This window comes from Rhinoderma darwinii, chromosome 10 (genome assembly GCF_050947455.1).
Source record: "Rhinoderma darwinii isolate aRhiDar2 chromosome 10, aRhiDar2.hap1, whole genome shotgun sequence".
NCBI classification, from domain to species: Eukaryota; Metazoa; Chordata; class Amphibia; order Anura; family Rhinodermatidae; genus Rhinoderma; species Rhinoderma darwinii.
This window is the reverse complement of record NC_134696.1, coordinates 44,934,480-45,074,030: the sequence shown is the minus strand read 5'-3', so window position 1 is coordinate 45,074,030 and position 139,551 is coordinate 44,934,480. Positions and strand designations below refer to the sequence as shown.

The 139,551-nt window shown below is 43.4% G+C and overlaps 3 protein-coding genes across 6 annotated transcripts; 1 reads left to right on the top strand and 2 right to left on the bottom strand.

The window, feature by feature from the left end:
• Positions 1-18,449: 18,449 nt before the first annotated feature.
• On the bottom strand, positions 18,450-52,114 carry RNF214 (ring finger protein 214). Of its 2 annotated transcripts, XM_075839819.1 has the most exons (16): positions 52,022-52,107; positions 49,512-49,611; positions 48,020-48,310; positions 46,068-46,127; positions 45,844-45,984; positions 42,253-42,392; positions 40,697-40,765; positions 40,459-40,555; positions 39,324-39,412; positions 35,931-36,021; positions 35,554-35,652; positions 29,195-29,466; positions 28,813-28,963; positions 26,650-26,742; positions 26,493-26,570; positions 18,450-18,646 (listed from the first exon to the last, which is right to left on the bottom strand). In XM_075839819.1, the coding sequence occupies exons 3-16, from the start codon at positions 48,149-48,151 to the stop codon at positions 18,581-18,583; spliced, it is 1,578 nt and encodes a 525-aa protein (XP_075695934.1). In that variant the 5' UTR covers positions 48,152-48,310; positions 49,512-49,611; positions 52,022-52,107; the 3' UTR covers positions 18,450-18,580. The 2 variants fall into 2 exon arrangements, with proteins under 2 accessions (XP_075695934.1, XP_075695933.1); XM_075839818.1 differs by lacking the exon at positions 49,512-49,611 and having other exon boundaries at positions 52,022-52,114.
• PCSK7 (proprotein convertase subtilisin/kexin type 7) lies at positions 52,088-92,073 on the top strand. Of its 3 annotated transcripts, none has more exons than XM_075839814.1 (16): positions 52,088-52,166; positions 54,219-54,682; positions 57,743-57,877; positions 58,171-58,336; positions 58,605-58,695; positions 59,641-59,695; positions 60,458-60,596; positions 60,800-60,900; positions 66,990-67,157; positions 69,048-69,155; positions 69,554-69,656; positions 83,236-83,392; positions 83,543-83,637; positions 85,402-85,495; positions 85,751-85,868; positions 88,004-92,073. In XM_075839814.1, exons 2-16 carry the CDS (start codon positions 54,266-54,268, stop codon positions 88,421-88,423), a joined length of 2,367 nt encoding a protein of 788 aa, XP_075695929.1. In that variant the 5' UTR covers positions 52,088-52,166; positions 54,219-54,265; the 3' UTR covers positions 88,424-92,073. The 3 variants fall into 3 exon arrangements, with proteins under 3 accessions (XP_075695929.1, XP_075695930.1, XP_075695931.1); XM_075839815.1 differs by having other exon boundaries at positions 52,100-52,183; XM_075839816.1 differs by lacking the exon at positions 52,088-52,166 and adding an exon at positions 52,240-52,444.
• A 5,553-nt stretch (positions 92,074-97,626) lies between these two features.
• On the bottom strand, positions 97,627-107,162 carry TAGLN (transgelin). The gene is made up of 5 exons (XM_075838804.1): positions 107,061-107,162; positions 104,257-104,454; positions 102,721-102,898; positions 98,647-98,749; positions 97,627-98,540 (listed from the first exon to the last, which is right to left on the bottom strand). Exons 2-5 carry the CDS (start codon positions 104,437-104,439, stop codon positions 98,396-98,398), a joined length of 609 nt encoding a protein of 202 aa, XP_075694919.1. The 5' UTR covers positions 104,440-104,454; positions 107,061-107,162; the 3' UTR covers positions 97,627-98,395.
• Positions 107,163-139,551: the final 32,389 nt, after the last annotated feature.

Sequence of the window (139,551 nt, the reverse complement as noted above, 5' to 3'; positions counted from 1 at the left end):
AACACTGAGAACAAAGGAGTCATAAGCTATTAGGATAATTTTGCCAATGGCATAGAAAAATAAACTTTATTAGGACAGTACAAATTACATACAATTTTAAAATGGACTACAAAATCCAAGACCTGTACACCTCCCAAGTGGCAAAGACGAACATAGAGGAAATACCTCTTATAAATGCAGCTCCGGGAAGAAAGAGATCATTAAATCAAACAAGCAAGGGCTCAGACAAACATATTGTCAGTTCAGTATGATTGAATATCAAGTGAAGGCAAAACGCCAGAAAATGAAATGTAAGTGAAATCGGGTCATATATTCATCCAGACTCATAGTAGCATTGTAGGTAAATGATTAAATGCTGGACTCAAAAAATGACGACAAATTGCTTACATAAGCCCACATCAAGCAAGATATATCTTCCCAGCAAGTAAAGCCACAAGAGGAAAGGTAAGTAGAAAAGGTATAAGGTAAAAACCTATGGTGCTACTAACCCATATAATTCCTGTGGTTCAGTGACTTCCCGAGTACGGAGGGACCCCGACGCGCGTTTCGCGTAGATGGCTTTTTCAGAGGGAAAAAGCCATCTACGCGAAACGCGCGTCGGGGTCCCTCCGTACTCGGGAAGTCACTGAACCACAGGAATTATATGGGTTAGTAGCACCATAGGTTTTTACCTTATACCTTTTCTACTTACCTTTCCTCTTGTGGCTTTACTTGCTGGGAAGATATATCTTGCTTGATGTGGGCTTATGTAAGCAATTTGTCGTCATTTTTTGAGTCCAGCATTTAATCATTTACCTACAATGCTACTATGAGTCTGGATGAATATATGACCCGATTTCACTTACATTTCATTTTCTGGCGTTTTGCCTTCACTTGATATTCAATCATACTGAACTGACAATATGTTTGTCTGAGCCCTTGCTTGTTTGATTTAATGATCTCTTTCTTCCCGGAGCTGCATTTATAAGAGGTATTTCCTCTATGTTCGTCTTTGCCACTTGGGAGGTGTACAGGTCTTGGATTTTGTAGTCCATTTTTAAATTGTATGTAATTTGTACTGTCCTAATAAAGTTTATTTTTCTATGCCATTGGCAAAATTATCCTAATAGCTTATGACTCCTTTGTTCTCAGTGTTTTCTATAGTTAATTTGGAGTCTCTATTCCCACAGTAGGGAGGCCTGAATCCGCACTTGTTGGTGGTCTAACCCTGATAACTATTTTCCTGTTGAGACATATGTTGATAGCATCATAGTTATGTACGATGCCAGGAGTCCCTGCCTCGCTGCGGGACAACTGTCCCGTACTGTAATCAGGAAGGGACACCTAGTGTTTATTATAAGTATGATGCTAGGAGCCCTGCTCCCTACACTGTGTTCAGTCCGGGAAATGCGGCAGACATAAAAAAAATGAATAAATTGAAAAAAACTACATGGGGTCGCCCCCCCCCCCCTCCCATTTTCATAACCAGCCAGATACAATAAAGGAGACGCGGGCTAGCATTTCCAGGGTGGGAAGGGCCACTGTTTTTGGACCCTCCCAGCCTAATAATACCAGCCTGCGGCTGCCCCAATTCCCAACCATCACTACAGATGGTCGGGTACTGGATCGTACCCGGCTCTTCCCGATACCCCTGGTGGCGGAGGGTACCGGGGTGATAATGGGGGAGTTAGTGATAGCCTTTTTTCTGGCTAACACTAAGCACCGTCTTAGTAATGGACGTCGTCAAACAGACAACTGCCATTACTAAAGTAGTAATAAAGTATTAAGAAACAGAGATGTAACTCCCTGTTCACACTGAGCTTGCTGGCACTGATTTTGATGTGGAAATCACGTCAAAATCAGCGCCATAAAGCCCACGAAATCTCCCCGCATTGATTTCAATGGGAGGCAGAGGCGTCTTTTTTCCGGGTGGCTTTTGACCACTCACAGGAAAAAAAAGCGGCGTTTCCTTTCTTGTGGCTTCAGCCTCTGACCACCCATTGAAATTGTTATGGCCGGGGTAGGGAGACAGACAGGTGAGCCCTAATCTACCCGCCACTCAGTCCCTGCCTACTTGCACGACCCATCCTAGGCGACGGCGTACAACTGGGCGACGGTTCATATGCTCAATATGTGCACAACAGACAAACAGACAAGGGTACACAGAAGCTAAGGGAAATGGGGCAGTTGCCCACGGCAACACCGTGAGCAACAAGAGTAGTGAACGAGCCGAGTCAAACCAGGAGTGTACGAGGTACCAAACGCAGAGCAGGAGCGTAGTCAGTAAAGCCAGGGTAAATTTAAAGGTCAATAGTACTAGCAGGAACAGCAGAGCCAGGAAACAAGACAGAATCACAGGCAAAGGAGGAGCAGGAAATTAAGGTATAAATAGACCGAGTGCGGGTGCTAGCTCCGTCTGGCCAGGCTGTGATAGGTTCTCCCACTCCTCAGCCTACCAGCCTGAGTGGTAGAAGATCAAGTCACTCTATCAGACCAAGGAGCAGATGCAGACTGATTAACCACGGGCGTCAACACAGAAGCTGTGTCTGGCAAATCCTTTACAGTACCCCCCCTGTAAAAGCGAAGCAGGATAAGCGGAACTGAAGCAAGGCAGAAGCACGGCAGAAGCAGGCTGGAGCAAGGCCGCAGTGGGGCCAGGAATCCAAGAAGAATAACAAGCACTGAGGAAGAGAACACGGCAGGTATAAATGGACAGGGGGCGGAGCTAACTCCGACTGACCAGGCCGCGATAGGCTCTCCCACTCCTGAGCCTGCCACCCTGGTTGGTGGGAGCCGGTGTCAGTCTAAGAAGTCTGGCCTCAGGTGTCGACTGATTAATCCCGGGAGTATACACAGACGTAGTACCTGGCAGATCCTTTACAGTACTCCCCCTTTTATGAGGGGCCACCGGACCCTTACTAAGAGGACCCGGTTTAGTGGGGAAGAGAAGGTGGAACCTCCTGATCAATACCCCAGCGTGAACATCACGAGCAGGTACCCAAGTCCTCTCCTCCGGCCCGTATCCTCTCCAATGGACCAGGTACTGGAGGGAGCCCTGGATCATCCTACTGTCCATAATCTTGGCCACCTCGAATTCCACCCCCTCAGGGGTGAGAACGGGAACAGGAGGTTTCCTCGAGGGGGACCAGGACGGGGAGCAGCGTTTAAGGAGGGAGGCATGGAAGACGTCATGTATGCGAAAGGATGGGGGCAGCTCCAGACGGAAGGATACAGGGTTGAGGACTTCAATGATCTTATAAGGTCCAATAAATGGGGGAGCAAACTTCCTGGACGGGACCTTAAGGCGCAAGTTCCTGGACGACAACCAGACCAGATCCCCGACGACAAACCGGGGGTTAGCAGAACGTCTACTATCAGCCTGAATCTTTTGTACGCTCTGGGACGCCTCTAGGTTCTTCTGAACCTGGGCCCAGACTGTGCACAGTTCCCGATGAACGTCCTCTACCTCGGGATTATTGGAACAACCAGGAGAAACGGAGGAGAACCTTGGGTTAAACCCGAAATTACAGAAAAACGGGGAGACCCCTGACGAGTTACTGACCCGGTTATTCAGGGAAAATTCGGCGAGGGGAAGGAATGAGACCCAATCAAATTGACAGTCAGAGATGAAACACCTTAAATATTGTTCCAGGGATTGGTTAGTCCTTTCCGTTTAGCCATTAGTTTCGGGATGGAAGGCGGAGGAGAAGGACAGATCAATCTCCAACTTTTTACAAAAAGCTCTCCAAAATAAGGAAACAAATTGTACCCCTCTGTCAGAAACGATATTGACTGGGGCCCCATGGAGACGCAGAATGTGTTTAACAAACAAAGAAGCTAACGTCCTGGCGTTAGGTAGTTTCTTAAGGGGCACAAAGTGGCACATCTTGCTGAAGCGGTCTACTACCACCCACACCACCGACTTGCCCTGAGATGGAGGCAAATCGGTGATAAAATCCATGGAGATATGGGTCCAAGGTCTCTGGGGAATGGGCAAGGAACATAGTAAGCCCGCAGGTCGGAACCTAGGGGTCTTGGACCTAGCACAAACCTCACAAGCGGTGACGTAAGCCCTAACGTCTTTAGGCAACCCAGGCCACCAATAGTTTCTGGTAACGAGGTGTTTGGTACCCAAGATGCCAGGATGACCAGATAGTGCAGAGTCATGGTTTTCCCTGAGTACCCTTAGCCGGTATTGCAGGGGGACAAACAGTTTGTCCCCAGGGAGGTTCCCGGGAGCTGAACCTTGATCAGCCGCGATGTCAGAAGCTAAATCAGAATCAGTGGCAGAAACGATTATACCAGGGGGTAAAATACAAGCAGGATCCTTCTCGGAAGGAGGATTGGCTATGAAACTACGTGACAGTGCATCAGCCTTAATATTTTTGGACCCAGCCCTATAGGTAACCAAGAAATTAAATCTGGTAAAGAATAGTGCCCAACGAGCTTGTCTATGATTAAGCCTCCGGGCAGATTCTAGGAAAACCAGATTCTTGTGGTCAGTAAGGACCGTTACCTGGTGTCTGGCCCCCTCCAGGAAGTGACGCCACTCTTCAAAAGCCCATTTAATGGCTAAAAGTTCGCGGTTGCCAATATCATAGTTACTCTCCGTGGGCGAAAACTTCCTAGAGAAGTAAGCACAGGGGCGGAGATGGGTGAGGGAGCTGGTACCCTGGGACAAGACGGCCCCCACTCCCACCTCGGATGCGTCAACCTCCACAATAAATGGCTCCCTTTCGTTGGGCTGAACCAGCACGGGGGCCGAGATAAAGCACTTCTTGAGGGTCTCAAAAGTCTGGACGGCCTCAGGGGGCCAATGGAGGACATCAGCACCCTTGCGAGTAAGGTCCATAAGAGGCTTAGCGACGACCGAGAAGTTGGCAATAAATCTCCTGTAATAGTTAGCGAACCCCAAAAAACACTGTAGCGCCTTCAGGGAGGCAGGTTGGACCCATTCCGCCACAGCCTGAACCTTGGCAGGGTCCATGCGGAATTCATGAGGAGTGAGGATTTGACCTAAAAATGGTATCTCCTGTACCCCAAACACACATTTTTCGGTCTTCGCAAACAGATTATTTTCCCGGAGGACCTGGAGGACCTTCCTGACATGCTCCACGTGGGAGGACCAGTCCTTGGAAAACACCAGTATGTCATCAAGGTACACTACAAGAAAATTACCCAGGTAATCTCTCAGAATTTCATTAATAAAATTCTGGAAGACGGCAGGGGCATTACACAACCCAAAGGGCATGACCAGGTATTCGAAATGACCTTCAGGTGTGTTGAACGCCGTTTTCCACTCATCCCCCTCTTTGATGCGGATAAGGTTATATGCCCCCCGTAGATCGAACTTAGAAAACCATTGGGGCCCCTGAACCTGATTAAAAAGATCCGGAATTAAAGGAAGGGGATACTGGTTCCTTACGGTGACCTTATTCAGGTTCCGATAATCAATGCACGGCCTAAGACCACCATCCTTCTTCCCCACGAAGAAGAAGCCAGCACCTACAGGAGAAGTCGAGGGGCGAATTAAACCCTTGGCCAGGCATTCTTGGATATACTCCCTCATAGCTTCACGTTCAGGACATGAAAGATTAAATATCCTACCCTTAGGAAGCTTGGCACCAGGCACCAAATCGATGGCGCAATCGTAATCTCTATGAGGGGGCAACACCTCGGAGGCCTCCTTAGAAAACACATCAGCGAAGTCCTGAACAAACTCAGGAAGCGTGTTTACCTCCTCCCGGGGAGAAATAGAGTTAACCGAAAGACATGACATCAGGCATTCACTACCCCATTTGGTGAGATCCCCAGTATTCCAATCAAACGTGGGATTATGCAGCTGCAACCAGGGAAGACCTAATACCAGATCGGACGATAATCCCTGCATCACCAGTACAGAGCACTGCTCCAAATGCATGGAGCCAACAAGGAGTTCAAAAACAGGAGTATGCTGAGTAAAATAACCATTAGCAAGAGGAGTGGAGTCGATACCCACTACCGGGATAGGATAAGGCAAATCAATAAAAGAGACATAGCAAATTCCACAGACATGATATTAGCAGATGAGCCAGAATCCACGAAGGCACTGCCAGTGGCAGACCGGCCAGCAAACGAGACCTGAAAGGGAAGCAAAATTTTATTGCGTTTCATATTAACGGGAAATACCTGTGCGCCCAAGTGACCTCCCCGATGATCACTTAGGCGCGGAAGTTTTCTGGCTGTTTATTCTTGCGCCTGGGACAGGTGTTCAGTAGATGCTTGTCGTCCCCACAATAGAAGCAGAGACCATTCTTCCTGCGAAACTCTCTACGTTGTCGAGGGGACATGGAGGCCCCGAGTTGCATAGGTACCTCCGAGTCCTCCGTGGAAGAGCGAGGAGACGGGACCTCGGAGGGAATCGCAGGGAAGTCAGAGGGGAACACATTGAAACGTTCAAGCTGACGTTCCCTGAAACGTCGGTCAAGTCGTACTGCTAGGGCCATAACCTGGTCTAGGGAGTCAGAAGAGGGGTAGCTAACCAGCAGATCCTTCAGGGCGTCAGATAATCCTAACCTAAACTGGCACCTTAGGGCCGGGTCGTTCCACCGAGAAGCTACGCACCACTTTCTAAAATCAGAACAGTATTCCTCAACAGGTCTCCTACCCTGACGTAAGGTCACCAGCTGACTCTCGGCTAAGGCAGTCCTGTCAGTCTCGTCGTAAATGAGTCCGAGGGCAGAGAAAAAACGATCAACGGAGGAAAGTTCAGGGGCGTCAGGAGCCAAGGAGAAGGCCCACTCTTGGGGCCCTTCCTGGAGTCGGGATATAATGATACCCACCCGATGGTTCTCGGAACCTGAGGAGTGAGGTTTTAGGCGGAAATAAAGTCTGCAACTCTCCCGGAAGGAGAGAAAAGTCTTACGGTCCCCTGAGAACCGGTCAGGTAACTTGAGGTCGGGTTCTAGAGGTGAGGTGAGGGGTACTACTAAGGCAGGGTCACCTTGGTTGACCCTCTGAGCCAGGGCCTGGACCTGTAGGGAGAGGCCCTGCATCTGCTGGGTCAGGGTCTCAAGGGGGTCCATGATAGGAGAAATGGTAGACTAGGTATGGGCTTGTTATTATGTAATGGCAGGAAGGAGGTGAAGGGAACAAGTGAGCCCTAATCTACCCACCGCCCTGTCCCTGCCTACTTGCAACGACCCGCCCTAGGCGACGGGGTACAACTTGGCGGCGGTCCCTACGCTGTCTAAGTGCAAGGGAGTACAAACAGGGAACACGCAAGGGAAGGGGCAGTAGCCCACGGAACGCCGCGAGGAAACGGAGCGGTGAATGAGTCAGTCAGGATCAGGATGTAGTGGAGTATACCAACGAGAGCACGGAGCAGGAAGCAAGCCAGGGGAAAAGCGAAGCAGGATAAGCGGAACTGAAGCAAGGCAGAAGCACGGCAGAAGCAGGCTGGAGCAAGGCCGCAGTGGGGCCAGGAATCCAAGAAGAATAACAAGCACTGAGGAAGAGAACAAGGCAGGTATAAATGGACAGGGGGCGGAGCTAACTCCGACTGACCAGGCTGCGATAGGCTCTCCCACTCCTGAGCCTGCCACCCTGGTTGGTGGGAGCCGGTGTCAGTCTAAGAGGTCTGGCCTCAGGTGTCGACTGATTAATCCCGGGAGTATACACAGACGTAGTACCTGGCAGATCCTTTACACCCCCCTTTTATGAGGGGCCACTGGACCCTTCCTAGGTGGACCTAGCTTATTGGGGAACCGAAGATGGAACCTCCTGAGCAATATCCCAGCGTGAACATCCCGGGCGGGTACCCAAGTCCTCTCCTCAGGCCCGTATCCTCTCCAATGGAGCAGGTACTGGAGGGAGCCTTGGACCATCCTGCTGTCCACAATCCTGGCCACCTCGAATTCTACCCCATCAGGGGTGAGAACAGGGACCGGAGGTTTCCTCGAGGTAGCCAAGGACGGGGAGCAGCGTTTCAGGAGGGAGGCATGAAACACGTCGTGTATTTGAAAAGATGGGGTAACTCCAGCCGGAAGGAGACAGGGTTAAGGACCTCAATGACCTTGTACGGCCCTATATACCGGGGAGCAAATTTTTTGGACGGAACTTTAAGACGCAAATTTTTAGAAGACAGCCACACCAGATCCCCGACCACAAACAAGGGGTTAGCAGAACATCTACTATCTGCCTGAGTCTTTTGTATGCTCTGGGACGCCTCTAGGTTCTCTGAACCTGGGCCCAGACTGTGCACAGTTCCCGATGAACTACATCTACCTCGGGATTGTTGGAACCACCAGGTGAAACGGAGAACCGTGGATTAAAACCAAAATTACAGAAGAAGGGGGAGACCCCCGACGAGTTACTGACCCGGTTATTAAGGGAGAATTCGGCGAGGGGAATGAAAGAGACCCAATCATCTTGACAGTCCGAGATAAAACACCTTAAATATTGTTCTAGAAACTGATTAGTCCTCTCAGTTTGGCCATTAGTTTCAGGATGGAAGGCCGAGGAGAAGGACAGATCAATCTCCAACTTCTTACAGAAGGCTCTCCAAAACAATGAAACAAATTGTACCCCTCTGTCAGAAAAATATTGACAGGAACCCCATGGAGACGCAGGATGTGTTTGACAAACATGGTAGCTAACGTCTTGGCATTGGGTAGTTTCTTGAGGGGTACAAAGTGGGACATCTTGCTGAAGCGGTCTACTACAACCCACATCACCAACTTGCCTTGGAATGGAGGCAGATTGGTGATAAAATCCATAGAGATATGGGTCCAAGGTCTCTGGGGAATGGGCAAAGAACATAGTAAGCCCGCTGTTCGGGACCTGGGAGTCTTGGACCTAGCACAAGTTTCACAATCGGCGACATAGGCCTTAACGTCTTTAAGCAACCCAGGCCACCAATAGGTTCTAGAAATGAGGTGCTTGGTACCCAGGATGCCTGGATGGCCAGATAGTGCAGAGTCATGATTCTCCCTGAGCACCCTTAGCCGGAATTGCAGGGGAACAAACAACTTGTTCTCAGGAAGGTTCCCGGGAGCTGAACCTTGATCAGCCGCAATTTTGGAGGCTAAGTCAGAATCAACAGAGGATATGATTATACCTGGGGGCAAAACACAAGCAGGATTCTCCTCAGGAGGAGGGCTGGTAATGAAGCTACGCGAGAGTGCATCAGTTTTAATATTCTTAGACCCAGCCCTATAGGTGACCACATAGTTGAATCTAGTAAAAAAACAACGCCCATCGAGCTTGTCTCGGGTTTAGCCTTCGGGCAGATTCTAGGTAAACCAGATTCTTGTGGTCGGTAAGGACCGTTACCTGGTGCCTAGCCCCCTCCAGAAAGTGGCGCCACTCTTCAAATGCCCATTTAATGGCTAAGAGTTCACGGTTGCCAACGTCATAGTTACTCTCAGTGGGGGAGAACTTCCTGGAGAAGTAGGCACAGGGACGGAGATGGGTAAGAGACCTAGTACCCTGGGACAAGACAGCACCCACTCCCACCTCGGAGGCGTCAACCTCCACGATGAATGGCTCCATTTGGTTAGGCTGAATCAGCACTGGGGCAGAGACAAAGCACCTCTTAAGGACCTCAAAAGTCTGGACCGCCTCTGGAGGCCAGTGGAGGAGATCAGCACCTTTGCGAGTAAGGTCCGTAAGAGGCTTAGCGATGACCGAGAAGTTAGCAATAAATCTCCTGTAATAATTAGCGAACCCCAGGAAGCACTGTAAAGCCTTCAGGGAGGCAGGTTGGACCCATTTCACCACAGCCTGAACCTTGGTAGGGTCCATGCAGAATTCATTAGGAATGAGGATTTGACCCAAAAATTGTATCTCCTGCACCCCAAACACACATTTTTCGGAATTAGCAAAGAGTTTGTTTTCCCGAAGGGCCTGGAGCACCTTCCTGACATGCTCAATGTGGGAGGACCAGTCCTTGGAAAACACAAGTATGTTATTAAGGTACACTACAAGAAATACCCCCAGGTAGTCTCTTAAAATCTCATTTATGAAATTCTGGAAGACCGCGGGAGCATTACACAACCCAAAGGGCATGACGAGGTATTCGAAATGACCTTCGGGCGTGTTAAACGCTGTCTTCCACTCATCCCCTTCTCTGACTCGGATAAGGTTATAAGCTCCCGAAGATCAAACTTAGAGAACCATTGGGCCCCCTGAACCTGATTGAAGAGATCAGGAATCAAAGCAAGGGGATACTGGTTCCTTACAGTGACCTTATTCAAGTTTCGGTAATCGATGCACGGCCTAAGACCACCATCCTTCTTCCCTACGAAGAAGAAGCCAGCACCTACCGGAGAAGTAGAGGGGCGAATGTAACCCTTGGCCAGGCTTTCCTGGATATATTCTCTAGTGGCCTCACGTTCGGGACAAGAGAGATTAACCGGTTAAGGACTAGGCTGTTTTACAGCTAAATGACCAGAGCAAATTTCACAATTTTGCTATGCGCTTATTTAGATGACTATAACTCAGCAGGTGAATAAAGTTCATCTTTGAATTTTACACTCTTTTTAAAGGTCAGATAGGGCTTTGTTTTAGTGGCATTTGTCAGTATATATCATTTTTATTTTTTTCTCTAAAGTGGGCAAAATTGGAAAAAAATGCAAGAATTTAGCAATTGCGCCAGTTTATGCTAGCATTTTTCACACACGGTATGGACCTCGGACAAAATTAATCTCCTTTCACATTCTTCCACTTCTCCCGTGCATGGGGATACCAAATATGTGTGCCTTATTCACTGTGCGGGCATGTGCCAGGGCTTGGCATAAAAGGAGGCTTTTCGGCCTTTTCGGTCCAGGAATTTTGCATTTGATTTTATAGCCGCATACTGTTTTCTGGGGGGTGTAATGCTGCTGAAACATTAGAATCACCCCATAAATGACTTCATTCGCACAAGTAGACCCCACAAGGTTTCCTTCAAGGGGTTTATCATATTTTTAGCAAGTCCAGTTTTCTTCTGAAAGTTTCTTGAATAAGATGGATCAAAATAAAATTAGCAATTTTTTAGCAAATGCGTCAGTTTATACCAGCATTTTTCACACACGGCATAGACCACGGCCAAAATTCATCTCCTTTCACATTCTTCCACTTCTCCTGTGCATGGGGATACCAAATATGTGTGTCTTATTTATCACATAGAGAAGTAGGAGGGCGGACGATAGAAGAAGCTTATTTCACAAATCGCTTTTTTTCAAAGCTGGTTTTACAAAACTCAACAGAGTTTCTATAACACTTCCAAAATATCTGCTCTTGAAGCAGAAATCCCAAAATATTCATCTAGGGGTATAATGGGAATTTATTTTTTGGGGTTTTCTAAAATAAGAAATTGCAGGTTTATGCAAATGGAGCTCTCCAGCAGATGAACTTTAGAGAATATGCAAACATGACATCCACCCCCCACCCACCCATTCCCTCCCTCACCCATGGAGTAAAATCAGGGGAAAAATAAAAACGTAATGTAGGGCAAATATATTTTCAACGAATTAACTAAAATCTAATAATTCAGAACAGTGTGGTATTTTTTAAAACATGGCTCAATGCACAGGCCTGGTTGTGAGGGACATGAAGGACAGAAATATCGGGAATCTTTGCGGTGCCCGTCTTTTCTGCAGACGCGGCACTTTTTCTGGGGGTTGCTTCTGGTTGGTGTTGGGGGAATCCGACTGATGAAGTGTCTTTCAGTCAGTCGCGTGACATCCTCAAACTGGGGGCATTCTCGGGTGTCCTGAACATCAAAAATGAGGCCTTCAATAATTTTTTCCTGGAAATCCAGGTATGTGTCTCTGCCTCTGTTTTTTTTGTAGAGCACAAATGAGTTGTGGATGGCCACCTGTAACAAATAAATGGCCACTTTTTTGTACCAGGTTTTAGTTTTGCGTTTTACTAAATAAGGCTGTAAAACCTGGTCGCTCACTGGTTTGTGCTTGTCCGATGTTGCCCCCCTTTCCCTCACTGCCACTGTTCCTGCGGTATGAATCGTGCTTAGCACATACACATCTTTGCGATCCCTGAACTTGACCGCCAGCAATTCTTCAGATGCATAAGCACAGGAGTCCCCCTTTACCATGCGCTTCCCCACTAATTGCTGTGGAAAACCGATTCTGTTTTTGCGCATGGTACCACATGCCCCAGTCCTTGCAGCATGCAAATGCCTAAACAGGGGCACACTGGAATAAAAATTATCACAGTACAGGTGGTACCCCTTGTGAAGCAGAGGCTGCATGATCTCCCACACGATCTTACTGCTGGTGGAAAGATCAGGGGGGCATCCAGGAACATTTATTGTGCGGTCCCGCCCTTCATAAATTCTGAAGGCGGTGGTATATCCTGACCCGCTTTCACACAATTTGTAGAGCTTAACGCCATATCTTGCCCTTTTTGAAGGTAGATATTGGCGAAAGCTAAGTCTGCCATGAAAGTTGAGGAGGGATTCGTCCACACTTACATTCTGCTCAGGGGTGTAGAGTTGCAGAAATAAATTATTCAGGGAATTTATTAACGGTCTTATTTTGAACAACCGATCCCGGTTTGCATCGGTACTTGGGGGGGCCTGTGCGTTGTCATTGAAGTGGAGGAACCTCATTATTGTCTCATAACGAGACCTGGGCATTACTGCAGAATATACTGGGGTGGCTTGGGCGGGTCTTGTTGACCAGTAAGACCTAATGGAGGGCTTTTTGACAATACCCATATTTAGGGTGAGCCCCAAATTTTTTTTTAATTCCAGCAAATTGGTGGGCGTCCAATCTCTGGCATGGGTGGATGAAGGTTTCTGCCTTATATATTGAGTGGCATATAAATTTGTTTCGTGGACAATCTGATTTAGGATGTCGTCCGTTATAAATAAATGGAAGTAATCCATTTGGACAAAATTTGTATTGTCCACGGTTATGCCAGGAGTGGCAGTAAATCCGTGGATTCTAGGCCCAAAAGATGGGGCAGGTGCCCATACAAGAGCCTGGACTGAAGGGACCAGGCTGTCCCGTGCTACAGCGCTACTTGGCCCTGCGCTTTCAAGTTCTGCAGTTTCAACTGCATCAGGGACAACGTCCCCTGAAGATGAACCTGAAGTGACGCTGTCATCGTCACTACCTAAAACAGGTTCCATCTCGGACGCCATCTCTGATGCGGTCTCCGACTCAGACCACAGCATGGCGTATGCCTCCTCGGCGCTAAACAACTTCCTCGCCATAACGTAACTAACACTAACACTAACTAAACAAATTGTTTTTTTTTTGTTTTTTTATTTTATATAAAACACACAAACTAACTGCTATATATATCTACACTACCGCTAACAAAAAAATAAACCGCTATTGCTATATATATTATATATATGTGGATATATATATAATTATATACTCCCTACCTGCCTATTCTAATAGAATAAAAGATAGAAAGGTAGATATATAGAAAAAAAGATAGATGGATAGATAGATTGTATAGATAGATAGAAATCTATCTATACAGAGAATGTTTTAGAGTGTAACTGTATTTTTTGTGTAACTGTAACTGTAATCTTCTGGCAGCAATTCTCCCGAGTCTCTTCTTCTCCTCAAACTGAAACAATGTTTGAGGAGAAGAAAAGAGGCAGGAGATTTACTGCCAGAAAAGTCTAAATAAAACAAATGTGGTCGCTGTGATAGGTTTTCACAGCGACCACATGTTCAGGGACCATCAGATTGGTCCCTGATACTCTGCCCAGTGCCCAGAGCTGTTGGTAACAGCGTGGGCACAGGGCTGTGTGCACGCGATCGCGTGCACACTGTTTTCTATGCAGAACTCATGTGATCGCTGTGATTGGTTGTCACAGCGATCACATGTTCAGGGGCCAAAAGATTGACCCCTGACATTCTGCCCAGTGCCCATGGCTGTTAGCAACAGCCAGGGCACAGAGCTGTGTGCACGCGATCGCGCGTGCACAGTCTCTGAAGTGCCGCCGTAAATAGTCTATACGGCGGACTTTAGAGACCCTGACCGCTGGCCGTATATTTACGGCCAGCGGTCGGGAACCTGTTAAATATCCTACCCTTAGGAAGCTTAGCTCCTGGTACCAAATCGATTGCGCAATCGTATTCTCTATGAGGAGGTAACACTTCGGAGGCCTTTTTAGAAAAAACATCAGCGAAGTCCTGAATAAAGTCAGGTAGAGTGTTCACCTCCTCAGGGAGAGAAATAAAATTAACAGAAAAACAGGACATCATGCATTCATTACCCCATTTAGTAAGATCCCCAGTACTCCAGTAAAACGTGGGATTATGCATCTGCAACCAGGGAAGGCCTAAAACCAAATCGGACGATAATCCCAGCATCACCAGTACAGAGCACTGCTCCAAATGCATGGAGCCAACAAGGAGTTCAAAAACAGGGGTATGCTGCGTAAAATAACAATGCTCGTTATTGTGGTGTCCCTACTGTGATGTCACAATCGTCACTATTGTGTTGTCATAATGCTCCCTATTATGACGTCCCATTGGTCGCTATTGTGATGTCACAATGGTCGCAATTGTGATGCCACAATGGTCGCTATTGTGATGTCCCTATTGTGATGTCACACTGGTTGCTATTGTGTTGTCATAATGCTCCCTATTATGATGTCACAATGGTTCCTTTGCTAATGTCACAATGGTTGTCATTGTGACGTCACAATGATCGCTTTTGTAATGTCACAATGATAGACATTGTGACGTCACACGGGTCGCTATTGTGACGTAACATGGGTCGCTGTTGTGATGTCACTATGGCCGGTCATGTGATGTTCATTTGGTCGCTATCGTGACGTTACACGGGTCGCTATCGTGACGTCACAAGGGTCCCTATTGTGATGTTGCTTTCGTGATGTCACAGTGGTCGCTATTGCGATGCCACAATGGTCGCTATTGCGATGTCACAAGGGTCCTTATAGTGACGTCACAAGGGTCGCTTTCGTGACATCACAACGGTCGCTCTCGTGACGTCACAACGGTCGCTCTCGTGACACAATGGTTGCTCCACTTGTCACGGGTCGAAGCGTTGCCATCTTTTACTGGATGTTTGACCGATAAAAGAACATATTGATTGAAATTTGGGAGATGTGTGCTGCTGTTCAACCACGCTTTTTCTGAGGATTACATTACGTCAGACTGGGTTTGTCTGATTTTACAGCGTGACACCGCTCCTGATATCGGGATTTGTGCTGCTTCAAATATTTTAATTTTTGGACAATGGTTTCTCTCGTCACAATGGTCGGTATTGTGTTGTCATAATTCTCGCTTTTGTGATGTCAAAATGGTCGCTATTGTAATGTCAAAATGGTCGCTATTGTAATGTCACAATGGTCGCTATTGTGATGTCACAGTTATAGCTTTTGTGACGTCACACGGATCGCTTTTGTAACGTCACACAGATCTCTATTGTGATGTCACACGGATCACAAGTGATGTGAAGTCACAAGGGCCGCTATGGGGACGTCACAAGGGCCGCTATGGGGACGTCACAAAGGCCGCTATGGGGACGTCACAAGGGTCGCTATGGTGACGTCACAAGGGTCGCTATGGTGACGTCACAAGGGTCGCTATTGTGAGGTTACAATGGTCTCGCTTGTGATGTCACTATTGTGCTGTCACAATGGTTGCTTTTGTGATGTCACAATGGTCCCTATTGGGATGTCACAAATGGTATTGTGACGTCACAAAGTTAGCTATTGTGACGTCACAAGGGTCTCTGTAGGGACGTCACAAGGGTCGCTATGGTGACGTCACAAGGGTCGCTATGGTGAGGTCACAAGGGTCGCTATGGTGAGGTCACAAGGGTCGCTATGGTGAGGTCACAAGGGTCGCTATGGTGAGGTCACAAAGGTCACTATGGTGAGGTCACAAGCGTCCCTATTGTGATGTTGCTTTCGTGATGTCACAATGGTCGCTATTGTAATGTCACAATGGTCGCTATTGTGATGTCACCATGGTCGCTATTGTAATGTCACCATGGTCGCTTTTGTGAGGTCATCATGGTCGCTTTTGTGAGGTCACCATGGTCGCTTTTGTGAGATCACAATGGTCGCTTTTGTGAGGTCACAATGGTCGCTTTTGTGAGGTCACAATGGTCGCTTTTGTGAGGTCACAATGGTCGCTTTTGTGAGGTCACAATGGTCGCTTTTGTGAGGTCACAATGGTCGCTTTTGTGAGGTCACAATGGTCGCTTTTGTGAGGTCACAATGGTCGCTTTTGTGATGTCCATATTGTCATATCGCTATTGTGATTTAAAATTCTTCGCTATTGCGATGTCACAATGGTCGCTATTGCGGTCACAATGGTCGCTATTGCGATGTCACAATGGTCGCTATTGCGATGTCACAATGGTCGCTATTGCGAAGTCACAATGGCCTCCAGGTTCGCTATGGTGACGCCGCCCGGGTTGCTGTGGTGACGCCGCCGTGGTGACGTCGCCGGGGCCGCTGTGGTGACGTCGCCGGGGTCGCTGTGGTGACGTCGCTATGGTGACGTCGCCGGGGTCGCTGTGGTGACGTCGCTATGGTGACGTCGCCGTGGTCCCTGTGGTGACGCCGCTAGGGTCGCTATGGTGACGCCCACCAGGGTCGCTATGGTGACGCCTCAAAGGTCGCTATGGTGACGCCGCCAGGCTCGCTATGGTGACGCCGCCAGGGTCGCTATGGCGATGCCGCCAGGGTCGCTATTGCGATGTCACAATGGTCGCTATTGCGATTTCACAATGGCCGCTTTTGTGATGTCACAAGGGTCTTATAGTACAGTCACAATGGTCCCTATGGTGATCCCACAATGGTCCCTATGGTGACACTGCCAGGGTCCCTATGGTGATGCCGCCAGGGTCGCTATGGTGGCGCCGCCAGGGTCGCTATGGTGACGTCGCCAGGGTCGCTATGGTGACGTCGCCAGGGTCGCTATGGTGACGTCGCCAGGGTCGCTATGGTGACGTCGCCAGGGTCGCTATGGTGAGGCCGCCAGGGTCGCTATGGTGACGCCGCCAGGGTCGCTGTGGTGACGTCGCCAGGGTCGCTATGGTGACGTAACAAGGGTCGCTATGGTGACGTAACATGGGTCGCTAGTGTGACGTCACAATGGTTGCTTTTGCGATGTCGCAATTGTCCCTATTGGGATTTCACAAGTGGTATTGTGACGTCACGGGTTTCTGTGGGGACGCCACAAGGGTCGCTAGGGTGACGTCACAAGGGTCCCTATTGTGATGTTGCTTTCGTGATGTCACAATGGTCGCTATTGCGATGTCACAATGGTCGCTATTGCGGTCACAATGGTCGCTATTGCGATGTCACAATGGTCGCTATTGCGATGTCACAATGGTCGCTATTGCGATGTCACAATGGTCGCTTTTGCGATGTCAAAATAGTCGCTAATGTGATGTCACAATGTGATCCAAAAAATAAAATATTTGAAGCAGCGCAAATCCCGTTATTAGGAGCGGTCACGCTGTAAAATCAGACAAACCCAGTGACGTAATGTAATCTTCAGAAAAAGCGTGATGAACAGCAGCACACGTCTCCCAAGTTTCAATCAATATGTTCTTTTATTGGTCAAACATCCAGTAAAAAAATGGCAACGTTTCGACCCGTGACAGGTGGAGGGTCTTTCTCAAGCCTGAGAAAGACCCTCCACCTGTTACGGGTCGAAACGTTGTCACAATGTGATGTCACAATGGTCGCTTTTGTGATGTCACAATGGTTGCTATTGTGTTGTCAAAATTCTCCCTATTGTGATGTCACAATGGGTAGAAGCTAGAATAAATATGGAGATATTTGTTCTTTGGTGTTATAGCAACAGTGTATGTTGGGTAAAGTACACATATTTTGTATCACTATACACAGGAAAGTAAGACGATCATATTGTGTTGTGAACTTTTTTGATTAAAGCAATTATATTCAGTTATATAAGGAAATTTAAATGTTTCCCCCTACACAGAACTAAAAACATTTGAAAAAGATAATAGTTGTATTTTGGTACCATATTAAAGCTCCATCTGTGCCACAAAAAAAAGGGAACAAATATTTAGCCAAAGTATTCACTCTTGGGCTATGTTCACACGTCTAAATTTTTCAAAAGTATCTGCAGCAGAATTCAGGGGCTAAATCTCGGATTTCTGTTTATGAAGTCCCAGCGGGTCCACACGTGGATTAACCCCACAGTAATTCAATGAGGCAAACACGATGTGGATTTTAAGATCCACAGCACGTTCATTATCCTGCATAGATTTTTTTTATCACATGCCTACCTCTGCATCGGTGGTTTTTGGCGTATAAACCACATAGAAATCCTCATCAAATTTTGAACTTGTGAACATGGCCTGAAAATGTGTAATTCCAAGTTTTTCTGTGGACATTCAGACACCTAAAGGTCTTGATTCTGAAACTATTCACACAACAAAGCTGTACTATTTATATTCCTAAGGTATATTTAGATTCTTTCAGTAAAAGATAAAGCACACTAATGGTATTCCTTCAACAAGGTTTTATTAAAGAGTTGTTACTGAACATTATTATGAAAACATTTGTGCACAAAAACCAATAACAAGTTAACAAAGGCGTTAGGCAGAGTTCTGCGCAGCACATCCACGCTTCCACTGCTTATCGTTGGCTCGGGCAGAATAGGCAGACATTGTCATGGTTGGTTAAAGACCAAGATGTAGCACACTGTGGAAGAAATGAGGAAGTTTACAGTTAAAGTTATAGGGGATATGCAGAATTAAGACAGCACAATCTATTATCAATGTAACAACCGCTCACTGTATAAACCATATTATATGTTCGCTCTTCCTCATACAAAAATGTTTTATTTCTTAATTACAAAATAACTAAATAATAGCTCAGCCCTGTATTATCTCCCAATTTAAATACCTATGTAGTTTTACGTACCCATCATCAAATATTTAAATATGTACACTAGGGCTGGGCGATTCATCAAATTAATTTGATTAATTCGCCATTTCAAGTTAGCACGATTCTGGACTTGCCCAGAATCGTGAAGTCGTTACAGGCCCCGCCCCCCTCCCCGTAGCAGGAGAGAGAAAAACAAGCAGACACGCTGCACAGCGCATCTACTTCAGCAGCAGTGAGAGGACTGGGGTTTGCTATCTGTGTGTAAGGCCTCATTTACACGAGCGTATTATACGCGCGTGCGACGCGCGTGCTTTTCACGCGTGTCGTACGCACCTATAATAGTCTATGGGGCTGTTTAGACGATGCGTGAATTTTGCGCTGCGTGAGTGCGTTGCGTAAAACTCACGACATGTTCTATATTCTTGCGTTTTTCACGCAACACGCACCCATTGACTTCAATGGGTGCGTGAAAACAACGCATGCCACACGGACGGTCCTGCGTTGCATGCGCGAAAATCACGCAAGAGCTGTCAAAAGGATGAATGTAAACAGAAAAGCACCACGTGCTTTTCTGGTTACAAACATCCAAACGGAGTGTCAAATTAGAGATGAGCGCACTGAACTTCACCGGGTTCGGCCGAACTCGTTTTGACCGAACCCGGCAAAAAATGTTCGGGTACGCGACGTCAGGAGACAGTCACTGCCCACGGTGCTCAAAGACTTAAACTGTTTCAGCACCATGGACAGTGACTTTCGATCACAATATACATATACGTGTAAAAAAAAACAGAAGTTCGGACTTACCGATAAGTCCCGGCTCCTTCCTCCAGTCCGACCTCCCGGAATGACAATTCAGGCCAAGTGACAGCTGCAGCCAATCACAGGCCAAGCACAGGCTGCAGCCAATCACAGGCCAAGCACAGGCTGCAGCCAATCACAGGCCAAGCACAGGCTGCAGCCAATCACAGGCTGCAGCGGTCTCATGGCCTGCCGCGTCATCCTGGGAGGTGGGGCCGGATGACAAGAGAGGGACGCGTCACCAAGGCAACGGCCGGGAGACCGGACTGGAGGAAGCAGGCAGTTCATGGTAAGTTTGAACTTCTTTTTTTATTCACAGGTTGGTGTATATTGTGATCGGCATTCACTGATGAGGGTGCTGAAAGAGTTACTGCCGATCAGTTAGCTCTTTCAGCACCTTGGACAGTGACGGGCGTCGACTACCTCATCTCTATGATGGCGGCTGCGTGAAAATCACGCAGCCGCGCATCATACACGGATGACACACGGAGCTGTCAAATGCCTTTTGCGCACGCAAAACGCAGCGTTTTTTGCGCGCGCAAAACGCACACGCTCGTGTAAATCCGGCCTAATACTGTGAGTCCAGAGATTGATTGGTTGTTTTATACAGTGTCCCGCTCTCCCTTGGGCAGCTTCTTAACCCATTAAAGGGAATGTGTCGCCAATTTTTTTTTTAAAGTAAGTTACTTATGTTTCTCCCGGGCAGCTTCTTAACCCATTAAGATCCTGTTGCATTTCAAGGCTTAAAGAGGCTCTGTCACCAGATTTTGCAGCCCCTATCTGCTATTGCAGCAGATAGGCGCTGCAATGTAGATTACAGTAACGTTTTTATTTTTAAAAAACGAGCATTTTTGGCCAAGTTATGACCATTTTTGTAGTTATGCAAATGAGGCTTGCAAAAGTCCAAGTGGGCGTGTTTAAAGTAAAAGTCCAGGTGGGCGTGTATTATGTGCGTACATCGGGGCGTTTTTAATACTTTTACTAGCTGGGCGCTCTGATGAGAAGTATCATCCACTTCTCTTCAGAACGCCCAGCTTCTGGCAGTGCAGACACAGCCGTGTTCTCGAGAGATCACGCTATGACGTCACTCACAGGTCCTGCATCGTGTCAGACGAGCGAGGACACCGGCACCAGAGGCTTCAGTTGATTCTGCAGCAGCATCGGCGTTAGCAGGTAAGTCGATGTAGCTACTTACCTGCAAACGCTGATGCTGCTGCAGAATCAACTGTAGCCTCTGGTGCCGGTGTCCTCTCTCGTCTGACACGATGCAGGACCTGTGAGTGACGTCACAGCGTGATCTCTCGAGAACGCGCTGTGTCTGCACTGCCAGAAGCTGGGCGTTTTGAAGAGAAGTGGATGATACTTCTCATCAGAACGCCCAGCTAGTAAAAGTAGTAAACACGCCCCGATGTATGCACATAATACACGCCCACTTGGACTTTTACTTTAAACACGCCCACTTGGACTTTTGCAAGCCTCATTTGCATAACTACAAAAATGGTCATAACTTGACCAAAAATGCTCGTTTTTTAAAAATAAAAACGTTACTGTAATCTACATTGCAGCGCTGATCTGCTGCAATAGCAGATAGGGGTTGCAAAATCTGGTGACAGAGCCTCTTTAAGAAGCTATGGCCACCCTATAGCTTCTAAAGCCTTGAAATGCAGCAGCAACTGAATGGGTAAATTAAGTGGTTTTCGTTATCTTCAGTTAGGCCTCATGTACACTTCCATCACCGTTTTCACGGCCGTTTTTCATGGATCCGTGTGGTTTCCGTGTGTACTCCGTATCCGTGTTTCTGTTTTAAACGGACGTTGTGCTTCCGTTTTTTATGGATCCGTTAACAGTCTCTCAACATCCATCTTCAGGAATGTATGTGTACTGTAGTCTGTAAACTTTGGCATGCCATGCCGTTGCTAGGGCAACGGATCCGTCAAAAACGGACGGCACACGGAAACCTTCCGTGTGCCGTCCGTTTTTTTTCATGGACCCATTGACTTCTATGGGCCCCACAGTCACGGAATCACTGACAAAAGTAGGACATGCTCTACTTTTGACGGAACGGCACAACGGATCCGTGAAAATAACGTGTAATAAAGTGTGCATTGGCCCATTGAAATGAATGTGTCAGGGTGCGATCAGTGAAAAAAACGGATAGCACCCTGAAGGAAAAAACTGAAGTGGGCATGAGGCCTTATGATAAAGTTATGATAAAGTTATGATAAAGGCCTTAAAAATTATGTTTCTGAAAATTGTAAATATCGCTGCTGAAAACTTATAAGCCTTCTAATATTCTAAAAAAAAAAAAAGAATGGTTACAAAAATGATGCGAACATAAAGTAGGCATATGGTAAATGTTAACTAATTTGTGTGGTATTGCTCTCTTAAAAGGAAAGGTGTCATGAATTTCTTTTTTTTAATTAATTTATGTCTTTTTATTTAATACAATTTTATATGTACTTTATTTTTTCACATAAAATGTTTTTGTTTTTTTATTAACACTTTTTTAATTCACTGGGGGCTGCCATGTTCTATTTCATCTGCGTTTGTGTCTCTTAACGACACATACACAAATGAAATATGGCAGCTACAGGGCATAGGACATAACGAACAGTACCCGTTCGTTACATCCTGTGCTTCTGCCGTCTCGCTCTGTACTGCGCGTGCATAGGAGCTGGTTTGTAGGGGGAAAACAGCACTATTTTGGAGAAATGGGGTTTGTGTATGTGGGGGTCTGTGTGTGGCGCGGTTGCATGTCTGGGGGGGATGTGTGTGTGGGAGGGCGCTCGCCGGAGCAGCTCGCCGCTGATCCTTCAAAACAGCTGATTGGTGGCTTTGAAGGATCAGCGGCAGACCACCCCCAAACATGCAGGTAAGCTGTCTGCGTGCGGGGGAGGGGGGTTTGTGTATGTGTGTGGATTTTGTGTTTGTGGGGGTCTGTGTGCGGTACTGTTGCATGTTTGGGGGGTTTGTGTGTGTGTGTGTGAGGGGGGGGGCGCTCGACGGAGCAGCGGTGCTCGTCGCTGTTCCTTCAAAACAGATGGTTGGCGGCTATGAAGTATCAGCGGCTATGAAGTATCAGCTGTTTTGAAGGATCAGCGGAGAGCAAACCCCCCACACACACTCACAAACCCCCCAAACATGCAGGTAAGGTGTGTGCGTGTTTTTGTGTGTGGGGGACAGTGTGTGGCACGGTTGCATGTTTGGGGGGGTTAGAGTGTGTGTGTGATCGACGCTGTTTTTCAGCGGCGAGCACGGCTGCTCCGTCGTTCCTTCTGTAAACTGCCGTGTAACTACATGTTGATTCACAGTTGAAGCAAGGAATGAAGAAACAGCGGCACATTACTAACTTTTATTTTTTTAGTTTTGCAGGTTCCACTGGACCGTTTGGACAATGTTGTAGATTCGTTGGACTACTTCGATCTACTTTTTTTTTTTTTCCTTTTAAATAAAATGGTGAGAGAGGGTTTTGTGGGGAAATTTTTATTTCAATAAAAAAATATTTTCTTATGTCTGTTTTCTTTAATACTTTATTACCACCTAAGTAATAGCAATTGGCTATTTGACAACATCCATTACTAAGGCGGGGCTTAGCATTAGCCAGTGAAAAAGCTAGCACTAACCCCCCATTATTACCCCGGTACCCACCGCCACCAGGGGTATCGGGAGGAGCCGGGTACGATCCAGTACCCGACCATCATTAGTGATGGCCGGGCACTGGGACGGCTGCAGGCTGGTATGTTTTATTTTATCTGGCCTGTTATGAAAATGGGGGGACCCGTCGTTTAAAAAAATAAATAAAAAATAACCAGCCAGATACAATAAAGCAGCAGCAGACTAGCATTACCAGGGTGGGAAGGGCCACTGTTTTTGGCCTTTCCCAGCCTAAGACCGCCCCAGTGCGCGACCAGCACTACAGATGGTCGGGTACTGGTTCGTACCCGGCTCTTACCGATACCCCTTGTGGCAGTGGGTATCGGGGTATTAATGGAGGGTTACTGCTAGCCTTTTTACTGGCTAAGGCCTCATGCACACAAACGTATTTTTTTCCTTCCGTAAATACGGGTCCTTGGTCACACGTATTCGACCTGTATTGCACCAGTATTTACGGACACGTACTCGTAAATACGGGTCCAGTGTCACCAGTATTCCACCCGTATTTACGGGCACGTTTTCGCTGCAAAATTGCACTGCACTAATCGGCAGCCCCTTCTCTCTATCACTGCAGGATAGAGAGAAGGGACAGCCCTTTCCGCAGTAAAAGTAAAAGAAATTCATACTTACCCGGCCGTTGTTTTGGTGACGCGTCCCTCTGTCGACATCCAGCCCGACCTCCCTGGATGACGCGGCAGTCCATGTGACCGCTGCAGCCTGTGATTGGCTGCAGCGGTCACATGGGCTGAAACTTCATCCCAGGAGGCCGGACTGGAGGAAGAAGCAGGGAGTTCTGGGTAAGTATAAACGTCTTTTTTTTTAACACGTTGATCTATATTGTGATCGGTAGCCACTGTCCAGGGTGCTGAAAGAGTTACTGCCGATCGTTTAACTCTTTCAGCACCCTGGACAGTGACTATCCCCTGACGTCGTCTAGCAACGATTACGGGTGCACACACGTAGTCACCCGTAATTACGGGAGCCCCATAGACTTCTATGGGCCTGCCCGTGCCGTAATTATGGCCTAAAATAAGACATGTTATATATTTAATGGCCCGGGCACCTTCTCTTAAGCATACGGGGAGGTACCCGTGGCCAATAGAAGTCTATGGGCCCGTAATTACGGGCGTTTTTACGTTCTTGTGCATGGGGCATAACACTAAGCCTCCACCTTAGTAATGGACATCGTCAAACAGACAACTGCCATTACTAAGGTGGTAATAAAGTATTCAAAAACAGAGATATAACTCCCTGTTTGCACAGAGATTGCTGTCGCTGATTTTGATGCAGAAATCGTGTCGGAATCAGCACCATAAAACCCCGAAATCTCCCCGCATTGATTTCAATGGGAGGCAGAGGCAGTTTTTTCCCGGGTGGCTTTTGACTGCTCACAGGGAAAACAAAAACGGCGTTTCCTTTCTAGCGGCTTCCGCCTCTGACCTCCCATTGAAATCTTTTCGGAGTCAATTTTGCCTATGGTTCTTGCATTAGATTCAATGGCCGCGGACGAAAACTGCAGCGAAAACAAAGTGCAGGAAGTTTAAAATCGGCTTCAAAATTTCTGAAGGAATTCTGAGGCATATTTTTTTTCCTGCCTGCAAAAAACTGTGTGAAGGGTATATTCACAAAGTTTTTCCGCGTCTTTCCTGCTCGGCCGAAAACCAGATAGAATAGCACATGCGTTTTTAGCACAATTTTTTTTAATTCAGTTTTAAGCTGCGTGGCGAAAACTCGGCAATACTGCACTGTTTGAATACACCCTAAGAAAATATTTTTTATTCAAATAAAAACCCACACAACGGTCGAGCAGAACCTGCAAAGTAAAAAAAATAAAATTAGTAATATATAAAAAAAAAATCTTCTCACTTACACCGACTTCTGTCTTCTCCCTGCATCGCAATAGAAACTACAGGCCAATGAAAAATAATTGACAACTCTTCTTTTTTTCCGCAACGCGTTTTTTTAAGAACACTTATGTAAAAAATTGTGTTGTATGTACTAACGGCGCGCTTTCCCATTGATGTAAATGGGAAGCTTAATCAAGCGTTTGACACGTTTTTCGGCACGTAAAATGCGTCAAAAACCGAGTCAAATACACGCCGTGTGAACCTGTCAACTGAAAAGTCATTCACCACAAGGGCTTCCCTCTTGACTTTCATCATTCTTAGCCTTTTGGTGTGTCCAGTAGCTTCTGCCCAAAACACTCCCAAAATGGGAGCTGGACCCTGCTTAGCAATTTGAAGACAACTTTTCCTGGCTTGTAGCCAAAAATAGGGAAGGGGTGAGTCTCCCTCCCACATTTACAGCAGCTGTAAGTCAGGCTTTGCCTGATTCATCTTGCTGTAATCCTGGGAAGTGCTCCCTCTGGTGGTCAACATAGGAAAACATATAAAATTATTATTTCATTATTAATACTTTCTACCTTGTGGAAGAAAAAAAAAATACAGCAAAAAAAAACGTAAAAAATATAACAAAAATTAGTAACTTACTTACTAAAATTATATGGCGACAAAAGTTACATTTTGCAAATTGAATTTTTTTAAATTTTTTTGTCAATTTCAGATTTTTTTTCTTAAAAATAAACACAAAACAGATCGACCAAAATAAAGTACAACGTGTCACGAAAAAAAAAAAAGTAAAAGCATTACAAAGTTATTATCACATAAAGACGTCAGTTTTAAAAAATACGACGGAGACCTGAAGTCCAAAATAGGCTGGTGTACCTATGTGTTATTAACTTTATAATGCTTTTACTTTTGCGACTTATTTTTATTTAAAAAAAAAAAAAAAAAAGTGTTTCAGAGTGATTGGTGCAACTTTATTATATTTTATTAAGTTATTTTAACTTTTTTGTGATACAGCTGCTTTGTGTCGAACACGCAGGATCCACCTGTTATCGATCACATCTAAGTTCATAACTTAGATGCAATCTATAACATTTCGATCCTGAGTGCCAGAGACACGCAGGACCTGCCGTCACTGAACCCGTCAGTCCTGCTGACCTGACGGATACAGGTTCCAGCACTATCTTCCGTATAAAAGACACAAAGCAGCTGTATCTCAAAACCGTAAAAATAATTTTGAATAAAATGTAATAAAGTTGCACCAATGACACTGATACACATTTTTATAAAAAAAAAACAACATTTTTCAAAATGTGTACATAGAATTTAAGTGGTTGAAACAGGTTTTTCTCTACAATGCTTACCTCTCGGTGTATGGCATGGTTACAAGACATAGGCTGCCGGTCAAGAGGCTGCACAATCTTCTGACACATGAAACATACCTAGATAGGAACATGACAAAATATATATTTTTTGCCCACTACCATGTATATGCCTCAATAGCCTCTCTACAGACCATACCTGTGGTCGCCCTGAATATCCTCCATAAGCTGAGGGTAGGAAAGTAGTGGTTCTTTGTGCAGTTGGGTACTGTGGCCTGCCATGACCAATAGGCTGAGAAAACAGCACATCAGGTTAGATTTAGTATAGTACTGTCGGCTACATATCATGTTACACAAAGTACAAACTTCACAACATAGCTCTAAAAGGTAATGTGTATTTCTAGATTTGTAAATAGCCACATAAAATGAAAAAAAACCAAAAACTGAAAATGACATGTTTATAATAAAAACCTAATTTAAATAATATGATACATTACTAACAGCCTAAGGCTTTGTTCACACTTGCGCTAGTTCTTTTCCATCAGATTTCCGTTGCTTTTTGAAGGTCAGAAAAGCCTATTCTAACACACACACACACACACGCACGCACGCACGCACGCACGGAAACCTGACTGACTCAATGGGAGGGTGTAAAAAAAAACCTGGATCATAACTCATCATGATAAATCTGTTAAATGGATCACAACTGATCATAACTAATCCTGATCGATCCATCATATCAGTCATGTATCCTGTAAAAACGGAAAACATGACGCCAAGGTGCCCACAGCACTCACCAGAGAAAGTGCCAAAAAACTAACGATGCAAAATTCAAATGTCGAAAAATCCTGTTTCAGGCCTCCACATACTGCAAAAATGTCAGCATATGTTGGCAAAGAAATTTTCAGGTATTTATTAACACATCACGAATAAGACAGAATAAGCGGTCATATGTGTGTACATGAGGAATAACACTTATCTGGCCGTTATATGACTTGCATGTGACAATTTTTAGCAGTTTTCCCCTCTGCAGGCTCTATCTCTAATTCTCAGTTGTCTCTGAGCTAGTGGGTGGTGCCTAACAGCTATCATGTCTCCTATACACTGCACACACGAAAGTGGAGAACCCTGCTATACTATATCACATACTGTATATATATCGAAGCTGCATGGAGGAGAATATACATCTATACATAAGTGTAGCTAAGAATCCAGCACTGGGGTGAGATTTGCATCTTACCAGCAGCCTCTCTGCTCTTACTTCTTTCCCCTGCTCACCCCTCCATAGACTTACATGCAGCATGTGCTTTTGCAGCCTCCTCCTGCTCCCCCCTTCTCTCTCCATAGAAAGTTATAGTAGGAAGTCTAGAGACACAACCCAACCTTCTGCAGCCACCCATTCTGCTCTGTAACCAGGCTTGGTCAATGCTTGACAACAGGAGGTGGACAGCAGATTACAGGAAGGGAGACACCTAGTGGCAGTTTTTTCACACAGAATTTGCATGTATAAAACTACTGAATATTAACAGTAGGTCAATTACAAAGTTGATTTATATCAGGCATACAGTTAGATCAGCATAAGCTGTGTGAAAAGTTAGTGTCCATTTAACGGAAGTCACAACATGTGTTAACATTGTCTACCTGAGCTACTATTATGTAACGTTCTCTGCTTCATTGAATTCTAGGTAATCTACTTTTTACTACAACAGTATACGGTCTGGTGTAAAGATTGCTCTTGTTATTTTCATTCTGGGAAGAGTCAACTGTGTACAGACACTGGACAAGAAAAGGACACTAACATGTAAGCGCAGGGATCAAATGTAGATAGCAATGGGCTTCAATATAAAACTCAGGATCAGTGCAAAATAAGTAAATCTATGTATATGCAAAGCTTTTCCCCCTTTTTTTTATGTGCATTGTAATTATAAATAAACTGTAAAATGGTGTGCAGAGGTTAAACGGGCTACCCGGGATAATGCTTATTTTTATTTAGCCCTCTTATACTAAGAATAGAAGAGCTATTAAATAACATTTCTTTATAAAAAATAAATAAAAAATTCTCCTCTCTGGCATCCACCAAACTGAGCACTCCTGAGTGTAAACCGTGCAGCGGCGTTTGGTCCATACACGGTCTCTCCCTATTTCGCAGCCTGTGTAATACACGTCCCGTACATTGGACAGAATGGATGTCCGCGCCGCGGGTCCCTTCTGTATCAGCATGTAACAGCCGCAGCGGGGACCCCCTTTCTAAGACCATGTACAGAATGAATGCCCCTGCAACGTTTACAAGCAGCAGTGTCCAGTTCTGTGGATGCCGTAGGGAGCGAAGGAGAATTTTTCTTATGTCCTATTAGGCGACTACCTGTTTTATATTTGCAGCTGGGTTGGCAGATTTCTTCAGTTGAAGCTGTTCTATATGCGTTTCTACAAGCTGGCACAATTCCTCAACTGTCAGGCCAGTCAGAGTTCCACGTTTTATCTTAATCTGCTGGAGGATATCAGTTAAGTGCCCCCTACACAAGACAACAAAGTTATTGAATGGAAATACCAAGACAAGGCAAAAAAATGCGAGCTAAACTCAAAAACTCTTAAATCATAACAATGCAATTTTGATAAAAATATAATGTGCTGTCAAATTAAGGAAAAAGCATGCAATTTTTCTTGGCCCTTGCAGTAAACATCTGTAACATGAAGAGAGTGCTATAATCCGCCACATGGTTGTGGTATACTTACAATACACTTACTTATTGTACTTTGGAAACCTGGTATGCAGCTTCTCAAGAATTTTGCCCAATTTGTCGGTGCTAGGAACGTCAGAGGTGCCTGGATTTTGAGAAGCAGTAGTTAGGCTTGGAGCCGAGGCCACATTACCAGGGATAGATAATGGAGTAAAGGCCATTGAATGGGAACGCTGGTATGGCAGGGAAGCTTTTCCATGGGGTACAACGTCTGTAGGTAGAATTGACTGAGTGGACTGAAGAGGAGCAAAAGCAATTCTCTGTAACATGAGACTGGGCTGGAAATAGATAAGAGAAATATATTGTAAAAAGTACAATCAATGCGAAGATAAAAAGGCACACTCACAAATTGCATGATTGAAGCAAACCCCGAGGACATCTTGAATATATTTTTCCTTTCTGCCATTGTCCTATAGAGTTCAATCTTATTAGCGAGTGTCATGAAGGCAAATTGGCCATATAAGTCATAAAGCGGTATTACCATCTAGAGCAGGGCATCTTAAACTTTTTCTACTGGGGCCTCACCAACAAGAACATGGTAATGCCTGCGCCTCACTAGAGTCCCTGCAAAGGATATTAAAAAATATATTTATCTGTCATTTGTCTCTTGAACCCAGTGTAACATTAAAATAAGCACAAAAAGTGCTAAATATAGAGCGAACGATGGAGCCAGAGAATTGACTGTGCAGCATATGATCACTTTGGTCAAATTTGTCTCCCCCAGCTGCACCTCACCAAAAACTGCTGGGCTTCTCACCAGTGAAACCTACCCCACGGGTTTGAGAAGCACTCATCTGGATCATTTACGAGATATCCACAGGATATGCAATAAATGCCTGATAAATGGGGGACCCTTACCTATTAGAGTGACTCTCTAGTAAAATAATCTGTAATAGAAAAAGGGGTACATCTCATTTCCCTCCGTTTCTGGCTAGGAATAACAGATGGAACTGGGTTTATGTTGTCTGGTCTTCATTGCAGACAGAGCACTGGATGAAGGTTTCTTTTACAGCAAGCTACCTCTCAGTCAGACACAAAAGTAGCTTAGGTCCCGCTTATTTTAATTTATTATCTCAAATGGACGATATGTTACTAGTTCCCCATCTCCTGACTAATCTAATAGGCGCTATGATGCTGATAACTACAGTGTAATTTGTATTCAAAAACATTTATTATGTCCAAAGTTATGTGCAATTTCCTAAATATCCTAATTTGGCTCTAATAGCCAAATAGGCGGTTAGGCCTCATGCACACGACCGTAAAAACTCCCGTTATTACGGGTCGTAATTACGACCCGTAATAACGGGCTCATAGACTTCTATTGGCGACGGGTGCCTTCCCGTTTTCTCACGGGAAGGTGCCCGTGCCGTTGAAAAAGATAGAACATGTCCTATTTCAGGCCATAATAACGGCACGGACAGTCTATAGAAGTCTATGGAGCTCTCGTAATGACGGGTGGCTACATGTGTGCACCTGTCATTACGGCAGCGTTGCTAAGCGACGTCAGTAAATAGTCACTGTCCAGGGAGCTGAAAGAGTTAACTGATCGGCAGTAACTCTTTCAGCACCCTGGACAGTGACTACCGATCAGTATAAACCTGTAAAAAATAAAAAATAAAAGACTTTCATACTTACCGACAACTTCCTGCTTCCTCCAGTCCGGTCTCCCGCCCGTTGCCTTGGTGACGCGTCCCTCTCGATATCCGGCCCGACGTCCTGGATGACGTTTCAGGCCATGTGACCGCTGCAGCCAATCACAGGTCAATCACAGGCTGCAGCGGTCACATGGACTGCCGCGTCATCCAGGGATGTCGGGCTGGATGTGAAGAGAGGGACGCGTCACCAAGACAACGGCCGGGTAAGTATGAATTTCTTTAACTTTTATTACAGAAAAGGCTGTCCCTTCTCTCTATCCTGCACTGATAGAGAGAAGGGGCTGCCGATTAGTGCAGTGCTATTTTGCCGCCAAAAACGTGCCCGTAAATACGGGTGGAATACGGGTGACACCGGACCCATATTTACGGGCACGGGTTCGTAAATACTGGTGCAAAACGGGTGGAATACGTGTGACACCGGACCCGTATTTACGCCAGTATTTACGGGTGGGAAAAAATACGGTCGTGTGCATGAGGCCTTACTCTTTATTTTTACTCTGGGCGGTGTAATTTTTTCTGTATGACGCTGTCCAATCATCATACAGCTCCTCCCTCTTCCCTGCCCAGCAACAGAGTGTGATCATATAGTCTACAGCTTCCATTCCCGACTGTGTATTCAACTGGTGATATCTTTGGTTGTTTCACAGCTTTCATATGCAACCAGAACCGCTGTTCTAGGTGGTCCACAGCTGGAGATATGGCTCAGCTGGAGATATGGCTATTTGAAGAGCTCCCCCTTCCCTCCAGCCTCAGTCTCTCACACTGCGTGAAGCAGCTTCATGCTGATAGGACAGCATCGGAGGCTGCGAGGAGGCTCCACCTCAGGAGAGTCGCTGGTGTTGACACCAACTTGTCAAGTATAAGTTCATTTGCATATTTAGAAAAAAAGCTCATAACTTTTAAAATAATAAAGTATTGGGACACAATTTTCACTAGTATTATCAGTGTGACAGCGCCTATTAGATTAGCTAGGAGACAGATCCTCTTTAAGGGATGCCTCTTTGGATTATTTTATTGCATTTAGATTATATAAAAAGGGAGAGAATACGATCAAGGAAGATGACGACAATATCATGGTAAATGCTGCTCTCCCTCATATATATATATATATATATATACACAAACACACACTGTATAGACAAAAGCATTGGGTCACATCTCTTAATCATTGAATTCAGCGGTTTCATTCAATCCCATTGCCACAGGTGTATAAAATCCAGCACCTAGCCATGCAGTCGCCTTTACAAACACTCGTGAAAGAATAGGTCGCTCTAAAGAACTCACTAAATTCGAGCGTGGTCCTGTAATAGGATGCCACTATTGTAACAAGTAAGTTTGTAAAATCTCTTCCCTCCTAGATATTCCACGATCAACTGTGAGTGGTATTATTGCCAAGTGGAAGCGTTTAGGAACCACAGCAACTCAGCCACGAAGTGGCAGACCACGTACAGTTACAGAGCGAGGTTTGCCGAGTGCGGAGGCAGATAGTGCGTAGAAGTTGCTAATGCTCTGCTGACTTCCTAACCTGCTCTGGCATTAACATCAGCACAAACACTGTGCACTAGGCGCTTCATGGCATGGGTTTCCATGGCCGAGCAGCTACATGCAAGCCTCACATCACTAAGCACAAAGCCGCCTCCACTGGACTATGGAGCAGTAGAAACGTGTTCTGTGGAGTAGTATATCAAGCTTCTCTATATGGAAATAACCAATGAAATGTCTCAAAAGAAAATACAATTCACAATTATTTGGAAATGATAATAAATAATCTCTATTAGTCCACAATATGGAAAAAAACAAATTACAAATACATACAAACAATGTATAAAAAAACACATTTAAAAACAGCCTCAAGCGTAAAGCCATCTAAGTCCTAATTAATCAGTTATCCACATAAATTATATCAATAGTATCAAGCAGGGCTCAAGTATCTAGAATCAGACCCCAACGTGAAACAGACCACAAATCCTATGTAATAAAACACTGGTAAGTGCACCTTGTACCGAATAATTCTATAAATAATCAATTACCTGTGGAAGACATGATGGCACTATGGATCATACACCAGAGGAAACCCCACGAAGCGCTTTCGCACCCTTTGTCAGGAGTTGAATTTACTACTACTTATCCTAGTTTAAATACTAAACCCTCTGGGGCAATATCCAATGCCGCATCGCGTTCACACCCAATGTCACTCCGTCCGTGTGACTGCCGCCCATCGTTGCGTCCAATCATGCACACAATCAATGTCCGCCAATAGTTTGACAACTTCTGGTCTGATATCAGAGAGGTCATGCGACGCCATGCGCACTAATCGCACTAATCGCTAAAAATAGATATGAGGATAAGATCAAGACTTCCCAAATATTTGTTTAAACAGGTAAGAGGTATTATCCATCAGCCATCATGTCCACCGTTTATATATACCATTCCATTCATCACACAATATTTGGAAGTTTATAATAGAAGTAATTACAACGACAATCAGGCGACGCGGCCAAATAAAATAATTTACTATACATGTAGACTAAAGCGGAGGGCAGTATACTACCCACTTAAAAACCAAAGACAATACAATATTTCAGAAATTTTATATATATATATATATATCTCGGGTTATTGCTGCTATAGAAGATTGCACCTCTTCTTTGATTAATTGCCTGAATTCATCAGAATTTGACAGCTGCTCACTCTGAACTATTTTAGTTGTACATAAGGATTTTTTAAACGCAGCCACAAATGGTACATTTTTTGACACTAGCCTTAGTTTTCTGAGAGGATTTTTTTTATCACCCTGGGAATTTTTTTTTTTAAGTGGCCCTACAGATAATCATGGGCTGGAGTTGGTAGGTTGCTCCACAGATTTCTGGGTAAGTAAGTAGTTTTTATTGTTGAGTTGTTTTTTTTTTTTTAAATGAACAATTAGTCTATATTGTGAGCGCCGCACATGCTGTTTCCTGTCCAGCGGTAGTCTCTGTCCAGGGTGCTGAAAGAGTTAAAGGGCTGCACTGTTCGGCAGTAACTCTTTCAGCACCCTGGACAGTGAGTACCGCTAGACAGGAAATAGCATGTGCGGCACTCACAATATCGTGTACATAGTGTGAACGGGTTTCAGTTTTCTCTCGGAAACTGAAACACGGAAGTGTACACGGAGTACACACGGGAAGCACACGGTTCCAATCACGGACACATGGATCCGTGAAAAACGTCCATGAAAACGGTGATGGAAGTGTGCATGAGGCCTAAGACATACTAAAGACTTCTCCTACCAGATCCCAGTTAAAATGCTCCAATAGTCTCACAGACGATTAAATATGCAAGATAAGCTTCTTCTCCCAGCTCCTCCCCAGTCACTCTTTGCTACATAATGTTTTGAAATTGTGAACCCTCCACCATCTTTAGAAAACAGAGCAGGCCGAAAAGAGGGAGTTCCAAGATGGTAGAGGGATGTTTACAACTTTCACAAAAGGCCAGGAAGAACCACCCCTTGTGGACCCTACCTGAAGCTTTGGTGACGCAATCCTGCATTCTTATTCCCCGGAGTGCCGCAGTACGGCTAGGAGGCTCTTCCAGCAGAGACCTTATATACAGCCTTATAGGAACGTACAGATACCTCGATTCCATGCTGTCCGGCTAAAAGATAAAATGGAGACCCTGCCGCCAGCCACAGGATTCCACATGTAAGAACACATCTCTGCACCATGTTCTCAGTAGAAATAGGAAAACACTGGGGAAACAGAAACGGGAGGGGCTTTTAACCTCTCTGTGTTCCTTGTCCTATTAAGGTCAAGGGGCAATCTCAACGGTGGTTCTGTCAGGGGGACAAAATGTAAATAAAAGTTAAATAGATGGCTTTACAAGACTATTTTGTGAAATGTTTCCTCCCTTAAAGGGGATTTCCAGCCAATAAAAACTGATGGCCTCTCCTCAGGATAGGCCATCAATAGCTGATCGGTCGGGGTCCGACTCCTGGGACCTCCGCCGATCAGCTGTTTTGAAGGGGCCACAGCGCTCGTACGCTGCTTCCCCTACTTTTCTCTACTTGATCACTGTGAATCGTCAACACGCATTTAGCGGCAATTCACAAGTATTGCAGCCTTCTTCTCCCATTCACTTCAAGAGCACAGATAGTAAAGAAGCTAAATGAAATCAATGAATTTAAATATTATTATAAATTTACTGTATGACAAAAATGAATGACGAAACCAGAAAGCCAGAGAAACACATATTGGAGTTTATTAACTCTTAAGTATAGTTCACAATGAGTTTTTAGGTGCTGGTTTTGACGTGGAAACAGTGCTGGAATCAGAGCCAAAAAACTTCAGAAATCTCCTCCCATTGATCTCAATTGGAGGCAAAGGCGGATTTTTCCCCAGCCGGCTTTTAGTCACTTGCGGGGAAAAAAATGCGGCACGTCCTTTCTTATGCAGTTCCGCCTCTGACCTCCCATTGAAATCAATCCGAGGCAGAAATGGTGCTAAATGTTCGCGTGCGAAAGATGCTGCGAAAAACACCACAAAAAAGTACAGGCAGGTCAAAATCTGCCTCAAAATTCCTGAAGGAATTTTAAAGCAGATTGTTTTTGCCTGCAAAATACTCCGTGTGAACAGGGCCTTACTGCTAGATCTAAAAAATCTCTTTATTATGTTCTCATGTACTCTTTTAATAAACCCCAGATAGGGAAGGATAAGGAAGAGCGGGTTAACTTACATCAGATGGTGGAGGAGTCAAATTTGGAGCCATTATTGATGGTAAATTGCTCAACTTGGTGCCATTCTTGACCTGTTTAATTTGTGCCTCAAATTGCTTCTAAAATAAAATAAGGAATATTATATTAAAGATCTGCTTATTGTAAATTTGTTAAATATAAATAGCTTATAGCCACTTTCCTTATAGGTTTATTTAACACCCCCCCCCCCCCCCATGCTGCCTCCAGGCTCCCACTCAACTACTCATCATCCTTTTCTAGAACGTTGCCAATATATGACAAAATTAAAACTCAAAAATAAATCAATATCTACGAACTGTCCTATCACAATTCAGTCATAGGTTCAGCTCTTAAATGATTGAGAGAATTTATCACCAACCAGAAGATTTGTCTTCATTTGCTGAATACCGGCTAGCCTGGAATCCCACCTCTGCTTCAGCTGAATCCATTCCAAATTTGGAGGAGCCACCCTAAGAAGAGATGCATATATTATTCTATTTTTTTTTTTATTAACGATACAAATGAATCTTAAAAATTCTTATTTAAAAGCAGGGGACTTCAGCAATAGTATTACTCTAAAATATTAGATGGGTACTATTTAACTACTCAATAGGGGTTATCACCCAGGTCCTTAATTATTTGTTAATTCTGCATCTTTATTGTTCGGCAATTGTATATTTAATTGCAATGCAACTGCAGCCCCAAGAGAGAAAAGATGGGTTTCAAAGGCCAGATAAGTGCATATATCAAGGTGGCTATACACATTAAAGGGTAGCTAAAAGTTGGACAAACTTCTGACATGTCATAGTGACATCTCAGAAGTTTGGATTGGTGGGGGTCCGAGCACGGAGACCCCCACCAATCGCTAGAATGAAGCAGCTGAAGTGTGAGCGCTCAGCTGCTTAGTGTCTGTTCGGCTATTTCCGGAAATAAATGTATCGGTGTACGGACTTCATACAAAGTCTATGAGCCCGTGCACGAAGCATCGGCTTTTCGGAAAAAGCCGAACAGAAACGGAGCAGCTGAGCGCTCACACGAGTGTTTCAGCTGCTTCGTTCTAGCGATGGGTGGGGGTCTCAGTGCTCGGACCCCCACCAATCCAAACTTCTGAGATGTCACTATGACATGTCAGAAGTTTGTCGAAAGTTTAGCTACACTTTAAATATATGTCGGCGGAACCTGCTGATTTCAGTGAGACCAGCCAACAATCTAATGTGTATAGCGGCATCCTGACTCTTTCCTGACGGCAGATGTCAGAGAAGAGAAGGATCGGGCTGATGAATTTCAACATGCATGATCCTTTTGTTCATAAGGAGATAAGCCGCTGAGTCTGGCAGCGGCTTTCTCCCTTTACCTTGGACCGAACATGCATTTGTAAGGGGGAGTCGTTGGGTATAGTAATCAGCTGAACGATGGTTCGGCCGACAGCTATCTAAAGTGTATATCCAGCCTCACACGAGCCTATAATCTACATACTGTAGAATTCATTTCCAGCAATTTATAAAGTGGCAACATATTCCGCAGTATAATATATATATATATATATATATATATATATATATATATATATATATATAAAAACACATACATACATATATATATATATATATATATATATATATATATATAACTGATCCCAGTAAGGCTATGTTCACATCATATTTGTGAAATACTTTCAGTGTATGTGCTGGAAGATCTCCAGGAGCAGAAGCCAAACGTCTGCATAGGGTCCAATTCAGGATAGCGTAGTAGACTGTGCTATTCTATACAGAGAAATAAAGTAAAATACCTCAAAAGTGACCATAGCCTTTAACACCTTTCTGACATCACCTTATATATATACACAGCGCTGTCGTCAAGGGGTGCCCACAAACAACCGTACGGTCATGGCATGGTGATGGTGCAGGCTCAACCTGTGTGGGTATCAGCTAACTCCGAACTTGGCCGCTTAACTGCTTAGATGCCACGGTCAATAGCGGCCGTGGCATCTAAGTGGTGTGTAGACCACTGGTTGTATGGAATAAAAAGTGATCAAATAGTTGCATATACCCCAAAATTGAACTAATAAAAACTACGGATTGTCTCACAAAAACCAAACCCTAACACACAGCTCCATAGATGGAAAAAAAATAACAAAAGTAATGGCTCTCAAAACAAAAACAAATTATTTTTTAAGTGAGTGCAAGAGTTGTAAAACATAAAAAAAATTATAAACTTTGGTATGTCCATAATCGTACTGACAGTCAGAACAAAGTTAATGTAATTTATACCGCATGGTAACATGTCATTTATACCGCCATATAAAAAAAAAGAAATAAAAAACAAAATGCCACAATTGCTGTTTTTTGGTCACCTTGCCACCCAAAAATAGAATAAAGAGTGATAAAAAAGTTGCATGTACCCCAAAATGGTCCTACAAAATAAAACCCTCATACGTCTACGTCGAAGGAAAGAAAAAAGTTATGGCTCTTATAAGGCAGGGATGAAAATACATCCTGATGTGTAGGTCAGAACATTTCTTCAGTTTCAAGTGGTGGTCATCAAGGCCCTCATGTTTAGGGAACCAGGAGGGGAGAGCCCAAGCACATCTGCTGCAAGCGAGGGCGCCCGTATTGTACCAGACTGCAAAGAAGGGTAGGTCCAAACAAGGTGCAGATTCTAGCCTGTGCATAAAGGACTGCTTCAATAAATAGTACATATCTGTGGCTTATTTATATTAATTATTTACCCCATTATTATACCGTCTTATTATGCCCTAACGTACTCTGCACGGCTTACCTATGCCCCCACATTATAAATTGAAATACCAGTAAAACCCCCAAAAAAACTTCTACCAAGCAAAATCTGTGTTTCAAAAGCCAAACGGCACACCCTCCCTTTCGAGCCCTACAGTGTGCCTGAACAGAAGTTTAAGTCCACTTATTTGGCATTGCCTTACCCAGGAGAACCCTCTTAACCGTTTTGAGGTATTTGTCTCCAGCGGCACAAGCTGGACCCAACATAATGGGCACTGAAATTACACATCTGTGGAAAAAGTACAATTTTCACTTAGGCACCATCCACTGTGCATTCATTTCTTGAAAACATCTATGGGGTGAAAATGCTCACTACACTCGTCTGGTAGTTTCCAAAATGTGGTCACTTCTCGGGGGTTTCCACTGTACTGGTACTCCAGGGCAACGCGAGATGTGCCCAAACACTAATTCAGCAAAATCTGCACTCCAAAAGCCAAATGGTGTTCATTCTCTTTTAAGCCCTGTTGTGTGCCCAAGCAGCAGTTTATGGCTACATATGGGGTATTGCTGTACTCGGGAGAAATTGCATAATAAAAAATGTGGTGCTAAAATAAGGAGCTAAATCTAAATATCATTGGAAAAAATAGAATTTTTAATTTTCACGGCTCTCTAGATAAATGCCTTGAGGGGTGTGGGTTTCAAAGTAGTGTCCTTTTGGGGCTGTTCCTTTTGTTTTGGCACCTCAAGGCCTCTGCAAACCTATAATAAAGCCTGGAAAACATCCTTTATAAAAAGAAGCCCCAAAATCCACAAGGTGCTATTACATTTCTGAGGCCTGTGTTTCGGTCAAGTTGCGCATTAGGACCTCATATGGGATATTCCTAAAACTGTTGAAAAAAAAGGGGCCCTGTCAGAAAAGCCAAAACTGGCTGCGGCGCTAAGGGGTTAAACCCAACAGCTAAGTGAAAAAAATTAAATAGAAATCATTCCCATACAAAATAAAGTCCACAATCTTCTGTTCATTATGTCTTCCATACCTGAGGTAAGAAAGAGTGACTTCTGCTTCCTTTTCTGCCTCCTCTAATGAGATGAGTAAAAGGTCTCTTCGACTCTCCACGGCCATGACCTATTGTTGAAATGTCTACATGTTAGTCTAATACAAAACAGTCAGTTTACGGATTTTACCAAACTCAAACCTTTCATACATATCACGGAACCCTATATTACATTTATTAATACAAAATATGCATACACAGGTCTTAACTTTCTACATGCTTATAATTTCTGGCCAATAAAGTAATTGGTTTTATCCAGGAGGTGCTGTTCACTCTGAATTCACTGCTGTTTTAGTCTCCTCAAAACAAGACGGACTATCAGCTCACTGAGGGATCAGGTTACAGCTGCCCATAGAAGTCTACGAAGGCGGGAGGAGGTTGCAGGAGCAGATTGAGAGGGAGGCAGGGAGAGGCAGACGCTGCTGTAGCTTCCTAGTAAGTGTTACATCCATGCTGCTGCTGTTTCTGTATATATGATAGATAGAGATGGGAGAGTAGGAGTCTTCTCTTCTCGATGTGTGCTGAAAATTGAGAATTAGAGATAGGGCCTGCATCGGGGAAAACTGCTAAACAAAATACAAAATACAAGTCCTATGGTGACGGGAAATAGTTATTCCTCATGTACACACATATTATTTTGAAAAGGGAAGGGAAGCCCGAGGCAGGGGTGGACGGCTGGAAATTAAGATGTAGAGATCCGATATCCACTACAGAAGAAAATCTTGGTCACGGACCTCAGTGACTCCATCCGAAAGCGTCTGATTCCGACAAAACTAATGAGGTGATTTAGATCCAAGTTCAGACGGACAGACCCGTTCTTCAGGAATCACAGAAAGATAAACAGACTAGGTAACAAAGAGGCCTACTTCGTAGAGCCATGCATCTGAGATAAGACTGACTCAGGAGTCCAGAAGAGAAGGAGCCTGCTCACAACTTGAAAAGTTCTAAGTGAAGATTGATCTTCATGTAGAGGTGGGTCCTCTGGGAGTTGCTGTCATTCTGGGGCAAGTGAGAGCTCCCATCGCTGGTAACCTCAGAGACAATATAGTCTTGTGCTGGACCAAAATATTAACATATGAAGTCAATTTCCAAACACCTATGCGATACCTGCCCATACCTCAGTTCTTTTCGCATGTTCTATTTGCTCTAATGCGCTTTGGTCCACCTGACTCGCTTTATTTCTCAGTGCAGTCAGCTCAGCTTCCCACTCTTTCCTGTAAAAAGTAAAATATGAATGTGGTGAATAGAATCTGAATTCTGATTTTAAATTGGGCTTTGATGAAAGTTGGCTTTATAGTTGTATCGTAAGGAATTAGGAATTTATATTTAATATCCATACTAATGTGACCACTCACCTCTCTGTAGTTTGCTCTGCACATAAATCCGTGATTTTTTTCTCAATTTCATCGTGCTCTTTCTGAAGACTGCAATAAAAGTCTAAGTTGAATAGGCCCCTGTTTTTGCACATATTACAAAAATTCAAATTTGAGAAAATTTGTTGTTACTGTATTTAAAGATAAAATGTATCTCTGCAATTTTGCAGACAAGTGGGTCTCTCAGTCACAAGAGACATGATATTGATATAATTTTGTGGGAAAAGATTCAGTATAGCTAGTAATTTAGTTATGTAAATCCCTGCTCATTCCGGGTTTAGGAGTCCTACTCAGGATTGACAGCTATCAATGTATGCACAAGCTTATACAAAGTGCTCTTACATTCTAGTTACGACACGCAATTGAAATCATGACATATCACATACACTGGCAATTTAAGGCATAATGTGCATAGGTGACAAATCTCAATTCTGGGAAAACACCCTTTTTTTTATGAAATCAATGTTTTATTTGAAATTTTAAAAAAAGTTTTGGATGAGGCTTTATTAAAAAAACAAAACATTCTACTTCTTGAGACATAGCTTTTATGTATCCTGGATACAATGAAGCTGTATCTTTCAGTCAAAGCCGAATCCTTCAGGTCAGTGGGACTTACAGATTTAGTGAGTGCTGGTCCTGCATGTCTCTGACACACAGGATCCAGATATTATCGATCACATCTAAGACATGCACGACCAGTCCTCATCGATAATAGCTGGATACTGCATGCCATAGACACGCAGGACCAGAGCTCTCTGAAGACGTCCGTCCTGCTGACCTGAAGGATACATATATTTTAAGCTGTATCTCAAAAAGTAAAAATGTTTTTGAATAAAACCCAATTCAAAACTTCTTCTCAATAAAATAAAACATTAATTTATTAAAAAAATAAATAATTGCCTTTAATACATAGCCTTTAAATCGGTTGTCCACTACTGAACAACTGATGACCTCTCCACCGGACACCCGGATCCCGCAGCGTTATGGCCCATTATGCGATGTACGGAGCCGGAAGCGTTTGCTCCGTACATAGCATAGCGGCCGTGCTGCAGAACTTCAGCTCTGCTCCTATACACTTGAAAAGGAGCAGAGCTGCAGTACGGCATCTCACTGCTATTCAGTGGCCGGAGCAAACTTCTTCCGGCATGTATGTTCAGTGCTCAGAGGCAGCCAAAGTGGCTTAACGGTGCAGGGTCCAGGTGTCGGACCCCCACAGATCATGTACGGATGACCTATCCCTTTGGATAGGTCATTAGTTGTCTAGAAGAGGACTACACTTTTAAGGCTGAAAACCTGTAGAAAATGAAATAAATAAGAAACTGTTGCTTCACTATGGACATAACCTCACTGCAGAATAGTCATCCGATTAGATGGAAGGAGACAGGAGAAAAGTTGTGATGTTAAATATACTAAAAAAATATTGTTTCTATTTTCATTAACGTGTTTAAAAATGTCCACGTCCCAGACAAATCTCTTTAAGGGCACATATTACAAGATGTACAACACTTCTTTTTTTAACTACATGGGTTTGAAAATACCCCTCGCTCTTGCTTTGCAAGTTTAGCAATTCAGCCCCCAGATCCTGCTCCTTCTGAGACAGTTCCCTTCGTTCCTTTTCTATTTTCTTTCTAGCCTCCTCTTTTTTAGTTGTCAGATCTTGAATGCTTTTTAGATATTCCTGAAAAACAAAGAATTAGTGATGTATGAATGATCGTAAAAAGGAGGACCATAGAAGCCTCAAAGAAACGTCAGACAAACTAACAGTGCTGTATTAAGAACTTGTCCCTGCCGCTAAGATACAATTACCCTGATCCTCTGTACATTCCCAAATCCGTACATTCTCGGTTTAGCACTTACCATAATTAATATTTTGTGTTTTAACAAATTTCAGAGAATGGTATTGAGAGGAGCCCAACAGTGTCCTGCGCATGCTCAGATGAAGCCAAGGCCGGTACACCGGGACTCATCTCAGTATTATAACTGCATTTTAGACAAAATGCTAAAATGGACAGATTTGAGAGGGTCATTTTTAGGATGATATTGCTAGTGGTTTAGTGCCCTGAAGTCTAGTGATGGGTACTCTTATAACTGCACAGTACTAAACATGAACAGTGCAGTGATGTGATGTAATCGGCACAGACGCTGTTCCCATGACATAACCCAGAATCAGCTTAGATGCCAGAGTCAATAGCCACCACAATGCCTAAGTGTTTCAATAGAAGGAGGGGGCTACACTTAGCAACCCATTGACATACCCCATAACGCAAACAAGATGTGTCAATGGGTTGCTATGAGAACCAGGGGCCTAACAAATGCCCCTGGGAATGCCATCAGCTAGTTCCCAAGAGGTGCATGTTGGATTTTACACCGGGAGGCAATAAAAACAGGCCCCAGGCTTACAAAATCACTTGGGTGTCTTTGGCTTCCAAGTCTAAAAAATTAAGGAGTCAAATTATTTTTTGGTTGCCAAATTAAAAAATCAACATTACATGTAAAATAAAGAAAGCATTTACACTAGACTGTGGACTGACCGGTGGCAGCATTTACACTGCAGTGACTTGCAATAGTATTCACCCTCTTGGTATTTTTCCTGTTTTGTTGCATTACAACCTGGTATTAAAATTGATTTTATATGTGAACTTATGTAATGGACCTGACAAAATAGTCCAAATTGTTAAAATTGGAATGACTTGAAGACCCCTCTACACCAACACAACCATCTAACTTGAAGGAGTTGGAGCAGTTTTGCCTGGAAGAATGGACAAAAATAGAAACATACCCCAAGAGACTTCCATCTGTAATTGCAGAATAAGGGGACTCCACAAAGTATTGACTTTCAGGGGGTAAATACTTATACACTTTAAAAGTCTCTGGTTTTTGTCTTAATTATTACGGTGTGTGTCACAGTATCACAGTATTATTGTATCAGTATTGTGCGTGTCACAGCAAAACATATATTGTGCACTTTTAAAGTGGTAGGCATGCTGTGCAAATCAAATGGTACAAACCCCTAAAACTCATTTTTAATAAAAAGTGTAATGCAACCAAACAGGTAAAAGACCAAGGCACTGAAGACTGTGGACTGACCGGCGGCAGCATTTCCACTAGACTGCAGACTGATCGGTGTAATGCCCGCGGTCGCTGACTGCCGGATTCTCCACTTACCGGCAGCGGCGACCGCAGGTCTCCCAGGACTTGCCAGCGGCTTCTCCCCCAGAGACGCCGGTACACACTGCTGGCTCTCCCTGCTGTTTCCCCTAGGGTGCTCGTGTGCGCTCGTCCCCGTCAAAGGGCCAGCGCACTCACCAGTAACTTAGTCCCTGTCCAACCAGGACTTCCACCTTGCCTGAGCAATGATGTGATTTCCCTACGTTTGTCTTGCAAATGGTTCCTTAGCTGTATCCTGTATCCAGTATCTGCGTTTAGCTACACTGCCTAAGTCGAGTGTCCAGGATGACTTCACCATCTGCGTCCGGTGCCCGATCCAAACAGAGTATCCGAGACGACTTCACCGTCTGTGTCCAATGCCCGAGCAAATTTCCAGTGTCTGAGACGACTGCACTACTCCAGTCCGGAGCCCTAGCCACACTTCATCATCCTGCACAGGCCTGCTTCCCCCTGACTGTCTGTCACCTACCCACTTCTGAACTTACCGGTACTTTAGCATTACTGACTCTGTTGATCATCAGCTGCTCCGTTACGTACCTGCAAGTCGTTACAATCGGCAGGACCATTTATACTAGATTATAAGGGCATGTTCACACTACAGCGTCCGTAACGGCCGAAATTATGGGGCTGTTTCCAGGAGAAAACGGCCCCGTCATTTCAGCCGTAACGGCATGTGCAGGCGCTTGAACGCCGCGTCCATTACGGACGTAATTGGCGCTGCTTTTCATTGGAGTCAATGAATAACGGCTCCAATTACGCCCCAAGAAGTGACAGGTTACTTCTTTGACGCGGGCGTCTATTTACGCGCCGTCATTTGACAGCGGCGCATAAATATACGTCTCATGTGAACAGACAAACGTCAGCCCATTGCTTTCAATGGGCAGATGTTTGTCAACGCTTTCAAGCCGCATTTTTCAGACGTAATTCGGGGCAATAACGCCAGAATTACGTCCGTAATTAGTGTGTGTGAACATACCCTCACGCTTTACATCCTGATAGCAGATATGAACCCTGCACATGCCCCCTAAATCTTTGTTTTATTCCATTATATTTTCATTGGTTTCTCATAGAGTGTTTACTGTGGATGTCACACAGTATATAGCTCCTTGTATGATTATATATGTTTATTCCCAATACAAACCTTATATGTTCATTGACACCATGTTATGTTACAAGTCTAATATATATTCATTCATGAATTTTATAGTGCCTGATGAAGGTCTAGGATATGACCGAAACGTTGCACGGATACTGGCGAAACTATTAAAATCAACCTTTGGATAACTACTACTGGTGTGCATAGTACCTTTTTTCATATTGTACGGGTTGGGCCCCTATGCATGCACCCATACGAAAACCTAGTGCGGTCTGAACACGCTAAAATACAGTATATATATTCATTACACTGGACTCCATGTTAGCTATCTGCACTGCAGAGAAAGTAAGAAAGTACTATAATGTCAGCTGCCAGAGGGCTAAGGAGACTGATTCTGCTCAAAACCCTCTTTCACCAGCACAGATTAACAGCAGCACCAGGGAAGACAGGGAAACAAAAAAAAAGGTGTTTATTTATGCTAGAAACAATGCAAATTAATTTCAAATCGCTTTAACAGCATTTTTGAAATGTGGGTATGAAAAGGTTTCATAGGATAAGGGTAATATGTAATTTCATAAGAAAAAACTTCAACAATGGCAGAATTATTCTTCTTTTTTTTTGCATCTCCACAGTCCCCCCCCCAAAAAATTTAAAAATATTGAAGGTTACATTGTGTATGCCAAGGTCATCAATGCTTGTGTAAACCACAGCCCCTTCATTAGTTACACAGGTACAGCCCCATACATAGAGCCATTTCTTTACAGCTGGGTTAGCCCCATTAAGGAATCTTACAACTCCCCTAATGTAAAGCAGACAATGCATGGGTTACAGTATTTCCAGGATACTTTTTTCTATGATTTCATACCTTGTCTCTTTGTGTTTCTTCCTCACTCTGCTGCCTGAGTTGTTTTATCTGAACCTGCATCTGTTTCTCCGCCTGGATCTGTCTGTCAAGCACCGCCTGGTAACTGTCTTTCAGTAGTTCTGTACGCCCAACAAGCAGCCTCTGCAGGTATATTGTGAAGATCTCAATATGTATTGAAGAGGAACCTGATAACAGATTTACACAGACAAGTAATACACACTCACCAAGAGCTTCTCCGTGTCCTCATCTGTAGTTGTTTCTGCATCCTGATTCTCGTACTCCGTCTACAAGGTTGAGGGGGGGGGGGAATAAAACATTATTTTAACAGAAAAAAACTGAATAATAATAATAGCAGAGTTTACTTAGATTTTATATATAGATTGCAGGATATATATGAACAGTAACAAAAATATAGTAAAACCAAAAATATCTATAACTGGTTGAAGGAGTTGTCTACTCAAAAAAACCAAAAACCTCATGGAGCGCGTCTTCCCCTCTAATAGTCAGTGCGGAGATTATATTCAATGAGAATCATGTAATACTACTGCTCCTCTGGCTCAGGGGAAGTGTAGATGAGAATCATTGCTGGATTCACACACACAGTATTACTGCACATTGTTGCAGACTTTACTTCGCACTCTTATTCAGTACACATAGCAAGCAGGTGGCGTTAAGCAACAGCAATGTGTGAACAGAGCCCATGTGTTGCTCTATACTGAATAGTAAGGAACAGTGACAGCTCAGCTAAAGCGGTCTTACGGACATAATATGTTAAAAATGAGCCAGCTTAGTTCACATAGTATCAAAAGCCTAATTTTACTGCACTACTCCTTTCTGGACACTTAGCGTGCACGCACACGTAGCGCATTTGCCTTGAATTCCCTTGTAATATGGCATTGCCTTGAAAAAACATGCAGCAGGAAATCTACGACGTATGACTATTGGAAAAATATTCCGCAACTCAGACAGATTTCTCTAGTTCTTGAGTTGCGGAATATTTTTCCTATAGGCACTCAAGTTTTCTGCAGCGTACAAGGCAAAATATGCCATGTGTGAGTGCACCCTAATAAACTTCGGCAAAGTTTGTCTAAACCTGAGCTCTATGAAAGTGAGGGTCATCTTACATATGGCTTACAGATGAGGCCTTCATAGTTTACCGGAATGTTTCTTAGCCTATTTTTAGGAAACACAAGGGTTCCACCAAGGGACCTCAGGGGTTCTCAAGATGAGAACGGTTAATGTCAGATTATAGGCAGACATGGCACCAGTGCAATCCTGACAGTTTGCAGAAAAAGATCCACTATGCACCTGCCCAGTTCTTTAGGGCAGCTGTTGGTGTTGTGTCTCATTGTAATGTCCGTGGCTGCGGGCCGTCAGCTCCAATCTTCCCCTGACAGCTGCAGCCACGAGTCGGCTGGCACTGGCCCCAGCCTCCTCCTCAGGAGACGCCAGCGCTCGCTTCCACTCACCTCAGCCGGATCCCGTAGGGTGCGCGCGCACGCTCGTGCCTGCTCTTAAAGGGGCAGCGGGCGCACCAGACTTTTGATGAACTTTGAACCCGTGACTACCCTGGACTATAAGAGGGGTCAAGCCTCCTGCTTCGATGCCTGAGCATTGTTGTTGTTTCCCTAGTTTGTCTATGCAATGGTCTGCTAGTGTATTCCTGTTCCCTGCATTCCATACTATCCCAAAGTTGTGTCTTGCTGTATTCCACGCCTGACCTGCTCCAACTCACTGACCTGACTGCCTAGTCCCAGCCGAGCCTGCATTGCTGTTGTCCGAGCTGCCACAGGTACCTATACGAACTATAGACATTGACCTGCGCCCTGTTGCCTTACCGCCAAGGCGGTACGGCCCAGTGGGTTCACAGACCCTTTGTGACACTCATCAGTCCAAGTGCACATCCTTCCTTCAGAATTCCTTAATGGTAGCAAGGCCAAAGGAAAACCATCACATAATCAGGAAGACCAGACAGAGTTTATGCCCGTCTGCTACCAGATATATGACATCAACGCAGACTTCAGTTCCTTAGAAATAGTTATGCAGGATGAGCAAATCATCTATAGATATTAATGCAGGATGATATTAATATAGCGGTGTCCGTTTTATCAGGGACTAAGGCGATCTCCAACGTAGGTGCGGATTTTACCAGCAATGTGTTCACATAATATCTCACCTGAACTGCAATGCACTTAGTCGGTAGCCAACCAGGAATGCCAGGGTCAGGACTTTGCAGTCTGCAGTTGTCTGTCTCAATGTTGAGCTGGTACACAGAGTCTCCTTCTGGCATGATTCCCGCTAGGTCCATCTTGTCTGTGAGGTCAGATTCTGCAGAGGGCACGTTACCTGTAGAACGTCTCTCCTCTATATCATAGGTTGCATTCCCTTTGTCGACAAGGTCACTTCACTAGTTGTGCAATGACTGGTCTTCAAGGATATAGCATTTATAGTGGTAAACGACTTGGAACTAAACCAGAAGAATAAAACATTCAATAAAACAAATCAGCAGATCCACAAAACCTAAATTAATTAACTTAAATACTACAGCCACCCTAATACTTCTATAAATGGCAAAGTCCAATAAATCACCTGGTCCGGACAGAGTAACGAAAATTACAAAAAAAGTATGTCCATAGCCTGTCTGCATTTCTACTAAAATCTTCTAATCAAGTCATACAAAATAGTAAGATTCATTCAGAAATGCTACATGTGTTAATTATTACTCTACCCGAACCATGGAAATCCTCTAAACCTCTATAACACAGACTTGAAAATATTGCCTACTCATTTGGTTAACATATTAGCAGATTTAATTAAAAATCGATCAGGTGGGTTAAATTATCCAACCTCGGATGGAGCCAGGCAATTCATAAACCTAATAAAAAGAGCCATCATTGATCACATACCTTCTCTACTGCTCTCCATAGAAGGCATTCAATAGAGTCCACTGGGGTTTCTTAAAATCTGTTTTACTGGTTTACTAAAGTCACTTGACCCCCGTTTTGCCTGGTGTAGCGGCCGCTTGCTGCAGATTCCAGGCAGGGACTAAGTGGAGAGGTGGCTGCACGCATTATGTTCTATGGGAGTTACATAAACAGCCGAGCAGCGCTTAGTCCACTTAGTCCCCGCCTGGAATTCACAGCCAGCAGCCACCTCACCAGGTGAAATGGGGTTCGGGTGATGCCTGTTCTCAATATAGGTGCGGGTCCTAGAGCAATCAGACACTTTAGGCATATCCTCTGGATATGCCATAAATGTTTGAGTTGGGAATAACCCTTTAATCTCTTATCTCCTTTTTCCAAATTCAAGTGGGTCAAATATTCTCTTCCTTATCTAGGAATAAACCCAACATTCCAAACCACTAAATTATTTGAATAGAACTACAAACCCCAGATTAACACCATTAATACTGATCTGAACAATTTAAAAATACATGGGATCTCCTGGTTGGGAGAGATATCAGAAGTCAAAAGGGTTATACCTCCCAAGCTCCTATACCTATTCCCAATATCTCTCCACATGGCCTTTCTAAAGAAAAGCCAATCCCTTCTACAATCTTTTAACTGGGGTAGGAAGAAATCAAGAGTTAAAGGCGTTATGCGAGAACCAAAAATGATTAGCAGTGCACTCACTGCAGTATGTTAGGACACTCCTAACTAATAATATACCTTCCGGTCCCCCGTCGCGCTGAGTCGTATTGTCATCAAAGAAGACTGTGCATCCAGACTTCCGGTCCCCCAGCAGTGCTATAAAAATCTATTAAAATCTCTGAAAATTAAAAAGTTAGGGCTTTTGGAAGGCGTGGAGGAAAAATTAAAAATGGCTGCAGCACCAAGGGGTTAAATTCCACCTGAATTACCTTCCGAATTTTTTTATACCAACAATCCAAATGATAAACTGTGCGCCGTATGGCCAGATTTAGGGTATGTTCACATGCTTAACCAAAAATATCTTAAAATATGGAGCGGTTTTCAAGGGAAAACAGCTCCTGATTTTCAGACATTTTTTAAGCCACTTGCGTTTTTTACAGCCATTTTTCTATAGAGTCTATGAAAAAAGTCTCCAAAAACGTCTCAAGAAGTTACCTGCATTACTTTTTCGCGGCCGTTTTTCAAAACAGACGCGCAAAAAAATGGCCTGTCGGAACAGAACGCCGTTTTTTCCCATTGAAATCAATGGGCAGATGTTTGGAGGCCGAAAATAAGCCGTGTGAACATACCGTTAGAAAGTTACTATCAGGGTATGTGCACACACTAATTACGTCCGTAATTGACAGACGTATTTCGTCCGCAAGTACCGGACCGAACACAGTGCAGGGAGCCGGGCTCCTAGCATCATACTTATGTACGATGCTAGGAGTCCCTGCCTCGCTGCTGGACAACTGTCCCGTACTGTAATCATGTTTTCAGTATGGGACAGTTGTCCTGCAGCGAGGCAGGGACTCCTAGCATCGTACATAACTATGATGCTAGGAGCCCGGCTCCCTGCAGTGTGTTCGGTCCGGTACTTGCGGCCGAAATACGTCCGTCAATTACGGACATAATTAGTGTGTGTGCACATACCCTGACAGTTTATATGATACAGCAAATCATTAGTTATGTAATTTACGGATATAATTTTTAAACTGGCTCGCAGCCGGAGTTTAACTTTATAGTAAATGTTCACCCTTTTTTTTTTTTTTTTTTTTAAATCTGAACAAATATTCTGCGCCGATCCGTTTCTTATAGTGGTTTGAGCTCTGTTTTTCTTATCAAGCGTTCCAAATCCTTTCAATGGACAGATTTCTATCTGAGGATCTGCTATTGATCTTTTGATTATGCTTTACCAACCACTAAAACCCCCAGCAACCAGCCATATCGCCAGGGGAAGCTCTGTTTACAATGATTCTCTATTTTTTTTGCTAACAGAGGGCGGTAACGAGCAGGGCACTCTAAGGGTACGTTCACTTGGCTTATTTTCAGTCGTTTTTCAGCCCATAAACGCCCTGGAAAACGGCAACATCTATCTGCCCATTGATTTCAATGGGAAAAATGGCGTTTCGTTCTGACGGGGCGTTTTTTATACGTGGCCGTTTAAGAAAGCAGTGAGTAAAAAAACGTAAATAGATGTGCATGTCACTTCTTGAGCCGTTCTTCGATCCGTTTATCATTGTCTCAATAGAAAAACAGCCCCAAAAATGTCCGTAAAAAATGCATCAAAAAACAATTGATGCTTTAAAAACGGCTGAAAATCAGAAGCGGTTTTCCCTTGAAAACAGCTCCGTATTTTACGTCCGTTTTTAGTTTGCGGTGTGAACATAGCCCAAGGCCCGATTCACAAACCAGCAAAACCTTTTGCGAATCTGCTGCACACCCGCAGCAGAAATCCAAGCGAAGCCCCAGATTTCTGCCACGGTAATGCTACAGGCATGCAGTAGACTCGCACAAGATTAGCCCCATTCTCACTCCATAGGACTAATCTTCGGCTTTCCATGCGGAATTCGCAAAAATATTTCAATGGCAGATTGTTTTCCACGGTGCCAACAAATATATACAAGGAAACTTTCCATAGCACGTGAACGGGGTTGTGGATTGTTATCGGATTTGACATGGATTTCGGTGCAGGTGTGAATGTAGTGCATGACGTCTATATGCCCAAATAGGGATTGCGGACAGGGGGTCTCCTAATGGAACAATCCATTGAAATGGCAGCTGCAATTGGAGGAGACATATCAAAACTGGTGCAAAAGAAAAGTGGAGCAGTTGCCTATGGCAACCAATCAGGTTGCTGCATTCATTTACCTCTACACCTATGAAGGGGATTTGGCGTTCTGTATCAGAAAACGGAGCCCTGACTGCATCGATACATAATGTTGAACCTTGACATTTGCATGGTGTTAAAAAGTGGCCACTAAGATCAAGTAGAATATCTAAAAGATAAAAATAAAATAAATAGTACATTTGTTTTGTTTTTGCTTTGCATGACCACTTTCGGACGGTCGTTAATTCCGATCATGATCGATTGCAAATTGGACTGCAGATATATTTTCGGGCTTCTGCACTGAGCAGAACTTTCTCCGTGTAATTGATCCACGTGACATTACACGCAAGGATTCTCGTCACCTGCTCCTCTCTAAAGTACGTCTTTTGGCATGTAGCCAGCAACTCTGCCCTGTTATTCCTCCTCCTGTGGCACGTACCTGTCTTCTTCCCGTCCATCACACCTTTCATCAAGCAAAATATTTACTTCCGCTCTGTGCTGTTCACAGAACCACGCCCCGGAAGTTACGTGCGTGTGAAGCCAAATACGGAAGTGGAAAACGGGGTAGCGGACAGAGGGGACGGGTATGTACGGGTGACATGTGAGTTGTTCTGTGTTGTACGTAGTGCCGATGCTGCAGCCCGTAGTGTGTGGCACCGCTGTATCTGTGATGGGCTGGAGAAGGTTGTGTATCATGGCGGGGTGATTGTGTGTTGCAGGAGGGTAACTGACATGTCATGTACTGCCAGCAGACTCTGATCAGGGTCCAGACCCTAAACCGCAAGATAAGTCCGCAGAGGACTGCTGTAACTTCTTGCCACACCTGCTTATCCCTGCGTAGATCAATGGGAGGATCAGACAGGTAAAAGCCTTCCTGCCACAGCCCTGGGCTCTATGGACATGATCCTGTTAGATTGGGTTCGCACTGTGCGTTTTTTTCACATGCAGGTTTTCGTTGACGTACTCCCGTTAAAATCATTGTAATCTGCTGACTAACATCTGATGTCCCTGGCTAAGTCTACTTTGACTGCTAGACCTTGTTTTTCCTCTGCAGTTTTAAAGGGGTTTCCCACTGTAGGCATTTATGAAAAAAAAAACGCACCAAACCCTCTGACATCCTGCAGCCCCGTCTCCTGGTATGAGGTTTAATCCCATGTGACCTCTGCAGCCTATGATTGGCTGCAGCAGTGACATGGGATGAAATGTCATCCCAGGAGGCCGGCCTGGATGAGGAAACTCCTAGTTCTGCTGCAAAAAACGACAACATCTGCTACCTGTTGCGGGTTTTGCCTCATTGAATTCAATGGGGAAAACCCACACCGCAGGTCCATTTCTGAGCGTTTTTTCCGCTTATTTACGCATTTACTCTATTATGCTGCGGATTTTCCACGAATAAATCCGTTGCGGAGAATCCGCAGTATTTACGCTACGTGTGAGCTTCCCTTAACGGAAACGGGGTCTGTCTTTGTTTACCGAGCCCAGTTACCCTTTTTATTAGTTTTTTTTTTGGTGGCAGGTTGTATCAAAAACGCTACGGCCAGATGTTATTTGAAAGTATAGTAAAATATTTTAATTTCTACATAGCAGCGTTTTTGGAGTCTGCTGCATCTTTCTTTCAGAACAATCATTGTAACATCGATTATTCGCCTTACACTATGTATTCCCAAGGCTCTCTGGGCCATATTTCCATCTGTATTTATTTTATTTTATTCACAAAAATGGGGCCTCCTTGCTTAGTAGTCACTTAAAGAGACCAACAACATATTTCACCGATCCTTATGATTGAGGATTATGATTGGTAGGGTCTGACTGCTGTGACCCCCTAGTGATGGCTAAAATATGGGACCCCCTGTTCCCCCTCACCAGCTGCAATGAGGAGGAGCTGTGTGGAGCAGTTGGCCATGCGCGCACGCTGCCCCTCCTCCATGCGCGCACGCTGCCCCTCCTCCATGCAACTCTACAGTAGGTACAAGAACAGCTGAGCACTTGTTCGGTGTGAAAGTGACTAAATCTAATGTCACTTAGTGCTTTTAAATAATAAGGTCTGATGTAGAGATCCCCAGTATTCTGTCAGTTCGGGTCATTAGATCCGCAGATCAGCTGGGACTTGCGGCAGCAATACGGATGCTTAAAGTGTAGCTAAGCGTTCGACAAACTTCTCACGTGTCATAGTGACATGTCAGAAGTTTGGAATGGTGGGGGTCCGAACACTTAGACCCCCACCAATCGCTAGAACGAAGCAGCTTGAGCGCTCGTGTGAGGCTGCTTTTTTCCTCAGCGGTTTTTGTCTGCTCGCGGTAAAGAATAAAAAGTGACCTGAACTTTTTTTAATGCCTCCGCCTTAAATAACCCCATAGAAATCAATGTGAGACGGAAAAAGCGTTGCGAGCGGCCGCAGTGTGGTTTTTTTTACGCTGTTTTTTTCCTTTGTTGAAGAAAGACTGGTACAAAACCAACTTAGAATAAAACAGAGCTGAATTTTCCACGCAGAATTTTCTGCCTAAAAAAAACTGTGTGAACTGACCCTAATCCAATTTTCTTCTCCTTGATTATTGAACAAGACTCGGCATATAATTTTACTTTAATTTATAATCTCATCAGATGGGTTATTATTAATCATGCTTTGTTCTCCACAGGTCCCAATGCCCTCGCTAGGTTGCTTCCTGTGTAATGGGCCATCACAATGCGTCACTTCTTCATTTCACATATGTGCCTTTGTCTTTTCACCTGGCCCCTCTTCCTCTCGCTTCCCACACATACGGCCAGCAATGATGCCACAAGTTTGGGGGAAGAGCTGACCTGGGCTGTCCGTCTGGACCCCTCTCAAGGCTCTGGACGGAGGGAGGCGTTGGATGCTCTTGCAGAAGAACTTTCACGTGCTGTGGGTCTGGAGAATCGGGGGGTTATCGGAGAGTTAAAGGATCATTACTTATTTGCACACGTGGGAAGTGGTGAGACCAAGGAGAATACCCGGAGGAAAGTTCATGAGATGTTTACACAACATGACGGCGTGCGATGGTTCTCAGAACAGAAGCTACTGAAGAGATCCAAGAGGAGCTTGCACTTTAATGACCCCAAATACCCACAGCAGTGGCATTTGGTAAGCGTATTGGCAAGTGTGAGTGTATACCTTCCCCCACCGTCTGTACTGGAGTGGTACACGTAACTCACACGTTTTCCTTGCAGTGATGCAGTTGACTATGTGCTGGTGACCAAGTGGCATGTACAAAGCCCATTCCCTTCTGCCCACTGGTACCAATTCCTCTTTGTCACTGAGCTTTTGGGGTTTATATATTAATAGTTTCATTTGTATCCTAGTAATGTATGCTATCACCTTCTAAGATGGAAAATCCTCCTTAAGGGGTTGTTCCCTGTCCATAGGCCTTTTTAGGGCACATGGATGTTGGAGAGGCTAAGAAGCTTTTTTTTTTTTTTTTTTAAATCTCACGACTCCTAATTCTTTGGTGTGTTGGTAATTAATGGGATTGGTGATGTTTGAGAGCAAAAAGCCAGAGGGGCTGCAGAACTTGTTAAAGCTTAGTGGCCCCTTTGCCTGAGTTTTACCAAGCACTGCCGATCCTTCTTGTCCAAGATTGCTGAGGCTTTCAGCGGTCAAACTCGCCCCCAAAAAGACATTGATGACCATTTAAATTAATATGCCATCAATGCTTATGATGACACTTTTTTTTTTTTTTTTTTCTTGTTGTTCATCATAACCGTTGTCTGTGGCCAGTTTTACAATATTATCACTTATTTTAGCAACCACGTGCGTCACTCGTATAAGCTGCATGTATGGGATGGTCCCTTGTGTTATTTACTATTGTTTAGTAAAGTACATCTGCTCTTCTAAGATAACTAGCAATAAAGACCACTGTGTGGAAAAATACAACTGGCTCTAGAAAACATTGTCCCTTAAAATGCCACCACTCTGTCCTCTGTATGCCATCACTTTCCCCTGGGTATGCCACCACTCTGTCCTCTTATGCCACCGCTCTGTCCTCTTATGCCACCGCTCTGTCCTCTTATGCCACCGCTCTGTCCTCTTATGCCACCGCTCTGTCCTCTTATGCCACCGCTCTGTCCTCTTATGCCACCGCTCTGTCCTCTTATGCCACCGCTCTGTCCTCTTATGCCACCGCTCTGTCCTCTTATGCCACCGCTCTGTCCTCTTATGCCACCGCTCTGTCCTCTTATGCCACCGCTCTGTCCTCTTATGCCACCGCTCTGTCCTCTTATGCCACCGCTCTGTCCTCTTATGCCACCGCTCTGTCCTCTTATGCCACCGCTCTGTCCTCTTATGCCACCGCTCTGTCCTCTTATGCCACCGCTCTGTCCTCTTATGCCACCGCTCTGTCCTCTTATGCCACCGCTCTGTCCTCTTATGCCACCGCTCTGTCCTCTTATGCCACCGCTCTGTCCTCTTATGCCACCGCTCTGTCCTCTTATGCCACCGCTCTGTCCTCTTATGCCACCGCTCTGTCCTCGGGTATCCCACCGCTCTGTCCTCTGTATGCCATCACTTTCCCCTGGGTATGCCACCGCCTGTAGAAAACTCTTGTTGGTCAGGTCTTTAATTTGTCATGAAACATTAAAATACAATCTGTGGCAGCACGTGCAGGATGATAACCCTCCCAGGGCAGGAGATGTGGACCTCATGTATGTAGCATTTTACCTAGCTCAGAGTGCTCGAACTTCTCTATTATTGCCGTTTTGACGCCTTTGAATATGTTCAGGCCATTCTTGTTGTCTTTGTGACTTTCGATTGCTGAGACGTGCCCTTTTTTCGGGGGTTATGATTTGTGCTTCTGCAATATTCACAATGCGCATGTGCTGAAATTCAACTTCAATTTGTTGTGGTGCCGTTTCATTATGAGCCTTTGCGGCGTGTAGCTTGTTCCTCTGCTGTTAATTGCCGTTTTGAATGTGGCGTTGTTTATAGAAGTAAAGTAATGTTGTGGTCTGCAATTCATTCACCCCCCCCCCCCCATATATATATATATATATATATATATATATATATACACACACACACCATGTGACCGCTGCCATTCTGTTAACAGGGTTACAAGACCTCCATGGGATAACAGAATAGGAATAATGGTGGCATTATTGTTATTGAACAATACATTGCTGTCGGTCTCTATGTGAAGTTGTCATGCCCATAGCAACCAATCAGAGATCAGCTTTCCTTTAATTAAACTTCTCTGGTAAAATGAAAGCTGTGCTGTGATTGGTTATCAGCAACATTTATTTTATTTATTTTTTTCTTTTTAGAGTTTACTAAAACACCTTTTTATTAAGGGAACCGGTCAACAGCATTTTCACCACTGAACCCCCAGAACCCTACCTGAGGATACTGTGGGTTTAGTGGTGAAAATGCTGGTGACAAGTTTTTTAGAATAGCCCATGTAGGGAGAGGAGAGGCCGTTACAGTTAGTACTAAATATGTCTGCTTCAAAATGCCACTGTTTGGCTAAAGTAATTACACCATGTGACCACTGCAGCCAATCAGAAGAAGGGAGTCATTGGCAACAGGGCTTGCCTTTTATATATAAATATACGATTCCAGGGTGACTGCCTTTCCTGTCTCCATTTTGGTTGGACCAATTATGAAGAATATTACTTAAATGTTACTTTTCTTATTTTGAATACCGCTAAAAGATTTCGTAAAGTTAAATGTATTTACCTTTATAGAGCTATAAAGATAGGCGGGGATAGCGGCAGTCAAGAATGTGATGGCATAATCTTGGTGCTATTCCATCACCTTATATGGTGGGGAAACCCCTTTAAGTAAATATAGTAAAAAAATTATGGTCTGTAATTACGGGCCTTTAATTTCTATGGCCGACAAACACCTTCCCGTATGTCTACGGGAGGCTGTCTGTGCCGTAGAAACTGGCCGAAAAAAATAGGACATGTCCTATTTTTTTTATTTTACGGACCGTGCTCCTATACTTTATAACGTCCGACGGCCGGCCGTGCCTGTAATTACGGGTCGTAATTATGGGCACGGTCGTGTGCATGGAGCCTAAGAAGTGAGGGGATTGTCGCCTCAATAAATATAGTGGCAATTTTAGCAGGGTCTGAATGTCATACTTTGTAACCCTCGTTTTCATTACTGTGGAACCGTTTTGACTTGTTCATATATTTTTTTTTCCAGCACAATAAGCGTAGCCCTGGAATGGATATTAATGTTACCGGCATATGGGAGAGAAATGTGACGGGCCGGGGCGTTACAGTGGTGGTCGTGGATGACGGTGTCCAGCACACTATCCAGGACATTCAACCAAATTATGTGAGCAGAGCAGCCGCAAAGGCGGGGGCAGGGGGGGTGTCGTGCTTTAAATTTGTGGAGTCTGACAGGCGGAGCCGGATAATGATGGTCTGTGGAGGCGCTGTAGAAACATTTCGGGGCTTCCATTCGGTTCATTCCTTCAGAAAAATCAGCAATAACATCTACAGTATGCCCCAATAGTACCCAAAAACAGTGCCCAGAGTGACACAAACTGAGTATTTACAGGGCACTTTTCCTTTCCCAAAAAGAGAAGTGTAAATGTAGTAACATATAACATGATTCATCTCCTACAGAGCCCAGAAGGAAGCTATGACCTCAACTCTAATGATCCAGACCCCATGCCCCATCCTGATGGATATAGTGACAACCACCATGGAACCCGCTGTGCAGGGGAAATAGCAGCCGTCCCTAACAATAGTTTCTGCGCAGTGGGCGTAGCTTATGGGAGCAGGATTGCAGGTTTGTAATTCGACCTTTATCTATACATCATCTTCAAATCATGTTACGTATCTGTTGCTTTGTTCACCTATGTCTCATCATGTTTTGCACCGCACCCTGTTACTGGCCTGTCTACATTTTATCACTAGTCTAGTATCAATGTTTCATTACTGTGACTTGTTAGTTTTCTCATGTAAAAAGATCTAAAAGAAACAAACAGCCATTGACTGCCTCTTTCAACTTTGTTTATGAACCTTGATCTGTGTTCCTGATGTTTGTCTTTTATTAGGGATCAGAGTTCTGGATGGGCCTCTCACAGACAGCATGGAGGCAATTGCGTTCAACAAGCACTATCAGATCAATGATATCTACAGCTGCAGGTACATGCATGTGTTTAACAAAAAATAAGATGCTGTCCAGCCATAACCTTAAAACAACACTCCTCTATTGTGTAAGCTTCCCTCGTGCGGTCAAAACCTTGAGACCTCCACTCCACAAAACCTTTGAAGGTGCACTGGGGTATCTAGCACAGAGATGGTAACAGCAGAACCTTCAAAAGCTATGGATACCTTTTGTGGACTTATTTTTTTTATTATTATTGCAATGTGCGTGTTTTGGGTTAAAAAAATAATTCTAATAGGTTTTTATTAAAAATATTGTACAGTTTTTACTCTGCAGGCTGCTATGTCCCGTTCGCAGTGAAATCTGTCAGTGTATTGCACTGACAGCCTGATCTCCTGCTAGTCTTTCTCCTCTTTGGAGCGTTGATGAATGCTCATTTAAGCAGAATTCCGCTTAGATAAGCTTTTATGAGCTCTTTATACATGTGAACCCCCCCCCCCCCATTATTGTATTAGGCCCTGTTCACACTGAGTTTTTTGCTGCGGAAACCGCGGCAAAAAACGGCCGAAATTGGCTCCCATTGATTTCAATGGGAGGGGGAGGCGTTTTTTAACTGCGAGCAAAAAAAAAACCCTCGCGGGGGAAAAGAAGCGACATGCCCTGTCTTGAGGCGTTTTCGGCCTCAAAAACCATATTGAAATCAATAGGAGACTCGTTTTTTGACGCGCTTTTGTGACGTGTTTTTCAGCAACAAAAACGCTCGCGGTCATTCCATCTTTCTGTTGAAGAGCGAGCTAAAAACAAAAGCCGCAAAAACCGCGTGTGGTGCAAAACCACGTAAAAAAAACAGCTGATTTTTCTGGGCAGAATTTTCTGCCTGCAAAAAACTTTGTGTGAACAGGGCCTAATGTTATATCTGAAAGGTGTCATCTATATTTTCATAAATAAAGTTCGGAGGTTCTGATTGTGTTCTTCCTTCGTAGCTGGGGTCCTGATGATGATGGGAAGACTGTTGATGGACCTCATCAGCTGGGAAAGGTACTAACCATACAACTAGGCCCATCTCTAATACAATGAACGGTGTAATTTTCCCTTTATTCAGGCTGGTACTTTCTTTAATGGCATGTACACTAATGCACAAAGTGAGAAGAAATATAAAATAGTCCTATTCTTAACTTCTGTTCTTTCAGAATTGTATGTTATTTTCAATGCTACTTTTTTGCTAGATGTTTGTTGCCGGTTGATCAGATGGGACAGTTGTTTACAAATGTATGACTACACGTCCTTAAAATGAAGGAGCCACAGCAGCAACTTCTTCATGATTCTTCACTTCACAGCGACGCTTCCAATCACCCACTGTGCAAAGACCTACAACACCCCATTAGCTTGAATGGAGCAATGTGGCAGTTCCCCTGCAACATGGGTGACTGGGAGAACTGTTGTGCAGAAGAAGATCCTTGGTCCCTTTGTTCTCCAGATTGGCAGGGGTCCTAGTAGTTGGTCCCAGCAAATAGAATGTTACGCGTATCTTCGCAATACACCAATACGATTCTATGATGGAAATACCCCTTCGAGACGAGGAGGTTATAAAAAAAAAAAAAAAAAGGATTGAACTTCATTGAGGGAGTGAATGTACACTGTCAATTGAGTTTCTCTATTTCTATTCTAAACTTGAGAATGCAGCAGTTTTATTACAGCTCATTTTTAAGCATATTCCTTGTTTTAAGAAAAAAAAAAATGGGTTCTTTGTCCTGTGTCTTGCTGAGCTGTCTTACTGACCTTATTTTTCTTGAACCTTAGGCTGCTCTTCAACATGGAGTAATTGCTGGACGGAAAGGATTTGGGAGTATTTTTGTGGTTGCCAGTGGTAATGGAGGGCAGTACAATGATAACTGTAACTATGATGGATATGCCAACTCCATCTACACGGTCACTATAGGTAAATGCACTTTTAGTCCCAAATGAAAGCTGTAATCTTCAAGTGACTGCCCGGTGTCACTTATGTTTTTGGAGTTGTCATTAGGTGTGTTGTGTTAATTACATTCAATCATGTTAATGATGTCAAATATTGGCCACTTCTCTTATACATTCGGTGTGAAAGTAAGTCTTAGACATTGATAGGTATGTTAATTATTTTTGAAGGTGCTGTTAATGAAGTTGGTAAAATGCCTTTCTATGCCGAAGAATGCGCTTCAATGCTTGCAGTTACCTTCAGCAGTGGAGACAAACAGATGAGGAGTATTGTAAGTTGCTGAACTTCTTCTTTTAATTCCACCGCTGGCGAATGTGCTCGGAGTTACAAATGACCATCAATAATTGTCTTCGTTTTGTCCAACCATTCTCTGCATCTTGCTAGCATCGTATGTTATATCCACCATGTATATAACTTACATAGGGCTAATGCACACCACCATGTTTGAAATTTGTTCAATACTAAATCTGGTGGTAGTGCATGTATATTAAGGCGTGCATACTAACTTATAATAAGCTGGTAAAATACTCTTTCCACTGCGTCCTCTCATGACTGCACACATGGAGGTTACCCTCTGACCTCTGTAGGGACAGGAACCCCTCACCACAATCGTCAGTGTTTTCTCTACATAGGACAAGCTGCAGAGGACGCTTATCTTGTCAAGCAGGTAGTACCTGTGGCATGGTCTGATCGGAGCTGCGACTGACACATTGCTTCCTTCCCTTAAAACAATGCCAGCACACCTCTTGGCAGGAGTTCCCTGGTCCCCACATGATAACCTGGAGTATCCAGGCGTGAGCTCTGAGTTTGTCTACACTCCTCTTTGCTGCTTCACACATGAGCTCCAGTGTCTCCTCCACCCAGAGTAGTCCCTCCCCCCGACGTCAGCAGGTTTATCACCGTCATCGGAGGCGCCAAAAGTGGGACATGGGGAATCCGTTCTCCAGACTTGTTTAGGTGACTCACTGGTCCTTTTTTTAAAATACCGCTGTGCGTCTGATCTCGGGTCTGCCAGCTCTACTGGATACTTGGTGTAATGGGGTCCCAGATGTCTGCATGCTCTGAACCATTGAAGCCTGCTACTATTCCGGGTTCTGTGATTCGTGTATTGCCCACTGTTAGCAGCCATGCCGCATATGTGTGAAAATGTTTTTAGTACACACACTTTCTCTCAACTATCCGTACAGGATGAAATGTTGGGAGAACTAAGCCTTTAAGAATGGAGTGATGTGGAAAAGAGATTAATGGTATCAAAAGAACCTAAAAACCAGCACCCATTTGATCCAGAAGACTAACATTTGTGATGAAATCCTGAAAATCTAAATCCAGGTGGTGATGGGCTTTACACTTTACACGTACTATCATTCCATTTCTGGATTCATCCCAGCTTTGTGACCCAGTGGACAGAAAGTTGACAGCTAATTGAGGAAAACTTAGGAATCCTCTACCAGTCCCATTTTACCTAACATTGCAGCGACGTCTGTTTCAAGGTCCATGTTTATTTGGAAAAATCAGCTAGAAACCACCTTAGTAGCAAGACCTCATGAGATCAAATTCTAGAATTCATTCCTTTTCTCAAAATGGCCATTGGTTTTCTAGCGAACGCATCAGCAGTGTTGGTCGGATTTTCAGCTAGGAACAGAGTACTTACTGATTCCATCTGCAGATCCTTGTATCTCAAGTTATGGTCTGGGACCGTTATCTAAAAATAAGCCATGGACTTCTGAGCGCTGGTCCGCATCTCCTCCAGATGAGACGCCAGCGCTCACTTCAGCTCCACTCTGCTGTGTCCCATAGGTGCGCGCACATGCTCGCGCCCGGCCTTAAAGGGCCAGTGCACGTACATGTTTAACATCACTAATTAGCCCATGATTACCCTGCACTTAAGTAGGGCCCTGCCCTTTTGCTCATTGCCTGAGCGTTGTTCGTATTCCTCTGTTAGTCTTGCAAATGGTCCCTTAGTGTTATCTTGTTCCCGTGCCCTGCTACCTGTATCCCATGTTGTAGTTGTTCCTGTGCCCGCAATAGTGTTGGTCTAGTTCTGCCACGTCTGCTGTGTTGCACCACGTCTGGTGTCATCTGTCTCGTCTGCATCACCTGCAATCTTGGTACACTGTAGTTTGGCCAGCTGCCATCCTGCTACGGGTCCCCTCCTGTTCTCCCTCAGCATGCTGCAACGCATGCAAGGCCGGGCAGTGACGGGACATTGTTCAGGATGCAGCCCTGATGACTGTGCTGCATTGCATATGGACCTTGTATGAGCTGCTGCATGGAGAAGGAACCCAGAGGGGGGAAAAAAAAGGGGTAATGTGAGTTGGTTTTTTTTAACGATGGGCAGGGGGAAAATGGATGGCACACGATCGCGGTCGGACGCCACAATTGTGACATGCGGTTGGCCGACAGATGCAAGACCATGTATATCCCTTTTTCCCCTCTTCCTTTCCCTTGAATACCCATGTTTGAAAACTTTAATAAAAACATTGAATTTATAAAAAATATTTAGCATCTTTCTCCAACTTTCCTTAGGTTAAGTCTGGCGTATGAAACTCCAGTCTTAACGAATTCCACCTAGTATGTCTAAGAGAAAATATGAGGATTTTGTGACTGATGACCTCATGCATTCCAGCAGTTGTGTGGAGTGAATTCCACTTAGGATTAAAATTAAGAGATCTTATCATCCTGGAACAGAATACTGAGCTTTTTAAACCAAAAACATGGAGATTCCCAGAGACTTAAAAATATCTCTGATTTGGTGGCAGAAAGATACAAACCATTAAAAAGGAGTTTCATGAATTCAGACACCTCTTGTCCTAATCGCAATAGACGCCAGCCCCATTGGTTGGGGAGCTCGTTTTTCAGACAATAATCCCTTCAGGGATTCTTGTCCCTAGAGATGAGAAAGATCGTCAAACTTCAGAGAACTGAGAGCAGTATGGGAAACCTTTAAAACCAGCAGACAGAAGATTTAAAAGATATCCATATAAAGATCATGTCAGACAACCTGACAAAATTCTATTTTATTTTATTTTTTTGCACCATCCGGGCCACCAAATACCGACCTCTTTAAGATCTATATACAAAAATCTTCAGATTGGCAGAAAGAACAGTTCCCTCCGTATCAACTGTACACTTAAAAGGAGTGGCAAACCATCAGGGCAGACTTCTTAAGTCACCAAAGATTGGCCCCCGGAGAGTGGTCCCTCGATGAGAGTATTCCAGAGCCTGAAGAACAAATGGTGTTCTCACCAAGTACGTTTTTATCTGTGTACAGAAAAATGCATATATGGATAGTGACGTCAGGGGCCCACCCAGGAGCAGAATCCCTGGGCAAGAGCGTCTGCAGCGCTCTGTCCAGGTATTCCGCGAAGGAGCCCCTGATGTCACTCCATATATGGACTGTGATGTTAGGGGTTTTGAGATGGCGGGATCTCCGGCCAGAGCGTCATCAATTCTCCAGCTGGGGGTTCCGCTCTTAGCCCCACAACCACCCTACCCTGAAGATGGCGTCATTGAGGCTCCGTCTATGTACAGGGGACACTGTGGCACTATCTACAGGGGACACTGGCGTTCTCCATATGGGCACTATGGCCCGGGGATTCTCCTATCACAAATCCCCTAATGTCACTGTCCATATATGGACTGCTACGTCAAGTGCTTTCCAACGATGCGAGTCTCCTGCCAGTGTGCTTGCGATGCTCTGGCCGGGGATTCTATAGTTGAAAGCTCTGACATCACTGTCCATGTATGGCTGTTTCCTCAGGGCTTCCCTGGGCTCAGCACTAAACGTAATTTTGTGCCCGGGGAGTCTCCTTGTGAGGGCCTGGATCACTTTTTAACGGCCGTCACAAAGATTGATTTCTGAAAAACGGCTGATAAAAACAGATCTCATTGATTTTCTGTGAGGGCTGCCGGATCGTGAAAACGGCCAAAAAATAGAACATGTTCGTGTTTTTTTTTTTTTTTTGATGACCAATAAAAACATGGCTGGTAAAAAAACGGCCGTGTGAATACACCTATAGAACTTCATTGTTCTGAAAATGGCTGTTTAAATCTAGCCTTACACTATTTTCCGTTTGTTGTTTTGTGACTTGGTGGCGTAATGTACATACCGGTATATCTTTTCCTACTTCATTGAGCCTGTTATGTGTGCCAGAAACTGTTTGCACAAAACTGCTTTCTTTTGCCCTGCATCTACTGCAACTGCATGACTAATTATATTTATTTATGTGGGGCTGATGTGGAAGAATAAATAGACCTTTTAAATATTTAGTACTTCTTTCTATCTAGCTTAGGCCCCATGCACACGACCGAAAAAAAACCTTCACTTTCATTGAATGCTGACACCTTTCCGTAGCACTACGGAAGGGTGTCTGTGCCGTGGAAATGTTCCGGGAATTACGTGAGCAAGGGTCAGATTGACCGAAAAAAAAAAAAAGCCTAAGGCCCCATGCACACGATCGTAAAAAACCCTCAATTGCGGTCCGCAAAAAACAGACCCATTCACTTTCATTGAACGCGGACACCTTTCCGTAGTGCTACGGAAGGGTATCCATGCCGTGGAAATGTTCAGGAAATTATGGAACATGTCCATTCTTTTGCATTTTGCGGGCCGTGCTCCCATACTTTGTATGTAAGCACGGCCCGAAAATGCGGCTGTCAGTCGGCGGCCGGCTGTGCACGCAATCAGTTTGGATTGGTGGGGGTCCGAGTACTGAGACCCCGACCAATCGCTAGAACAAAGCACTCGTGTGAGCGCTCTGCTGCTTCGTGTCTGTTCTGTTTTTTCCAGAAACAAATGTATCGGTGTACGGACTCCATACAAAGCCTATGAGCCCGTACTCCGATACATCGGCTTTGTGGAAAAAGCCGAACAGACATGAAGCAGCTGAGCGCTCACACGAGCGCTTGAGCTGCTTCGTACCAGCGATTTGGCGGGGGTCTCAGTACTTGGTCCCCCACCAATCCAAACTTCTGACATGGCAGACGTTTGTCGAACGTTTAGCTACACTTTAAATGGAATGTATCATTCGAAAACTACATATATTAAACCAATAAGGTTTTTATTATAAGTATTTTTCTCTTTGGAGAACACACCATGCGTTTACACTTGCTAGGAAAAGTCTTGGTTCTGCCCAGACAGGCCATCCCTTCCCAGAGACACTGGCTAAATCTGTTTTAGCCTAGTGTATGCAGGGGGCATTCCCAGGTCTGCTACTATTTTATTTTTCTTTCCGTTTCTTCTCCTTAGTTGCAGGTGGTTGTCAGCCTGGTATCTAGCATAGTCAACCCACTGCGGGTGTCGGGGAAACAAGGCAGTTTTTGCACTAAGTTTCCCTCACCGCCGATCGCCAAACTTATTGTCTGCATCCGCAGGTGGAGTGCCAGTAACCCCACTATATGTACTGAGAAGGTGATCCTGCGTACACCTGAAGAATTTTGAGGGGGAAGTATAAATTCCTTTTTCACCAAGGCCCTCAGTGTACTTTTCATCTCTGGGCTGGACCAGACAACCACCCCCCTGGAAGCCTTGTCTGCAGAAATGTAGGGGCATTTTCACCTAGGGCCCTTTTTTCCTTACGGTTTCTGCACTCACTGGAGTGCTTGGATGAGCATCGCACCGCCTCACTCGTTCCAACACCGATGCCAGCCTGGTTTCAAGATCTAGCCCCTGATTTTTCAGAGGCCTTTGCTGCAAGTTCCACAGCTGCTTTGTCCTGCCCGTTTTGGTCATGTGACCTTCCCTAGACTGTTGGACGACTCGGCCCCCCATTTGGCTGCCTTGAAGGCTCTGGTGAGGGGCATGTTTCTTTGGCAGGGAAGCAGATTCTAAACGCAAGCTTTCTAGAGTGCGGTCAACCCTCTGTTTTTCCACAGCGTTTGTGGGGCCCACATCTCAGGCGTTTATGGTATATCCTGCGGATTTGCCATAAATGATGGGAATGTTACTTTAAAATCTTTCTTTGCATTTTATTAACAGCTGGACAGTGAAGGCTGTCACAGGAATTCCCAATGCCTAATACCCTGGGCTTTACCTGGCCCAGCACCACATTTAAGCAGAGCACGTGTTTTTGGTCATTAGTCTGTAGCCGTTCTTGTCTGAGGTCTGTACGACTGGTTTTGCAAGTATGTATGTGTGTTAGCCAAGATAAAATATTAGCTGGAATGAGGGTTCAGCGTGTGTAAGTGGACAAGCGATCAGGACCACACCGAGAAGCTCTAGGAAACTTCTGTGTCCAAAATAAGCAGAATCCACCCAAGACATGATACAGAAAGAAAATCTGCATAAAATAAGGGATTTTGATAAAAATCACACCGAAGAGCTTAACAAATATTTTACATGCAAGTTTTGACTTTCCTTAGGTAACGTCAGACTGGGATCTGCATAAGGGAACTGGATGCACAGAAGGCCATACAGGAACGTCTGCTGCTGCGCCTATAGCTGCGGGGATGATTGCTCTGATGCTGCAGGTCCGGCCATGTCTGACATGGAGGGATGTCCAGCACATCATCGTTTTCACCGCTACAAAAGTACAGTATCATTTCTGTCTGACGTTTTTTCGTCGTTTTTCCAACAAGACTGGCATAATGTTGTTCACTTCAATAGGATAACTGTCAAAAACTCAAGAAAAATGTCTGCCCTATGATCCATTTAGCACAACTTCAATAGACCTTTTTAAAGGGGTTTTCTGAAATTAGTAAATATCTGGCCAAGTGGGGGAAATGCCTCACAATAATGAGAATATCCCATTGCTCACCTGACAAATCCCCCGGCTTATATATCTACTGTGCTACTGCAATGATGTGCCCGTATAGTGACCTAATCACTGCAGCCAGGACCTTCGCAGTCTTGGGAACTCTACCACTGAGGCCAGTGATTGGCTGCAGCGATCACGTTGATACACAGGCACTCCATCACTCCAAACGAAGAGCGGCCGGGAACATCGGAGAACGCCGGGGGATTTGTCAGGTGATTAATGGGATTTTGTATTATGGCATTTTCCTCCCTTGGCTAGATTTTTTGCTTAAAGAGGCTCTGTCACCAGATTTTGCAACTTCTATCTGCTATTGCAGCAGATAGGCGCTGCAATGTAGATTACAGTAACTTTTTTATTTTTAAAAAACGAGCATTTTTGGCCAAGTTATGACCATTTTTGTAGTTATGCAAATGAGGCTTGCAAAAGTCCAAGTGGGTGTGTTTAAAAGTAAAAGTCCAAGTGGGCGTGTATTATGTGCGTACATCGGGGCGTTTTTACTACTTTTACTAGCTGGGCGTTCTGATGAGAAGTATCATCCACTTCTCTTCAGAACGCCCAGCTTCTGGCAGTGCAGATCTGTGACGTCACTCACAGGTCCTGCATCGTGTCGGACACATCGGCACCAGAGGCTACAGTTGATTCTGCAGCAGCATCAGCGTTTGCAGGTAAGTAGCTACATCGACTTACCTGCTAACGCCGATGCTGCTGCAGAATCAACTGGCGCCTCTGGTGCCGATGTGTCCTCGCTCGTCTGACACGATGCAGGACCTGTGAGTGACGTCACAGCGTGATCTGGCAGAAGCTGGGCGTTCTGAAGAGAAGTGGATGATACTTCTCATCAGAACGCCCAGCTAGTAAAAGTAGTAAAAACGCCCCGATGTACGCACCTAATACACGCCCACTTGGACTTTTACTTTTAAACACACCCACTTGGACTTTTGCAAGCCTCATTTGCATAACTACAAAAATGGTCATAACTTGGCCAAAAATGCTCGTTTTTTTAAAATAAAAACGTTACTGTAATCTACATTGCAGCGCCTATCTGCTGCAATAGCAGATAGGGGTTGCAAAATCTGGTGACAGAGCCTCTTTAACTCTGAATTCCCCTTTTAAGCTGACCATAGATAAAAACATAGTCCACATTCCCAGCGACTTTATGATCACGAGCACTGACGGTTACGTCTATGGTACTAAAAACAAATTGTTTCCAGTCAATTAAGTTCTGCTGCATCGGTTGGAAAACGTATTGCTCATGCTTTCAAACATTATATGGTTGTTAGTGGTAAACAAAAATTTTACTTGATAAAAATTTTCCGTGGGAAATGTTTTTATTTGTATGGCCACTTCCCGACTATGCTTGTCGTCTCAAAGCCTCTTTTGTTTTTTGTTTTTTATTATTGCCAGTTATTTTTCCGAGTTTGTATTTAGAAACTGCAGACTTTAATTTCTGTGCTTCTTTAAAAGCTTTCTTATGCAATATCATATTGACCTGGTACCTAGAGGCTCACTGCTGCACGTCATGGGGTTTACAGGTTACATTCCCCTGTGTTTGAAAAGGAGGAGGGTGAAAATACAGAAATAGCTGCCTCGTTTCCTACACAAAGAACAAAACAAGTCTTCACACATACCCTGAATCTTGTTTCCAATGTTTCCGTATCCCCAGTATGAAGACCATCAAGCTGCCTGGGAAACCAATGGTGCAGGATTTAGTCACAGTCATCAGCATGGATTTGGCCTGTTAAATGCCTGGCGTCTTACAAATGCTGCAAAGGTGATGTAAACCTGATATGGTGCTACATTCTTATGACCTATAAGGACTCCTGTACTCAACGAAGTGCCACTCGGGCCATTTTTCACGGCATCCCAGTGGCACCCGATAGTTTTCACGGACCCATTCACTTCTCTGGTCCTTGAAAAGATAGAACATGTCCTATCTTTCCACGGATCATGGACGGGACGCAGGCGGCGCATACGGTCGTGTGCAGGAGCCCTAACTGTTGTGTCTAGGCCCTTGCTGCTTCCGGTTACCAAGGAGAGCACCGTTTTCTGCCATAGAAAACAGTCTCCATTATGCCTAAAACAAGTTGGCACTAACTCTAAAAAAAAATATGTTTTCCCTTTAAAACAGTGATAGAATCCTTCATAACCTTTTTCTCTACCTGCTTGTAGGTGTGGGAGTCTGCTCCTTATTTAGCCTCCTATGTCAGTCCAGAGCTAAAAGAGAAAAAGAATATTCCTTTGTTTCCCAACGTGCTGGATTTAATCTGGAATGGTGAGTAAAAAGCAAACTTGCTTCAGTTATTTATCATTTAAACACACTGTAAGGTTTATTCTGGTTTCAGCACATAGATGTTCGTGTAATGTAAAGTTAAACAATTTTCTAATACTTTTTTTTCTATCCGTTCCTCATGATTTCCAATATCTGTGCTTGCTGTCATCCAGTTGTAACCTTCGTTGTTTGCTCCTGAGCTGTCAATGATTTACTGTATTGGTGACCACACTGCATGTACTTGTAATAAAAATCAATGATGTGGTCGCCCATGCCGAGGCCCAAACTATTTGTTAGAATAAATAAGCATTGTTGATAATAGTAAAGTAAGAGTAAAGGCTCTTTTACACAGGCCAGTGATCAGGCAAATGAGCGTTCACATGAACACTCGTTCCCAATCATTGCCCTGTGTAATCCGGACAAGGATCAGCCGATGAACGAGGAAACTCTAATTCGTCGTTTGATCTGCTTGTTTAAACAGCGATCAATGTTGTTGTCTGCAGCACATCTCTGTGTAAACAGGGAGATGTGCTGCAGACATGATGGAAATGCTTGGGAACGAACGTTGATGGTAACGAGCGCTCATCCTCATACATCGCCAAGCATTGCACCTTTTTTAAACGAGCGCCGATCAACGAGCTGTCTCTCGATCGGTGCTTGTTTTCATGGCCCATATTGGACGGTGTTAAAGGAGCATTACGCTTTGTTCTAGAAATCATTGAGAGTCTCTGCTCAAGGATCCCCTCTGATAACATCTTCTGACATGTCAAGAGATCCTAAAAGGTACACACAGCCTCTTACGAAGTCACATTTTTTTATTTTACACTTTTGTTATCAAATTCTATCCTTTGACACCAATTATGTATAATTATTATGAAGTTTAATTTTCAACTATATGGCTGGGTTTCCTCTCCGTTACTTATGTTTACTAGTAAAACTATAATGACCATGTACATGTAGAATAACAATATACCTATAATGTAAAGATCTGTTGACAAATGTTTTGAAGTCAGAAGGTGTTGGTACGAGAACTTCCACACTTTTTTTTTTTTTTTCTGTAACCGTTTTAGTACATGGCACCATGTACAGTACTTTAAACTTCTATGCTCCAGGGGGAGCTGTTGACTTTTGATTTAAAAAAGAAAAAAAGACATGCCCGGTCTTTTCTCAAACTACAAACCGCAAAAAGCAGGAACCCCTAAATTGCCAGTTTAACATTTTTTTTCATTACTTTGATTTAAAAGTATGAGTGATTATAATTCTTGTGTTGGGTCTCATTCACACAGCAGTATTTTCTTCACTATTTACAAGCCAAAATTCAGTCGGTTCAAATCCTTCCATTGTTCTCTCTGTAGGTTCCACTCCTAGTTTTAGCTTCCAAATACTGGTCCGTAATACTGACCAGAATGCTGCCATGTGAAAGTGGCCTAATGCCATGTTTTACACATCTATATATTTATTTTTTGAGCTAAAGCGCTGCAGCCAGATGTTTACTGGGAGTCTATTCAAAATTATGTCCACAAGCAGCATCTTGCTTTTTGGGTCATTGAAAAAAAACAAACTCCAAAGCGCTGCATGCTGAAGTATGGCATTTTGTCTGGTGTATTTCTCATATGGTTCCCAATCTAACTTAAAAAATGCCTGTACAAAAAGACATTATTTAAAAACGCCACAAAGTGCTGCTTTAAAATGCAAGTAAAAAATAAAATAAAAATCCGTCCTAAACTTGGGCCAATGAAAAATCTACAACTTGGGTCATACAAGTATTCACACTCCCTCTTCACTCATTATGAAAGTATGTGTATTTGCTTGCTTTCTATCCCCGAATATATACAGAGCCCTTTTGAAGTAACCTCAACACTATAAGGGATCATATTTGAACATGGATATACGCAAACAATGCATATGGTATATATTGGTCTGTCCGCACAGTTTAGGCTAACAAATGGCTGGCACCGCTAGTTAATGATGGGGTAAACCATTTTAGAACTAATAATCATCTACCCTCCTAAATTGTGGTGTTTTTTTTTTTTTTTGTTTGTTTTTTTCAGGCTGGGTTCACACGACCTATTTTCAGGCGTAAACGAGGCGTATTATGCCTCGTTTTACGCCTGAAAATAGGGCTACAATACGTCGGCAAACATCTGCCCATTCATTTGAATGGGTTTGCCGACGTATTGTGCAGACGACCTGTAATTTACACGTCGTCCTTTGACAGCTGTCAAACGACGACGCGTAAATTGACTGCCTCGGCAAAGAAGTGCAGGACACTTATATACATTATATGCAGGACACTTCTTTGCAACGTAATTTGAGCCGTTCTTCATTGAACTCAATGAAGAGCAGCTCAAGATATAAGAGCGTCACAGACGCCTCGTATATTACGAGGAGGAGCTTTTACGGCTGAAACGAGGCAGCTGTTTTCTTCTGAAAACAGTCTGTCATTTCAGCCGTAAAAGCCACTGCTCGTGTGCACATACCCTAAGATTACCAACTTTCTCTCTCCTGCTTTGCTTCATTTAGACCTCATGCACACTTCCGTTGGCCATTGTATGGCTGCTAATGACTGATCCGTGAAACACGGATGGCTTCTGCATGCAGTCCGTCGTTTCAACGGACAAAATGAATGAAATGGTCGAGACTGTTCCGTCAAACTGACAGGAGTAGGACCTGTCCTATTTTTGTCGGAACAGCCACACGGTTCCGTTGAAACTACGGAAGTGTGCATGGCCCCATAGAAATGAATGTCTGTGGGCTATCTGTAAAAAAAAAAAGTGATCGCATCCTGAGGAAAATAACTGAAGAGGGCATGAGGCTTAAGGCCGGATTCATTCAGGCATTGCGTGTCATGGACGTGAAAAACGTTAGTTTTTCACGTTCGAGGTGCATCCGTGCTCTGCGGAATGCGATATCCCGTATCCCCCATAGACTAGAATCTATGGAGTGAAGCGTGAAAAAATAGGACATGTCCTATTTTCTCACGGTCCATTGAAACAACGGCCATGTGAACGGCAACACTGAACTATATTGGTCCGTGTGGTGGCCGTTGTTCCAACGGCTTTCACACTGACGTTTAACACGGTGGATAAGGCTGTGGTTGCACACAACAAGTGGTACATTTGCCGCCTGCCTTTCATTTGACAAAACCGAAGTTGTATCAGATCCAATCTGTCTGGTTCAGTCTTGTAAACCTAGTTCTGCCAAAAAAAAATATGCCGTGGGCATATGCATTTTACTGGAAACACTTTTTTGTGTAACCACTGCCTAGTGCAGAGAAGATAGACTTAAGATTTATTTTTTAATTTTTTTTTTATATCTAGGGTCCATAAAACAGCAGTAATTTCCTAAATTGACCATGTTGATAAAAGTTGCTTAGTATTATGTACTGTGGTATTGAGACTTTCCAGAACCATCCTCCGCAAACTCTGTTAGACTTTGCTTATAATCCTTTATTTGACTCTGTGATTTGGCTAAACTCCAGGCCTTTCAGATGTATTTAGATTCATTCGACTCCAGTTAACCCTGAACTGAATCTAGACACGTTACAGAGTGCAGAGGAAGGACGCGAAGGGCTCTGTTCATACGCAGATACACAGCATAAAGCGAAATAGACTGCACGGCGCTCACCGCTTTCAAAGAGAACAGAGGCCGGCATAACACGGGAAACAAGACAGTTGGCCTATGACCGTTTCACGTCCTCCAGGCGCTTTATCAAGGCCTCATTTAGACGAGTGTATATGTAGTCCGTGCGACGGCCGTTAACACAGACTCATGTACTTCAATGTGGCCGTTCATGCAATAGTTGTTTCAACGAAGCTTGTGAAGGGTCTGTGAAAAAATAGGACATATCCTATTTTACTGCATGCCTTGCATCCCTTCATCGGCTCCAGTCTATGGGGGCACCGTGACCCCACACCTTGCACGGGTGCACCTCGGATGTGGAAAACTGCAGTTTTTCAAGTCCGAGGTTAGCTACGCTCGTCTGTAGCCTAAGGCCTTATTCACGCGAGCGTGTTTCACATCAGTGTGCTGTCTGTTGTGTTTGGGTTTTTTTCACGGACACCACACGGACCTATGAAAATCAATGGGGCTATTCAGACAGGCGTTGTTTTTCACGCAGTGTGTGTCTGTTGCATGAAACTCACTTCATGATGATTCACACAACAGTTGCTAAAGAAACACGTATGTCACACAGAGCTGCAATGCAAGAAAAATGCTGCGTTTTTTTACACGCGCAAAACTGACACGTCCTTGGAAAGAACAGATTGTGGTAGTTCTTTGTATTGACCATACATATATATGATGATGATGATGATGATGATATCTCCTCTTAGGCTTTTTTTTTTTTTTGGGCGGGGCTTTTTTTTTTTTCTCCAAGCTGAGAGAGCTTGATTATTCTAGTTTCCCATTATAAGAGAAACCCTCCATCTTATCTTACAATTTAGTCACCTGCTCTGAGCTGCACCAAAACGCAAGTTGTAATTCTAGACTCTGGGTCCTATTACATGGCTCGAAGTGGACCGTGTAAACGAGCGCCGATCAACGAGACCTCTCGTTTTCTCCTTTTCACACGTAGAAATGATTATGTACGTATAGGGACGAGCGATGGTTACTACGATTACTCGTCCCCATACATTTTTATCATGTCGGCAGCGCATCTCCCTGATTACACAGGGAGATGTACTGGCGACAGCTATTTTTAATTCTTTATAAGAGTGGGTCAGTCGAAGGAGCGTTTGTTCGTTCATCGGCTGATCGTTGCCCTGTTTACACAGGGCAATGATTGGGAACGAGCATTCGTATAAACGCTTTTTTTTGCCCGAGCATTGGCCCATGTAATAGCGCCTTGAGTATTAAAGCTAGTCAATAGATGTTACGGCTGAGAAATGAGCAGTAATACTTTGTTTAGATACTTGTTCTCTCGTTGTTTCATGATGTCTAAACAGAAATATGCAACTCAGGTGGAAAATATTTGTCATTGTAGAGAATTTGGCTCATTCGCCAAAAACACCATTCAAAAACGCCTGTGGTTTAGCTGAGAAGGATCACTTAAGACAGCATCCAGACACTCCATGTATGTATGTCAGCAGAGGTACGCAATGGTGCTGAGCAATTATTTCCTAAATCAAAATCGCGATTAATTGAACATGTAACCTCTAACGATTATTTAGGCCACGCACCCTATTTCAATGCCCCCAGAACTGCCTTCCATGCAGTATAATGCCCCCAGAACTGCCTTCCACGCAGTATAATGCCCCCAGAACTGCCTTCCATGCGGTATAATGCCCCCAGAACTGCCTTCCATGCGGTATAATGCCCCCAGAACTGCCTTCCACGCAGTATAATGCCCCCAGAACTGCCTTCCACGCAGTATAATGCCCCCAGAACTGCCTTCCACGCAGTATAATGCCCCCAGAACTGCCTTCCATGCGGTATAATGCCCCCAGAACTGCCTTCCATGCAGTATAATGCCCCCAGAACTGCCTTCCATGCGGTATAATGCCCCCAGAACTGCCTTCCACGCGGTATAATGCCCCCAGAACTGCCTTCCACGCAGTATAATGCCCCCAGAACTGCCTTCCATGCGGTATAATGCCCCCAGAACTGCCTTCCATGCGGTATAATGCCCCCAGAACTGCCTTCCATGCGGTATAATGCCCCCAGAACTGCCTTCCATGCGGTATAATGCCCCCACTAGTGCCTGATAAAAATAATATACATACTCTCCTAATCCCTGTTCCATTGACGAGTTAAGGAGATCCCTCCTCTACCATTGGATTCAACTGTATCTGCGTCCGGTTAAACTGGGAGAAAATAATTGATAAAACCAAAATTCGCAAGAGGACGTTTATTTAATTGCGCTGAATCTCGATTTTAGATATTTCAATTAATTGCCCAGCCCTAGGTACGCATTACTTGCTATACGGCTCCCCAATAGGTGTCCCTCCAAGGGACTGCTCACTCATTGTATGAACACCTACAAGCACTGTTCAAAGGCTATGTCACTTTGAAACTTTGAAGTCACTTTTTATGTATAGAGCTATTTATATCTCCTTTTTTTTAATTTTTATTTTCTATACAGCTTCTATGTATCCTGAATACATAGATGGCAAGATAAAGCCTCTAAGCCGCATCCGTCAGGTCTGCAGGACTGACGGCTTCGAGCGCTGGTAATGCGATCTAGCTGTTATCGATCACATCTAAGTTCATGAACTTAGATGTGATCGATAACTGCCTATAGCTGCATTCATAAATCTGCAGGTCCTTGAGGTCATACCTACCAACCTTTACCTGCTTGTTTGTCTCCGATGCACACGACCGTAGATTTAGTCCGTAATTACGGAGCCGTTCATTTCTATGGCCGACTGACACGTTTCCGTATATTTATGGGAAGGTGTCCGTGCTGTAGAAACCTTCCGTTAAATAGGACATGTCCGTTTTTTTGTTTTTTTTCTTATATTGTGGACCGTGCTCCCATACTTTATAATGGGAGCACGGTCCGCAAGTGCGGATGACTGTCCACGGCCAGCCGTGACTGTAATCTCTGACTGTGATTACGAGCCTGGTCGTGTGCATGTAGCCTCGGTGTCTGTATAGAGCATGCTCTAATGTCTTGTATTATACTGAAGTGTAGTCCTTATACCAGGCAATGTAGATCTGATGTAGGAAAACCCCAAAAAATACAATGCACGGGAAAAAACCACATTACAGGGGCTTGTTGTTAATTGTTAAATAGTGTACCCTGAACCTGTAATGAAGATCTCTACATAAAGTAATTTCATGAGTGCAAACTTTTTCTTCTGCACGGTCAACCATATTATGGTAGAAATGACTATTGTGGTTTTATGGGACGGTCCTGGAGGACGTGTCTGTCTGTCTAGGACAAATACTACTCTGCTCTTTTACTTGTTTACGTGGCCTGTAAACATCTATAGAACATAATAAATCCGGTTGTCTATATCCTGAAAGTTGCACCTGCTCCATGATCTTACCTACCAGTTCTCAGTATCGGTGAATAAAAAAAATATGAAGCTTTACACTCAACTCCTTGTTTAACTTTCGCGGTGACGTGACCCTGTTATGTGCACCCAACGTGCTTTTTTTTATTTATTTGATATTTTACTTGCAGAGGAGACGGTTATTTGACTCTCTTATTGTAACACATATCCAGCTCACCTCATAAAAGAAGTGTGACACAGGTGAGAAGTTCAAGTATAGTTCTTGTGGTGATGGTACTGTGGAACAGTAGCTTCTTTAAGCGCCGGAGTAGCCACATACAGGAGGCCAGCGGTAAGGATTATTGGATCAGGTTCTTAAAAGTTTATCCAGTCTTCTACTTCAAAGAATATACTGAATTTGTATATACTATTAGTAAATTGTAATTCTTAGGCCATGTTCACACGGAGTTCTTTGTACGCAGAAAATTCTGGAAAAATCAGCTCCTTTTTTTTTTTTTTAAGTGGTTTTGCACCACATGCGTTTTCTGCCGCTGTTTTTGTCTATGTATTTTGCCGTGGTTTTTTTTTAGGCGTTTTTTGTTTTTTTCCCCCTATTACGTCAAACGCGCCTATTTCCATCTCCTATTGATTTTCAATGGGATTTTTGAGGTGGAAAACGCCTCAAGATAGGGCATGTCGCTTCTTTTTCTCCACTAGCGTTTTTTTTTCCACCTCCCATTTGAAATCAATACGAGGCAATTTAGACTTAGCAAATAAACTGAACAGGGCCAAATATGTTTACGGTGATCACTGAAGAACTAAAAAAGTAAGTTTCCTCCATACTTCATGAAAAGCATTAAGGGCGGCTTCACAAAACTCATTTTGGAAAAGTACCCCTGCAGTTTTTGATGCAGTGATTTTTGGGATTTTTTTTAATCCATAATCCACAGTAAATATAAAAGAAGGATTTATAATGTTCCTTCCTGCTGGATTCACTCCTGGCTTTGGCTAAAAAAAAAAACTGCAGTGGTGTTTTAATCACCCTAAAAGAAGTCCTAACTGGACAACCTCATATGCCCTTTAAACTGCACGAAAAAAAACCGCATGTAAAAACTAGTGTTTTCTAAATGTAAAATGTTTTTTTTTTTTATTTAGCATCATTTTGTCCATGCATTTTTCCTGCTATCTTTTAAGTCCTATAGATAAGCTCATGGAGAAAAAAAAATGGCATAACTGGAATGCATTTTGCAAAACACCCCCAGCCCCCAACAAAAATGGCAAAAATAAAAATGCTGTGTATGTAGACACTAATATTGTATTTATAGACTTTAAACTAACATCTGCCCCCCCCCCCCAATAAAGGCAATAAAAAGTGCTTAAAAAAACACAGCCGAGAACTCTGAAACTGGCATGAGGACGTCCGATAGTGGAATGACTTTCCCTTGATCATGAATTATAAGGTCGTTACAGTTGTGATGTGAGGCGGCTCGCAGTTTCTCCTGGCTAAATACTGGAGGTTTCGTTAGCTCGGCCTGCAGCAATCAGACCAGCCTTTCAATTCAAATTATTGAGGCAGTTTACCATGTCCATTGAAAGAAAACTGACCATGCTCGGGGTGCGAGTTATTACATTGATGGCCATTTGCTTCAAAACTGTCTTGGAGAAAAAGTGGTTTTGTTGTCCATTCCAACAACATTGCATGAAAATCCAGACTTTATTCATTTCCCTTTTTATGTGCATAATGATGTATTGGTATTTCATGAACGCAAAATATTTCTTATCCAGACATAAATTCTTAGTGAAGTGCGAAATATTCCACATAAAAAGACCTTGCATAGTTCCGGCTGGCGTGCAATGTTGACATAAAATTGCAAAGAAAATCCAAACATAGAGAGCAAAGTCAGATTTTAGGCAGTTTACGTGTACAGAACAATCTACTGTCATTTTATGAATGGCAAACTATCCAGTTTATGTTCATGTATTTCCACCTAAAAAAAAATTACCTGACCTCTTATGAGGTGTATGCATAAAGTGTTAATACAAGGGATTCACCATGATTTAATAAATACGTTGTTTGAGTTCGTTCCTAAAATGCTAAAACTTTATTGAATTGTAATTTGTCTTCTGAGATCTCAGGGACTGCTGCTTATACAAATATCCGTTTGTAGGTGCACAGCATAGAGCGATTAGGCCTAGTTCACACAGAGTATTTTGCTTGGAGATTTTGACCTACTTACCTGCATGCACTTTCTTGCGGCGTTTTACGCCCGCTGCCAAAAAATGCTACGAAAAAAGTGTTTTCTCCCTCCCATTGAATTCAATGGGGGGGGGGGGTCAGAGGCAGAACTGCAGCAAGAAAGGACATACTGCTTTTTTTTTTTTTTTTTTTTTTTTTTTTTTCTTTCCATGAGCGACTAAAAGCCGCTTGGGGGGGAAAAAGAAACTCCACGCAGAGTACTCCAGTACAGCTGCCGACATTATTGTCCATATATGGACAGTGACCGTGACACAGAAATGCTGGAGTCCCCAGGCAGAGCGTCAGCTGATCTACTCAGGGACTCCAGTACTGCTCTGCCGACGTCATTGTCCATATATGGACAGTGACCATGACGTGGGCAGATGTTGTGGAGTCCCCAGACATAGCATCAGCTGATGCTTTGATTGGGGACTCCAGCAATAGAAAAAAACCCTGAATTGACCAAATATGGACGTCGGGAGCAGTGCTGGAGTTAGCTGATGCTCTACTCGGCACTCAAGCAATAGGCAATGTGACAGCCCCTTGCGGTCATGTTCACGAACCGCACATGAAGCAAGAGCACAGTCACGTGGGGCCGTGTCAGAGCGTCGTCAATATTAGAAAAGCTCCAGGAGTACATTAGTAAGTTACTTAGTTTCACATAAATATATTATTGCATTATTATTAAAGCCCCTATACACATTAGATTAATGTCAGCCAAACCTGCAGATTTTGGCGGGAATCGCTGACCATGTGTGAATAGTGCACACCACCCCCCCCCCCCCACACACACACACACACACACACACACACACACACACACACACACACACCCGACTCTTCTTGACATATGCCTGGCACGTTAAATTTCAACGCCTAATCTTGTTCTCTGGAGACAAACGGCTGTCTGACACCAACTTACTCTTCGATGAAAACAAATGCGTGATCGGCCAAACTTCGCATGCCTGTGTATGGGGAGTTTGTTAGGAATAGCTATCGAAATTATATTGCCATCTGAGATATAGCGAGCTATCCCTGTGAATTCGTGAGACATAAGGTCACACCTGCCCATGCGTTGTACCTGGTATTGCAGTTCGGCTCTACTGAAGTGATTTGTTGCGGAGCTACAATACCTCACACAACCTATGGTCCGGTGTGGGGCTATGTTGCAAAAATAGTAACTATGTTTTTGTAGGACTGGACGACCCCTTGAAAGCGGCTTGCCCCCAGGTATGCTTTCAGTGTATGCCTATTAAACACTGCCAGGCATAATATACTGCAATACAGAAGTATTGCAGTGTTTTATACAAGCAATCAAATAATCGCATAGCAAAGTCCCATAGTGGGACTAAAAAAAAAAAAAAAAAGTCAGTTTTAATTACCTTTTTATAATAAGAAAATCCCAAGTTAAAGAAAAAATGGAAAAACTGTTTCCCCTTAAAAAATGCTTTTATTATGAAAAAATTAAAAAAGCAACACAATCGGTATCGCTGCGTCTGTAACGACCAAAAATATAAAACTATTCCGAAATGTAACCCATACGGTGAACGGCGTGAAAAATCAAATAAAAAAAACAATCACAAAATTGCTGTTTTCTGTTCATACTGCATTTCCCAAAAAAAGTGATAAGCCATCAGTCGTATTCGTACCATTTTGGAGTGAATAAAAACAAGTTGTCCTGCACAGAATAAGCCCTCATACAGCTACGTTGGTGGAAAAATATGTTTTATGGTTCTTGGGATATGGCGACACAAATACTTTGTAAAAAAAGTTGTTGTTTTTGTGCAAAATTGGAAAACACAAAAACCATTACCCCTAAAAAAAAATAAAAAAATAAGTTAATCGTTAATCAATGACTTTCATATGCATTGTAGAAAATCATTGAAAAATATAACTTGTCCCGCAAAACAAGCCCTCACGCGGCGATCTCTACAGAAAAATCAAAAAGTTGTGGCGTTTAAAATGTGACTAATAAACTGAAAAAAAAACGCTACGTCCTTAAGGTCCAAAATAGGCTGGTCACTAGCGGGTTAAGGAAATCACAACTATTGTTTAGTGGCATTATCCCATGTGAGGGAAGGTTTTGGGGGTAGAACAGCTTATTGTGGTCTGTACCTCCTGAGTTCATGGCTTGTACCCTTCTGATACTACTTAATGGTTTTTATATAATGGCGTGGGTTTTTCCATTAAATATTGAATATTTTTGTTTACCTACTTAGTGATCATTTGCATTCCCACCACTTTTTCCCTAGTTCGCATACTACAGGCAGTCAAAAATAAATAAATCTGAGTACTTTTTTTTTAATGGTTATTAACCGGAAATGCAAATTGAGGAAAAATTGAGCTACGTATAATTGCAAAATAAGTAAAGTTTCACAACTTTTTTTTTTTTTAATATAGATTTTGTAGATGCTGTTCAGAGTGAGTCGTGTCCCTTTAAGCTGCAGACACTATATGATGGTTAATAAATTCCTGGATAATAAAATGAGGATAAAATTAATTTCGGCGACTGAAGTGACTGGTATCTGGTCTAGTGCGGGGTATTTGTATTGAAGCTGTATTTTATGGGTCATGATACAATATTTCAACATAGTCTTACACTTGTAGTTGACTCGATAGGGTACTTTAGGTGATCTGAAGCTAGCCGGAATTCAGTGCTACATAGAACTTTTTCTTTCAAGTTATAAAACAGCCCATAATAAGAGGCGGACTGTGTAGCCAAGTTTATGTTTTTGTTAGGAGGGCGGTGAGCGGGGAATGTATATTTAACACATGACATAAATCAGTGTGCTTCTCTATAACGTTCTCTTTCTAGACCTCATCAGTCCTGTCTCTGATTTATATAATGACTGCTGACACATACAGGACGGCTTCCAAAGTCACTGTAAAACCAGAGCCTGCACGTTAACCCCTAACGTCTAATAACCAGCTACTTTCTGATGTAAAAGTGTGGTGCAATGGGCACAGCCTCATCCTGGGCACCTGCCAAGCTGCACTCAGGATTTCTCTCTCGTCCCTTTTTAGGCAATGTTTACTGCTTCTGACTTGGCCGGTAAAGAATGTGGAGAGCGAAAAGACGAGTACTATGATGGCTAGAGAAGGGGGGGGGGGGAGGGTGGAGAAAAACTAGAGAAGTGGGGGGAAGATGTGAAAAGGCAAGGAAAGGACGGCTTACTAATGTGGTCAGGATGTATAGTATATGGGGAAAAGAACATGGTATACAATTACTCATGGGCGCTGCATTCTTACTGTACATTTCAAATACGGTTTTCCAGATAACCATTTACACCTTTTTTTTTATTTATTTTTTTTTTAAATATAGCCCCTTTGCGCCACTTTTTTGTATATGGCAGACCGTTATCTGCACATTAATTTATCTGATAGACGGTGTACTAACATTTTTTTGTGCCGTTTTCAAATCTACTCTTACCTGTACATGCATTTAATCATATAATATCCCATATGATCAGGATCGTCCAGCAGAGATCTTACATTCGATCTGTGCACACAATACTCTGGAGCCTTATTATTGCATCTATACACCGTTAGGCCCCATGCACACGGCCGTGCCCGCAATCACGGCCCACGATTGCGGGCACGGCCGGCCGCCGACTGACAGCCGCATTTTCGGGCCGTGCTCACATACAAAGTATGGGAGCACGGCCCGCAAAATGCAAAAGAGCGGACATGTTCCATAATTTTCTGAACATTTCCACGGCACGGATACCCTTCCGTAGCGCTACGGAAAGGTGTCCGCGTTCAATGAAAGTGAATGGGTCCGTTTTTGCGGACCGCAATTGCGGTCTGCAAAAACTAAGATTTTTTACGGTCGTGTGCATGGGGCCTTAGGCTTTTTTTTTTTTTTTTTTTTCTTTTTTCTTTTTTTCTGGTCAATCTGACTCTTGCTCACGTATTTCTAGCTCTGCTCTGTTTTCGATAGGAACAGAGATTTTCCAGCCCTGCACCATAAAGGGCAATTGGAGTAGTTCTTAATGGAAGTTGATATGGCGCACTATATATTCCATACTATTATACTTTTCCAGTTTGTTATGTAAAGTGAGGCTCCTCTTTGGAGCCATATTAAATACTATAGGGGTTTGCATTGCGAGCGATTTCTAATGTTATTTTACCCATCTTGCAAACCGGAACACTTCTGAAAATAGTATTGTGATCAATTACAATTCCTATGGATTGCCTGCAGGGTCCAAGCGTGGCTGGAAGCAGTCAATACTCGGTCTATAGATCTGCAATAGTAACCTCCTTATTATGGAATGCCTGATGTTCAACAGTCTAGTAGAATATTTTATGTGGCTCCGCGGTTGATACAGTGGACTCTGGCCTGTTGTCTGACTTTCCTTTTTTCTGTGGTCTTCCATTTTTAACGTAATCCCCACTTTCTTATTCCTAGTGACCTCTGCTGACCTCCTGCTATCCGGGATGAAGACCTTAGAGCATGTAGCTGTGACGGTGACGATCGCACACCAGCGGCGTGGAAACGTGCAGTTACTGCTGTTTTGTCCTAGTGGAATGTCATCACTCATAGGAGCTGCAAGGAAAATTGACGCGTGAGCATGATGATGATGGGGGGGGGGGGCACCTTTGGAACAACTTTCAAAAAAATTAGTTTATAATGCTTGATTTAATGGACTTTAGCACGTATATAATGGCGGAGCAGTGCCACTGCTTTATATAACGAATATTCTCTATATTTTAAGTGACCCCAGTGGCCTCGCTGACTGGACCTTCTCCACAGTTCGCTGCTGGGGAGAGGATGCCGAGGGGACTTATAGACTTCAGGTCTCGGACATGAGTAAGCTTTCCATGGGATGAAGCACTACAGTTATGTTAAGGATATGCCAACACCGTTCCTTTCTAAACTCACAGCTCTATATTGCCAATTATCACCTGCTCCCTGCACATAAAGTATTTTTTTTTAAGGGTATGTGCACACACACTAATTACGTCCGTAATTGACGGACGTATTTCGGCCGCAAGTACCAGACCGAACTCAGTGCAGGGAGCCGGGCTTCTAGCATCATACTTATGTACGATGCTAGGAGTCCCTGCCTCTCCGTGGAACTACTGTCCCATACTGAAAACATGATTACAGTACGGGACAGTTGTCCTGCAGAGAGGCAGGGACTCCTAGCATCGTATATAAGTATGATGCTAGGAGCCCGGCTCCCTGCACTGTGTTCGGTCCGGTACTTGCGGCCGAAATACGTCCGTCAATTACGGACGTAATTACTGTGTGTGCACATACCCTAAAGCTCACCATGTTACCCACCTCTATTCTGCGTTAATTATGTCATTCTCTGAATACATGCAATCAGGTTTTTATAAATAAATAAAAAAACAGCTTGGTTTTGTTTTTTATGTGACTATAGATAAAAAATAAATAAATTAAATCTCCGTATTATATAATTATAAAGAAAATAAATAGATCCGGAGTGTGTATATAATAACTTTTACGGTATTTCCTTTTTAAAAATAACCTACTTATAAAATGATTCCATATGCCGTGTATTCTTACATCATCATCATCATAGGTCACATTGTATCTCATATAACGTGTATCTATAACATTATTTTTAGAGACTTTTGATCAAACTAGACAGCAAGATATCGACCCAGTAAAGGGTTTTCAAACATATTGTTTCACAGACATTTCTTTTTGTGTTCCCTTAATACGGTTGACTATTAATCATGGAAGATAGGGGTCAATGTCCCCCCTACCCGTTCAGATGCTGGATAATATCCACTGTTTGATCAGTACAAGGGGATTGGGGAACCCCTCTCCATAAGGGAGTATTTTCTTCTTTTTATGGAAAGGTTCAGTATTAAGGGAACACAAAAAGAAATGTCTGACACTCCTAAAAAAGCAACAATATGTTTGAATAACCCTTTACTGGGTGGATATCTTGCGATCTAGTTTTATCAAAAGTCTGTAATGTTATAGATGCACGTTATACGAGATACAATGTGACCTATGATGATGTAAAAGATATATATATATATATATATATATATATATATATATCTCGATCATTAGTATCTCCAGATCCATTTCTTTTCATACTAGCCAGTAGACAACATCTTTCCATTTTTTTTTATTTTTTTTTCTCCAGTTAACAGCTTCGCTGGGTCAGCAGGGGGGGGGTTAAAGGACAGCTCTGTTGTACTACTGAAGGACAAAATAAAGCAGGGTTGCAGCACCATACACAAAAATAAGGCTCTGTATGCAGCTCCCCTATCACTCCTTGGTTTTGTGACGTAGGGGACTGTGATACATCACTTTGTGAAGACTAATATTGACATTTTTTTGACAATTCGCTTCCATTCATTGCAGCTGCCAGAAAGCGCACTCTCCCTGCTATACAATCTATACAGAAAATACTGGGAAAATATATGGTCAGCCGCAAGTTTCCCCAGCAATATGTTGTTCGCTGGGGATGTTAGAAGCCGGACGTATGGCTTTTTGCCAAGTTGAGAAGGCTTGTTTCCTGTTATAGGGGTAAAATTGTCATGGAAAGTGTACTCGTGCTTACCTAATAACCATGTATTTCTCAAACAGTTAATGAGCCTGATAAAAGAGGTGTTTTTCAGACGTGGCAGCTAACACTGTATGGTTCCTCCTGGACGACTGAGGATGTGGCTGAAAGAAGAAGGTAAGAAGATCTAAGAAAACATTCTTTATAGATCTCATTCATACCTTCACATGAATATTCACTTCTCTAGAACACCAATGTATTTTTAGGAGTGCTCGCTGCATGTAGTTCTGCATTGGGATTACAGTACTTGAATAATTTATTCATATTTCTGATGCAAGCGTAAGAATTGAGATTTACAACCGGATTGTTTGCGTATATCTGAACTCTTAACATGGGTATATCCTTAAATATTATCTTTTTTTTATTTCTCAGTCTGGTAGAACTGTCACAGGGCGGTCAGTTTCTGAATGATAATTTCTCACTACCTTGTCCCCCTGGACTGGAGATTTCAGAACAGGAGGGCTATACAATCACCAGTAACACCCTGCGGGTAAGATTCTCCATGTATATCCACCATAAGAACAGAGGTGGTGTCAGATGGGGCGGAGATGTAATACTGGACACAGCCTATGGATAAGAGTAGTGATGTCCTTGGAAGAAAGCAGTCACCATTTTCTAATCTCATTCAACCTGTTCAACATAATTTCCTTACCTTAAATACTGTGAATCTGTGGAATAGACAAACTCTGGAGCTGCGATAAGTCTAGAAAAAAATAAAGGCAGAGCGCCTCATAGAACAGTATGTAACTGCTGTTATATCCCCGAAAACTCCCCCCAAAGGAAATGTGCTCCACTTGGGGTTCTGTCAAAGACACCAAATTTTAATCTCTTGCGAAAGTCAAATGAAGGTGCTGCTGTTCCAGGGTTGTCGCCAGCTGTAGGGGGTTATAATGTGAATCCGTTGCAGAAAATTTAAAGTTCATCCAAAAAAAACCTGGATATAGCGCGACCTCCTTGAGAAAACCAGTAGTGGAGTCCGTATAAATAAATAGTAATGGTTTTATTGGCTCTCCTAACGCGTTTCGAGGCATTAAAAACCTCCTCTTCAGATAACCGAGAGTCTGATCACCATTTGGGATCAGGAGGGAAAATTTTTAACTTTTTTAGGGCAAATTTGTTCACCCCTATGGATCCAGAGAAAAACAAAACAAAGTTTATCCTTCGGTTGATCTTGATTGACATGTTTTTTTTTTCCAACAGTAAAAACCTGTGTAACCATCCTTGAGGTTTTCCGTTCCTGTTCAAACCTAACACCACTTATACATATGAAACCCCAGCCCTATGACACATACCTGCATCATTGTTTTTGTTCTGGTTTACGTTCTCTATCCATTCTCATTGCTTGCCCTCCCAGCATATGCAGTGACCAGGCACTATCTTGCTGCTTCCTAATATGTATTATGGGCATTCCCGTGTGCTTCTCATAATCTAAGTCACCACGGCTATAACATCTAGCTAGTACGTATATAGGTAGAATGTGTTATTAGTGGCACCCCCTCCACTCCACTCCACTCTTGACGGATATCTCCTAGAAAGAATCAGGAAGACGTCCGGCAATAGAGGGTAAGGGGTTGCCGACAGTAACGCAGGACCCGTCACGTTATTTTTTTATATACCGTAACTAAAAGTTACACCAGTTTCCAGTATACTTTCCGCATTAGTTCCGCACGGTTTTCAAGATCTCTGCTCGTTACAGTATTTGTCTGGTAACCATCTCCGCACCGGTGTGTCCATCACATGACCACGGACAGAATTTTATCCACTACAAGTAAACAGTGAATAACCACAATCTGATCTTAAATTGTGAGGAATTAATACAGAAAGTATATTTTAAAATCTTCTAAGTTTAGCCATAGTTCCTTATGTAAGTTATAGAATTGCTGATGTTATACCGGTTTCAGAAAATGATTAAACACTAATCTAGGTTTCCATGCAGTCCTATAGCACGGGCAATCGCATAGCCGCTTATTGTAGTGTTGTAACGGATAGTATTAAAGGTTGTTGGTTTTTGCTTTTGTTTTTTTAAGCCAAATTAGTTGGGTCATAAAACTGGAACTGGTGGAGGACCCCCACTGATTCTTAGTACCTTCTATAAAACTTATTCCGCCCAAATGCCCGTTTTATTTTGTGTCTAGGAGTTGTGTATGTTTGTTTCTGACTTTGGAAGTGTTAACCCTTTTTCTGATATGTTGACACCGCTTGAAGGGACTAGGTGTTTTTCACACTTGCCATAATTAACATGCATAAAGGAAGTAGAAAATAATAGATACCAATATACTATACATCTTCCGATAGACACTTTACACATTCCACGAGTGTATGTCAAATATGAATTTTTATGAAAAGCTCCGGATTTTAACTTGCTGTATAATCCACCGCAGTCCCACTTAGTGAAGGAGAATTGGAAGTAACATTTTGACAGTTTTACTCACAAATGTTCTCAATGGGTTATTAGTTTCTGCAAATAAAGCTTATTCATTGTATAATGAAGAGTTATGCAAACTCTCTAATGTACTTCTTGTATACCAATTATTTTTTATGGGTTTAAAATCTTCGATTTGGACATAATGTGAATGTGGGTATGTATTCATTTCGTTTTTTTTTTATTCATTCTGTCTTTACCAGACCCTCATGCTGCTTGGCTGTTTTGCTGTGTTTTGGTCCCTGTATTACACGATGGAGCTCTACCTTTCCAAAATTGTCAGTACTGGCGATATGGACCTAAGCTGTGAAGGTTCCTCCTGCTCCCTATCCCGACAGAGGGGAAGTCCCAGCCCCCGCCAACTAGAAGCAGGCATTGAGACAGAATCATTGCCTCTGTGTGCCATGAATGACACCGCTTTAGAAGAGGAGGAGGAAGAAGAGGACCATGTGGAGCACTTTGCCTTGTACAGACATCAGTTTTCCTCCAAACAGTTTAGAGTAAAAGACATGAACGCAACAGAAACTCTGCACAATGTGACCTCTGACTTTCTGTTGCACAAGGACCGAGTAAGACTTGATATTCGTGACAGTGATGCAAACTTAAATATGGAGTATGGATAAGACAAAGCAACAGGGGTGTCTACGGATTGGACATTTTTTTTTATAAAACAAACAAGGATGCACTTCAGAGTATTTAATTTAAGGTTAATTGCCTTATCCATTGCTTTATTATTATGTTTATTACGTTGCAGCACTGTATTACCAATCGTCATACTGGATGACATGGTAAATGAAAGCAGCCTGGCGCGGGTAGCACTGGGGTAGCACTGAGCTTCCAGGTAGCTTGACTGCACATCCTGTGGGTTGTTCTGTTTTGACCATCAAGCTGCAGATTATAAAAGATGGTCTTAAAGAGGTACCTTATTTTAAACATTTATGGCATATCCACAAGATATGCCTAAAACGTGCTGGTCCCAACTCTGGGGCTCTCACCAATCGGGGGAACAGGTGAGAGACCCTGGTTTGCCTATTCACTCTGGCGGTTTTCCTCAGTGTATGAATGACCCTCCATTTAAGTCTATGGAAGTTACAAACCGAGTCAAGCAAGCACTGGCAACCCTGGGACCCATGTTTTCCCGACCAGGAATATGGGAATAATTGTTTTAAACCATGCACGATTTTCTAGCTGTTGAAATGGTGGAACAGTTGATAACCTATTTGACTTTCGTTTTTATGATTTTATGTTCATACGGGTGATAGTTTTGAGTGGTTTAAAGGGACACAAAAAATTTATACGAGAATCTTTTTAATGTGTAGTGACTTTTGTATGGGAATATTAAACCCTTTATTTCATTTAAAATGATCCTACATCCCATTCATACAAAGTCTTTCTTCCAAATATTACGTTGTTTTTAACCAAAGTTGCCTCTAAATCTGAAGCTTTCTGGAAGAAAAACAATAGAGCGTAACAATTCCACTTTCTTCCAGAGTGACACTTTATCACTGCCAAGACCCAGGCAGGGATATCTGCTCAGTAAGAAAAGTTTTCTTTCCGTTTTACAAGTTGTTTTGACCATTACCGTTCCTTCACTCAATTTACTGCTGTCCATCATGCCAAAGGGAAATGCTAGATCGTGGCTACGGAATACGTGGTTTACTTTTTGTGCATTCAACTCTTGTTCCTTGATTGTTGTAAAAGAGTCTGAAGCCAGTTTTGTGTCAGAGCGACACCCTGGACTTCTTAAAGGTAAGAGAATATATGTAAAGTTCACAAAATACAACTAAAGAGTCTTGTGTCTGTTTTTAGTGAAGTCCGTTTAATTTAGTGTATTTGTATGTATTCCCCATAAAACCGCAATCCTGGAGCATCTATTCTTAGAACTCTGCACTGTGCTGTTCCTCTGTTATTCCTACTGGAAATATATAACTAAATTAACAACTAGATATTAGCATTCTTGTCTATGGGGGGGGGGGGGCATGTCTTCACAGTGTGAAGTGTCAGTGTGCAAGAACACACCATTTACAATAGGAATAGTAACACCTTGTCAATTTATTCATACTTTTCCAGAAGGAAAAATATAGAATGGCACAATGGAGTTTTAAGTAAATATGTGAAATGCAAAGCCCTTCTCTTCTGTTATTTCCTGTTTTATTCCATTTAATGCGTCCTACATGCATTATTCTACATTTATAAGGAAGGGAAATATGAGGTTGGTTGTTTTTATATTTCCTATTCCTTTTGAAACCGATACTGGCTTTGGCTCAAAAATCTGTACCAAAATTTGCAACCAATTTGCGATGTATGAATCCAGCCTAAGGTTACAGTAGAAGTCCTCCCTACATGTCTGTCTGCAGTACAAGATCGGATACTGCAAGCCACGCCCATTAAGCGAAGTACCAAAAGACTAAAATTGGTAGGGCTCAGCATAGGGCTGGGCGGTTGTGGCCTAAATCAAAATCTCGATTTAATTGACCATATAACCTCAATTACGATAATTGAACAACTTATGCCACACCCCTCTTTGCATGCTACACCACTGAATTAATATTTATCCCGAGCCTGCTGTATACTACTGTATATAATATACACTCTGACACTGCCCCCACACAGTATATTGCCCCCACAGTGCTCCTCACACAGTATAATGCACCTATAGCTGTCCTCACACAGTATAATGCACCTATAGCTGTCCTCGCACAGTATAATGCACCTATAGCTGCCCTCCGCACAGTATAAAGTCCCCACAGCTGCACCCACGCTGTATAATGTCCCACATAGCCTCAATAGTGCCCAAAAAAATGCACACACAGGTTTAAATCACCGTTCCAACAACGAGTGGAGGAGATCCCTCTCCGGTCTGTTGTGTGTGGTGCGATGACTTCACTGCCATTGAGTGTCTGGCAATACATAGTGAATGGTAGAGCAGGGACCTTATGACTCCCTGCTCTACCATTGGATTCAACTGTCTCTGTACCCGGAGGATGCAGATATTTGAAACCAGGAAAAAATTGAAATGCGCAAAATGACGTCTTAATTGCTCTGCATTTCGGTTTCATTGTTTTAGATTAATTGTCCAGTCCAGAGCCGCTGTCTTCAATGCCAGATTTCTACTGTAAGGTTTCTTTGTCATTCTGCAGGATTCTCTGCAGCGCTAAACACTACAGCAAGTTTTTCTTCTAATTTGTTTGTCTTACGGGTAAAAGTAAATGGATGGTCATATGACAAATGAGAAAGTTGTGTGTCCAGTTATGTAATGTGTAATGTAAAAGGATCCTAATCAGATTGTTTACGTTATTTTTAATGCATCTGAAAATTATTTGCTTGTTTTGTCATTGCTATTGACTCGCACATGCAGTTTTGTAGGTTTTTCTTAGCCAAACAGTGGAGCGTATACAAAACAGAAGTGTACGCTTTTTTCCTTCTATACTGTTCCTTCCTTTTGGAACATCCCCTAGTTTTGGATAAAACAACTGCATCAAACACTGCACATGTGAATCCAGCCTTTGGCCTTTTTTTTTTTTTTTTTTCTTTGAGATGTTTTTCTTGACATATTTTTTTCAAAGTACTTTAGCGTAATTGCTGAAACAATGCCATATCTATAGCATGCTGGGTTTTGATAAAAATGCCATTGACCCCAAAAATGTAAAAAAATTAAACTATGTATGTATACTGTATGTACTATGGATTTTAACATCTGGCCGCAGCCTTTTAGAACACCCTCCACCCCCCCCCCCCCCCCAACAAAAATTATAAAAATGCTGCTAAATTGTGTGTGTATAACTGGCATATAAAAGTTCAATATCTTACGATGAAAGGTATTGGGGGTTGTATGTAAGGTTTCTAAACCACCTGCTGCTGGACCTCTGCTGTGGATTGCAGCGAAATAATGATAGATTCTTCTTTTTCAATAGGAACTGTAATCCCGACCAACCTCTTCCCCACCCACCTGTAAAAAATAAATACCAAGAGGGTTGGAGATAGATATTTTTATTTTATTTTTTTTATTTTATTTTTTTATTATATATATATATATATATATATATATATATATATATATATATATATATATATATATATATATACATACATATTCTATCTCTCATTGGCATGAGGAAATTAAGGTTTACACGAGATATGAACCATGAAACATAATATTCTCTTCCTATTTAATTTATTGATTGTTTATTTCTATTAGACTTTGTGGGTGTTTTGATGAAGGTGAATGTTTGTTTGAAAATTTTATTTTAAGGGTAATAAAAGGTTTTACACATTTTGCTGTTTCTTTTCTTATTTATGATGTAAGTGGGGAATGTGTGTAGTTTTAAGTGGTAGTCTGTTTCAGCAAGTAAATGTGAATCTTTTAGCTTGTTCACATACCCTAGGGGGACTATAAATAAAACCACCACTCAACCTGCAAAAAAAAAATGCGCTCATACCGTTATGTCGACGGAAAAATTAAAGTTAATGACTTTTGGAAGGTGGGAAGGAAAACCAAATGGCTGGCATCAAGGGGTTAAAGGAGCATTCCAGGAAAGCTCTGAGCTGTGTTATGCCTACTGCAGGCCCTATGGGGAGGTGCTCAGTTTAAAGAACTTCAGAGATAGAAGTCACGTGTTAAGGGAGATGCTGTAAGTAGCGTCCTCAGGGTATGTTCATACAGCTTATTTTCGGCCGTTTTTCGGGCCGTTATTCTGCCGAAAAATCGGAAGCAGAGCGCCTTCAAACATCTGCCCATTTTTTTTTGTTTTAATGCGCAAAACGTTGTTCTGTTCCGACGGGCGTTTTTTTACGCGGCCGTTTTGAAAAACGAACGCGTAAAAAAAATAGCCGCGAAAAAGTGCATGTTACTTCAGCCGTTTTTGGAGCTGTTTTTCATAGACTATAGAAAAAACGGCCGTTGACGCTGCGAAAAACGAAAGTTTGCCTAAAAAACATCTGAAAATCAGGAGCTGTTTTCTCTTGAAAACAGCTCCTGTATTTTCAGACGTTTTGGATTTTGTGTGTGCACATAACCTTACACTGAAAGTGGTCCCTGTGCCTGCTGAACTGTTATGGAGGGTAGGCTGGTTGTCAACAGTAAATTTATTTTATTTCTGTTTTATACAAACCGTCCAAACCGCTCATTGTTGGAATGGTGGTTAGGTGTGTGTGTGTGTGTGTGTTTTATTGGGCACTATTGTGTCTCTGTGGGGCACTATATACAGAGTGGGTGCAGTTGTGGGGGACTTTATACTGTGGTTAACCTCTCAATGGAAAGGCAAACCGAAACCTAGCTAATGGTTTTTGTTTCTCACCGTTGTGACAGGGTTCCGTCATTTTGACGGAATCAAAAGCGCATTCGACTGCAACGGAACCCCCCTTAAATGGAAGGGCAACGCTGATGTTAACAGGCCCTGAGACCCCATGCACGCGACCGTAATTTTTTGATCTGCCATTACAGATCTGTAATTGCGGATCAAGGTACGTGTCGATACATTTCTATGGCCCACGCACACTTTCGCGTATAGTTACGGGAAGGCGTCTGGGCCGTAGAAAGAATCTAAAAAATAAAATAGGACATGTCCTATTTTTTTGCATTTTTTAAACTTTTATAATGGGAGCACAGCCTGCAATTACAAGTGACTGTCCGCGGCCGGCTGTGCCTGTAATCCCGGACCGTGATTACAGCTTCGGCTGTGTGCAGGGGACCTAAGTGTGTGGAACAGCGATGGATGTTACATTTGCCCTAAACTATGCAATTTATTGAAAAGGAGTTAAGGAAGGCAGATCTATAGAAATGTTTTATATAACGTTTATGGATTATATATTTAAAAGGGCCCAAAGAAAATATGGGAATTCTTCATGAATTAAACCAAAATTACGAATGCCTCAGCTTTACCTCCTCAATGGATGAATATGACCTTAATTTTTCTTTCCCCCAGAAATCGGAAGCGTCCATAGTGAAATTGTAGTGAAGATAGCTGTTCACATTATTAAAGTGTAGCTAAACGTTTGACAAACTTCTGACATGTCATAGTGACATGTCAGAAGTTTGTATTGATGGGGGTCCGAGCACGGAGTCCCCTACCAATCTCTAGAACGAAGCAGCTGAAGTGCTCGTGTGAGTGCTCACCCGCTTCGTGTCTGTTCGGCTTTTTCCGGAAAGCCGATGTATCGGAGTACGGGCTCATAGACTTTCTATTGAGTCCGTGCACCGATACATTTATTTCCAGAAAAAGCCGAACAGACACGAAGCGGCTAAGCGCTCACCCGAGCACTTCAGCTGCTTCGTTCTAGCGATTGGTGGGGGTCTCCGTGCTCGGACCCCCACCAATACAAACTTCTGACATGTCACTATGACATGTCAGAAGTTTGTCGAACGTTTAGCTACACTGTGCAGTCAAATTACGGCTGTGAGGAGGAGGCTAAAAAACAAACAAAAAGAAGGCTCTGGGGGGAATGTCCCCTGTCATTACTTGATTTTAGAGCGTCCTGGTGTGTAAGAGGATTTGTATACACAATATTTAAACTTGAACAAATAAGATTGAATCATTAAAGGGGTTGTCTCATGAAGAGAAATCCCTGTCAATATGTCCTATTGGGGCATATGGACATTATATGGGGACCCGCTTTTATGTGACTGAGTGAAGCATTTTAATGACTGAATCAATAGCGGAGTCGACTGCGCTATTGATTCCGTTGGAAAATGGAAACCTGCCGGAATGGTGACGAGCGTAAACCATTAGCGATGTTTCAGTCACCATTGATATCAATGGTGACTGAAACGGAAGCTGTGGTTTCACTTTCCATTGCGGGGTTCACCCGACTGAAACCTCTGACGGAACCCCGGAACAGAAAGCGAATGGTGATGTGAACAGGCCCTTTCTATTGAGTCCGTACACCGATATGTTTAATTCCGGAAAAAGTCAAACAGACAAGAAGCGGCTGAGCACTCACATGAGCACTTCAGCTGCTTCGTTCTAGCGATTGGTGGGGGTCTCAGTGCTCGGACCCCACCAATCCAAACTTCTTGACATGTCATGCAGTTATTTATATTCTATTGGAATGTAAAGTATTATCTTTTGTATTGAACGAAGAAAAAAAAAAAACACAATAAAAATTTTCCCCACTGCCACAGAGGTCCGGTTGGTCGTTTTGTATGTGACTATTGCGTTCGTAAACTGCAGGAAGACCTCGTGTGATCTACAAATAGACGAAGATGTACATTCCAAGCAAAAACTCGTCCTGTTTGCCTCAAAAACTAGGTCCGGAAATACCAATAAATCCAAAGTGTTATTATTGATTACATATAACAGCCTCATTCAGATGTGGACACCACAAATGCAAGTGTTGAGACAAATTATTTCCCTTTATGGGCTAATATATTACAATATTTTATCGTCTGTCAATTAGATTATAATAATAGTATGGTAGGTGGGAGTCCATCCTGTGGAATTACCACGTATACCAAAATAGAGGGGCCTCAAGCTCCCATTCATGGACTACTCAGAAATGAATGGGACCATCAAAAGAGTTCTCCCATGTGGTAGTTTCCAACATTCCCATTACGAGTGGGGACACCAGAATGTTTGCCATGGTCCCATTCATTTCTATGTAGAGTTGTTGGGCACACATGGCGAACCCCCTAGCTCGGACCAGCGTTGCCGAAGCTGTGGCCGGGGATTCTGCTCCAGGAGTACTCTCTGACTTCACTGTCCATATATTAAAAACGGAACGGAAACTGAGCGGATGCAAAACTGAAGTTTTTATCGGCCGACACTCGGACCTTGTTGTGTGAGTAGTAATTATTTTTGCCACCGCTGCTTATGAATTTTTGAGTTTAATCAGAGCTGCACAAATTCCTATGCAGTGAGGTCCCCCTAGTGGTGGCTGCAGGAAAACTGGATTTTATCATGTCACACCATGGATGTGGGGATTTGGTGCTAAAACCAGACCCCTGGCCTTTATTAGAATTCTGGACCTATTTATTAAATAAAATGAGATTACTGGTACACATTACTGTGTGAGATCACCACTAACCCCTGCACCATCCTAAACAATATATCATTACAACAAATGGTTAAAGGAACCTGACATCTACAATATGCGGTCCTCACTGAGGGAAGCACAATATAGTAACAGACACTGATTTCACCCGTTTGTCACCTATGTGCTAGTGTGAATCTTTTAATGAGGACTTCCATTCAGAGCCCAGGCAGTGCTGCCAAAGATGAGTCCGGCATATATGTGAGCTGCGGCTAGTTCAGACCACTCTCCGCAAGTAGGTCAGTACTATTACGGCAATACTAAATTTGTATTATATTATTTTTTTTTTACTTGATGTATTAATTTATACTATTTTGAGGTGCATACAACTTTTTGACTGATTTTAGTCATTTTTTGTGTGGTGTACTTTTTTCTTTTCTTTCCATTATATGTTTTGACATAATGCATTTTTACTGTAGGGAAAGTTTGATTATTTCTTTATTCTTAAATATTTTTTTTTAAATATTTGTAAAACTTTTATTTAACTTTTTTGTCTCACTAGGATACTAGACTATGATCATTTGTTTGCCGATATAACAGATTTCAATACTTCTGTTTTGCAATGTATTATATGCCTTTCAGCATATCGCTGACAGACCTCTTATTAGGCCCCAGCTGCCACAGCAACCCGTGATTGCATTATGGGGGGAGTATGATGCCCTAACAGAGGGAGCCCCCTCTCTCTGTAAACCACTTAGGGTATGTTCACACGAGCGCATTACGTCCGTAATTGACGGACGTATTTCGGCCGCAAGTACCGTACCGAACACACTGCAGGGAGCCGGGCTCCTAGCATCATAGTTATGTACGACGCTAGGAGTCCCTGCCTCGCTGCAGGACAACTGTCCCGTACTGAAAACAAGATTACAGTACGGGACAGTAGTTCCACAGAGAGGCAGGGATTCCTAGCGTCGTACATAACTATGATGCTAGGAAGCCCGGCTCCCTGCAGTGTGTTCGGTCCGGGACTTGCGGCCGAAATACGTCCGTCAATTACGGACGTAATGCCCTCGTGTGAACATTAGATGCCACGGTCAGCATTGACCTTAAGGGGTTAAACAGGCAGGGTAGGATTTATTCCAGCCCTTGGAGCGAGATGTCAGCTGTCACAGGATGGGAAGGTGTTAAGAATACTGATCAGAAAATACGCCCATGTAAGTCCTGAAGAAGGGCATCCTGAAAATGATTTTAGTCAATACATTTTATCTATGATTAATTTTATTTCAGTCTCTTACTTGTTAATAAATTATTGGTGTGGATCATTTTATAGCCTGGATAACCTTCATATTACTCCAGAAGCGCATGAATCAAGTTCAAGCAATAGTTGCTAGAATATCTATGATTTGAATAGAACGGGATCCTGATGGCTTTGTTGGTTTTTAAAATGTCAGATATCTGTCCAGGGCAGAAGTAGCAAACTTGTGGCGCACATGTGACTTTGGCACACCATGCCCACTGGCACAGCTCCCAAAATGCAAAGCAGCAGAGACCCTGTCACTATTATTGGGGGTCCTGTGTCTGTTACTTGGGGAGGGGGTCCTATGACCAATACCTGGCTCCTGCGGCTGTCGCTGTTATTTGACGTCCTGCAGCTGTTACTGTTATTGGTGCACTGTGGCTGTCGCTGTAATAGGGCACAGTAGCTGGCCTCGTTGCTATCTCATGAGAAAGTTCCAGAAACTATGGTTAGCCACCCCATAACTAGGGTAACCGTGTTCCCCAGAGTCTCATTGCATTGCATGTTTCTATATTCTCTTTTATATTTGTCTTCGTTTATCATTTTGAAACAAAACCACAGTTTAATGAGATAAACAAATTTTATTTTGATCAAAAATAAAAGTTAAAAAAAAATCATCTTAGTAAACACTGATTCGTTTGATTGAACATTTCCTTTAAGACACAAGCAGATTAACCTCTTTACTGCTGCATAGTAATGTTTAGTATGGTGCTATGGGCCAGAAAGTAGTAGACCATGCAAAATGAATGAATAGGTGGAGGATGTACAAGATTGTCAACATCAGCTTATAAAGAGCCAAAAGCAAAGGATACAGGTAACAAAAACCAAGACTTCTGATGTACCTGAACTACATTTCTAATGGTTGGCTATGCACCTTGACATGCAGTTCAGGGGCAGCTGAAGATATCTATTTCTGCCATGCCATAAAAATGATGTCCCTACAAGTTTGGTTCCTCCAGTTTAATATGGAGTATGCGTAGATTCAACCCAACGTGGGGTTCAGAAGTATTTATATACCCGGTCAGCCACTAATAAGATAAGAGGTCCGGTTCTATAGGTGCGCCTTCTATTTAGCAGTACTGTACAGAAAGCGGTGTCAGATACCATGGGATAAAAGAGAGGACTAATTGGAAATGAAAAGTTTTTGTTTTGGTTTTTTCATCTATTCTTTACTACATATATCTATAATTGGACCCGCTATATCTGAGCACTTCTGCCATGGATGTGATGCATAGAGAGCTGAAAATGTGTTTTGTTATACCCTTATACTGCTGTATGTTACTCATGGACTCCTCCAGGAGTGAAGAGGTTAAGTCTTCTTGACTAGAATTTAACTAATAATTTGTCTTGGGCGGCCATAGCCTGTCATGCCAGCCTGGGAGGCCCCCTGGTTGCTGCCCATCTGCAAACCAATAACATGCTTTCCTTGTTTCAGTTTGTCATCGGTGAAGTCTCGCTTGTGCTCCTGCGCTTTCCTGGGTAAACAGATTGGAAGGGATTAATGCGGTGACATTATATTCATGACATTATAGGTGAAATAACTGTGTGCTATGTTCCATAATGTTCAATTCTGCCACTTACTTCATAAACCAGGAGGGGTCTCCTTGGTATTGGCCATCATTTTTTGTAACTGCAATACTCCCAAGAGCGATTATTGTCCTCTGCACAGCAGCCAGATCTTTCCCTGTAGAAAAGATGGAGATACGGTGTGTGTGAACTGGTAGGTAGTAAGGTCTATTAACCCCATCAAGTCATATAGCTCCCCGTCTCACATTTCATTTCAAATTGAAAAATGTTTGAACTATTCCTTTTTGTTAGAAGGGTCCCACGATGATAAGTTCATTGCGCCAGTTCCCATTGCTGGCGCTCTGTGATTGACTTATGGGCAGGGGAAAGTTGCGGACAGTGTTCATACACATACAGGCCGGGTCCTTCAGCGCAAGAGCTGCTCTATTTAGCACCCACTCATCCAGTATTGCACCTCACTGGTTAATCCTCCCTTGCGTCTAAGCCCTATACCACAAAACCATGCGTTCCAAAACGTGCACAGATTGAGACTAAAAAAATCTGAATTATCTGGACACACGTTGGATAAAAGTTTTCTGGATAGAAGCATTGTTCTGTATGGTCACACCCATGATCATGATATGAGGTAAAAAACCCTTGCCTTGTCGATACATGCTGGAAATTGTGACCCAATACTGGCACTTGATTCTGTAGGGGAATTATTAATGCATTTATACCAGTATAAAGGAAAGACTTAGGGTATGTGCGCACACACACTAATTACGTCCGTAATTGACGGACGTATTTCGGCCGCAAGTCCCGGACCGAACACAGTGCAGGGAGCCGGGCTCCTAGCATCATACTTATGTACGATGCTAGGAGTCCCTGCCTCGCTGCAGGACAACTGTCCCGTACTGAAAACATGATTACAGTACGGGACAGTTGTCCTGCAGCGAGGCAGGGACTCCTAGCATCGTACATAAGTATGATGCTAGGAGCCCGGCTCCCTGCACTGTGTTCGGTCCGGTACTTTTGGCCAAAATACGTCCCTCAATTACGGACGTAATTAGTGTGTGTGCACATACCATAAGCCTCATGCACACGTCAGTATTCTGGTCAGTATTTTGCTTCAGTATTTGGAAGCCAAAACCAGGAGTGGGTCCAAAACACTCAAGAGGCACAAATATTTCCATTATAGGTTTTCACTGTTCGGGTATGTTCACACGCAGAGTCAAAAACGTCTCAAAATACGAAGCTGTTTTCAAGAGAAAATAGCTCCTGATTTTCAGACGTTTTTTTGTGCCACTCGCCATTTTTTTTACGGCCGTTTTTGGAGCTTTTTTAGATAGTCAATGAAAAACCGCTCCAAAAATGTCCCAAGAAGTGACCTGCACTTTTTCGCGGCCGTTTTTTTTACACGTAAAAAACGCTCCGTCGGAACAGAACGCCGTTTTCCCATTGAAATCAATGGGCAGATGTTTGGAGGCGTTCTACTTCCGATTTTTCGGGCATTTACGTCCCGAAAAATGGCCGAAAATAGGCCGTGTGAACATACCCTTAAGCTTCCACTACTGGTTTTGACTTCCAAATACTGAAGCAAAATACTGACCAGAATACTGACATGTGCATGTAGCCTAAAGCTGGCCATACACATCGGAATTTGATTGGCCATAATGCAGCTCAGCAATCGTTCGTAGAATCCGTGCACAAAATGGTGAATGATCGGCCGAACCAGATGGGGTTGTTTTCAGCTGGACCTTTAGGGCCTATTAGGGTATGTTCACAAGCCGCAGATTTGTTGCAGACATTTCTGAGTCTCATTCATCTGAATGGGGGCATGCAGAAATCCAGGCACTTTCTGCAGAAACAATGAATTTTTCATTTGCAGAAATTACTGCAATTCATTTGCTTTGTAGGAACATATCCTTTTGTGTCAGATCGGAGGATGCCCGGGGACTCTGGTAGGCGAGACATCCCTGCTTGCCAATAACAAATGAGTTGACCATTCGAGTAAGCAAACATCGTCATTGTGGGTGAACTCATCCGCATAGTGACCAAAAGGCTTTCTTCAAAGCATGAAAAAAAATACCTTTGCTCAGAGAATAGTTGTTGTTTTTTTTTTTTTAAATATCAGAGCCAGACTGACATATCACGGAAAGTATGATCAATACCACAGATTAAACGCTAGATGATGTCAAACTAACCAGACACTCTATTATATAAAAGAAGATAAGCCCTCACATGACTCTATCTGTTATAATGACCATACCAAGTGTCCACACCCGGAGCGCTGCTACTGTATTTTAAACAATCCCCCTACCTAGCTGTGGCTGCTTCAATACAAGCCTTGTGGTGGTGGTAAAAAAAAAAATACCGGACATACAAGCCAAAAACAGGTCTCCTTCAGACTACATATTCAGCCATGTTTAATACCATAATATTAATGTTCATCTTTCAATGCCTTTTCACAGTTTACATGTAATATACATAAAGTAAACTCAAATGTTGCGTGATTTTTCTTCTAATAATCCTGAAATACAGCCTGTATTAAATCCTAAAGCTGCATTCACAATTCTGCAAGTTGTTATTGGAAACCGTTGACAAGCTTGTTGACAGACACACCCCTAGCAGCTTAGTCCACTTCATATAATGCAGTACCCTAAACTCACAGAACGCAGAGCAGAATACTTTCTAGTACCTGATGTAAAGACTACACTTCCCAGAATGCAAATCAGGAAATACTGATCATTTTTTACTTCAGTAACATGCAGGATTGTTAATACAGCATAAATCTTCCCATTATATTTTGCCTGTGCTTAGAATCCAGTCCTGGTTTTGGTTTACAAATACTGATACAAATTACTCACCAATCTGTATTGAGTGAATGGGGCCTAAGGGGCTTTAAAGAGGCTCTGTCACCAGATTTTGCAACCCCTATCTGCTATTGCAGCAGATCGGCGCTTCAATGTAGATTACAGTAACATTTTTATTTTTAAAAAAACGAGCATTTTTGGCCAAGTTATGACCATTTTCGTATTTATGCAAATGAGGCTTGCAAATGTACAACTGGGCGTGTTGAAAAGTAAAAGTACAACTGGGCGTGTATTATGTGCGTACATCGGGGCGTTTTTACTACTTTTACTAGCTGGGCGTTCTGATGAGAAGTATCATCCACTTCTCTTCACAACGCCCAGCTTCTGGCAGTGCAGATCTGTGACGTCACTCACAGGTCCTGCATCGTGTCGGCCACATCGGCACCAGAGGCTACAGTTGATTCTGCAGCAGCATCAGCATTTGCAGGTAAGTAGCTACATCGACTTACCTGCAAACGCCGATGCTGCTGCAGAATCATCTGTAGCCTCTGGTGCCGATGTGTCCCCGCTCATCTGACACGATGCAGGACCTGTGAGTGACGACACAGCGTGATCTCTCGAGAACACGGCTGTGTCTGCACTGCCAGAAGCTGGGCGTTGTGAAGAGAAGTGGATGATACTTCTCTTCAGAGCGCCCAGCTAGTAAAAGTAGTAAACACGCCCCGATGTACGCACATAATACACGCCCAGTTGGACTTTTACTTTAAACACACCCACTTGGACTTTTGCAAGCCTCATTTGCATAAATACGAAAATGGTCATAACTTGGTCAAAAATGCTCGTTTTTTAAAAATAAAAACGTTACTGTAATCTACATTGCAGCGCTGATCTGCTGCAATAGCAGATAGGGGTTGCAAAATCTAGTGACAGAGCCTCTTTAACACAGATTAGTATAAAATGCAAAGTCACTCAACTTCAGAAGTGCCCGCTACAGGCTTTTGCCTTCCTCTCACCCTTCCCAACTACGAGAAAACCAAAATCTTACCTTGTTTAAAATTTTAATCCAGGGTCCCGCAACTGCAAACTCTCATAATTATGGCACTGCTCTATCTATCTATCGATCTATCGATCTAAGGTCGAAAACAAAGTGTAACGTCACAGTATAATTCATGGAGATTTTACTAGTGTCATGATCACACATACTGTAGAATGTGAACCCAGCTCCAATCTGAAAATCCAGTTTCTATGGTGCTGATGGAATTCGGTGCTTTCCACATAGAAATACCTATCATATGAAAACTAGTATTGTAGGGCTTATCTCTGAGAGGCGTTATACCTTCATACAGGTCTACGGTTTGGAAGATATCTGTTTTCACCACTCCATAATCCTCAGCTGCTTTCAGAAACTGTGCCACCTGCTCCATCTGCTTGAAAACCATGCTGGGAGGAGGTTCGGGGATCTTCACGGGATGTGATCCTTTGGGGTATAGGCTGTTAATAACTTTGGAAAGGACCTGAAGAAGAAGAAACTGAAAATCTTGAGAATTTCCAAGTAGACTAACACAATATCAATTAAGTCTATATCTGGAGACTTATCAGAACTAGTGCAAAAGAAAAAGTGCCCAAGGCAACCAGATTCATACTCCCATTATTTCAAAGGAATTTTGGGAAATTGAAAGAGGGTCCTTATTCGTTGCAATGGACAATTGCTCTAGTTTTGCTGTGAACTCGTCCTTTACTAGCATGCTTTCATTTTTACTACATTTAGAATTCACAACGCTGATCTGTTATTCTCACAGTTCTACAATATTTGATAGTCTAGCTATTACTACCGCAGTTTACAATTCTAATGGACTCCCAGACTGGCTACCATTATACTCCTATATAAACTGTGCTGACGCCTGCACTGGCTTCATAGCCAATAATACTAAACACAACTAAAGCTGGCATATACGAGAGATTTTGGCCGCAATGGACAATTTAGATCATTTTCTGCCTACTGTCCGAGATGTTTGGGATATAAAAAAGTGTGAGAGAAGCAGACCAAATGCAGATATCTCTAGAAACATTCATTTGCAGAGCTGGAGTTTTTTGGTTGTGGTCGGTGCAGTCTTCGGGGGCCTTCCCACACAGCGTTTTTAGGAAATCGCATGGTCTTTGAATCAATCACATGATTTGCAATATGAAAAATGCCACGTAAAAGGATGTAAAAAACGTAGGTGCTAAAATACACTATTTTGAAAAAATGACATTAAAAAACACATGTACCATTTTTGAACAAAAAAAACAACTATATGTGAAGAAAGGAGGACTTAGGCAATACTTGAAGAGTCATTCATGGCAGAAGACCGATGTGCACAACTGGGCATGCTCAAATCCAAAGTATGATGACTCCATCAATAGAAGCCATGCTCAGGTCACAGATCGAGGCAAAGATTGATCTAGATCAATATAAATTTATTACATTAAAACTTATGACATGGTCATCCAAAACAACCGGCGAAGTCCAACCTTGAACAAAGAGTCATTCAGAAGACAGACGTCTAACGTCTCTGGTGTATGGCCAGTTAAGAGTTAATCAAGAGTGGAAAAAAAAATGTCTGCACACAGAGAGCATATTGACATTGTATAAAAGGTTGTAATGTGGAATGAGGCTTCCATATCCACTGTGCATTGCTATTACTATTATTATTATTTTGTGGTTATTAGACCTATTATTATGTCATTATTTTAGCAGCTCTTGCATATTGCAATGATTCATTTTTTATTTTTTTTAGGTCAATTGGTTAGAAATGTTCCCCAATCCTCTATTAACCTGTGTGATGTATGTTGAAGGAATATATGTAACACATTATGGACAGTTAGTCCTCACCACTCCATTCTTCAACCACTGCTGGAATCCATATCTTCCTGGCTCAGGCGGTTCTCCCACCTCTGATCCTCCCTGCATCTTAATCCACTGCACTAGGCGTGCCTCCAGATCTTCGTCATACTTCTTCTCTATGCGAGACTGGACATCACGGCTCATTCCATAGGCTGGACCTTTATTGGCCATGGTTGCTGCTGGGACCTGGATACACGATAACAGGAAAGCTATAAGTAGTATCATGTAAACTCAAAAAAATCATCTGCACAATAAAGTAAGTTGCATTAGTGGGCAACTTAAAAGTCCTATATATTCATATTTCGGCAAATACTCTCGAGTTTTCGTGCCGTTTCATGGGTTTTAGAGGGGTTTTTTTTTTTAGCCAAAAGCAGTAAAGCCTAGAGGAAGGATAACTATATCTGAAGTCTTTATACTTCTCCTTTTTTTGAACCATTCACAATAATGATTAAAAAACATAATCAGTCCAAAAACTGCATTAAAAAGCAAAGTGTGAAGACAGCCTAGACAGACACGCACTGGTCCAAGTACTGTACATAATGCTACATGATAGCAGTGGATTGTCATAAATTCTGTGACAATTTCCGCTTGAGAATAGGAGACCTAGAATATGGCATATAAACTATAAATGTATTTTCTACTCTACCTTTATGAGGCTTCTGCCATCACCTCCTTTCTTCTTTCTCAGAAGAGCTTTTACAACACACGTTTTATAGAAAGAACAATTTCCTTTGTGAGCATCCTAATAATATGATTTACACTATGTACATTAATGTAATAATATGTGCTGCACAATATATAACAATATACTGTACTGTAATAATATGTGCTGAACAATGTATAATAATATACTGTAATGTAATAATATGAGCTGCACAATGTATAATAATATACTGTAATGTAATAATATGTGCTGAACAATGTATAAAAATATACTGTAATGTAATAATATGTGCTGAACAATGTATAAAAATATACTGTAATGTAATAATATGTGCTGAACAATGTATAAAAATATACTGTAATGTTATAATAATATTATTTTAAATGTCCTTCATGGTGAATATCAGAGAATCAGGGGGAAATGTAGACAGTACTAAGGACATAACATATTCCGGACACTTGTTTTAGATCCTGCCAGGTTAATACCCTCTTTTTCTATATATTAGTGCCAGTTGACCGCTATATAACTGCAGGCTTTCCACTGTAAAGGACACAAAATATTTCGATTCTATGGATTTGTATACATTACTGGTTGTAATTCAGCAACCTAGAAGGGGGAGATCATAATACCATAACTCCTCTTAGTATAGACAAAACCTTGTGCACGAAGTCTCTAGGCACCATATGGTGCCCTAAAAACAATGCAAATGATATGCAATCTGTGATGATGATAAAAAAAAATCTCTGTGGCTCCATTTAAGATCAAAGATACCGTTTTACGGACCTGTATAACACCTATACATAATCTACAGCCATGTGTCCCTGCAGCTCAGTATGAGACGAGGTTCACACTTTTTTCAGTATTTATTTTCTTTGCTCCACAATATATCTAAACTGTCTGAAAACTGATCAGTAGTAAAAAAAACAAAAAGCAAAATAACAGATCTCAACATAAATTATCATTTGAGTCCCAAAGAAATGACTAGGACTCATTAATAGACATACCATAAACATTTTGAACAAGAACGTACTGCAAAATATGCAAGTGTGATCCTTAAAGATTATAAGGAGCCTATATTGATTAAAAAAATATATAGTGATCAGTAAATAGAAGTCTGTAAGCAATATCATTTGTCCTCTTCTGTAGCTGAACTGAGTCACCTCTGTTTCTACTCTTCCTCTGGATAGTGGTGGCTTCTGTAGGACAGGTTGTCACCCAGCCCTCTGCCCAGAATTAGTATTAGGGGCTTCTTGAAATACTTGGGTTCCCAATGGTTGGATCACAAATTGTCACAGTTTTATGGCAAACCTAATCTACATGACATAAAACAAATCAGCAGAAAATCCTTTTAATGGCAAATGCGGCCGGCAACTCCCATGAAAGATATAACGGTGGCCATGTTGGTTGTCACACAATTTTCAAAGAAACAGATGTACCTGTTGTCAGCGTGATAAATATTCTGCTTCTTAGTTATAATTACAGTAGCTGAATGTTTTGTCTAAAATTTCATCCACACCTCCATTCCAGTTATGAAGAATGGGCAACCCAACTCAATAACTGTCCAGAAACTGTGTTATTGCGCTCCGTGTTGCTGTTAACCAAGTTTACAATAAAAGGAAGAACGTGAAACAGATCTGGCAAGTTTCTGCAACAAATTCCCAAAGAATGTCAACACAAGAAAACATTCCAGTCTCATTTCTTCCCTTATTTAGAATTACATTATAGAAGAATTCTTGGCCATTGGTAGCAGCTAATTCATTCCATTTACCGCTCAGCTGCCTGACCCTCCGGAGACTCCAGATGGACATGTTCTCCAGATGCTGCAGTAAATCTACTTATCTATCATATAGGTCGTATAAGTAACGTGACATATTAGTGTATGCTAAGCTTTGTCTGCCAGGGCTTGCTGGGACTTACAGTTCCAAAATAGTCATCCCACATCATGCATGTAAGGTATAATCTCAATACACACCCTTATCTTTCCCTTGATATTACTTACATAGATACAATCCCCCTCGCCCCCACTTTATAACAGATAAATCTAATGAGCTGTATTTTAAAATATTATCGGTATAGAAATCATAAACCTCCAGCCCAAGTCACCATCCCATCCCGTCCCAAAACTCACAGATTGCTACTGGATGATGGTGTCTGAATCCAGGATGCAAAGTACTGACTGAGAGAGGAGAAGGATGGGGAGATAAAAGTCCTGTCCTAGTTCTGCATGTAATGGGGTGGGGGGAGTATCAACCCACCTACTCCCCCCTCCAGACTCTGATCTTCCCAACTCCATATTAGGGGAAGGTCTGACTGAACTGCAGAGTTTCGGGCTATGAACACATTCTCTGGATACCTTAAGGATGCGGGAAAGGGGAAGAGTTTGTCACTCAATAGGAGGGGGGGAAATCTCCCTCCAGCAAATCCTTTTATAGACTCAATTCGGGGGTAACATTTCCCAGATAAAACCCTGTGCACTGAGGGAGGGGGGGCAGGAACACTTGGATGACGCTATGCTGAATTTAGTTAACTGTTCTGATTCTCACCAACTTCAAATGTCAAACTTTTTAGTGAAAGCTTTTACTTTTTCCGATAAAAAACAACTTTTCGTTCTATTATTATTATTTTTGTATTCAATACAAACCTCAGAAGTGTTATTTCATATATTGCTGCAGTCAAGGACCTTCATGTTCATCCTGGAATTACCTTATAGGCGGTTACAAAATTGATCTATAACTAAAATCTAATAGAGTAGCTACTCTACTTCAAATGTAGATGTATGTTGCTGAAAACATCTATACAGCACATCTGTAAGACACGCTAAAGGGGTTTACCCACAATTAGAAGGGAAGGCATATTGCTAAGATATGTTGTCAATTCCTGATCGGTTAGGGTCCGGCAGTGCTAGTTAAAAGGTATTTCACCAAGACAACCCCTTTTCTAAAAGTTGCTGGCTAGAGACCCTGAACGGCATATAAAATCTGCATTCTTATCCTGAATCACATCTGTCCCCTACCCCTTCTGCCATAGGATGGGTTCACATCTGCATTGCTGCTTTCCGTTGTTCTGCTCGGTCAGAGGAGTAGAACAAGGGAGTACTAGAAACGAAAATTTCATTGCACCCTGGACACTACCGGTGGCTGACGAAGCCCATTGACTTTATTGGGTTCCATAGGCTTTCCGTTGGGGCATTCGCTATTGTTCCCAGTAATTTCTTCTGGAAATGCAATGGAGGTCCCTCACATTTCCTCCCAATGTGAGGAAAAGCTGAAAACGCATTATAACTTACTTGAACCATGATCAAGTAAAAATACATTATATATGCTAAATAAGTAATAGTCCAGATTATTCTTGAGAAGCAGCACTGGGAAAAAAGATCCAATTTTCAATATTTTCTATCAAGCACGTCTTCTATTCCGGCCTTTGACAAGAACACAGGGAGTGACCCACAGCTTCATAGAAGGGATACACAGATATAACTAAAACAGGCTTTGACAAGCAGTTGTGCCTAATGCACAACACAAAAAGGTGGGCATAACTTACAAAAGCTGTTCTAACAAATGCAAAGGTCCTACACATGAAGTGCTACATATAACTGAGAAAAATGTATATTACTCTACATATAACTGAGCATTGTGTGGGTGTCACAATAGTTCTGTAGTTCTGGCACTGTATTTTAGAAAGTTCAGGATGAACAATGCTAAAGAAGCGGGAATATAACTGGTTGCCGAAGCAGGACGAGTATGCTCGTCATGAGCAGGAGGTCGTTGCTGCATCAGGAGCAAACTCGTCCTGCTGATAAATCGATCACAGGAGCTGTGCCTGTGCAATCGGGTGTGGGGCAGGGGCTGTTATACACAGCGGCAGCTGCGCTCTGACAACGGACATCAGACAAACCTCTGTTCTCTGCAGTTAACCATTTGAATGCCGCAATCCACACTGATCCGGCATTCAAAGGCAAAGAGTGAGGGGGGACCCCCCCTTTGATTACATCACAGGGAAACCCTGCCACGCATCAAGGCCCATACCTTGTATAGGCAGACAGCCCAGGCTCCAATAAAGGAAGCCAGGGCTGCCTGACGTATGCCCTAACAACTGTCTGTGTAGAATTAAAACACAGGCTTATATATTCTGACATATAGATATATGCCAGTACATTATAGTTTAAAAAAAATCAAAGAAAGAAATCCCCCTAATCGATTAAATAAAAGAAGTAAAATGAATAAAAATAAAAAGTAAGAGAAAAAAAACACAAATGCGGTTTAAAAAAAAAATAAAATTCATTTTATGGAATATAATTCCCAAAACACAAAACAATACACATATTCGGTATCATCACCAACGTAACAACCTGCACAACAAATTTATAGCATCATTTATGATGATCGGTGTATGCTGTAAAAAATAAATAGCACAGGCCAAAGGAGGAGAAGGATCTCCTCCACTCATCATGGGAACGGGGAACGGGGATGGGTAAGTAATTAGGTTATTATTTTTCTATTGGGCACATATGGAGGCATTAAGCTGGGCAGGGGTGGATTAAGGGTACCATCGGCCACGGGCAGTTCACAAAGTGTGAAGAACCTGTACCGTATATTTGCAGGTTTCAGTTTAGGCGGCCACAGATCTGGCACGGTTTTGAATTTGCGGTAAAAGCAGAATGAGCCAAACAGAAGAGAAAAAGTAGAATACTTTGGGACACTAAAGAGGTCGGGAGCTTTAAATTGTTAATGGTTTCCGGAAAAAAACAAACTGCTGTGCGTGAATATAAAAAAACAGTTGTTTAAACCCTTAAGGTCCAAGCCATTTTTTATTTTTGTTTTAAATTCATTTTTCACTCGCTGCCTTCCTAGAGCCTTTTTGCAGGAGTTGTCGTTTTTATTGGCACCATTTAAAGTACCATATAATGGGTAAATTGGAAAAAGCTGTGATTCCTCCATGGGTTTTTGGCTTTAGTTTTTACTGTATGTATATATTAACCTTATCTTAAGGTAAAAGTAGATTTAACATCTAATTTTCCCTTAAGGTAAATATATACAGCCCCATAACCAATCTCAGTACATAAATATACAGCCCCAGAACCAAGCTCAGTACATAAACACAGCCTCAGAACCAAGCTCAGTACAAACAGAGGCGTAGCTAGGTTCTCCAGCACCCGGGGCAAAGATTCAGTTTGGCGCCCCCCCCCCCCACCAACCTCTTTCCCGACATCTCCTTCCCCCCTCGCCGTGTTTGTTTTCTCTACCAATCGCGAGCATAAAAACATTTGTACATTTTACAAGCAATATGGTTCTATACACAACACCAGAACCAAGCTCAGTACATATATACAACACCAGCACAAATACAGCTCAATTTAGTGCAACCCCTGCCGTATAGGTGTGTACGGCGTAAAACTACAGCTCCCAGCATGGCCCAAACAATGATAAGGATATGCTGGGAGATGCCGTTTCACAAAAAATAAATCCTATCATAATCATCTCGCTGCAGATCATACAGTGACTACAGTGCTGATTAGAGACAGAATAAACATTTACATTAAGTGACTCACCGGTGGACGTCTCAGATTCTAGTTCTTTTTCTCCATCCGGTCCAGACCTCTATGATGACTTCTCCCGATCACAGCCCATTTCTCACATGTCTTCAGCTTCTCACTTTTCCAACATTTCTGCACCTATAAATAAATATAAAGTTATCATTATACCACACACTACGCCCCTAAATATAAAGTACAGTGAAGTTTACCGCTCAGACGGCACTGGTAACAGTCCAATATCATTCAGTATGGGCTCTCTCCCAGAAAAATGCAGTGGACAGTCCGCAATCCAATGTGGGTGTGGATGGTAATTCTTATCTTTGTAGTTCCACCAAGCTCCTTATCGTCTCTCTCCACATTCAAAGAACTCCTGGTAGGAAAAGGATCTTATGTCTCTAATAGATGGAAAAAGGAAGACACATAGTGCAACACCCTCTGCAAAAAGATTGCTCCACGCCAAGTTTAATCCATACTCACAGAAGTAACAAGAAATAAAAGCATCAAGGTAAGTAAAAATCTTTAAAATAAATATAATAGCGCCATACACTGCACCTCTAATTATAATAGCACCATACACCGTGTCACACACACACTGTGCCCCCTGTAGATAGTGCCTGCCATAGAGCCCCCTGTAGATAGTGCCTGCCATAGAGCCCATGTAGATAGTGCCCCCATATAGACCACCCCTGTATATAGTGTCCCACAAATAACTCCCCCTATAGTGCTCTACAGATAGCCCACCCCTGTATATAGCCCCCTGTAGATATAGCCCACCCCTGTATATAGTACTCTACAGATAGCCCAACCATGTATGTAGCCCCCCTGTAGATATAGCCCACCCCTGTATATAGTGTTTCACAGATAGCCCACCCCTGTATATAGCCCCCTTGTACATATAGTCCACCCCTGTATATAGTGCTCCACTAGATAGTCCACCCCTGTATATAGTGCTCCACAGATAGCACACCCTTGTATATAGTATATACAGGGGTGGGCTATCTGTGGAGCACTATATACAGGGGTGGGCTTTCTGTGGACCACTATAGGGGGAGCTATTTGTGGGATACTATATACAGGGGTGGGCTATATCTACAGGGGGACTATATCTACAGGGGTGGGCTATCTACAGGGGGACCATATCTACAGGGGGACCATATCTACAGGGGGACCATATCTACAGGGCTATATAGCCCCCTGTAGCTATAGCCCACCCCTGTATATGGTGCTTCATAGATAGCCCACCCCAGTATATAGCCCCCCTGTAGATATAGTCCCCCTGTATATAGCCCACCCCCTGTAGATATAGTCCACCTGTATATAGCCCACCCCCTGTAGATATGGTCCCCCTGTAGATAGCCCACCCCAGTATATAGCCCCCCTGTAGATATAGTCCCCCTGTATATAGCCCACCCCCTGTAGATATAGTCCACCTATATATAGCCCACCCCCTGTAGATATGGTCCCCCTGTAGATAGCCCACTCCAGTATATAGCCCCCCTGTAGATATAGTCCACCTGTATATAGCCCCCCTGTAGATATGGTCCCCCTGTAGATATGGTCCCCCTGTAGATAGCCCACCCCAGTATATAGCCCACCTGTAGATATAGTCCCCCTGTATATAGACCACCCCCTGTAGATATAGTCCCCCTGTAGATATAGTCCCCCCGCAGATACAGACACATACGTCTATTACAGTTAAAAAAAATAAAAAATATATATTCAAACTCACCTTATTCCCGCTCCCACGCCGTCTGGCAGCCATGGAGACCTGCGCTCTTCTGCGCAGGTCTCCAGGGGGTTGAACACAGCGTCTATGAAAGGCGCTGATTGGCTGGGCAGGATGACTTTCCCTGTCAGTCAGTCAGCGTCTTTCATCGACGGAAGCTTCACTGGTACAAAAGGTACCAGTTGCTTCGTTCGTGGAAAGGCGCTGAATGGCCGGGCACGGAACGTCATTCATTGCTTCTAATTGTACCTGTGTCCTTGCGACACAGGTACAATTATAGTGCAGGAGGAGGTGGCGCTAGCGCCCCCTTCTAAACTGCGCCCGGGGCACGTGCCCCGCCTGCCCCACTAGCTACGCCCCTGGTACAAATATACAGCCCCAGAAACAAGCTCAGTACATATATATACACAACACCAGAACCAAGCTCAGTATATGAATACAACAACAGAAACAAGCTCAGTACATACATACAGTGCCAGAACCACGCTCAGTACACACACACACATATATATATATATATATATATATATATATATATATATACACAATGCCGGAACAAAGCTCAGTACATATATACAGTGCCAGAACCAGGCTCAGTACATATATATAGCACCAGCACAAATACAGCTCAGTACAGAGATCATTAGCAAATTCAGGTGACATCTCAGATTCTTGTTAGTTATTTTTCTCTTCTCCATCCCTTTCAGACCTCTATGATAACTTCTCCTGGCCGGCAGAGTTTGTTGCTCAGATGTCTTCGGCTTCTCACTTTTTCAACATTTACGCACCTATAAACAAAGATAAAATTCTCATGGTGCATGGTGTCACACTCTATGCCCCTGAATATAATAGTATCATACACTGCGCCCCTGAATACAATAGTACTATACACTGTGCCCCTGAATATAATAGCACCATACTCAATCCCCGTGAATTAAATTGGGTCAAAGACTGTAAAGTAAAACACTACACATACTAACAATGCCCCCTGTAAATAGCACCGGTCACACTGCCCCCTGTAGATAGCACCAGTCACAATGCCCCCTGTAGATAGCACCAGTCACAATGCCCCCTATAGATAGCGCCCACAGGAAGAAAAAAACAGACATGGCGGCGTCATCCAGCGTAACGGCGCAATCGGCGTGATGATGTAATCGCGCCAACTGAGTCAATACTAAAGCACCGAATGGCGAGGAAGGGAACTGATAGTTCCCTGTCTCGCCAGCGCTAGAGTAAGCAATTGTATCCGCGTCCTGGCGAACTGGACCCCCTTTCAGCCTCGGGCCATGTGCACTTGCCCAGATTGCCCTCATTATAATCTGCCCCTGATACTGGGTATGGGAGGGGACCTGATATGGCGACAGCTATAGGAGTATTATACTGTATGGGGCAGCCATGGGGGGCATTATAGTGTGGGAGCATTATACTATATGGGGGCATTATACTGTATGGGGCAGCTATGGGGGGCATTTTACTATGTGGGCAGCTATGGCGGCATTATATTGTGAGGGGGCAGTTACATAGTTAGTACAGTTGAAAAAAAGACATGTCCATCAAGTTCAACCAAGGAATGGGAAAAGGGAAGGTAAAAATTTCTACACATAGGAGCTAATATTTTTTTGTTCTAGGAATTAATCTAAGCCTTTTTTTTTTTAAAGCCGTCTACTGTCCCTGCTGTGACCAGCTCCTGTGGTGACTGTTCCATAGATTCGTAGTTCTAACAGTAAAGAAGGCTTATCACCTCGGCAGGATTTCACCATATTTTTTGTATGTGCCATTAATATATTTATATAACTTTTTTCAAGGCTAAATAGGTTTAATTATTTTAATCTGAGCTCATAACTTAGACTCTCCATGCCCCTTATTAGCTTCGTTGCTCTTCTTTGTATTTTTTCCAACCTCTGGGCATCCTTTCTATGAACTGGAGCCCAGAACTGACCTGCATATTCTAGATGAGGCCTCACTAATGCTTTGTAAAGTGGTAATATTATATTAGTGTTCCGCGTGTCCATGCCTCTTTTAATACATGACAATATCCTGCTGGCCTTTGAAGCAGCTGATTGACACTGCATGCAGTTATTTAGTTTATGAACTACAAGTACACCCAGATCCTTCTCAACAAGTGACTCCCCCAGTGTAGCTCCCCCAAGGACATATGATGCATGCAGGTTGTTGGTACCCAGATGCATAACTTTACATTTATCTACATTAAACTTAATTTGCCAACTGGACGCCCAAACACTTAGGCCTGATTTACACGAGCGTGTGCGTTTTTCGCACGCAAAAAACGCTGCGTTTTGCGTGCGCAAAAGGCACTTAACAGCTCCGTGTGTCAGCGTATGATGCGCGGCTGCGAGATTTTCTCGCAGCGCCATCATTATGACACTCCGTTTGGATGTTTGGAAACAGAAAAGGACGTGGTGCTTTTCTGTTTACATTCAGAGTTTGACAGCTGTTGCGCGAATCACGCAGTTTGCACGGAAGTGCTTCCGTGCGGCATGCGTGGTTTTCACGCACCCATTGACTTCAATGTGTGTGTGATGCGCGAACAGCGCACAAAGATAGGACATGTCGTGAGTTTTTTTCAGCGGACTCACGCTGAGCAAAACTCACGGACTGTCTGCACTGCCCCATAGACTAACATAGGTCCGTACAACACGCGTGAAAAGCACACGCGTCGCACGCACGTATATCACGCTCGTGTAAACGAGGCCTAAGATTGTTTAAATCCGCTTGCAATTCACGAACATCTTCCATAGACTGAACTATATTACACAGCTTGGTGTCATCTGCAAAAATAGAAATAGTGCTATTAATCCCATCCTCTATATCATTAATAAATAAGTTGAATAATAGTGGTCCCAGCACTGAACCCTGGGGTACACCACTTATTACCGGGGACCATTCAGAGAAGGAATCATTGACCACAACTCTCTGGATACGTCCTTGAGCCAATTCTCAATCCAATTACAAACTATACTTTCTAAACCTATAGTCCTTAATTTACCCATTAGACGTCTATAAGGGACAGTATCAAATCCATTTGCAAAGTCCATAAACACTATATCCACAGCGGCCCCTCTGTCTAGGCTTCTCCTCACCTCTTCATAAAAACAAATTAGGTTGGTTTGACAACTTCTGTCCTTCGTAAAACCGTGCTGGCTGTCACTTATAATACTATTTTTTGTCACAAAATCCTGTCTATAGTCCCTCAATAATTATGGGGGCATTATGCTGTGTGGGGAAAGCTATGGTTTGCATTATACTGTGGGGGCATTATACTGTGTGGGGGGCCTATAGGGAGCATTATACTGTGTGTGGGCAGCTATGGGGGCATTACACTGTGGGGGCAGCTATGGGGGACATTATACTGTGTGGGGCAGCTTTGGGGGGTATTATATGGTGTGGCGGAAGCCATGGGGAGCATTATACTGTGGGGGCAGCTATGGGGAGCATTATACTGGGTGGGGCAGCTATGGGGAGCATTATACTGTGGAAGCAGTTATGGTGGGCATTATACTGTGGGGGGCAGCTATGGGGAGTATTATACTGGGTGGGCAGCTATGGGGAGCATTATACTGTGGAAGCAGCTATGGTGGGCATTATACCGTGGGGGCATCCATGGGGGCTGTTGGGCAAGGCGGCTGGGCATAGGTGCACACAGTGTTCTGGTGGTGTTGGGGAGGGGTAGGGGCCCAAGCTGAATTCTCGCACTAGGGCCCATTAGCCTTTAGCTATACCCCTTTATTCAGTAGGGTGTCTGGCGAGGTAGTTTAGCTGGAATGACAGTGGATGCTGTATCCTGCTCTGTGGGTCAGTGTTTGGTGTTCTTAGCGACAGAATATGGACTTCCCAAGATGGCACAGATGGCACTTCTAGTTCGGGCAGCGAGTTCCGCTTTTTGCATGCACGAGCGTGGTTTCTTAATCCAGCTGCCGCAGCAGTATAGCAGCTCATGGTGCCAGGCATTCATTCATTAAGAGAGGAAGGGTGAGCAGTCTTTTGCCCCTGGGGTTCCTTTTCTATGTTTATGTTCCTGGTAGCTTTCTTTTTGCTATTGTCTGCTCTGCCCTTTCTGCTAACTGGTTGCCTTCAATTCTTAAAGTGTAAGTAAACTTTCAACAAACTTCTGACATGTCATAGTGACATGTCAGAAGTCTTGATTGGTGGGGGTCCGCTAAAATGAAGCGGCAAAAGCGCTTGAGTGAGCCGATGTAAATGTGTACGGGCTCATAGACTTTCTCTGACCCCCACCGATCAAAACTTCTGACATGTCACTATGACATGTCAGAAGTTTGTTCAAAGTTTAGTTACCCTTTAAAGTTTTCCATCTACTTCCCTCCAGATCTCCAACTCACCAGAAGAAAGAGTCCTCAAAGAGGAAGAGTTAATCCAGACGTAGGATCTGCAGCGGCATATCTCTGATAAGTATCCTGAGGATGTGTGTATTCTATTTGTTTATCTAGGGAGAAATCTCCCTTAGCAACTGAGGCAAAAAGTTTTTTCTCTTGGTTCAAGGGCCAGGTGTCTGCCTCTATGGGACATTCATCTGTTTCTTGCTAAGAGTAGAGAACTATTTTTATCTAGGAAGAATAAGTCTGGCTATCCTACTATTGTGGATTCTTCGGACACCTCATTTAGTGATTCAGACTCAGAGGAGGACAATTTCTTGTTTAGATATAAGTATATGTCTAAGCTGTTCAGGGCGGTCAAGTCAGCTGTCGAGGTAGAGGATTATGAGCTGCCTAAAGGAAGGGAAGAGATTTCTTATTTTCCTAGAAGGCTGAATGGTGGCTGACAAAAAAACCTGATCTAGAAGCCAGATTTAAGACGGTGTATAAGCCAGACGAGAAGGATTCTGAGTCACGGGAGGCCCCTGCTAAAATTGATTTAGCTGCAGCCAAGCTTCTAAGAAATCTGTTTTTCCTTCTGTGGAATCTCCGCTTCTTAGAGATCCTATGAACAGAAAAGCTGGATCTTCTCCTCCACCTTGTGTAAGGTTTTTCTGACCACTGCTCCAATCGCTAGACACCTCAGAATTTGGCTGAAAAAATTAATTATAGAAGATCAGTTTTTGGAGATTAATCCTATCATAAAGTCTTCTGCTGATTCCCGTGTGGTTTTCCTATAGATGCGCTCTATCTTTCTTCTAATGAGATGGTACTCCGCAATTCAGCCAGGCATGCTATATGGCTCATACCCTGGAGGGGTGACATAGCCTCTAAAAATCACTTATTTTCTCTTCCTTTTCAGCTCGGCTATTTATTTGAGGAACAGCTCACTAAAATATTGAAGTCCCTCAATAGAGAGAAAGGCAATTTCTTTCCAGCGTTCGGGGTGAAGAAGAAATTCTGGCAATCTCACTCCTCCAGATCATCTCCTTTAAGGGGTATAAGACATTTGTCCTTTTGGCAAAAAAAACAAAAAACAGTATAGCACTATAACAGTAGCCTGATGTTGAGAAAAGTCGCAATAAACCAGCATCAAAATCTAAGTCTGAATTCTCATGAAGAAAGATACTTGATCCAGCGCTTTCAAAGGAAATCTTCCAGGTTATTAGAAATCCACTTTAAAATACAGTGAGCAAGAAGGGGTGAATGCAGCAAGCCCACACGTTTCAAACGAATCTCTCGTTCTTAATCATGGCATGTTTAATAACGATATGTATATTTTTCTTTGTATTAAAACGTTGGGCACAACGACGATCCGTGCGCAGTTAAAGGCTGGATGCTGGAAGCGGTGAGTTGGCGTATCCCTCCCTCTTTTGTCTGAATTCTGATGCCAGGGTTCTGCGGTCACAAGGCTGAGTCATTTCTTTCACATCTGGGAGAGCTCCACATAAAAAAACTTGGGTGCTAAACATCACCCATTTTGGATATCTGCTGGAGTTTGCCTGGCAAATCGATCCTTGGTCACTTGTTTTCCACAGGCATTTCTAACAATGCAGGCTTTAGGGACTGTTCCTACATTCTCAACTAACACTCCCCATCTCTTCCCCTCAACTTTACCGGTCTTAAGAATCATAAAACCATTCCATCCAGAGCAGTCAGGGGATGGGAGGAATTAGAGCTCAGGATGCTGGACACGTGAAACTTAATTTGCATACTGCGTTTGGGACAATAAAAGTACTTTTTTTTATACTAATGCAACAACTAAGCTACCTAACAGAGGGTAGGGTCTAGGGTAAAGAGCCACTGCTTTTTGGGGGGCTAAATGATGACAGACTCTCTTTAAGGGTCTGGTTGGAGGTCTGAATTCATTTAAGGGTCTAGTCGGAGGACTGAATTAATTTTGGCATCTGGTCTGGTGTCTACGTAAACGGAGACTCAATCCAGGCATGGCACAGCGGCGAAAGAGCCTGCAAGAGTCAGACGCAGCAGACAGAACTGTATCTTGGTGAGTGACTGTGCTCCATACAGACCAAAACTTCAGAGCAATGATTTGTTTTTACTGTCTCCCCTTTGCCCCCCCCCCCCCCCACAGAGTGTCTGCTATTCCACAGAGTTAGTTATGGTTCATCTCCCCCCTGGCCCCACTCTGTCCCCTGCCACTTTGTTTTTCTGCCCCCCACAGAGCTCTGCAATCTAGTCTCTCCCTATGTCTCCTGACAGTTCTTACCCACCTAAGGTCTCTGCCCTGCCACACCACAGAACTAATGCCAGTTTGCGTCTCACCCATGCCCCCACCATTTCTTGGTAACGAGGGGGGCCCAGACGCCTTGACTGTATGGGATCCAGATAGTATGGATGGCAGTGGGGTTGGGCGGAAGAGTCTCTTAACAATAAATCTCAGAGAGATGAAAGCGTTTGAAAAGGCCCTGCTACATTTCCACCAAAACTTTAACGGAAGGGCAATCAGGACAAAGTCCGACAATGTTAGAACGGCCTCCTATAAAAAATTGACAGGGATATACACGATCCAAAGTCTTTCTTATAGAAGTGGCATTGATCATGATTCAGGCAGAGACCCACACACTCCAACTCTCAGCTGTCCATATCAAGTGTACCCACAATACCCTAACAGACAAATCAAATTGCGATCTTCCCATGCCGGGAAAATGGACTTCAGGTCCGTATATCTTTAAAGGGTAACTAAACATTCAGAAAACTTCTGACAGGTCAGTGACATGTCAGAAGTTTTGATCGGTGGGGGTCCGAGCACTGAGACCCCACCAATCGCTAAAACTATGCGGCAGAATCTCTTGGGTGAACACTGTGCCGCTTTATCAGCTTTTCTCTGAAAGTTTGGTGTACGGGCCCATAGACTTTCTATTGAGTCTGTACACCGTCATCTCGGCTCAGCGGCTCAGCGGCTCAGCACTCACCCGAACACAAAGCTGACCAAGTTTTTCTCCCTGTTTATGGATGACAAACCTTTGAGTCTGGCTGCCCTCTCAATACGTTGGGAGTTTCACCTTGCTTTTGTTTTTCTGTCAGTCCCGATGATCCCAAAGGTCTTGCAGAAGATCAAACAGGAACAGTTTTCAGTGATTGCCAATGGCCCTAATGGTTGAAGCAAACTTCTGGAAGCTGCCCCAGATTACGCACCTGGTGGCATAGGAAGGCAGATGTTGTTCTCATCTCGACCATCTCTATCTGAAGGCATTGATGTTGATAGTTCCTTTTTAATTTAATTAATTCATAACATATGTCCTATCTTCCAGAAGGGTAAAATCCCTTTGGTGCCTCTGCCTGGACTAAAGGAAAGAGATGGCGAGTAGAGATTACACTTTTTGGCTAAACTAACAATATGGACAAACGGTTTTATTTCCTACACATTGTATGTCTAGATGATCTGTATATAATATACAAATGAGAGATCTATTTTAAACTCATTTGCCTTAAACTTTCTTCCCACTTCATTGACTAGTACTTTCCAAAGTGGATTTAGATGAACCCTAGAGATTCACTAGGGGATGGGGATTAGATAAAAATGGATAATGGTGGAAGAGAGCGCTGTGCAGGAAGATCCATTGCTGCAGTCGGCCAAGTCTTCACAATATAAACTACTACTAAGACACATACCTTATGAGCTTCTGTGCTATAGAGGCAATGCCATACATAATAATGAGGTAGACCATGTGGCTGCTTTGGGACCCTTGGAGATATGGGTCCCAGCCCAAGTTGGTCCTATCCAAAAACTTGTGCAGATTTCTTCCTTTAGAGGAACTCTACTGCTAGCAAGCAAGGAAGTTTGGAATTGGCCCAAGAGTCATGGAAATAGTGTTGAGGGGACTTGAGGCTGGCACTTTAACAATCCAGAGAGAGCTACATATGGAACTATAGTTTCAAACTATATATAAAAGAAAGATCACTGGGTCTGGAAAGTTGCAGTTTTGGGAACCCAGTCTGTATAACTTTTCTGTGCACGAAATCCTTGTTAGCTCCAAGGCAAAATTTTGCAGAAACAATAAGTCAATTTAGCAATGAAAAAAGCTTTGTTAATTCGATATTCATTAAAAACATGCTGCAAACATACATGGTGGGAACCGTTAAGGCCCTCGGGATGCCTAGTATCCAAAAGTAGGATCCAAAATGCCTCTCTGTTGAGAACAATTTTTTTTCCCCATTTTTGAACTTTTTCCTTAAATAATAAGATATCCCTGTGTCACGCGAAAAAAAAAAAAGAATTAGAGTTCCTTAAAATGCAGCATTCTAAAAGGTGAAATCAAAAATCAAAACACCACAGTAATGAAAGGGTTGATGGTATTTATATAGCGCCAACATATTTCACGTGACTTCCTTCCTCAATTCCAATTAGCAGAAGTATATTATCGTGTGAAACCTCTCTGTTCTGGTCAGGACATACTCCTCTTACACTCCTTAGCTGTAATTGCATTCAACATGTTTTTGTTTTTTTAGCAGATGCCACGGAGGGGTTCTATGTATTTATACAATAGGATCTTTAGAGTGGGTTCACAAAGCGTGGACACAGACCCTCAATTGAACCCTTTGAAAATCCACTCTGCTCGCTATGATGGTGCTATTTATGGCGGCACCCTGACTGTCATATGGGCATGCTATGTGTGTACCATGTAGCCCCAATATTTGTACAGTTTGGCAGCATTGTCTTTGTACACTGTATGGTGATATTACTTATTCACTTTATAATGAGGACACTTGACGGTCTACCAAGCGCGCCCCGCATATGCGTGACAATACCTGACAAAATTCTGGTAAATAACGGAGGGGACTCACAGAACAGTAAACCATATATTAGGGAACTGGTGGAAGATAAATTCCCCAATATACAGATGGATTAATTCAAAAGTTAACAAATCGCTGTCAAATGGGCGTATAGTGTGTAAACCGGTGTCCTAACGTAAAGCGGCAACCTAGACGACGCGTTCCTTTCAATAAACTTGATACGTTTCGGATTTCAGTTGGTAGACAAAATCAAATATTTCATTATTACACATGGAGGAATCATTGGCACCTAATGTGATAGCTGAGAGTTTACTTCTTATCTCCGGTGTGTTTTTGAGCAGTTAGGCATTAATATTTTTCTACTTCATGGTGTTGTTACACGTCCTAGCAGCCAAGAGTCTTGAAAGTCAACTTCAGTTGTAAAATCTTTTTTCATTTCCAGCTTACATCCAACATTTCACAGTCCCATAAACCCTTTGAAAGCATAAGCTCAGTAACGGCACAACAGAAGGAAATTTACATTTAACTGTTAAATTAATATCATTATGGTACCAGCGTATCATCAACCAGAATAAAATATATCTTCTGTTTCACCATGACAGACCCTTTCTCAGATTGAAGCCAGCCCAGAAATCAGCTGATCACCCCAGATCTGTCTTCAGACGCTATTGAGGGCCATTCAGCAAGTTAATGTGTACTACACAGACCGGCTGAGTGCGTCAAAGTGAGAGCTGCTTTATGTAAATGACGTCCATCTATCCGAATAAGCATCTGAAGCAGAGTAAATATCTTATCCTCCGAGGGTGGTCGTATCACTAGGTTTCAGACATGTTTGTTTTATCGAAAAGAATGTTGGGGGATTGTAGATAAAATAATCACTATTCTTATAAACAATATCAGGCTCTATAGTTCCAGAAAACATATGGTGAAAAAGGATTCTCTGGTGCTATGAAGCAGAGCTGGTGGTTTACAGCTTACTAGAAGTTATACAATAAGAGGTAAGAGAAATTAGGAAGCTTAGGCAAAAAAGCAAATGAACAATAAAAAAAATAAAAATAAAAAATGGATAGGCAATTCTACCTTTTACCTTTAAATTGTAAATTCCATGAAAAAGTGGCTTTTGTGCAATTCCCTAATATGTTCTATAATATGTCTAGAAGCTTTATCTTCACTTTGAATCTATAGGTCACAGACACTGGTATATTACCTCACCTCAATGTTCTTGAAGACGGTGGTAGAGAAGCTTGGACAGGCAAGATCTGTTCAGTAAACCATTGAATATTTCATCTAGCGCTTGCTCTACGTCAGTGATTGCCAACATCATTCCTTCTTACAAAGCAAATCATGAAAATTGTAAGGCTGGGTTCACACGACCTATTTTCAGGCGTAAACTAGGCGTATTATGCCTCGTTTTACGCCTGAAAATAGGGCTACAATACGTCGGCAAACATCTGCCCATTCATTTGAATGGGTTTGCCGACGTATTGTGCAGACGACCTGTAATTTACGCGTCGTCGTTTGACAGCTGTCAAACGACGACGCGTAAATTGACTGCCTCGGCAAAGAAGTGCAGGACACTTCTTTGCAACGTAATTTGAGCCGTTCTTCATTGAACTCAATGAAGAGCAGCTCAAGATATACGAGCGTCACAGACGCCTTGTATATTACGAGGAGAGGCATTTACGGCTGAAACGACGCAGCTGTTTTCTTCTGAATTACGCCTGAAAAAACGGCTCCATTACACCTACAAACATCTGCCCATTGCTTTCAATGGGTTTTACGATGTTCTGTTCCCAAGAGGTGTAATTTTACGCTTCGCTGTCACAAGACGGCGCTTAAAAAGACGCCCGCAAGAAAAACTTCTTGGGACGTTTTTGGAGCAGTTTTTCATTGACTCCATTGAAAAACAGCTCCTATAACATCCGTAAAATACGCTGCAAAAAACGCGAGTAGTTACAAAAACGTCTGAAAATCAGGAGCAGGAGCAGATTTTGTTGCAGAAATTTCTGCAAATGAAAGCCAGTTCCAGCCATAATTAACGTGTACCCTTGTAAACATTTTTTCTCTTTGTTTCAATGCATCTAAAGTACAAATCTTCCTGTTTTGTGTATACAGCTCCTATGCAGACCTGTGTGCACCAGCTTTATGCAGCTGCTGCTCCTCCATGGACAAACCCTATGTACACCGTGTTCCAAATTATTATGCACATTGGATTTAAGTATCATAAACATTTAATTATTAGTTTTTCAATTAAACTCATGGATGGTATTGTGTCTTAGGGCTCTTTGGATCATTGTAATCAATCTCAGACACCTGTGATAATTTGCCAGGTGTGCCCAATCAAAGGAAAACTACTTAAGAAGGACATTCCACATTATTAAGCAGGCCACAGGTTTTAAGCAATATGGGAAAGAAAAAGGATCTGTCTGCTGCCGAAAAGCGTGAAATAGTGCAATACCTTGGACAAGGTATGAAAATATTGGATATTTCATGAAAACTTAAGCGTGATCATCGTACTGTGAAAAGATTTGTGGCTGATTCAGAGCACAGACGGGTTCGTTCAGATGAAGGCATAATGAGGAAGGTTTCTGCCTGACAAATTAATAGGATTAGGAGAGCAGCTGCTAAAATGCCATTGCAAAGCAGCAAACAGGTATTTGAAGTCGCTGGTGCCTCTGGAGTCCCGTGAACCTCAAGGTGTAGGATTCTCCAGAGGTTTGCAAGTGTGCATAAAGCTATTATTCGGCCACCCCTAAACAATGCTCACAAGCAGAAACGGTTGCAGTGGGCTCAGAAATACATGAAGACTAATTTTCAAACCGTGTTGTTTACTGATGAGTGCCGTGCAACCCTGGATGGTCCAGATGGATGGAGTAATGGATGGTTGGTGAATGGCCACCATGTCCCAACAAGGCTGCGACGTCAGAAAGGAGGTGGCGGAGTCATGTTTTGGGCTGGAATCATGGGTAGAGAGCTGGTAGGCCCTTTTAGGGTCCCTGACTGTGTGAAAATGACCTCTGCAAAGTACGTAGAGTTTATGACTGACCACTTTCTTCCGTGGTATAAAAAGAAGAACCGTGCCTTCCGTAGCGAAATTATCTTCATGCATGACAATGCACCATCTCATGCTGCAAAGAATACCTCTGTGTCATTGGCTGCTATGGGCATAAAAGGAGAGAAACTCATGGTGTGGCCCCCATGTTCCCCTGACCTCAACCCTATTGAGAACCTTTGGAGCATCCTCAAGCAAAATATCTATGAGGGTGGGAGGCAGTTCACATCAAAACAGAAGCTCGGGGAGGCGATTCTGACATCCTGCAAAGATATTCAAGAAGAAACTGTCCAAATACTCACAAATTCAATGGATGCAAGAATTGTGATGGTGATATCAAAGAAGGGGTCCTATGTTAACATGTAACTTGGCCTGTTAAGTTTTTTTTGATTGAAAGAGCTTTTGATTTCTGGAAATATGACCTCCTGATGCTGCAAATTCAACAAATTACCATTTTAGTTCTCTTTACAACCTTTAAAATGTTTTGATCTCTGTTGTGCATAATAATTTGAAACAGTGCATTTTGAGTTTTTTACTTCTAAAAAAAAATCTGTTATCATTAGGAGATTTGTTCAATAAAATTTGCATTATACTCCAACGGTTGATGGCTTGAAGATTATACTGACTGTCATTTGCATCTACTATTTAGGAAAATCAGCGAAAAATAACATTTGCATAATAATTTGGAACGCAGTGTATAGTCTGATCCTGTAGTCACATACTACTTCCCTTCTTCTAGCGAACTACTCTTTAGCATTGTATGACAGATCAGTATTATTCACATAGTCTATGTTTTGTGTTACAGATGTGTCCTCCCTTATCTCTAAACCCCAGATGTGTAGCGTGAGATATTAAACAAACACATAAAAACAACTTATACCTCTGAAAGATACCATCTGTCAGTCATCTGTCGCCTATGGACTATGATGTTAAAAGAAAAGTATACATTTAACACATACATTTTTATACTGGATGCTTCTGACGGATGCCATCCGTTGGTTATCTGTCGCCCCTAGACTCCCATGTTACAAAAAAAAAAAAAAAAAGGATACATTCAACACATATGTTTTTCTACTGGATGCCATCAGTTGGCCATCTGTTGTCCATAGACTCCCATGTTAAAAAAACAAACAAAGGAAAACAACTTATACAGTAACATATATACAGGGCCGAAATGCCCCATGAAAAAATTTGAATGCCCCTTTAGTGCCCCCATACAGTATAATAATAATATTTAATAATATTTAATAATATAATATATTACAACCCCTTCAAGGACACAGTATTTTGTCCTCTAATTGTGTCCACAGTAATATGCCATCTGTAGTACCCCTACACAGTATAATGTCCGCATAGTGGCCCCCACACAGTATAGTGCCCCCCTGTAGATTTTGCCATACAGCCTCCCTGTAGACAGTGCCATAATCCCCCACCTCCTTTTTGTAGATCGTGCCATACAGCCCCCCACACCTCCCCTTGTATACAGTGCCATACAGTCCCCCACCTGTCCCTTGTAGATCGTGCCATACAGTCCCCGCACCTCCCCCTTGTAGACAGTGCCCCCAAACAAAAACAAAAATTGTACTCACCTAGGCCCCGTTCCCACGACGAACTGAGCTGCTCCATGACGGGACCCTGTAGCCTAGTACAGAGTTTCCCAACCTTTTCGGACTCGAGGCAGCACTGGAAACACAAAATTTCCTCAGGGCCCCCCTACCAAATATTGTTTTGAGAAAGACAGAAAACGGTTAAGAACAAGCACTCCACTCGTAGGGGATGTTCGCACACGTTTTTTGTAAGCCAAAAAAAATCTGACTCAAAATTCCTTCAGGAACTGACAGTGTTGTGTGACCTTTTTTTGTGTTTTTTCTTAAGCTGTTGAAGCGAATGACGCAGGAAAAAAAGCTCCAAACGAGTGTCGCAGGTATTTTCTGCCTCCTATTAATTTCAATTGGAGGTCAGAGGTGGAAACCACTTGAAGACCATCAGCCCCCCACTCACAGTAAAATGACCATCAGCCCCCCACTCACTGATTCCCCCTGTAGGTAGCGCCACACAGCCCCTTGTGGGTAGCACCCCACAGCACTTTGTGGGTAGCGCCAGACAGTCCCCTTGTGGGTAGCGCCGCACAGCCCCCTTGTGTGTAGCACCGCACAGCCCCCTGTAGGGAGCGCCGCAAAGACCCCGGTAGGAAGTGTCGCAAAGACCCCTGGTAGGGAGTGCCCCACAGCCCACTGGTAGGGAGTGCCCCACAGCCCCCTGGTTGGTAGTGCCACACAGCCCACAGCCCCCTGGTTGGTAGTGCCACACAGCCCACAGCCCCGTGGTTGGTACTGCCACACAGCCCACAGCCCCCTGGTTGGTAGAGCCACACAGCCCACAGCCTCCTGGTAGGTAGTGCCACACAGCCCCCTGGTTGGTAGTGCTACACAGCCCCCGATTGGTAGTACCACACAGCCCACAGACCCCTGGTTGGTATTTCCACACAGCCCACAGCCCCCTGGTTGGTAGTGCCACACAGCCCCCTGGTAGGTAGTGCCACACAGCCCACTGCCCCCTTGTAGGTAGTGCAAGGACTATGAAATGACCCAGATAGCTGGCGGGCAATAGACATTCAAAAAAGGACAACTGTGCAGGAGCACACAAAATACCCAGCTTTCCCAGCTATCACATAAATGTGTGGAAATAAACTAAAATATAACTTTTACTTAGTCTGAGTAAAGGATTAATCCTTTTAGCTAGATTAAATAAAAGTTATATCTTAGTTTATTTCCATACCTTTTTTTTATACCCGGGAAAGCTGGGTATTTTGTGTGCTCCTGCACAGTTGTCCTTTTTTGTTGGTAGTGCCACACAGCCCCCCTGTAGATAGCAACCCCCCTTCCAGTATAGATAGCGCCACTGTAGCGCTCTGAAGGAGCGGAATCCCCATGTGGCCAGGGATTCCGCTCCTGGAGCGCTGCTTGATGCCTGTGTCCATATATGGACAGTGACATCAGGGAAAACTCTTGAAGTGGAATCCCCGGTCACAGCGTTGCAGACGCTATGACCGTCGATTCCACTCCAGGAGAAGCTCCTGTCGTCTGTGTCCATAACGTCATTGGCTTCTCCAGAAGCGGAATCCCCGGCCACATGGGGATTCCGCTCCTTCCGGGAGCTACAGTGGCGCTAGTAGATAGCAGAGCAGGGAGATACCTCCCTGCTCTGCTATAGTGCCGTCGCTACCGCTATAGCAGCCGCAGCAGCTGCTAGCGGCGCCACCGCCCTCATGCCCGGTGTCACCGCTAGCAGCCGCTATGGCTGCTACAGCGGTAGCGACGGCCACTAAGGGAAGAAGCGCCTGAGTGGAAAGGCGACTGCAGTTAGTGTGTGTATCCCCGCTGGTAGTTGCAACGGCGCGGGGATACACACACTCGCTGGCGCCCCTCTTGCAGTGTGGCGGCTGGCGTCCTGTGCGGCCACACTGGTCGAACATATCTAAGGCCGGCCATGCATATATAGGTTTATTTACTGGATGGTGCTAAAGTATTGAATTAGTATCATGACAAATTTTAGAACTTAAACGCAATTCAAGAAAAGTTTAGGGTAGACACATCTGTATATATCTCAGAGGAGATTTATGAACTACATTTTCTGTATAGTTATGTAAGTGCGAGAGAGGGAGATGGAGGAGACACTGGCTAGAACATTGAGAGAAGGAAGAGAGCATGCTTCACAGGGAATGCCCACTAAGCTCAGTGCTTGCAGCTCCACATGCAAACCTGTCTGAGAAAGGAGGCATTGAAAATAAAAGTATCACAGCAATCAGTCACCGACATAGAGAACGTTGGCTCTCTCAAAGTACACAGATAGATCTAAAAATGAATGACAATTTTACTGCAAGTTAAATTTTAGTCTTTATTTCAACCTCCAAATTTGCAAAAAGTATTTAATAAATAAAATGTGTTCAATAGGGGTTTTTATGTTTGGATGACATCCGATGTAAGTCCTCATGCACACGGCCATGCCCATAATCACGGCCCGGGATTGCGGGCACAGCCGGCGAGCCACATTTTTGGGCCATACTCCCATACAAAGTAAGGGAGCATGGCCGATAAAATACGAAAAGTAGGAAATGCTCCATAATTGCCGGCATCGTCCTACGGCATGGACACCCATCCATAGAGATATGGGAAGGTGTCCGCGCCAAATATTATGGTCCGTAATAGCGGACCGTATTACAGTCCGCAATTACGGAGATTTTTTATGGTCGTGTGCATGGGGCCTGAGTGTATATTCTCTTTTTTGGTACAGTTTTATGTGAAATGGAAATCTAAACTTGGAGGATTTTCATCCAAAACATAAAATTGGCCATATACTAGTAAATCAGAAGTTAGTGATAGCCAACATTGTAATTTTTGAAACAGCGATATTTGCAGCATCCCAGAAGATACCCTTCTGGTTCCCTGTTATTTGTATGTCATGCATTGTATGTGTTTTACATGTCTTTATTATTTTTCACACAGTGTGCTGTTCACCAGCTGAAGAGAAGGATGAAGGTATCAGTGGGGAGCCACTAGAGGGTGCATTGTACATCTAGCACTGTTTGAAAAGGGGGTGGAGCCGGGCTACAGCCCTAGAGCCTCACTCTGACTCTGTCTCACAGTCTACACAGAGGAGTCGGGTCGTGTCTGTGAGGAGACAGACATGTCTGCTAGCTGCTCTGACACAGCAGATTAATACAATCCTTTCAACTGGCAACAGGTCTCAGCACCTGCAGCCCAATGCAAGAGGAGGAACAGTAAGGAGATTGTAACCAGCATATCATCTCTATCATCACCACAGCAAGTATTATTTAGCTGAAAAGCTGTCTGTCTGTTTCTGAGGAGAAGTCTATATAATATTGGGCCTCAGAACTCCTGCTGGCGCTGTTACCGGTTCTGCCGCACGCCACAATTAATATAAGAAGTGTCTATCAAGTCACTCAACTACAACCCTCATCACTGAGAAAAGTGAGTTCATTTATTACACACGCTGCTGGAAAAGTGAATGATTTCTAGATATAGCTGGACAATTGAAACCCTCATTGGTCACCCACTGGTCCCTTCTTCCCCTCAACTGCTGAAGTGGACAGAAGATAACGTGCCTCCATTTTGGAAGACTGTATAAAGTTCTTCAGTAAACGTGAGTTATTCAAATCCCCTGTGTCGTCTGGTCCCTGCACTGCATAACATCAAGGGCACCCCACATACCACCTTGCCAGGCGCACACATACTACTACCACCATCACGGGAGTTGCTACGGGGGAAAAGACTATCACCAACATCATCCATAGTGCAGCCCCCCTGTCACTGTGCCAGCCCGAGAAGGAGCGAGGGAGGAGAGGTAGAGATTCCTACAGATACCTCAGGCCATACACCGTGCACTTCACTACTGCTCCCATCCTCCTGGGAAGCTCTTCCTCGTGGTTGCTGCATATAAACTTTGGCGTCACGAACAGGATACGTTTAAATCTCATGTGGGCCCCAAACCAGAGAGACTTTGTCCCAAAGCCCTGGTCCCCACCGTACAAAGCTGCAACCGCAGCTGCAAGAGACTATTTCAGCCCCAAAAGGGGTTAAAATCACTGTTTCCCGGCAGTTCCAGCCCAAAAGGGGTTAATCCGCCATTTTACCTCACAAACTGCTGCGTCACAGTTCCATTTACCCGCTCCAGACAGGTTAACCTGCGGCGCCAGTCTAGCGCCACCATCTGGATGATTATAGGAACTCACAATATCCAGCACAGGCAAGAGGGAACGGCCGAAAACTGCTAGGCGCCGCCATCTTGGATGAGTGAAGCCTCTGCACGGCACCTCCACCGCGGATCCCCTGCAACCAGCAACTCTCCCAAAAACATCACAGGAGAGCAACGGAACAGCCCGGTAACAAAGTACAGCCCAGAGGGAAGTAACAGCATACCATCGGTGAGTCCCGATTCAATTGGCCATCAAGTTAACCCCTGCTGTACCACCACCGGTGCCCAATAAAAAGCCCAGGAGCACCTTTAACAAGACCCCCAACTCAGTTAAAAGTCCGGGAGCGCCAATAATAGACATTGGAAAAATTTAAAGGGACAGTAACAATGTCGGACTCAAGTGACACGGAAGAGCCCGGTCTCAGCACGGTCACTACACCGGCCATGACAGAAAGAACAACACCTGCTGCAGCACCCTGCATCATGCCGCTGTCCATGCCCTACTATGCAGGGGCCCCATGGCTGCCCCACTACAAAGGTGAACCACACACCTTAAAAGACTTTAGAAAAAAGATGCTTGCCATGTTCCGCCTCTACCCCATTCCAGAAGAACAGAAGGTAGAGATCTTAATGGGACAACTACAAGATGTGGCCCTAAAAGAAGTGGAGTCCTGGCCACGTATCCAAAAGAAGGCTGTGGATCAGATCCTGGTCCAGCTACGTACCACCTTTGAGCCCAAATCCATCTCTGAGCTCAGGATGAGGTTCATGGACAGAGTTCAGCAACCAGGTGAGACACTCCGAAATTTTGCTCTTTCCTTACAGGAGACCATGAGGGCCATGATACAAGCCGACCCCCATGAGGCTGAAAAAGCAGACAGAATCCTGAGGGAGCAGTTCATTGAAGGAGTCGCCTCAGATTCCATGAGTCATCAACTACAAATGATGTCCGTCCAGAACCCTGACAGCACCTTCCATGAGTTTAAAGAACTGGCCATAGAGGTACTAGAAAGAAGGCCCAGAAGAAGAACAGTCAGGGCTACCACCCCTCTTAAAGAGGCAGAAGAGGAACCTGCCCCAGTAGCACCACATCCAACACCTTGCAAGCCCATCACCTACCAGGCTACACAGGCTCAAATCACAGCTGGAGGAGATCAGTACCAAGATCAACTGAAACTCATTGCCAAAAGCCTGGAGCAAGTCTGCCAACGACTGGAGAATCTAGAAGCCAGCTCTCCAGTAAAATGTGAGCTGCCAACATCTAGAGACAGTTATCCAAATAGTCCTAGCAAGGGCTACCGCAATAGTCCCAACAAAACGTCGACAGATCGCTTTGATGAACATGGGAGACCTGCCTGCAGACACTGCCATAAGATAGGTCACCAAGAACGTCAATGCTGGGCGTTAAACGGACGTCTCCCGAGGCAGAGGACCATTCCTCGGGAGGAGAAATAATAGGTCCCAAAGATCCAAAATGGCTGCCACGGTTTGTCGGACCTCGTCCAGAAGTTACCATCCGCATCAATGGAGTACCATTTGCTGCCCTCCTGGATACGGGATCCCAAGTGACAACCATCCAGCAGGCCGCCTTTGAACAACACTGGAGTAGCGAGATCCTGATGCAACCTCCAGAAGCCTGGTTAGACGTCATCACTACCAACGGCCAGTCCCTACCTCTGCACGGGTACTGGGAGCCTACTGTCCAAGTGGGAGGAGTGCACTTACCTCAGCAAGGAGTCCTTGTGATCAAAGTTAAAGATCAAGGACAACCCACAGTAATTCTGGGAATGAACATCCTAAAGCACTGCTATGGAGAAATGCTAGAGGCCCTACGCCAATCCGTCCCCACGGCTTCCCAGGCTGCCCAGAAGGTAATACACAAGACCATCCGTGTACTGGCTGCCCAACAGCGATTCACCAACGCCAGAGGAGAGATCTGCAGAGCTCGCATCAAGGACCACCATCCAGTAACCCTAAAACCTGGCTCAGAAACACTGCTATGGTGTCGGGCCCGTTCAGGCCTACAAGGACTTGACTACCAAGCCCTAGTGGAACCAATACCACTAGATGAACATCCAATGGTTATGGCTGCCCGAAGTTTAGTGACTGTGGTCGAAGGGAAAGTACCCATCCGTCTTCTCAACTTAGGAGACCATTCAGTAACCCTGAGGAAGTACTACCCTGTAGCACAGCTGTCCCAACTCAGTGTGCAAGACCTGGTGGACATTCCAACTGTCACCGCTAAACAGGCTGCACAGCAACTAAAGACGCCAGAAGAAGCACCAGTAACACCCTGGTGGGGAGAAATCCATGTGGGAACTGCAACAACACCTGCCTACCAGATCCAAGGAGTACTTGAAGTGGCTCGGGATAGCCATGAAGCCTTCAGTAAGCATCCTCTGGACAATGGGAGAGCAAAAGACATTGAGCACACTATTCCCACTGGTACTCATCCTCCCATTAAGGAAAGACACAGGCCTATACCACCTGCCCTATACCAAGACGTGAAACAAATGGTCCACGACATGAAAGAGGCCAAAGTCATCCAAGAAAGTCACAGCCCCTGGGCTGCACCACTAGTTCTTGTCAGGAAGAAAGATGGCAACCTCGCTTCTGTGTGGATTACAGAAAAATTAATAACATTACCCACAAGGATGCCTATCCTCTTCCAAGGATTGAAGAATCTCTGACAGCCCTGGGATCAGCTGCCTACTTCTCTACACTGGATCTCACAAGTGGTTACTGGCAAGTACCAATGTCTCCAGCTGATAGGGAGAAGACAGCCTTCACCACCTCAATGGGCTTATTCGAGTTCAATTGCATGCCCTTCGGACTGTGCAATGCTCCTGGAACATTCCAAAGGCTGATGGAAAGATGCCTAGGTCACAGGAACTTTGAGACTGTGCTCCTATACCTGGATGACGTCATAGTCTACTCCAAGTCCTATGAAGATCATCTCAAGCATCTAGCTGAAGTGTTCCAGGTCCTAACCAAAAATGGCTTAAAAATCAAACCCTCCAAGTGTCACCTCCTCCAACCTCAAGTCCAGTACTTGGGACATATAGTGAGCGCAGAAGGCATAAAGCCAGATCCTGAGAAGATAGCTGCTGTCCACAGTTGGCCTACACCTACCACTGTGAAGGAAGTAAGAAGCTTTCTCGGATTTGCCGGGTACTACCGGAGATTCATTCCTCATTTTGCCCGCATCGCTGAACCGCTACAAGAACTCTTGAGGGGGCACCCTAAAGAACACTTGAAGAGGAGAATTCCCATTAACTGGAAAGAAGAACAAGAAATTGCCTTCCAGTTACTAAAAAGATTATTGACTGAACCACCCATTCTGGGCTACCCAGATTACAGCCTGCCCTTCCATCTTTACACAGATGCAAGCAACCAAGGACTTGGTGCAGTGCTGGCCCAACAACAAGGAGACAAAGAAAGAGTGATCGCCTATGCAAGTAGAGCACTCAAAGGAGCTGAAAGAAACTATCAGAACTATAGTTCCTTCAAGCTGGAGTTCCTTGCATTGGTCTGGGCCGTCACAGAGAAGTTTAAGGACTACCTTGCCGCTTCTTCCTTCACTGTCTTCACAGATAACAACCCGCTAGCACACCTGAACACCGCAAGGCTGGGAGCCTTAGAACAGAGATGGGCTTCACGATTAGCAAATTACAACTTCGTGGTCAAATACAGAACAGGCAAGTCCAACATCAATGCGGATGCCTTGTCCCGCCTGCCTACAGGAGAAGACCCGGAGAATCCTGATGATGACAACTACAAAGAGGAAGTAGAGATGCCTGCATTCTACAACCGCTTTGCAGATCCTGATGCTATCAACAACAAAACCCAGGTACATTGTTCTTCCCAACAGGCCAAGAAGCAGTCACCAGAACAAGAACAATGGGCCCTGTTGCAAGCTGAGAGCAGAGTGATTGGAGATATCCTAGACTACCTGGATACCAAAAAAATACCCATTAGAATCCGCCGAGGCAACACAGACCCAGAACTACTTCGCCTTTGGAGACAAAGGAAACGTCTCTTTGAAGAGAATGGTCTGCTGCTGAGGAGAGTGCTGGATCCCATCACCAGTAATCGGCTGCACCAAATTGTCATCCCAAGGAGAGATGCCAAAGTTGTCCTTGAGGCATACCACAACAAGTCTGGACACTTTGGAGTTCAAAAGACAGAAGCTACAATTCGCAGAAGATTCTATTGGATCGGAATTAGAGGTGATGTCGAGAAATGGTGTCAAGAATGTACTGCTTGTGCCTTAGCAAGAGGAGAGAAGCCAAACCAAAAGGCCCCTCTGCATCCTATCGTGAGTCATCGACCGCTGGAGATCGTGGCCATCGACCATGTGAAAATGGAGCCAAGTAGAACAGGATACACCTATGCCATGACCATCATCGACCATTACACCAAATTCACAGTCGCAGTACCAGTAAAGGACTTGACAGCAAAGACCACCGCTGCAGTCTTCCTAAAAACTTTCCTTCTACCCTATGGCTGTCCTGAGAAGATCTTGACAGATAGAGGTTCTGCATTTGAATCCCAACTATTTCAGGAACTTTGTCAGCTGTACAACTGTAAGAAACTAAGAACAACCGCTTACCATCCCCAAGGAAATGGGTTGTGTGAGAAGATGAACCAGATTCTGATTGAGATGCTCAGAACTTTACCGCCTCATCAGAGAGCTGTCTGGCCAAATCATTTGCCTGAGTTGGTGTACATCTACAACAACACTATGCAAGCCTCCACAGGTTACACCCCATACTTCCTATTGTTCGGAAGACAAGGAAAGCTGCCTTCAGACATTTCATTGAATGTGTCCGTTCCAGATGACTTGAACCCTCTACCAACCACAGAGTGGGTGAGTGAACACCAAAGGCGCATGGCTGATGCAAATGAAATTGTTGAAGCTAGGATGGAAGAAGCGAGAAAGAAGCAACAACATGATTATGACCAACATGCTAATGCTAAACCCTTTCAAGTTGGAGACCTTGTCTGGTTGAAAAACTTTCAAAGAACCAGCAAATTGGACACTAAGTGGGAAAGAATCCCTTATACCATCAAGGCTGTCCCATACCAAGGAACAGATATCTATGAGATCCAAAGAGATGGTAAACAACCGCAAATTGTCCACCGTAACAGGCTTAAACTGTGCCTACAAGATCAACAGTTGCCTACCATTGAACAGGAAATATCAATTGAAGAACCAGTTGCAATTGATCTACCAGAAGTAACTGAAGCTATTGAAGCAACAACTACTGAGTCCTCAACTCAAGAGCAACACTTGGACATAAAGAACCCACTGAGTTGGTGGTTTACCCCAATTTTGTCATTCCTTGCACCTGATCCTACACCTACAGTGTCTACAACTCACACAGAGGACAGATCACATCATGTACCTGCTGTTGTTGTACCTGAACCTGTCAGGAGATCAGAGAGAACCACTAAAGGAGTGAAACCAGTTCGCTATAGGGATTGAATATAATTGCAAGTAGGGAACAAGAAAGACTCTTATGTTCTAGAGCCCCTTCTTCATTTCTTCATTTATTCCTATCCAAGTTAGGCCGAAGCCTACCAACCCTTGTTACGTTCAAGAGGGAATATCCCCATAGACTCTGACGTACCAGAGCCCCTCATATCCTAAGTGCCATAAACTGTTGGACACTGCCGCTCATCTTGACTTGAGACTTCTGCCCCTCATCTTCCAACTGTTACAGAAGAAATCTTCGCCCCTATTCCCCCTTCGAGAGTCAAGAATACAGGAATACAATGTTATTAAGATGTTTGCATTTCATGTTAACCCTTTTTACATCTTTTAGGCTGTTCATATCCAAGAAAACGACGAGGACGTCTTGTCTTAAGTCCGGGAGTATGCAGCATCCCAGAAGATACCCTTCTGGTTCCCTGTTATTTGTATGTCATGCATTGTATGTGTTTTACATGTCTTTATTATTTTTCACACAGTGTGCTGTTCACCAGCTGAAGAGAAGGATGAAGGTATCAGTGGGGAGCCACTAGAGGGTGCATTGTACATCTAGCATTGTTTGAAAAGGGGGTGGAGCCGGGCTACAGCCCTAGAGCCTCACTCTGACTCTGTCTCACAGTCTACACAGAGGAGTCGGGTCGTGTCTGTGAGGAGACAGACATGTCTGCTAGCTGCTCTGACACAGCAGATTAATACAATCCTTTCAACTGGCAACAGGTCTCAGCACCTGCAGCCCAATGCAAGAGGAGGAACAGTAAGGAGATTGTAACCAGCATATCATCTCTATCATCACCACAGCAAGTATTATTTAGCTGAAAAGCTGTCTGTCTGTTTCTGAGGAGAAGTCTATATAATATTGGGCCTCAGAACTCCTGCTGGCGCTGTTACCGGTTCTGCCGCACGCCACAATTAATATAAGAAGTGTCTATCAAGTCACTCAACTACAACCCTCATCACTGAGAAAAGTGAGTTCATTTATTACACACGCTGCTGGAAAAGTGAATGATTTCTAGATATAGCTGGACAATTGAAACCCTCATTGGTCACCCACTGGTCCCTTCTTCCCCTCAACTGTTGAAGTGGACAGAAGATAACGTGCCTCCATTTTGGAAGACTGTATAAAGTTCTTCAGTAAACGTGAGTTATTCAACTCCCCTGTGTCGTCTGGTCCCTGCACTGCATAACATCAAGGGCACCCCACATACCACCTTGCCAGGCGCACACATACTACTACCACCATCACGGGAGTTGCTACGGGGGAAAAGACTATCACCAACATCATCCATAGTGCAGCCCCCCTGTCACTGTGCCAGCCCGAGAAGGAGCGAGGGAGGAGAGGTAGAGATTCCTACAGATACCTCAGGCCATACACCGTGCACTTCACTACTGCTCCCATCCTCCTGGGAAGCTCTTCCTCGTGGTTGCTGCATATTGTCATTTTTAAGATTTTACTGCGGTGGCCATTTTTGCAAAAGTGATGGGAAGCGCAATATTGGTTGTCATCTTAAAGAGGCTCTGTCACCACATTATAAGTGGCCTATCTTGTACATGATGTGATCAGCGCTGTAATGTAGATCACAGCAGTGTTTTTTATTTAGAAAAACGATCATTTTTGACGTTATGACCTATATTAACTTTATGCTAATGAGTTTCTCAATGGACAACTGGGCGTGTTTTACTATATGACCAAGTGGGCATTGTGGAGAGAAGTGTATGACTCTGACCAATCAGTGACCAATCAGCGTCACACACTTCTCTCCATTCATTTACTCTGCAGATAGCGATATAGCTATATCGCTATGTGCAGCCTCATACACACATACTAACATTACTGTAGTGTCCTGACAATGAATATACATTACCTTCAGCCAGGCCGTGATGTGTATTCACAATCCTGACCACTTCTGTAGCGTCTCTGTGATTTACAGCACAGCACAGCACAGCGAGATCTCGCTGTGAATGACATCTTACAGCGTAATCTCGCGAGACTACGCCTGCTATGCTGTAAATCACAGAGATGCTACAGAAATGGTCAGGATTCTGAATACACATCACGTCCCGGCTGGAGGTAATGTATATTCATTGTCCGGACACTGCAGTAATGTTATAGTGTGTTTATGTGGCAGCACATAGCGATATAGCTATATCGCTATCTGCAGAGTAAATGAATGGAGAGAAGTGTATGAGGCTGATTGGTCACTGATTGGTCAGCGTCATACACTCCTCTCCACAATGCCCACTTGGTCAAAAAGTAAAACACGCCCAGTTGTCCATTGAGAAACTCATTAGCATAAAGCTAATATAGGTCATAACTCAGACAAAAATGATCGTTTTTCTAAATAAAAAACACTGCTGTCACCTACATTACAGCGCCAGTCATATTATGTACAATATAGGCCACTTATAATGTGGTGACAGAGCCTCTTTAAATCAAAGTGACAGTTTTACCATCAATTGCTTCAGCACTACCACTTTTGCAAAAATAGCCTCCGTAACAAAACAGAAAGATGCCAATACCTCTGATAATTATGTCTCTTTTACTTACAAACTATCGCTCTAACGTCTTAATTATTAAATATATGACAAGTTTTACATTTTGGGTGGATATCCTCTTTAAAGTTCATTATCATATACATTCTTTATATCTTTTTCTACTTGTATGCGGATCAAATAAAGAGACCGATATAAACATTTTGTATATCTCATTTTGCCTTCTTGTTTCAGCAGTAGAAAATCAACATGAAAATAAACGGTTAAAAACAATGGTGGAACACTAGCAGCACCAGGGGAGACGAGGGTGGGATAAAAAAAAGGTTCATGTCCTCATAAGCTTGGGTACAGATCTTCAGTGAATGCCCTGTACTCACAAATCCACTCTCTTGACAAAGAATTCCCCCATCACAGTTAACCTGAGTTTACTATATTGCTGTATCAGTCTACTCTGCTGTAAGTTCATTCATCTTAAAGGCTATGTACACATCTCAAAAAGGTATAGGTATATATTATATATATATATATATATATATATATATATATATATATATACACACACACACACACATACATACATATACATATCTTTATTAAAATTGATTTTTTATTTTTGAAATGCAGCTGCTTTGTATCCTGTATACAGAGCAGCTGTTTCGTGCGCCGAGACCTGAATCTGTCAGTTCAGCAGCAAGAAGGGGTTTAGTGACAGCGGGTCATGCAGGATTGAGCTGTTAGCGATCATATCAAAGTTCATAACTCAGATTTGATCAATAACAGGTGGATCCTGCCTAACAGAGACGCGCAGGACCTGCTGACACTGAACCCGTCAGTCTCGCTGACCTAACGGATTCAGGTCCCAGCGCAAGATACAGCTGCTCTGTATACAGTATACAAAGCAGCTGTATCTCAAAAAGTTAAAATCATTTTTAGTAAAATGTAATTAGAAAGTTGCACCAAACAAACTTTTAGAATTGATAAAAACAAAATGTTTTCAAAAGGTGTACATAGCCTTTAAAGGGTAACTAAATGTTTGACAAACTTCTGACATATCATAGTGACATGTCAGAAGTTTTGATTGGTGGAGGTCCGAGCACAGAGACCCCCACGAATCGCTAAAAGAAGTGGCAGAAGTGCCTGTGTGAGCGCTCAGCAATTTAGTGTCTATTAGGCTTTTTCCAGAAATTCGATGTATCGGAGTACGGGCTCATAGACTTTCTATTGAGCCTATACTCCGATACATTGATTTCCGGAAAAAGACAAATAGACACCAAGCGGATCACCTATTCTGTGGAGAGGGCACTAGTATAAAAACAGCCCCCAAACTGAACAACCCCATTAAGTTTTTTTTACTCTATGAGCGCTGTATAAAGCGATTTGCACTAAGCTGCCTCTAGTAGTACTGCTAGTCAGAATTGAATTTTTTTTTGGGGGGGGGGTGGATTTTTCCTGTATAATTTGGT

Coding starts and splice junctions, on each gene's coding strand:
- RNF214 (XM_075839818.1), bottom strand. CDS start 48,151: ATGGACCTAGCGGGAATCATGCCAGAAGGAGACTCTGTGTACCAGCTC. Junction 46,128..48,019: donor CTAAGTGCATTGCAGTTCAG/GTGAGATATTAT, acceptor TCAACCTTGTAG/ACGGAGTACGAGAATCAGGA. Junction 45,985..46,067: donor AGGACACGGAGAAGCTCTTG/GTGAGTGTGTAT, acceptor ATATACCTGCAG/AGGCTGCTTGTTGGGCGTAC.
- TAGLN (XM_075838804.1), bottom strand. CDS start 104,439: ATGGCCAATAAAGGTCCAGCCTATGGAATGAGCCGTGATGTCCAGTCT. Junction 98,750..102,720: donor AACCGTAGACCTGTATGAAG/GTATAACGCCTC, acceptor TCTTTTCTACAG/GGAAAGATCTGGCTGCTGTG. Junction 98,541..98,646: donor GACCCCTCCTGGTTTATGAA/GTAAGTGGCAGA, acceptor CTGTTTACCCAG/GAAAGCGCAGGAGCACAAGC.
- PCSK7 (XM_075839814.1), top strand. CDS start 54,266: ATGCGTCACTTCTTCATTTCACATATGTGCCTTTGTCTTTTCACCTGG. Junction 58,337..58,604: donor TTATGGGAGCAGGATTGCAG/GTTTGTAATTCG, acceptor GTCTTTTATTAG/GGATCAGAGTTCTGGATGGG. Junction 83,638..85,401: donor ACTTCAGGTCTCGGACATGA/GTAAGCTTTCCA, acceptor TTTCTCAAACAG/TTAATGAGCCTGATAAAAGA.